The sequence below is a fragment of the Typopeltis vanoorti genome, chromosome 11 (genome assembly GCF_054136105.1).
Source record: "Typopeltis vanoorti isolate ZY-2024b chromosome 11, IOZ_Tvanoo_1.0, whole genome shotgun sequence".
In the NCBI taxonomy this organism is placed as follows: Eukaryota; Metazoa; Arthropoda; class Arachnida; order Uropygi; family Thelyphonidae; genus Typopeltis; species Typopeltis vanoorti.
Window position 1 is genome coordinate 115090565 of NC_143559.1, and position 144179 is coordinate 115234743.

General features: G+C 35.2%; 1 protein-coding gene and 1 non-coding gene across 2 annotated transcripts; both read left to right on the top strand.

Moving 5' to 3' along the window:
• Window positions 1-16072: 16072 nt before the first annotated feature.
• On the top strand, window positions 16073-98583 carry LOC150101966 (potassium channel subfamily K member 18-like). The gene is made up of 3 exons (XM_090400268.1): window positions 16073-16701; window positions 21832-21955; window positions 97124-98583. The coding sequence occupies exons 1-3, from the start codon at window positions 16423-16425 to the stop codon at window positions 98227-98229; spliced, it is 1509 nt and encodes a 502-aa protein (XP_090256394.1). The 5' UTR covers window positions 16073-16422; the 3' UTR covers window positions 98230-98583.
• TRNAA-UGC (transfer RNA alanine (anticodon UGC)) lies at window positions 59534-59605 on the top strand. The gene has a single exon. It is a non-coding gene; the product is annotated as a tRNA-Ala (tRNA).
• Window positions 98584-144179: the final 45596 nt, after the last annotated feature.

The following is a 144179-nucleotide window of genomic DNA, read 5'->3' on the forward strand; positions in this document are numbered from 1 at the left end:
TTTTGGATACTGCATGGACTTCGTTAAACGAACGTTTTGAACAACTATTCACGTTGATAATTTTAGTTTTTTGTATAGACTTTTCCAAATTAATAATGAAGAGTTAAGAAAAAAATTGCGACGACTTAGAAATTCTTTTGAAAGATGGTAACAATAAAGATATTAAATGCCATGGAACTCGAGATACAATCTTATACAGATATTTTTCGAAACGATATTCAAAAATTGAAAATCCCCCCGATATTCTTAAATATATTGTGTCGAATAATTTATATTTTCCGAATTTTGCAATTGTTTTAAGAATATTAACTATACTTGTTAGTATAGTAAGCGGTGAGCGTTCGTTTTCGAAACTTAAATTAATTGACTTATTTAAGAACAGATATGTTACAAACTAGGCTTGAAAGTCTAGTTTGTAACATATGCATAGCATTAATTGCTATTGAAAATGATATATGTGAAACTTAGACATTAAGAATATTATAGATAATTTTGTTAATATTAAAACTAGGAAATTTAAATTTTAATTATTAAAATGTTTTCAAGAAGAAATGCGTAATGCAATTTCTTTCTTGTAAATTCTTTCCACATGATTATGACAAAAATAAAAATAAATAAATAAATTGCCTATATTAGCTTTGCAGGCGGACGTCGTCCAGCCTTGCGCCGGTCTTGAATCCAGTCAGAGTTGAGACCTATGACTGCGATACTAGTAACAATTTTTCATGTGGCAGTGATTTTGAAGCTATCTAGTGTGAGGCGGAGTCTAACATGATTAAATACACAGTCGGATGGTTGCTACAGACCTAGTGGATCGGTTGCTAGTGGCAAAGAAATACATCACCAAATACTATAGGTTCGAATGGAGTTATCATAATGGGGGACTTTAATTATCCGAACATTGATTGGGTAGCTACGAAATCGCATGAGAAGAATGAAACTGAATTTATTGAGCTGTTGCGAGACAACATCCTCAATCAGCATGTGACAGAAGGAACTTCAGGTCAAAGTGTTAGATCTGATTAAGGTGTCAGAGAGAGTTTCAGTTAAAGATTTAACTATTCTGCCTCCTGTTGGTGCAATGATCATGTGGTACTCATTTGGGAAGTGGCTATGTTTATGAATGTCCAATTCAGAAAAGGTTACATGCTAAACTACAAATTATTATTATTATTATTATTATTATTATTATTATTATTATTATTATTATTATTATACGGGCACCTCCATGGAGTCTGAAAACTCATCAAGGGAGACACAATCTATCATACCTCTCTTTGAACCCATTAACAGAAAAAGCACACACAACTGACTCTAGCAACCCATTCCACTCATTCACCACTCTTCAAGCAAAAAATCTAGTCCTCACACCCCTACTGACCATCCCTTTATTCAACTTCCAGGGATGACCCCTTATTCTAGTCCCTCTAGCCAAGTGCTGAAACATTTCCTCTGCATCTATCCTATAAAATCCTTTAAGCAACTTAAATGTTTCTATCACGTCCTAGGAGGTCTTAAGGCATGGACACACTGGGCAGTTGCCCAGGGGCCCTGCTGCCATATTGTTCATGGAGACAGGAGAAAATAGGAGAAAGAGGGGTGATATGATGAGACTTACAAACTTCTGAAAGGGTTATACAAAATTTCAGTAGATGGAATTTTTCATTTTATGGAGGGTTGGGAAGGATGTGAGGGCATCCACGGAAGTTGAGAATTAATGCTGTGAAAAATGGAGTTAGATTTTTCTCTCACAGAATAGTGCGTGATTGGAATGAATTGCCGTTGGTTGTTGTGTGCGCAAGTAGCGTGAATGAATTCAAGAAGGGGTATGGCAGCTGGTGTGAATAGTATGGCCTCCCTCCATACTATTCACAGTATGGTTCCTGATGACCTGGCGGTCTCTCTTAATAATAATAATAATAAATATTTAAATAATTAGGTAAAGCCAACGGAATCATAGCAGCGATAGAGGCAGCAAATGAAGACATCAAAGTGAGGTAAGGAAATATTAAGCCAAAGCAGATCATACAAAGGAGATTCACATCCAATAACCTTTGCATGTAATATCAGACCTGACAAATGCGCAAGTTCTGCCTTTCATGCGAAGGGCACGACCGTACTTATGCACAGGCACACGAGACTCTAGCTGGGGACCCTGAATAAGGACCCAAATAATGAGGGACTCGGAGCACTCTAGCGCCTCGGTTCCCACAAACCTCGGGAAACGTGTAAGTACGTTCCTGGCGAAGGGCATCATGAAAGACATAATGAAGAAAATTAAGGTAGATATTATTGCACAGAATGTCGTTTGAAGGTCGGTGACGAATAACAGGTTTACAGGTCTGCGGATCGCAGTGTACATAACTGATATTAGGATTTAGATCTAGAGTGTTAGTGAAGTCAACTTATTTATTTATTATTTTTTTTATTGCGTGACATTCTGATTTTTTTGGGGGGGGGGATTTTGGGAGATTTTTTTTTTTCTATTTTTGGAGCGTTTTTTTGGATATTTTTATATATGTTTTTGTGGATTTTGTGAAGGATTTTTTTAAAAAATCCTTTACAAAATAGATTTCAGTGACACTGAAATCTATTATGCTATCTTTCATGGTTGCTAATAAAATAATGGGAAAATATACTGGCTCCATATCTAAATAAATACAGTGTGTAGAGCTTTAGCAGAGAAATCCTCACTCACACTGCATGGAGGAAAAAATAGGGAGTGGGGATAAAAACCATACTATAGACCAGGGGTTCCCAACCGTTTTGTTTCCTAGAGCATATTCTAAAATACTGCTAGGGCGACGGGCACCATCTATTTTTTCAAGCAAATTTTTTGAATTCTTTTGTCAAATGAATACATACAAAGTTTACATTATAATCAAATGTTTTATTACTTAAAAGTTTACATTACATAAAAATTTAAATATATATATGTAAGTTAGTGTGATCTTTAAAATGATTTTAATGATATAAAATGATTCACTCATTTTGAGATTAAAAATCAAAATATTTCAAAAATTTAAGTACAAGACACCGTTAAAATTATGCGCATATAACTAGCAACAGATAATGAACAACTTCGAATGCGCGTCTACTTTACATTGTATGCGTTTAATACTCGTCATGTGTCATTAATGCATGCGTCATATAGCATGCCATGAATTGTTTCGTGATGTGCACACAATTATTTCAAACTATACGGCACACGGTTGAACAGCGGCGGGCACACACAAATTGGTTGGCGGGCGCCATGGTGCCAGTGGGCATAGGGTTGGGAACGCCTGCTCTAGACGAAACATGGCAAAGGCTTCTTTGCTTCTAATAAGTAAAGCGGTGGTGTTTTATCGGGCAATGACGACATCGACCACCTAAAATACTGCTAAAATGACTCAGTTAAATTTATCGTCTGCCTACTATCAAATTCCCACAGATTGTCCTCAATCTTTCATTAGAACCAACATTCCATTCCCGAGAAATAATTTTTATTGCCCATTTTTGTATCTAATCTGAATTTCTTCATTCTACAAATCCTTAGAAACGATCTATCACAGCACAGCAGTGTAGATGTCTTCAGATCTGTTCGCCCGGATAAGTACTTATACAGTGGAAGAACACTACTGCCTTATGTCTGCTGGGCAATATCTTTCTTGGAATTACAGCAATCTTCTGGGCTATATTTATACAATATGCACTCTGCACTTCAAATTTCTATTTACTGTAACCCCATATCTCCCTGGGTTCGGTTCCCATGTATGACGTGAAGAACCTTTATCTGGTCTCTTTCGACTACAGAGGAAGAGGGTTTTTTCCCGGAAACTCCGGTTTTTTGTCCCTTAGAACAGGCAAACCGGTCTCGTGAACACACACGGATCTACAGTCAAAATACATATTAGAAGTCTCTTTTGGAGTGCACAACCTCAACGGGTCCTAAGGGGACGGATGGGGAAACATGGTGGAACCCCACACGACAAACAACAACAATCCATTTCCCACTACCTTCTCCACTTTCTCCAGTGTCATTGTGCCAATAGAGTACAACACCCTTCCATTTCATCACCATCATCATCATCATGCTTGTCAAGGATTTAGGCCTAGCATGGCCTGTTCCGGCCTTAGAAGTCATCGTTGAATCTTTTAAGAGGACGTCCTGGTTTTCTTTTTCCTAATGGCTTGTACTTTAAGGCTTGTTTTGGCAATCTTTCTGTTTTCATTCTTTGAACCCTTCCATTTCACCCATTTATTTTTCCTTTCCAGATTATTCAGATCTTCCTGAGAGTCAGCGTTATTGGCAGTAAAACTAACAGCTTTTCCTAGTTACACAACATCTGCAAACTCCGAATACCTTCTTGCGCTTCAATAACCATATTATTTCATTAAAATTGAACGATAATGATCCTACTATTAAGTTCTCTGGAACTCCACAAGCAACCCTTCTGCTTAAGCATTTTTAACCTATATATACAGATATCCATTAGACCAGTAGTCGGCAACCTTTTTAATATGAAGGGCGCAATACTGCTGCGCCATGAAGCTCGCGGGCGCTACGTTGCCGACTTCTCCTGATTTAAATAATTAAACTTAAAATTACAATTGGCATGAATGGTTTTGAAATGTCTTTCTGTATTACTTTTTTTTTTAGAAATAGCCACTTGCATAATAAACAAATACATTTGCCATTATGATTGATAAAGCAAGGCGCTTGCATCTGATCTGAGAGATACACGCTAATTGTTAACATGAATATTCTTTAACGGTTAAAGAATATTCCTGTTAACAATTAGCATGTATCTCTCAGATCAGATGCGAGCGTCTGAGTAAGTAGTTTGTATAAGTCATAAGTAGTTTGAGTTTGTTGACGTCATCTAGTTATCAATGCGGCCGCTCTCACTACCTACTATATTCGGCACGAAACTCTTGTAGCTTCTATATTCGGCTATGAAATAATGTTGGATTCAATATTCACTTAATTTGTGCCATCACGTATTATATTTGCAGTGTTTTTTATTTATGTTTTCTTGCATTCTAGCACATACTAGTAATGAATGTATCTCTCAGATATATTGCGATCTACGCTGCAAAATTACCGCGGCGAGCTCCAAAGCAGTTTATAATAATTTCTCTGAGGGCGCACTAAAAATTCCCTGCGGGCGCCATGGCGCCCGCGGGCACTGCTTTGCCGACCTCTGCGTTAGACAACCAGTCGAATCCACTGACTTGATATCTAAATCCATACATTGCAACCTAGCATCAATTTATGAAAAAATTAGCAAAATCTAGAATAATTTCAGGCAGTAGCGCACCCAGGATTTAATCTTGGAGGGGGTCAAACACTCAAGATTTAATATGGGGCGGGGGGCAAGTTGAGTAGCGATTTGAGAATGCACACTACATTGCATACGACCTAACTGAGCATTGCAGTGATTGCCAATACATGATACCAGTGATCTCCTCTGGCCCAGCTCGGGCAAACGAAGTAGCGCTCGGTCCGCAAGAGCACTACTTCGTTCGCCTTGCATTCACAGCGGCCGGGATTCCCGAGATCTATAGGGTATTCCCACCTTATGTGGACGCTAATTCATAAGTAGTATAGAAACAGAAGACACAACATAAATTTAAAAAAAAAATGAATTTTAATTAGGAAAAGATTTTTGGAATATTTTCTAGTGTTTTTTTTTCTTTTTCTTTTGGGGGGAGCCAGGGCCCCTTGGCCCCCTCCCTGGGTGCGCCACTGATTTCAGGATATTCATTTCCCTTATCAACAGCTATAATTACTTTAGTATACAATGTGAACCACATTACTGAAACATGAAACTCCCTTTATAATGGATTCCGACCATCATTTTCCTAAGTCTGAGCTTTTACGAATTTCTCCAATATCTTAATAATCACAAAAGAAATGCACATTGAAGAAGCGTTTTATATCCCATTTTACCGCCAGTCTTCCCAATGTCTCTATTTTACCATTCTTCCATTACTAAGGGACTCTTTCATTAAACAATCAGGTCAAAGGTAGTATTTCATTTCCATGTTCCTTAAAACATATTGTGAAATCTCATCTAATCTTACTGTCTTCCTGACATCCAAGAACACTTATTCTAAATACATCTACTTCATTTCTAATTTTCCAACCCTTCCACATTCCTCTAGAAATAAGCAGTGGAGGCTCGTGGCTTGAAATCATAGGAGTGCTGTAAGTTTCGAAATATCCATACACAGTGTAAGTACAGTGTATACGTGTTTGGATAAAACATCAAAATTATGGTAAAAATTTAAAAAAAAAAAAATTAAACATGAAACAATATTATTTATTATTGATAAATTTATACAATTTAGTATAATTCAAAATTACTTAAAAATAAAATATATTCTTGTTTCGTTTCATGAAAAAATATTGTTTATTATCGATAAAATTATACAGTTTAATATAATTCAAAATTACTTAAAAATAAAATCCATTATCATAACCCCAATGATGTTCTAAAATAAAAACTATAACAAATGCTATGTCTTTAATTGTAACGTTCTCCAAATATTTAAAGAGATGGAGTAAACACGATAAACGCTACGAACACTCTACTACTGGGGCAAACTACATATAAACAACAGTGGAACTGCCCGACGGACAGCGTCTCATTAATAGCTCGCATCTCACTATGACGTGCATATGCTTGCGCACGTAGCAATATGACACTGTGGTTAAACACAGTGCTACTAGCATCCTTCGTCCTCCTAAGTGCTACAAGATGAATTTTTATTATTTTTAATACAAAATAAGATAATTGTATAGGATTCTTGATGATAAAATTAAATATTACAAGCAAATATAAATAAATAAATAAATATATTTATATATCGAGGAAACTTGGGGATGCTGCAGTTCCGTAGTGCCTATGCACGAGCCGCCCCTATAAACCTACTTCACCATGATTCAATGAAGTTTTAGAATTAAACAGCTCTGTTGTCTGATCTTCAGTGGTCCCCAGCAGGTACAGTCTACCAAAGTCATCCATTCATAGTTCTCCAGGTATTGATGCTGTACTTGTCTCTTCTAATTATCAGGTACATTCGTTTTTCTGCAAAATTTAACAGTGCTTTAGCTTTTTTGGGGTTTAAGAAAATACCCGTACTTCTATTATTATTATTAGGCACCTCCTCATATTAAATTATTTGAATTTGTAAAAATTTTATCTCTAAATTTTCTCATGTTGCTGCTAACATTTTGATGGTTTCGTCTGCATAGAAGAGTGACACCTATCACAGATATAGAAAGCAACTGTTATGTGAAATTCCTGTCTGTTGGCGCTATTTTGCTAATTGCGGTACTTTTGACAAGCTGACGAACGCATCGGTGTCTGAAGTATAAATAGCTTTTGTAGTGCACGAAAGCAACACTCGTTTATCAGTTCTAGAAGGCCGCTAAAATTTTATTATTATTAATTTCGTTAAAAAAATAATCTGTGTTTACTTTAGGTAATAACACTATTTTAAAGATAAGGAACAAAATGATAAAAATCATTTTTAAGTGGTAGTAGATTTGTAATCATTTTGATAATAATAGCAAATAAAGTGATTAACAAGTATGCAAAATCAAGATTATTTTCAGTTTTAGTTTTTATTCGGTGCTCAAAATTGATTGTTATTAGATTGCATTTGAAGTCTTGTCCGCAGAGCGGAGCTGCTTACAATTCTAATTTCATTAATGGGAATAACATAACACAAAATTAGTTTTCATATTAAAGAAATTTATCGTTGGTATTATGAATTATTATGAATAACTAGGTTATAATTCAAGTAATAATATTCTGGATTTTTTTTGAAAGGCCATTATGTGTAAATGGCTTAAGTAATTTATTTGACTTATGTGAAGGGCTTATGTGTAAATACTGTACAGAGTCGTATTTACACATAAGCTGCTTGTTGCACCAGATTATGAAAAGTAGTACTAAATATTCGTTTCTTTGGAAATTATTATTATTATTATTATTATTATTATTATTATACATAATTTTAAACTTATAAATACATAATGAACTAAAATAAAAAATTCTAATTTTATACTGACTAAATAATATATATTATTATTATTATAAATGACAAAAACAGGTGCAGCAAAAAATAATAAAAATAAATAAATAATAATTCCTGTGTCAGAAACTAAAACCCGGTCCAAGTTTGTATTAAATCAGACTCCTGTAACCAGTAACATGCAAAGCTACCAAGAAATATGGCAAAAAGCCACAAGTTAGAGTTAAAGGTACTATAAATCTCATATGACCCGTCCTATACTTAATATAATACCTACAAAGGCATCATTAACTTCTTGGAAGAAGCCACTCACAGACTATGTAACATGCGTGCAATTCTGCATGTGTCTGCTTTCTAATAATTTCCTTTTGATAAATAGGCTTCTTCCTCCTGTAATTTCATCTGAAAACTGCTAACCAGTATGCGCAAAAAAAATAAATAAATAAAAATACCACCACCAGCTTATTTTAGAAGTTATAATGTTGGCAGGGATGGACGAAATGAAAAAAAAAAAAAAATCCCCTTCCTTGAAACTGGAAATATCTTGTTCGAGAACATAAAATATTTTATCTGTGACACTGACTTTAAATGCATTTAGATATTTACATTTTGAAATATAATCTTTAACACGAAACATTTTTATAAATTGAAAATCTGCTTCTAGTATCCAAGCATTACATGGATGGATCCAGATTGGAAGTGGTTTGGGATATATATATATATATATATATATATATATATACTATACTATATATATATATATATATATACTATACTATATATATATATATATACTATACTATATATATATATATATATATATACTATATATATATATAGTGACGTGAGGAACCTTTATCTGATCTCTTTCGACAAAGGTGAATTAGCAGGTCTCATACTGGGGTAGGTTTTTTTTTCAGGAAACTAGCGTTTTTTATCCCCCAGAACAGGCAAACCGGCACCGTGAACACATGGATTACAGTCATGAATACATTCCAGCAATATGCTGGTCTCGAGCCACGATAAAATTGAGGGGGGGTTGGAGAAAGCAATGGTGAACTACCTAGTAAAAATCTCACTAGGAATACTTTGTGGGCAATGCCTACAAAGTCACCTACGGTCGGAAACGACTGAAAGGGAAAATCAAAGCATCAGGCGAACCATAAAATCGGGTATGTCTACCTTTGGCTTTAATCACTTCCTGCACCCTTTCAGGGAGGCTTTCCACCAATGTGCGGCAGACATCAGGTGGAATTTGTCTCCAATCTTCCATCAAAGTAGCACTGAGTTCATCGACAGATTGAGGACGTGCTGTTCTGGACCTCAGTCGTCGCTCCAATTCGTCCCACAGTTTAGGACTCTGTGCAGGCCAGTGTAGTCGTATAACACCCATATCTTCATAACAACATTCCATAACAGCTGCATCTTTGTGGCATGGGGTTTTGTCGTCTTGACAGTAACACAAGCCCGTTCCATAAAACTCTACAGCGTAGGTAGTACCACCTGATTATCCAAAATATCAAGGTACTGAGCTGCCTTCATGGAACCACAAACAACGACCAGTGGTCTCACTCCAAACCAGCTGAATGCACCTCATACCATTACTCCTCCACTACCCAACTTTACTATGGTACAACACACTGTGGTAATCAGGCTGGAAGCAGGCGAACTTTGATTCATCGCTCCAGAATACCATTTTCCACTCGTCGTTGTCCAGTTCACACGTTCTTTGCACCAGGCCAGACGAGCCTCCTTGTTTTCATTGTTGTGATGTGTGGGTTTTGTGACACTGCTCTTCCGTGGAAACCAAGTAAATGGAATTCTTTTCGTACAGTATTAGTACTCACCATGGTGTTACTGGCGCTCTAGAACCCATCACGAATGGTCTGTGCCGATTGTAACTGGTTTTTCCATGCCATCGGTTTTCATTTGCGGGGAATGCTCTGGGTATTTTCCTGCACTAGTGATGCCAGAACGTCTCCATTTGTTGATCCAAAATGCTGGAGCATCCAAAATGAACGCCAACCATTCATTTTATATGCTCCAGTTGAGCGGCTATGGCGCGTATGGACATGTTGGCAACGTGACAGCTCACGATGACACCTCTCTCGAAGTCACTGAATTCACGTCGTGTTGCCATACCACCTGTATTCAACTGCTATGATGAAATACGGCTTCCTGCTATTTGTACACTGTTTTTTATGCTATTAACAAACCCAGAATGTTCCATAACTTCAAATAACAGGGGTGTCCAGACAATTATTGGTAGATAGTGTGTATATATCAGGGAAAAAAAATCAGCTAACGCCTTTTGTGTTTCTAGATAGGGAGTAGGTGATGTCGTTTTAGCCCTATTGTGCATAATCGAGAGAGAGAGAGAGAGAGAGAGAGAGAGAGAGAGAGAGAGAGAGAGAGAGAATTTTAAGGTCTATGTGGATTTGTGATAACTTCCATGACCATAATTCTGCAAAGGAAAGAACATTATATGTTTATTTCTCTTGAGAGTGTTGGTTCAGGTAATAGCATCAGAAGATTTATCTATAACTACAGTAACAACTCTATCGCTGATTGAGGAAAGTGACCAAGCATTCTTGTTCTGGGAGGTTGCTCAAAATGTGGCATTTTCAGTCAGGAAAGGATTTATGTGAAACTACAAAGTTGAAAATTATGACAAACTGAGTTGGTCAGTTGTGACCAACTCTGTCATAATTTTTGCAGTTTGTCAGAAATTATGATACAGCTTGGAGCAGTGCCATAGCTTAAGATTCTACAAGGAAAGAATGCCAATAGTGCATGAGAAGTGGTCAGGAATTGTTTTAGGAGGCCATATCAGAGACTGCATACACTGGGTCAGGAGGAAAAACCCAGTAGGGATTAAGTGGATGAGTAGCAGTATAAAGCAGGTGCTTTATATTGCTTTTATATTGCTTTATATCGATATAAATCAATAGAAATAGGAGATATCATAAATTAGTCCTTATTTCATAGTCAAACGTTTAGAAATAAAGGAAAAAGACCAGAAAGCGTATGCGAATACAATCCTCGGAAGTTGCCTTGGCTTCCACTACTCAAACTACACCAGCTCTGCCCAAGAGCTGTATATTTGTCTTTTATTAGTGCATCGATTAAGGTTCCACTAGCCTGACTTGGTCAGTGCGTAACTGATTTGAAGAAGAGCCTAAAAGGTTTTATATCCCGGGATCGGATTGTCGATGAATTAGAAACTGTAGCTTCCCTCCACCAACTGCTAACCGAAGTTCTTATAAACCGTTGTCACTGAAGGAACTATGAAAACCGAGTATGGCTGATATAAGGAAATCATGTAATTGGCAGAAATGATTATAACTGTACCACTAGAACTTTCTGCTGAGGGGTGATCAACTTCACAGGAATATGACTACGCTGATTAATCTGAATGAATTTGATTGACTTTGAGTTGGGATATGGATTAAATATTGCTGGGCTGACGGGCCTTTGTAAAAGTAAAAGAGAGCCACCGCTGGTATCTCTCTCTCTCTCTTTTCTCCTCATGGAGCTGCGCGACCCACCTGGACACTACTATTTCTGAAAGTATTGCCAAATTTTAATAGATGAGATTAATATAGGTAGCTTAAGCTGAAGCTTGGGTCCGTCCACAGATCTAACAAAACTTTTCTTTTCTTAGGAATCTGGAATCTAAGGACACTGAATTAATATTGTTTTACTTGATATCATCAACCAAGATTTTCAGAGGTTAATCAGAGATTCTTACTCTATATGACGTGAGATGGATAGAAAAAGGTGATATTCAAACTAGCACCGCAGCCATATAGACGTGAGGACGACACCCATCAGCAGGTAGACTTTGCTAGCAAGAGCTGGTCGCGCAGTATTAGAATATAATTGCATTAATATCTTAACTGCCGAATTGAATTTATGAGTGGGATTATATCTCTGAATGTAGTTAGCTGCTGTGTCAGTTTTCTACCGAGGTCTCAGCAAATGGAGAGAAGTAGTAGTATTATAACTAGCTAGAAGTTGTGCTTGGCAGTTTTAAGAAAGGAGTTATAAGTTATTTTGGGGACTTTTTATGCAAAAGTCAGTAGTAATTCTTATTAGCCAGGGAAAAGCAATTGTACGCTTTGGAGCTGATAAAAGCAGTGATAATGGCGAGGGTCGTCTAGTTATGTAAGCTAAATGGAATGAGAATAACCACATACCTATTTCAAGCATGAAAAACCTTGACAGGTACAAGGGTTCCACTTAATGTTGTCTTCAAAAGATATAGTTTATTTTGCTCTAATTAATAGTAGATGAGCAAGTAATGTGCGACGCACCAGGATGCACAGAGATGCATGTAATCCACTGTACATTCTCTGTACAAAGAGAGGATCTGATTACTAATTTGTTAGAAGCACATTGCAGCTGAAGCTTAGAATATCCCCTTCGAGTCTTACCGCAGTCACTGTTAAAGCTAAATGTAAGCAAACCTGATATTGCCAGAGTTTACTACAGTCAGTTGTTCAGATATTAAAGAACTAGTCCACAAGATAGTGATGTAGAGAGGATGCGGCAGTGTTTAATAGACTACATGAAACCAGTTCGATCTGTTTTAAGAGTTATGGAAAAAAAACAAACAAAAAATGTTTAAGCGATAGGTTAATGCAGAAATAAGAGAACGAAGGAAAGATTGCTACACTTAAATGAAGTGAATGAAAACGAAGGTATAGGAAATATAAAATAAAAAAATGAAAGATTACTATAAGAAGGTGTTAATAAATTTTGTAAGAACACACACACACACACACACACACACACACACACACACACACACACACACACACACACACACACACACACACACACACACACACACACACACACACACACACACACACACACAGAGAGAGAGAGAGAGAGAGAGAGAGAGAGAAAGAGAGAGAGAGAGAGAGAGAGAGAGAGAGAGATTATTAAATGATGATAAAAATAGATCGTGGTTTGCGTGGAGTGAAGTGCCCATTAAACATTTGACTCCTTAGAAGTGAGGGCAAACAACAAGAACAAGAATGGTGGACAGAACATTTTGTTAATTTTTAAAATTAAATAAATTAAAACTTCATAAACCACTAGAGGTCATATAATTACTGCCAAAGTGCTAAAAGAGGTGGAGAAATTATGGCGTTTTTGCTGACTGAGATATTGACCATTTTTCTACCAAAATGATCCCACAGGACTTTACCACCAGAAGTACAACAGTATTCATTTTTTTTAAAAAAAAGCCTACACACTGCGTAAGAATTAAAGAGGAATTGTTTATTCCTGGTAAGGTCCTTTGCATTCTTGTCATATTCAACAGGATTAAGGACACTTGGTTGATGGACAACTTAAAAATGATCAAGGTGGATTCAGAAGGAGTAGCCGCTGTATAGGCTAAATATTTTCATTGAAGCTGATTCTTGAAAATTATTGGAAGTTTAGAAATCTGAAAAGACTACTTCCGATTTGGCTGTAGACAAAATGAATGGATGATTGTTCAAGCTTACGGAATACCTGACAAACTCATTTGCGTTGAGACTTTTTTATATGGTAACAGTGGGGGTATGTGTTGAAGTGGATAAAGCATGTAATGAATTGTATGAAACAACAAACTGGAGTAAAAGAATGGTATCCTGTTACCTTTTCGACCTAGTCTTGTAATTTTGTGAGGAACAGATCTTTGCAAGGGAAGGACTGGGGAATGAAGGGATCTAAGAATCTCCGAGTGCGTATCTCATGATTTGTGTGGGATAAATAATGAAATGCTGGAAATAATATGGAGGCCTACGATGATATGTACTCTGGTCACTCTGTAACCAACGCTATGGAAGTTTGACAGATCAATCAGCCTCCTACCCCAAATGCATCTCTCCTCAATATCCGCTACTGCATTACTGCTGTTAGCCCGATTGTATTACAGTGCTGCTTGATAATGCCCGTCAATCGGAGGTGTATCCCTTTTCTCATAACACTTGACATGATCTTGTTCATCAAGCAAATGTCGTACATTCTGAGTGCAAAACTGAATCATCATAGTTTTTCCTTACGTAGGATAATGCTAAGTAGCTAACAGCTCAGAGCTCAAAAGGAATAATACAATGGCTGCTTGAGAAACCAGCATGTACGTATAAGTCTGATGATCAAATTGATATGGTAAGTTGGTAACGATGGAGCAAAATAAATAAATAAATAATGAATTACGTGTATACTCTGTCTTACTTCTGCTCAGCCTCATATCTCTTTCTTCCAGTACTTTCTTCCATCTTTTCAGTTTAACTGCCACTTCTCTTGATTCTGCACACAGCACGATGTCATCAGCTTACAACATTGTCCAATGCGCGTCTTCTCTCACCTCCTCCGTCAACACCTCCATCACGATATTAAACAGGAACAGACTTAATGCTGACCCTTGACTCTAGCTATGATCAAGTGATATTCCAACATGTTATTTTACAAAGTACTGCAAGTAAGTGCTGCAGATTAGGGTTGATTTTCACATTACATTTTTGTATAAAAAATCCAATAATTTTTATTATTAAACTTATGATTATATATTATGTGTTTACAAAACATATTGTTCTTTTTTTTTTTTTTTAACAAATTCATAAATTTTTCGGTTGAATAAGATTACATTTTTTCAGTATTTATAGGAATAAATTGTATATATATCTACAATTTTTGCTTTAATCTATTTAAACGCTGTAACCACACACTTAAATGTAATAAATGGATTTTTTTTTCTTTGTGGTGATCTCGGTTGAGATGGAATGTCTCAGATTGCATCCTCGAAGCTTTTTAGCAATCTTATCTTTAGATGATACCGGTTAGTTATGGTTTATTGGTTTGATTGCTGTGATGGATGTAGGCTGATGTTTGATAGGCCTGATATTCACTACTGTCGTAGGATAAGTTCACACACACACACACACACACACACACACACACACACACACACACACACACACACACACACACACACACACACACACACACACACACACACACACACACACACACACACACACACACACACACACACACACACACACACACACACACACACACACACACACACACACACACACACACACACACACACACACACACACACACACACACGATCATTTTGAATGTCACAACGCGTCGCTGAACTGGAAAGCCTGAACGAATATATTGTGTTTCACTAAGTTTGCAAGGTGTGATTATTATATTTATATGTGATATAATTAGCTGTTTCAGGTCTTGTTATACGGTATGTATTTCTGGCTATCCTGTAGTTGGCATCGAAATAATGTTTTAGCATAACTGTATAGTGACATATTTTTGCTATTAGTGTTTAGTGTTCTGGCATTGCAGTGTATATAAAGCCGGTATTGTCTGTTTTAGGTGTGCGGGAACTATGTCTTTTAACCTGTACAGTTTGTTTTGTAGATGGTTTATGTGGCTATTCCATCGAAATGAATTCCAAGGCTTCGTAATTACCAACTATCAATTCTGGTTGAATGGTGTTAAATACTCAGATAAGAAGATTGGTGTATTGCCTTGCGATGCGTTGAAGTCCTGCATCCTGTATATTAACATCAGAAGCATCCGAGAAAAAAGAGAGTAATATTTGATATTTTTTAAACATATCAATTTCTGTCTTTTTTTTTAGCGAAATATCCACACACCGTCAAGATTACATTTTGGCATATTACCATCCTCGCAGTCAAGTGGTTGTTTTAAATTTAGTTAATTTGAATAGTTGCCGCCTCTGTGAATACAGACATGTTTTATTTGGCATTCAATTAGAAAAATGCCAGAGAGTACACGCATTTTCTGATTTAGTGATGACTGATTAAGTGGTTGCTATGGAAACTCACGCGCGTCTCTCAGAATCAAGTGACAGCATAAGTTTCTTTAACGTCATCGGGCCGTCTCTTGCGAATGCAAAGTCATACACATGCGCAAAACACTTCCAGAATCTGTGCGAAGAGAATCAAGAGTTGGTTAAACATTTCTTAGAAACACGTGGCTACGATCACTCTGCGCTACCTTAACCCTTGATGTTTTTTCGATATTCGGGGTAGACGAAACTAAACCGAGATATGATTGGAGAATGGGATTCAATTCGCAGGTGATTTCTGAGTGTTCTAAGGAGGTGCGTGACTTCTTACAATGGGATATTATAAGAAGATTTGGTGACAGGAAGATTAGGGGAAGGGATGTGTCACGTGAGTAGGAGGTTCTTTGGCCAAAAGAAAGATCACGAAAATACATTCACTATGCGCAATTCTGATGAACAGTATTGCCATAGCAACATCAGTGTTCGGCGATGAATATAGATCAGTTTAATAGGGTTTCAAATAACCATTATTGAGGACGATTTTTGATCAGACTATGCGTGGACCAACTTCTCGTTGTTCCAAGTGTCGGCATTATTGTAGAACTGCTCTGACTTTTCTTTTCTCTCATGTGGGACTATGTGGTCTGGTCGTAGGATACGCTATCATCGGAGCGTTCACCTTCGAAGCTCTGGAAGCCAAAAACGAACGACAAAAGCGAGAGGTCATGACCCGTGAACGCCACCAAGTGGTGGAGGAACTGTGGAATCTTACAATGGAAGGCAAAGTTTTGATTGAAGCTAACTGGAGTACACTCGCCACTGTGGCTTTGCAGGTAAGAATTTTATTACTGCAACTACTGACGTACATAAGAAAATTCTGAAGTACACAATAATATAAGAAAAACTTTAGAATGAAGTTGATTTTATTTTATTATTTTTTTTCCCCTTTAGGCGAATATTCTGAAAACGTTAAAAAAATATGTGATCATCTAACAATATTTTCTGTTGTTATTACATCTTTCCATGTTAACTATGTTTTCACTTCGTAACGGAATGTTTCCATATAATGAAAAAAAAAATAGAAGGAAAGAAAGTATATGAAATGTTTTCCCAAATGTATTCACTTTTTAAGTGTTTCAAAGACTGCCGCGTGAAGTCCTGAAGATGATATTAGGGATAACGTATGTCACTATGCTCTTTTTTTTTTTCTTCTTTGCATTTCTCCATCTTCGTTTAATTTTAATTGGTGGCATAACTTGAATCTCAGCTCAGGAAAGATCTGAAAGGAATGGAAAGAATGTATGGTAGTTCCATTATATAAGAGTGGTGCAGAAACCGATGTGTCTAACTACTGACCCCTCAGTATCTTTGGGGTAGTGGTGAAGATTTTAGAGAAGTTGGTAAGAACTCGCATTGCTTAGTCCTTAGGCAATCTATTGAGCTTAACTTGCTAACAGAAGATGGAATAAAGAACTCTGACCAACACATAAAATAAAGACATCCGATAGAAGCTTAAAATGTTTGACTTAGAAAGGTTTTGCCATTATATTGACGAGATCACAGAGAAAGCCACTGGTGTCAAGGTAGTAATGCGAATGCTTTTTTTTTTTTTTCTATTCCACTGGTGCAAAAGGCATTCACAGGCAGTACAGCTTCGTGCATTGTCATGCCAATACGTGAAGCTGAAAAATATGTCAGTTTATGATGTGGTTCCAGTCGCAGATGGTGATGAAGAAATGAGTATTAGCATTCAGTTGACTGGCGTGTTCAAAAGAACATTCTCCAGTGAAAATTTAATTCTTGCTGGATTTTTTTTTTTTCTTTTTTGGTTTCAGATCCGTAATGACGTTCTTTATTTCAGATTAATAATATCTGGCATACATTGATTGATCAGTTTAATACAATTTAATAGATATATGATTGAGACTTACAAACTTCTGAAAGGGTCATACAAGATTTCAATTGATGGAATTTTTCAATTTATGGAGGGTGGGGAAAGGACGAGAGGGCATCCTTGGAAGCTGAGAGTGAAGGCCGCCAAGAAGGGTGTGAGGGCTAGATTTTTCTCTCAGAGGGTGGTGCGTAATTGGAATGGGTTGCTATTGGATGTTGTGTGTGCAAGCAGTGTTGATTGAATTCAAGGATAAGTATGAAGCTGGTGTGTGTAGCATCTGGCCTCTGTCGATGAGTCTCTGGCTCCCTGGAGGTCTATCTTAATAATAATAATAATAATAATAATAATAATAATAATAATAATAATACTCGCAAATACACTCTGTCATCCAGGAAGAATCATTACTTCATCAGAGACAATCACGCTTCAGTTGCAAGAGAAATTAAATAGTCTTACAACTCAACGTGCTAATGGACCAAAGTGAAAGAAGAGAAAAGTCAGAGCTGTTCTACAATATCGTAACGGAATATTGCTATATAATGAAAGGAAGAAAGTATATGAAATGGTTTTAAGTGGGGCCATACTTGCATCGATGAAATTGTGTTTCTGCTGTATTATCAGTTGATCACGTGTGTTCTGTTGGTTTGCCAGTTTTGCAACATGAAAAACCCTGCCATCTCCAGATATGATCAGCTAAATCACCTTACCACTTGATCAGCAATATTTTAATTTCGTAAACATCTGTACCACGGCCACTGTCATTAAATGACACGTATGCTCCGATTATAGCGCTGGTAGTTTTCAGTTGGGGCGGTCACTACTTTCTCCTCAATTCAAGTACAGCGATCTGATTGAGATACCACTAATGAACAGAATCATTTAAACACGTTATAATGAAGAAAGTAATTGTTCAAAATGAATGCCAGAATTACTTTTGTATGGTTAATTCCACCGTGGAGTTCGAAAATATAATTACGATATCATTAATGTGTAAGCAAAGAAACCTTGCTATTTCATCTACGAAACCTTCATATATAACCTATCATAAAAACGAATCTATGACACATGGCTGTCGTTGAAAGGAAGATGAACGTAAGAAAGATGAACATTCCAAAAGAAATATTCACATACATCTTTAAAAGTAGGCAGTGTTTCGGGGGGGGGGGGGAAGGAACATACAACACGTGCCGATAAAAGACACCTGAGCTACAAAATTAGAATACCCTAAATTTGGGATGTTGGCCAGGACTTCAAGGACACCTTTCTCTTTATGAAAAATAAACTTTATGTATCTTCAGGGAACTAAGAAAAGAAATGTTTTGTGTTAAACAAGACACGCCGCTGACAGAGCTTCAGAATTTTCAGAGCTTCCCCATTCGTTACATATCTATTTGTAACGAATTGACCACTGATGGTTTTGGTAAGCTATTACTGAACAGTCGATTTCTAACAAGACGAGATTACTTTTTCACAGTTACCAGGAAAAACAACGGCTATTTGTTTAAATACTCATATTTCTTCTAGAAAACTGTTTGTTTTCTAGAAGAAAACAAATATCACTGATTTTTGAGATATTTTATGGATAGCCATACTAACAAAGACGTCATGTGCCTGTTTCCTGAGTCACAAAGCATTTTTATATGACTACTTAGTGTTATTTAAGGAACATGCAACAAATAATGTTTCTAAATAACTGCGCTCTCTTAAGGATCTTAAATTTAGCGATGTGGCACTTTCTTTTTTTTAGACTTTTAAGTTTCTGAATTACAAAACGCTACATAGTTTTACCTCCATTCCTTACACAGTATGAGCATAGATGACGACATGATGCGAATTCATCATTAAGTTTTTTTTTTTTTTTTCCTAGATGGGTGACACAAGAATGCTTTTTATAATCCCCGTTATCTGTAGAAGAAAATGTGTGGATGAGGTGTTATTGAGCTATAAGCTCTGGTCATGGCGGGGTAGTGGCAATAGCCGAGCCTCAATTAAAACTTCATTAGCTACTGAATAAATAAAGCCATCTCTAAAATTAGGCGATTTTAAAACTAGTATTTAGGATGGCTTTTGTTGGCCTCTTGTATTTGAAGAGGTCAGTTTCGTCATAGTTTGCTGCCTGTTTAACTAGATCGTTGGGGTGTGTAGAGATCTTTGAGAAGAATTGTTCCGCTGTAGTTAGTAGGAAGGAGTAGATGTAAGGGATGTTTGTATCTCTATGCAGTTGGAGGTTCCTTACAAACGACGGTGCATCCAAGATCATGCGCAAACACTTATTTTGCACTCTCTGTAGCCTGAGGATGTTGGTGTTGGATGTGTAGCTCCAGGCTGGAGATGCATATGTCACTAAGGGGGGGATCGTCAGCAGGTGGCCTCATTAAATAAATTGTTGGTATTCACTTGAAGTTATGTTTCTTTATGATTTTAAGATATCGGTGTTAATTCGAACTTTAAAAATTTTAAGACCATAACAGGATTTTGCTTAAAAGTCTCAGATTTTTAAAATATTTTAAGACTTTTAAGATATTTTATAAATAATTTAAGATAAACTTTATTTTTAACCTCAATAATTAAAAAAAAAGCTGCAGGGAAAATTTTTTGGCACTGTGATGTGACGTCACTAAGGTAGACATTCCTTAATGTCTTCCATTTGTCCATTTCAAGGTCATTTTTTTTTTAATTTACTGAACTGCATATTTTAAATGTGTAAATGTTGATGTTGCAAACATAAAAATACATTTATTTGGAATTTTAAAATTGTATATTGAATTGGTCCCAGACCAGTTTATTAGAGATAACTATTAAAGTTTTCAAGCCATTGTAAGTCTTTAGGACAACTTCGATGCACTAGGACATCGACTCAACATGATTCTAGAAACACTTCACAGGTATTCTGTCCCACCATGCCCAAAAATGCTCAGTGGGGATTGAGATCTCGCAAACGAAACAAACAGTCCCTTATAGTAAAAGCCACTATCAAGTTCCTGTCAAAATTCTTGGCAAAACGAGCCCTGGGACATGAAGCATTTTCTTGTTGAAAGTTTCGATTGCACGCATAGTAAATGATCAAGTTAAAAGGCGTACTAGGTCAGCAACGACGTTCAGGTATGCGTTAATTGTGTTGGTATACTATACCCTACCACTGCTTATATCAAGAGGCACAAAGAATTCCAGGATGACAAGTCTCCGATTTTCACCATTCTATCCCACTGTTTTCTTGTAACTAAGCATGATGAGTCTATAGTTTCATATTGTTTCGTCCATGTCATTGTCCTTCTTTTCGTATGAAATCTTAGGAGCATCCATGCGACCGTTTCTTCTGATGTCCAAGGTAGGTTAATGTACCTACCTTAACGATCATCTACTGTTATACTTCATTCGGGACTGTGTCCGACACATGCTGCATTCAGATACACTCCCTCACAGTCTATAGTTGTACTGTGAAATCATGTGACCAATTGTGGGGTGTTTGTTGGACTGTATGAGCATTGCGATACTTTTTCTGCTTTTCATCAACACCAGTATTTCAACTACATGTCCAACATTGAGCTGTTGTTTTCTGTTTTTATCACTCGTTATAATTGCGAGCGACCATCTTAATAGGGTAGCAGTTTCTGGCTCGTCTGCCCACATCTTTGACCTTGTACTTTATCACACATATAAACGCAATCCAGTTTCCTGGAGGGGATCAATCGCCTGCATATAGCCGGTCTCAGCGCGTATCAGTCGTCGAGTGTTTCTGGGGGATTCACTCGAATATTTCTATTCGTTCTTCAAAAATCCTCACGTGGTATGAAAAGGAGCTGAAGCTCTTGTAATGACAAGATTCAAATGTCCGGGGAAAAATGTAACATAAATAACTACCACCATTACAAAAATAGAACCGTGTTATTTATTTAAAAAAAAAAGGGACAAATAGGGTTAAATATTATTGATTAACGTTCCTCTGAGATTGCATATTAATATTTCCAAGTAGAAATATCAAACATGGAAGCTATTAAAGCAAATAGGCATGTTTTCTAAGATTCGTTTGTTACATTTACGCTACAAATTGTGTTTCTTTTATTTGTAGAGTTTCGAGGTGACGTTGGTGAGAGCAGTGAGAAAAGAGGGATATGACGGGAAGGATGAGAGCCCTCTGCAGTGGTCCTTTTCTGGCGCTTTGTTGTATTCCATTATTGTAATCACCACGATAGGTAAGTACCGACCCATCAAATGAATATATGTTGTAACTATGGCAACCGATTATTTTTAGCCATTCTCAGGTAATTTTTCCTCGGATTTTTCTATTTTTATTATTTTTTTTTATTGTTAAATTGGTTTATATAATTTACAGAGGGAGGTTGGCTACTTGAATAGCAGTTTTTTTCTTTTTTTTCTTTTTTTCTTTTCTTTCTCTTCTTTTTTCTTTTTTTTAGGAGACTCATTTTTGTCGTATTTCGCCGTAGCTTTTATTTGAGGCGTCACTGATAATGAGTTAATGGTATTTCCCGGAAATACCTTGATCCGTTAATGGACTTGGCGGGAATTCATAAAAGCGAAATTTCCGCTTTTCTCTCCCAATTTCCTAGGATCACATTTGAAATCAGTCTGTAAAAGGTGACAAAAGATATTTCGATTCTGATGGTAGTTTTTGGATTGCTTGCGTTTCTTGTGTTACTTTTTTTTTTTTTTTGTTAATCTGGTGATAAGAAAACCGAAATAGTAATGAAGGATCAAGTGTGGAAATGTGAAAAAAAAAAAAAAAAAAAAACTCGGAAAATCTTTCCAGGAGTTATCCTTTCTCCCTATGTCTATTAAAAGATCTAGTGGATGGCTTGTTCGAGAATATTATTCATCACACTTTACACAATTTATTGATGGAATTTATATTATTTCTCCTAATTCTATTAAAATTTTCTATTAAAACATAAATTACAATAATGTAATTTATATTTTAATAGAAAATTTGATACGTGATCATAAATATTTTTAAAATGTTTTGAATATTATAACAATTTATTATATACCAATAATATTCCATATTACTTTACTTTAATATTCCATATTAAACTTATGAAAGACATGCTTTCTCTCAAGACAAAAAAAATCCTTAATAAACTAAATAGCTCAGTCAGAGATGCTCTCAAAAATCTCAGAAATCAACAATGGGAAACAAGTTATCATCTAATGCCCCCTGCAGATCATTCCATCTAGAAGCTCTTAAAAAATCTCAGAAACAAACGTAAATCTTTCTTCCCCCCCCCCTCTCCAATCAGATCAGGGTCTAGTGCACACTGATGCTGAGAAAGCAGAAACCATAGAAAGGAATTTGGTAAAGCAATGCAGTCCCGCATATAAAAAAACGTAAATATCAATCATATATATAAGATTCATCTCCAGGTTAGACGCAATAAAACAAATTGACAATAACTTTATCCCGATCACACCTACTTCAACAGCAGAAATTTTTTTTGCATCATCAAGCACCTCAAGAAAAAAAGCTCCAGGTCCTGATAGCATTACAAACAAAGTTATCAAACTATTACCCCGAAAGCTATTGTACATCTTACTAATATTATAAATTTAATCCTCAGAATGTAATATTTTCCTTCCTGTTGGAAAATTGTTGAAATTGTCCCAGTTTACAAGCCGGGCAAGGATCCACATCTAACTCAAAATTATCGCCGCATTAGCTTGCTATGAAATTTAGGAAAAATTGTTGAAAAAAATCATCCTCTCCACACTCCAAGATTCAGTTGACAATCTTAAAATCATTCGACAAGAACAATTTGGCTTCCGTCGAAATCATAGCACCATCCAACAAATTCATAGGATGATTGAACACATCACCACGGGATTCAATTGGAGACAATACACTGATGCTGTATTCTTTGACATCGCAAACGCTTTTGACAAAATTTGGCACTATGGACTGCTCTATAAACTTATCCTCTATAACATACCATTGAAGATGATACAATTAATCAATCATATCTCAGAAATAGAAAGATACAAGTCAAGTTGAATGACACAGTTTTAACCGAACGTCAAGTTTTGACTGGAGTTCCACAAGAATCCTTACTGACCTCGATTCTATTCTCTATCTATATGATAGATATCGTACATAACCCCATGTCGCCCGTTATGGCTATTTACTTATCCAGCATTTATCCATCAGTTTTAGCCAGATCACTTTATCCGCACCTTGTAACAAAAAAAGTAAAGATAGCATTTTAAAATTAGAAAATTGGTTTTCTGATTGGAGAATAAACCCTCAGAAAAACGTAGCCATACTCTTTACTAGAAGATTAGCATCTCCTAAAGGGGACATTATTCTATTTAGTACCAAACTTCCTCGGCAATCTGAAGTTAACTACCTCGGAATATTGCTAGTCAAAAGATTATGCTTCAACAGCCATATTAGGAACATACGTGGGTGGTCTGAAAAGTTCTCGGTATCGACCATAGATGGCAACGTTATCGACAAGATTTCTTTTTCTAAGTTGGTTCATCTGTCATAAGCATCCATGCGAAATTGCAAGTATTCTATTAAGTAGTTTTTTATACAGCTTTCGGAAGCCAAAGTGTTGTCTGTATCTCTTGAAATGAATAAAATTGAGTATCATTTATAAAATTCTTTGTAAAAGAAGGTTTAACGCCAAAAGAAATTCATTCGAAGTTCAAAAACGTTTATGGGCACTCTTCTGCTTCGTTTTTCAACAATTAAGAAATGGGCTACTGAATTTAAACGTGGTCTTAACCTTGAAGACGATCTACGTTAAGGATGTCCAAAAAAGTGTAACAACACCAGAAATCATTGATCAAGTGCACGATATGGTATTGCATGACTGGCGAGTCAAAGTGCGTAAAATTGCTGAGACTATACGCATTTCAAAAGACCGTGTAGGATATATTTTGCATGAAGAATTGCAAATGAAAACTCTTTGCGCAAGATGGGCACCGCGCTTGCTCACAGCAGATCAAAAACGCACTTGCATGAAAATCACTGAACAGTGCTTGGAGCGTTTTAACAACAATAAAACTGATTTTGTGCGTTGATTTATTACTATGGATGAGACTTGGATTCATCATTACACACCAGAATCCAAACAGCAGTCAAAACAATGAACAGAAACCGGTTGTTCATAGCCAAAGAAGACAAAGTCGGTTCATCAGCAGGAAAGTTCATGGCATCGGTGTTTTGGGATGCTAAAGGCATCTTTATTTTATTAATTATCTTGAAAAGGGTAAAACAGAACCGGGGAATATTATTCCGATCTTTTAACTAGACTAGACGAAAAAAGTCGTAAGAAAAGACCCGGTTTGCAGAAGAAAAAAATCATCTTTCATCAGGATAATGCACCTGCCCATAAAGGCGTTTTGGCAATGGGAAAATTATGGGATCTGCACTATGAATTGTTGAAACATCCGCCCCATTCCCCAGATTTGGATCCCGCTGACTTCAATCTCTTCCAAAAACTAAAACTCTTCCTCGCTAGTCAGCGTTTTCCTTCGAATCAAGAGGTGATTGCAGCTGTAGAGGGTATTTTGCAGATCTTACTGAGAACCACTATAGGGACGGGATAATGGCACTGGAGAATCGCTGGAATAAATGTCTTGAGGGAGATTATGTTGAAAAATAAAAATAATTTTTTCATTGTTAGGCCGAGAACTTTTCAGACCACCCTCGTATGTACAAAGGTATCTAAAGTTATCGTCCAACTCTATCCCTTGATTAACAGACACAGCGAGTTAAACACAAGAAACAAACTGCTACTCTACCAGATGGTGATTCGTCCTATAATTACATATGCCTCTCTAGCTTGGAGCCATAACTGTAATGCTAATATACTTAAATTACAACGAGTACAAAACAAATATTTACGAATGATACTGAATGTTTCGTAGTTCGTTAGAAATGTTCAGATTCACAGGGACACAAATATCCCTTATAACTCCTCATTCTTACGCTCTCCATCAGTAAAGTTCTTTTCAAAGACGACTACACATCTTAATCAATTGGTGCAACAAGCTGCAAACTACAATGAAAAAAAGATCTCTACAAACATAAAAGCCCTAATGCGATCTTAATATGAAGTGAAAATACGTAACCCGCATGCCCTCACAGGGCGAGCTAAAAGCTGAAACGTTTTTTTACCTTCGTTGTTTTCTAGATATCAGACAACGGGGAGTATAAAAACATCTTGCTTTATTCTTAGGGCAATTTATGTGTTAAGGAGTCGACATGTCTCGATGTGAACACTGTTGTATCACACATTGATACAATGTTGTTGGTCCACATTTGAGAAGTGGACTTCTGAAATAGATTTGTTAGCTACTTTTGTGCTCAATGCCTCATATAGTATATGGCATCTGTGTATATATTCGTAAGATGTTGCTTTCTAAACCGATATTATTTAAATATATTAAAGCTAAATAAATAAAAGTTAAATAAATATATACCTGACTTTATCAGGTACACCTAGTTTCTATAGCGAATGAAATCCATTTCATTCTGAAAAATAAATACAGCAGTACTGCCCTCAATAGCGTTTGTCGCTTTAGCCTAATTTCAGCCAACCTACCAGCTCCTAAAGTAACACTGAAAAGAACTTGGGGAGCTATCCAACACTACATTATGGTATTTCAAGGATGCTGGTATGTCACAAAGGGTTCGCATTCATATTAATAACATTAAGAAATAAAATAAACTCATTAATAATAGTAATAAGCTGTGCAGTGGCCAGATTCTGCCTGTCTCTCTTGAAGAACGTTGATTTATTGATCGTTTGATGAAGGTTGAAAGATGAAGATTAACTACACACCTGTCTTCAAACATTTAGCACTAAGCTCTTCCTGTAAATTTGAAGAATAAACACAGACGATTTTTTTAATGAGATTGTGACATCCGTTCTTAATCTACCCATATAAGAAACCATGGGTCAATTCTATAACAAAAAACATACGTCCAACGCCATTACGCTTTCACCATAGCGCATCACAAATATATTCTTGCTTTAATCTTTTACTTAGGCATGAGAAAAATAGTTTGTGCATGAAGTGTCATCACGACTGGACCACTTTATATGCAAGTGGATGTCTTCACAACAAATTGCCCTAGTATCCCACAATGCACAGCACACACACTTCCTTTCACACGTGTGTATTGCTGATGCATTATACGAAGAGTCACAGCCTAGTTTGAATTTATATTCTCATTTAAATCTTAAACTTCTCTATATTAGATCGGTTTTATGTGAAAGCATATGCTTTTAAGTTCATCTAGCTGAGTGGTGAAGTTACTTCACATGCAAATTTGTTTACTCTAGCTTGGGCAAACAGATCAAAATGAATACAATTTCGTTTTGATATATTTTTATTTTTAACAAACACCTTTCTCTACAACTCTATCATGATGATAAATCATTTATCTGATTTTTGCTGTGGATTGCAAATAATTTATAATTATATTTTTATTTTGGTAAATGAAGATCTACACGTAGCCGTCGATAGTGGTGTTAAGAGGATCTCTGTCCATCTTTTACCATAAATGAAGCCAGCTTTAAGTTCAAAAAATAAGCCTTTTTTTATTTAAAAAAAATCTTCATCCAAAAAATCAAGAACTTGTGTTTACATTGTGACCATTCCATAGATATATTTACATGGCTAACATGAGAGATGCGGTCTTGATTTAAGTATTATCGGAAGCGAACGTAACAGCGAAATTACGCGATATCTATACTTCAGAAAGCTTTCGCTAGAATCTGATAGCTCAGTTTTAGTGCTGTCCAGCCTTTAGAACTGCTTTATTACTTCAAATGCATGCGAAATTCGTTCCGATATCCAGTATTTACCCAAGATGGAATGAATACAATATCGGAGTGAATTTCACATGCACTTGAAGAGTATTGCTTATATACAGAGAGCGGCAAGTTTATTAGAGAAACTCAGAACTCCACAGGATGACGGGCTTCTACCGTCGGCAAATCTAATGGATTCTTAGATTTCCTAACATCCCCCATTTTAAGTCACTCAGTATTTTCATTCAAATATATATGTTAATGGACAAAAACGTGATCTTTCTCCATTATCACATTCACTTGAATGTAGAAGCTGTTTCCTGGAGGCAATCCATCATCACTAAGTATACATATAAGAAAAAAAGAGAGAAGAGGAGAATGAATGCCTATGCCATTGCTTTCAAGACCAAAACATAGTATCAGTCGCTTCAGGTCTCCATCAATCATCTCAGTGGTGTTTCAATACTTGCAATGAAAGTTCTATCGTGCAATGCTCATCAGGGACTCCAGAACCACAGCCGATGAAAGGAGAATACCGAGTACCGTGTCATAATTTTAATTTGGCCAACTATGCAGTTCTACAGTATAAGAATGCATAATTAGATATAAGTGTTATAATCAAGTGACATTAGCATGTAATGTTGATGTGATGTTCTAATAGCGTTTTGAGACATGCGATAAGATGGTCATCTTGATGAAAAAGTATGTGGGGCCACATAACTTTTTATGATGCCTTTGTATGAGCGCCACATACCCTCGACTCGAGGGTATGTGGCGCTCCAGGCATCATAAAAATCTTTCTTGTTAAAAGCAGTTTATATTTATTGCCAAAAAATGTGCGTATAGAGCATTTGGGGAAGGACACTGCTTGTATCACCAACGCTTTGACTATTACTATTACTTCGACTAATACTATTTTTTTTTACGATGTTGCCGCCTCAAAGCCATTGCATCCCTAGGCCGGTGCCTCTTTGCGCCTAAGCCTAGAGCCGGGCCTGGACATAAGATACTAACTGCGAGATGGACGAGATTAAGGCCTCACAATCTTATCTTTCTACTGCACATTATGGATCTTGGGTAGAAGTCCATAATAGTCAATCTCCTGGATGGATATGACACTGAAGATTACAGCAGGAATACCTGGGAAACTCTGATGCCGAAGATCGTATTCTCATACGATCTCTGATCAATTTTCGAAAATTTAAGTTTCCTATACGATCATTTGGCTATGAAATGAGGATGAATTTTAATGAACTTTATTTTAGTAACTTCCATTGTAGTATCCTATTCATGCTTGAACCACCCACTCATGTGTCATTTCCGGCAAATAAATCGACGCAGAAGAAACAGATGACGCCTTGTAAAATAAGCTGTTCCCATTAGTATCAGTTTTACGTTATCGATAAAGGAAATGGTGTGGGAGGGTTTTACAATCTCCAACCCCATTTTTCTTATTAATTAAGTAGATCTTCCACCCTATTTCGCTTAATAATTAGCTTAATTACTTTAGCTGAAGCAACTAATTACGAGGGTGATGTGTTATGTCTGTTAAGTGTTGGTCTATTAAATTCTTTCTGTCACGCTGTCCTCAGTGCACATATAAGAGGGATGGTAAACTCCTCCGCCTCTGTATGAGGCTGGTTAACTCACTTTCAACTGAAATTTTCTTATAAAGTTTACTCTCGTCCTAGACAGATTTCGAATTCAAGTGTACTCAATATTCTGGGAAATTGAGTTGTAAGTTTTTTAAATATTTCTCTGCATCGATTTATTTGCCCTTGTACGGACTAGAAATGTCGGTTGTAATTTGTATGACAGAGAGAAAGATAGGAGAAGAGAAACAGAAAGAGAGAGAGAGAGAGAGAGAGAGGAGATGAAAAAAAAAAGAATGAAAGAAAAGAGAACAAGAGATCGGTGTGTGTATTGCGTAAAGTTAAATCTCGTCCAAGCCAGCTTTTTCTTATTCCAGCTTCAAGTTCTTATTTAGTCGTTCCAGTATAAACTATACTGCAGAAGTAGTCTATTTTGGTCCCTTAATAGATTGCTTACTTCCCCCTTTATCTTCTACCACATGACAGATGGGTTGTTTTAAAAGTCAGACGTGCACGATGGGGAAGTAAAAACAAATGTTCCCAACGTTTGAAAGTTTATTTTTAACTCCAACTCCCACTCTGAACACGAGAAGAGACGAATTAATGAGGCTAAGTCAGCCGTTGCGCCACACAAGAGGCCGAAGAATAGTCTTTACGAGGTTAGAGCTTTCTCTGAAGTTCTTACCACCGTAAAAAGTGCGACCACAGTAGGAAAATAAACCGAACGTAGTGAAAGTCAGCCACCGTACCGTGGCTCAAAGCCAACAATAACACACAAAGACTGGTTTCGCAGTAGGTTTACAAATCGAGGTTTGTTCTCTTCTGTTCAGTTGGATCCAAGAACTGTTTTTGCAATGATTAAAGTGATGAGGTTGATATGTGGAGTCTTTTCAACTTTGTTTTAAATCGCTTAGTACTGAAAGTATTTACAAATGACAGAAAATTATATGTTACTGTATCGTATTCAAAATGGTGTCCTTATTGTTGCCTTATGTAAGGGGCAAGACAGAGATTTCAAAGCAGTTCGTCTGAAATAAATCCAGATCAAGTTTCTTCATCTTTTTCGACCTTTTATAAATTAAAATAACATTTTCACAAGACGGTACGACATCCAATATTATAGCACCCAATATATACTATAATATACAGTATCTGCGACCAAGGGCATCACTTACTCTTTGCATGGAAATAAAAATCGAAACAACAATATATTTCAGAGAAACCCCATTATTGCGTATGCCCCTCAATACTACGAGAGCATCGTTTTTCCATCTCACATCCCAATAGTATCTGCGGTATAGTACACTGTATTGTCACAAGGTAGTCAGTAATGCGTGATTTAGACGTGTTGCACAGCCATCCATTGCGCCCTTCGATTGGAATAGGCCTAAGTTCGATTCTCGTCGCGACGGGAAGAATCTTTATTTGGACGATTTCAATCGAAGGTGAGTTAGCCGATCTCATACGGAGGTAGCAGGATTTTTTCTCCCGGAAACTCGGGTTTTTCATCCCGCATACAGACAAATCGGCCCTTAAGAACACACGCAATTTACAGACAAAAAATTCTAGTTTTGGTAGTGGTGGAGGTGGGCGGTAGATGGCGTTGATGGAGATGATTCGTAGTAGAGGTTCGGTGTAGTGGTTGAGATTGTAGGTGTCCTCCCGCGATGAGTCTTCGGACTCCTTGGAGGTGTCACGAATAATAATAATAATAATAATAATAATAATAATAATAATAATAATAATCTTTGCACATCCACATAGCATGCATCCCATATGTTTACATTCTCCTATCTTATCAGAAAAACGCACGTAATGTGGTTCTCTCCATACCACGAACTTCCAAAGCTCTAAGGACCACTCATGGTATGCTTTATTCTGGAGTATTAAGCGCTGTTGATTGCTATGGGGGTGATGTTTCAGCTGCCCTTAGATACAAACCGACAATCGAAAATTCAACTATGAAATATATAGTATAGTATTGTATGATGCAAACATAAGTGCCTACTGAAAGGATGTGTGTTTAGGACATGTGCATATGGTACAGGGTATTAAATGTCAATGATCAATCAGTGCTAGTTTTAAAATTGGTTAATGAATAATTTATTAAAAAAAAAAAATACTTGACTCAGTACAGAAGAGAGCAATTAGGTTGATCAAGGACCCATCTTTCACCAATTTTCCCACCCACACACACTCACAGGGTTCAGTTTACTGCTGCTTGCCTTTTCTAATAATTCCATGGCTAATGTTCATTTCAATCGGAATCAATAATTCCTCACGATTCATCTCCAAACCGGCAGACCAAATCTCTCCTCATCTTCGTTCATCCTTTTCATTGTTGCCTGTCTGGAATAAATCTCTCATCTCATGTGTTTCCCAAGGAATATAACCCAAGCTCAGTGCCGTAACGAGAGCGTGGCGAAAGAGGCGCCCGCCACGGGCGCAACTAAGTTTGGGGGGAGGGGCGCAAAATGTAAGAAATGTAAAAAAATAAAAATAAATAAATAGATATAAAAGTCCTCTATTTTATATTGTATTTTTAAATTTCGGCTATACGCCGCTTTAGACACACAAATTCTACAACACACTGCAACTCATTTTGAAGGGGTTAATAGTAAGTATTTAGCATATTTCATTTAGTAAAATTTAACTTGTTATATTTAAATTTTTCTAAATTTTTGTCATTTTTGGGTTAGTGACACAAGTTAGACACTTGCCACAGGCGCTTCATACCCTTGTTACTGTACTGCCCAAGCTCTTCGAATTAAATGTGAACAAGTGCTTTTTGCATATCCACACTGACATACTAAGCCGAACGTTTGACTAAGTTAGACAAACGTTCGTGTACGGGTTATAATTAAAAAAAAAAAAAAACACCGTATGTCCCAAGCTAAACGACAGTTGAAGCAATAGTTCAACTGTTAGCATGATGAACTGGGGTCATTGTACACGAATATTATTGCAAAACTCACTATTTTATGAGTGCTTGTCATTTTTTACTTGATATGCTAGCAGGCATTCTATATTTATACCACAAGTCGCACAATAAACAAGCGAATAGCACATATTAAGTTGCCATCCAGCTTTGAAACTGTGCCAACGCACGCACGCACGCACGCACGCACGCACACACACACACACACACACACACACACACACACACACACACACACACACACACACACACACACACACACACACACACACACACACGTTAATGAATGCGAATTGTCTATTATTATTTATTTATTAAACAAATCAAATAAGCATTATACCCAAGACCAACCAATAAATAAAACCAGAATAGTCAAAGAATAATAGTCAAGGAATAAAACCGTCATAATATAACCAAGATTGATTGTTATACTCCAAATTCGTTGAAATTTAAATAATTAATTATTTCAAATGTTCAACCTTGAAACTATACATAGTAATACGTAGATGGAATGCTTTACCACCATCCATGTGCAAAATAATTCCGTGGAAAAATCTGCCTTTAGATTATGATCAGCAATCTCATATAGTCGTTTACATACAATGCAATTTGATATTGTTCATCATAGATTTGGAATTGTCTCTTCTGCCGTCGCTTTCTGGGCCACATAATGCCCATGAAAAATTTACACGTTACTTGCATTTTATCTTTCTTTTTTTTTTCTTTTCTTTTCTTTCTTTTTTTTTTTTTTTTTTTTTTTTCAAAAATCTGAGTCAGAAGCTATTGCACGATTTATGAAAGTTCGACCGACTGTGGTTGGATCATGTACTCTAGATATATAATATTGTATAATAAATTGTATAATTTTATATAATAAAATAAAATGAATAAATAGATGAATAAAAAATAAAATGAATAATAAAATAAAATAAAATAAAATAAAAATAATGAATGAAAAAAAATGAGACGGAAACCAAAACTAAACCACAGGGGGCACATATACACACATATACACTAAAGCCAATTTTATTAAATTCTATCCAGCAGGAGCGGAGTGAAATTATTACTATGTCAGAACGCCCCCCCCTCCCCTCGCTCTAAATGGTTCGCCTGAAACAAAAATCTAAATTGTTCAATACAAATTAAAATACATTTTAATTTAATAAAATCGTCCATACAGCGTTTAGTAAAATCTTGCATTGCGGAAGTTAACGAATATAAATCGTCCCAACCCATCTTGAGAACACCTAATGAATCTTTGGGATTTCCATCATTGACATCAAAGATAGCATACAACGTACTACAAAAGTGAACAAATAATATATATCGACCATAATGCCTTCAGAGTCTGTATAAGATTATACTAACACGATTATAGGCACTTCGCATCAAATTGTGTGGTGAATTAGGAGCAATAATTTAAAAATTGTTGGAAGAAGCGGGTATTAAAACAATAATTAAATTAGGGTATTAAATAAGAAGCGGGGTAAATTTGCTTTATCGTTGTCTTTTTAATTAAAAAAAGAGAAAAGATTTTATTTTGACAACTAATGACACAATAACAAAAGTAAGTCTAGTTATTTGTTTATTTTAAATACTTCCAAAAAATTAAACGCATTTGTTGTAATATTTTTAATTTAGATCGATCCGTGCATTTTATTATTTATTTCTAATGCCACAGAACGAGGAACTTACTGAAAGCAGAAAACTGGCATAAAATATTCAATTGAAAATAATTAATTAAACATATTTAAGTTTGACATGTGAGTAAATTTTTTTAATTTGTTTCTTATGTTTTTAACTTTCGTCTGCTATTTCACCTTTACAAATGAGCCTTTAATATAGTTATCTTTTTATAGATGGCGCCACCAATTCATTACTTTTTCTAACCTACTTCAATAATTGAAAGGCGAAAACAACAAAATAAATGAACTCTTGACACACAGCGCTACCTGGCACGAATCATTTTCAAGGATACAAGAATTGCAGGAAATAAAAACAAAATGCAGAAGCAATGAAACAGAAAAAATAAAATGAAAACCTATTAGAAGATTGACAGATAAAAAACAGTAACACATAAGCAATTCGATTGTAATCAGAATGTTTATCAGTTAGCATTATCATGTGAATATACAAATAAAAGAACTTCAGTTAAGGATTTTTTCTTTTTAAGCCTTCGAAGCCACACGTTTTTATAATGCTCTGGGTTTCTTCATCTGTCAAGGAAACGACAGCAGTCATTTAAATATCGTACGTGCGCTACATACTTTCCTCTCTTTCCGTGTAATCATATACAGGTGATCATAAATTATGTCCTTCACCAGGATACTCTCCCACGATGAAACATATTGCTTTACCGATGTCAAGGGAGTACTAATTCTAGCTGAATGAGCTAGAATGTATTACAGGCAGTTGTGCAATGACTAATGAATGAAAGATAAGTTAATCTGCTTGGGAAGAGGTTAAGTTAACCTGTCTGCAATCTGTCTGGGCTACTGTTCCCTTTTTTCCCCCTAGCTACAATTTTTTTCTTCTAGTGTACTGGTTCATAGAATTCACAGTATAAAAGTTGATTAAAAATACAACTGTGGAGTGAACGTGTTACCCCGAAAGAAGTAGGTGGCGGTTCCATTATGTTGATGGTAAGAAGGAAGGAGTTCTGCTTGAGTACTTGTCCTTCTGAAAAGAATACAGAGTGTTTTTCAGCTGATTCGTCCTTGCCATGCTCAAGGTTACACTGTTTGTGGTGAATTACGATACAACTTGAGAATTATAGTTTTCATTTAAACTCCGTTCCTCGTCCTGGTAGTTACATCAGCCGCGTGACCCAGTTACCCAATTCATTAGTTGTCCAACGTGATTTAAGCCTTTTTCTGTTAACCTACGAATTGTGGCTGAGATTAATATCACATCTGGTCATCAAACCATGATTATTTCCACCTGTTTGCGTGTGAAATAATGGCAGAGAAGAGATTCCTTCTTGGAAAATATTGCATCTAATGTAAAAATCATGTTAGGTGAACTCGAGTTACTTTTTAGTAAGGAGGGTTTTGTTCCACATTGATATATTAGCCAACTAACTGTGAAAACGGTTAATGAGTAGCAGCAGTTCAACTTTCTGTAACGACGTTCCCAACCTTAGGAACTTTTTTTTTGTTTATAAATATTTGAATGAATATTTTATTTATCCTAAACGTAATTTTATACGTAAAGAATGTTAATCCATAAAAATTAACACTTTTTTTTAGCAAAAAAAATCCCATATTGGGCCTTCTTAACTTGCAAATCAAAACACGCACTATTATAGTTAATAGCTAAAATAGAACTTGTAAAATTACGTTCAAAATAGCAAACATTCAGCGTTATTATTTAGTTAGTATCTAAAACTCTAAATATGACTAACCTGGAAATAAGAAAATTACTTTTAAACCATTTAGTTGTATTCCAGTAGTTCAATTTTATGTAACAACTCCCTCTATCTTTGGAATGATTTTTTGCATTTTGATTCTTTTCGTTTTTTATTTATTTATTTATATTTTTGCATTTATCTTAAATGTTACTTTTTCTAAACAAGATTTATGCTATCTTTATCGTAGTAATAATATATGGGTACACCGTTCTGGCAATTCGTATAGTAGGGGCATGTAAGTTCATTTCACTTAAACCTTGGTATTATCCAGGTCTATCTACTCACTGATGAGACCTCATAGGTCGAAACCGGTCTGGGTAGTGACCTTCTCATAATGTAAAACAGTAATACATCTCCTAGGAGCTGCGTTTTACATTATGAGAAAATATTAAGGATTGTTATTGAACTTGCTCCACCTTTGCTCCGACGTAAGTCAACATCTGAGTGTTGCACTACTCAGATGTTGACTTACGCTTGGACTCGCCGATAGTTCTTCGGCATGAAACTCTTAGATTTCGATCTCCGAGTTTCGTATCCGGCTTTACAATAATGAGGGATTTATTATCCCCTTAACTTAAGACTTATGCTAATTTTGTGGCGTAAAAGCTATGTTCGAAGTTAGATGTTTAACTTGTAATTTATGGCGATTATTGTATCTTTTTATACAAAAAAAAAAAAAAAAAAGGAAAGGATCTCGTAACTTGATAAGTAGCACATTGACTTCGAGATGGCGCTTCGTAGGATCGGTTGGCAAGCTCTTGGATAAGCAAATGTTGGACAAGTAAATGTTGGCAGTAGCAAGGAAGATTTCATGGGGTCCTCCATCACGTTCATCTTTAGAAGAATCTGTTAAAACAAAAACATCGAACTTGAACCAAGAACAAGAACCTTTACAAATATTATTTATTTATTTTTGTGAATTTCACTCATGAAAGGACTCATACCATAGCATATTACTATCGTGTTTTGATGACTGGTTCAGATAAGACGAAAATATTTTGCTCTAGAGACAAATATGGAACTGCCTTTCAATAGGTACGGTGGTAGGTAATCTCATCTTGTAACTAAAGTTCGTTTACTAGTTAAAGATATTCACAAACATCCATGCAAGCGTCAGATTGATTTGAATCTACAATCTTTAGATCAGAGAGAAGAGGAGAGACTCTATCCACTCAACTAACTTAGAACGGATTGAAACATTTCAAGTCACGTCAAGTCTACGTTAAGCAGGATTGATGGACTAAAATGTAATGTGATTACACATTAAGTAACTGAAGTTGTTACTGGATATCACTGCATTATTCCTGTTCCTATTATTATTACATACAGCCATGGAGTTCGTAGACACATCGTAGACTTCCATTTCAAAAACACTAGTCAACAATTATCAATATTGGTCATATTCCTCATGGCACGTATTCCCACTTCAATTTGGTGAACGCTTGTGTAGTGACGTTAATGATATGATAATATTGGGTAGTACTTAGAGGTCTTTAAGATCCATGATCAGCCAAGAATGGATGTCATGTCCATAAATTAGGAAAAGGTGGTTAGTCATGTGCGTAAATATATTTTTGTGCGTACATTGTGTGTGTTCTTCTGACTGGTTTGCCTGCTTGAGGGATGAAATGTATAGTGACATTAAAAGATGTATAATAGACCTAAAAATATGTAGCACATGACAGCTTATGAAAAAAGTTCGTATTTTTTTGTTTCTTTCCGAAAATGTAAGCTAATAATTCATTTTTTTAATGAGGAAAGAAGTATTTGGTCATTCAAATCACATGCTTCCTCTAAATTTTGTTCTTTTTTATACCTTTTTTCTATACTGTGTCGTCGCAATCGAACTTCAACTGTGTACAAATGCAGTTTCTCTATTGACTTGGGAAAATCACCAATAACATGTCATGAAATGATGAAAAACATGCGGAAATATATACCGTTCCTTGAATTGCGAGTACGATTTATTTAGTAGCAAAAATGAACGCTCTTAGGTCCTCTTGAGTAAAACTGTAATTGGCCACTTCGTGATTCGACCTTGAGTCCATTTGTTTTTTACTTACGAATGATTCCCAATTCCTCTGGAGTTCCAAAATCCATTAGTAACTCAGATTTTCAATATTGTATTAATCTTCTATTCATATTCGACATCAATGAATTCCAATTAATTTTATAGTCTCGTTTAAGAAGTATCTCAACGACATTACCGGAATCTATATTTGCACATCACGATGTACATGTCCTAATATGTTTCAAACAAAGTCTACACCTATGTGCAGGTCTGTGTGTACACATGCAGATTGCTACACCTGTGCATTTCAAAGAGCTTAAATCTTATTAAAGCTTTCTCTTGGTAGAATTTAAATTCGCGTGGACAAATATTACCTAAGCGTATCGGTATTTAATCGCTAGGCCTTTATACAGCAATCTTTTATCGCAACGTGTGTTACATATGAGTACCATCCAGGTGTACAGCATATTGCGTGTAGTTAATTACATATGTAACAGCAAGATAGGCGTGTAGACATTTTATGTGGAACGTTTTCAACCTTCTAATTATTTTGTTTAAGGTTTAGTATAATGTTCTTCTTGGTTTAAATGTGGTGTCTGTGACTGTTATTCACAGTTTCAGGCAATATTCTCCAGCTAATTTAAGTCGTAAAAAATCTTTGTGTGTGTGTGTGTGTGTGTGCGTGTTTTGCTTATTTTTGCAAATAATAAAGGTCTGAATATGACACCAAATTTGAAGTCACACGGCAGTTACGTTCTTATTCCGAAGATGACTTTTGAGCATTCAATGGAGATTTGATACATTTCTAGTGATATAATTTACAGCATTCTTATTAAAGACGGGGTCCAAATGAATTTTTTGGTTTGTAGGACGCTGTTTAAAAATCTCCTGCAAGAGTTTAGGTTCTTATCAAGTTGGGGTATGATGTGATGCAACAGCAGTGGAATCCATACTGTAGGTACAGCATCATCTTATGAAATTAATATAAAGCCGTTGGTTATAATATATTTATGTCTGAGAGTTGCTGTGTTCTCTTGGCCTATTTCCCTCTCTGCGGGACGAAACTCCTAAAATCTTGGTTCATCGATGGGATTGTCCATTTATGATGCAACACAATACTTTCTGGACTCCATGGTAAATTGCCAAATTACTCCTGATGTGTTCAAAGATTGATAACAGCTGTAAATGTCGTCAAGGAAAGAAACAAATTGAAAGTGTGGCAGATTAAAGGAAAGCAAAAACGAACGTTCAGTCTGAAGACAGATATGTTGGCGTATTAATAATAATAATAATAATAATAATAATAATAATAATAATAATAATAATAATAATAATAATAATATTCTCCACTCGAAAGTTAAACACCAAGAAGCAGTGCAATACCAAAAGAGAGAAATTGGGCCGCAGAACTTGAAAATTAATGACTATGCATCATGCATTACATCCACAAAGTGATAATGACCGGCTGTATTATCTACCAAGAAGAATAAGTGGACGGGTTCTGCTGTAAGCAAACTGTTGAAAAAGAAGAAATTAGTTTTAAAAATTACGTCGAAAATATAACAGTGAGCAAATATTTCAAACGATTTCGCAAAAAGGCCTTCTAAGATCCGATTACAAAAAAAACAAACAAACAATAAAAATTAAAAAATAAAAAGGAAACTAAATAACACCTATGTGTTCGCTGGGAAAATAAATATTTGCATGACCAATTTCTTCCAGATACTGAGGAAAAAATTGACATGACCAAGACGTGGCAATGGCTACAATATGGATATATTAAAAAAGAAACAGAAGGACTTATTCTAGCAGCTCAACAATTGGCATTACAAACTAATGCAATCAAAGCGAAAATTTTGAACGTCAGTAATAGCATCAAATGCAGATTATGCGATCAGAAAGATGAGACTGTAGAACATCTAATCAGTGCCTGCAGCAAGATAGCCCAAACTAATTATATATACCACCATGATCAAGTGGCCTAATTCAAAATAATTGGCATATATTAAAAAAATAACATCAGTGATAACCAGTGATAACATCAACAACATAGAAGTGGAAAAACTCACTAAATATGGAGATCTGACAATCGAAGTTGGCTGGCCGTGGCTTAACACACCAAAGTATCTCAATTGTTATCTGAGCGCGTCGTACAAACTCAAAGAAGCTATCCAACTATTTACAGCAATTAAACATTAACGAAGTGACCACATATGATCTACAAAAGTGGCACTACTGGGAAGAGTCCATATTTTACGACTCTACTTAATAGACTATTCTTAGATTCGTGGGTAGAATCTAAATTGCTCTGTCATCACCAGTCAAATTGTTGTTCGAATGATATCTTAAGAGTTTTGGCTGCATTTGAACGATGTGAATAAGGTCACAATAAAAAGCCTGTAACCCGTCCTCTTATTTCATCGGTTTTCATGACTGATGTTGATTTAGCATCGTTTCAATCTACATTGCAATTTCACCTATGATTTCTGTCGCAAATGCAGGGTTATAATTTATACAGCAGATGAAATTTCCACTCACCAATGATTTAGAGGTTGTCAGTCATATACACAAAGGACTTCTTGTGTTAATAAAGGTCATACTGTTCCGATACTTGTGGCGTGAAGTTGTATATAAAGGAAACCTTTCACGATAAAGCTATTCTTGTCTCTTAATTGATGAAAGAAAAGAACAACAAACCATTGCAGTCATTTTACTTTGAAGGTTTTCCATAGGAACCGTAAAATAGCTTTCTCTTTCTTATGGAGTCCTTGGCGGTGATGCGAACAAAACATGTTATGTAAATACGCCACACACACACACACGCACACACACACACACACACACACGCTCCCAAGAAAGATAACCTCTAATATTTTTCTTCTTTGTTTACCTCCCCCACACTACTAGCCTGAGGTAGAAGGAACACTATATCGCCACTTGCATGACTGCATGTTCTTTTAACATTTTTTTTTCTTTCATCCACGTTAATTATCTTACCACTGCTTCATCTAGAAGCGTAAGAATGTACTCAGTATTGTGTTAAGTTAACGCATGAAAAGGAGAAAAAAAAAACAAGCAAAAAAAACGAAAGTCAGTCGTACAAGGAAGCCTAATAAATTCTGAAATACGCACGTGTAAGCACTGACCACAGTGGGAGTAAGGAAAGACGTAAAGGAAGTTTAATTAACTAGACACGATACATTAAGCACGGTCTCATAATCCAATTTTAAACACCTGTTGGTATGATTTGTAGAAATATACGTGCCAACGCTATTAGCGCCACCTCTTGTTTGGATTGTGAAAACCTCACATAGCTATTTAAATTGTTGATGTCCTTTTAATACTTAAACAAATCATACTCTTGCATTACTTCCCTGAGGTGGAACATCTAAAGCTTAGGGAGGGGGGGTGCAGAAAAACGATTTTTTAAAAAAAGTACCAACCTTTTTTCATTTGGTACCATTTTTAAATTCGTTTAAGCAAACGAAAGAAGCGATTAGATTTCTTTTTTGTCTATTTTTATGCTTATGATCAGTTCGCTCTATGATGAGAGATTTCATTGAGATTCGATATTTAAAAACTTTATTATTTGAATATTCTTCATTTTAGTTTCAATCAGTGACGTCATCATTACCGTAGCGATTAAATGATTTTGCTGTTCAAGAATGCTAATACAGACCTTAGCTTTCTACGGTTGCCTTGGATCATCCATTTTGCTTCGAGACTAATCAGATGATTTTTAAAATAGGTAGCCGAAAATATAGCGTTTTTAATTAAAAAATGATTAGAAACCTTTATGCGCATATACGTACATTACTTACGCAGCGTATATGCAAAATACGTGGTCACGTGCGTCACTTCGTTTTCTAGGCAACTATTTAAGAATGCTGGTGTCAGGAAGCACCAATAGTGTTGATCACAATGGGAAAAACAAAAGGATCTTTAGGAGCTCGATAAAGGACTAATTGTGGGTGCCCGTCTGGCTAGACTTTGGAAACAGCAGAGATGACTGCTTTCTCAAATGGGTGAGATATTTCGGATGTTTAATCGGTGAAAAGCTGACCACATTGCTTGTCAGAAGCATAACTGTGGTCCTAAAACAGTCTATCATGAACGAGATCGTCGTCGTCTGACAAGGCTTGTACGGACAATGTGTGCTGCAATGACCGAAGAATTTAATGAATGCTGTTAGCAACCCATATTTCAACGAACTAGGAGCGGAGAATTGAAGAGGATCGGTATTGGCAGTCGCATGACTATACCAGAACCACTGATTTCTGCGAAGAACCGGAAAGATCGTCTACAGTGGTGTCAGGAACACCGTCATTGGACACTGGAAGATTCGAAAAAAGTCAAGTGGTTCAACGACGCAAGGAACACTTGATATTTTTGTAAGTCGAGAGTTTGACAGTAGCCCAATGAAGCAATGAACCCGACTTGCTTTTTAAACACAACTCAAGGTTCTGGAGGTAGTGTCATGGTGTGGGACATGTTCTGCTGGTAAGCAATGGGTCCTTGATATTTCTGGAAGATGGGGTGCCATCCAAGGAAAATATGAACATTGTTACCCATCAAGTGGTTTCATGGATGACATTGCAAAAGAATCGTTCAGCAATTGCTCAGCGAGAATGACAGCGACTTCCACCATCTTCCTTGACCACTACGAAGCCCAGATCTGAACCCTATTGAGCATGTGTAGGACATGTTAGAAAAATCAGATTCGGAAGCAAAGTCCACTTCCGTCAAATATGAGGCGATTAAAGGACTGTTTGGTGAAAGCCTAGCATGTAGTAGACGTAGATACAATCCAATACCTCGTGGAATCTATGCCAGTCGTATATGCTCTGTAATTCGGGCTAAAGGAGGTCCAACACGGTATTAAATAAGTGTATAATATAGTGCTCGGTATGTGTATAAGATCTCCTATGTTTTTTCATTGTTCTTCCAAGTTCGGTCCAGTTTAACTAAATCGAGATTTTCATAACATATTAAAATCTAAAAAATATCATAACATAATATGTATTGTAATATAAATCTTAAGCATCAATATAATAATACTATAGTGTAATATATAATATTTATAATATAAAATATGATTATTATTATTAATAATCAATCACAGATAACAGGCAAAGGCTATCAATGATTTTAATTGGAGTCCAGGGAAGAGAGTATGGAAGAGAATTGCCGCTATCTCTTGGCCTAATCCTAACATTATATTTTTGTCTGAAATAATGTGTGTTACAGTCAACTGTCTGGAGTGGAGAGATTAAAACACTTGGATTTTTAATCCCTAACTGGAGAAGAAACCCTTCTTGTCCTTCCCAGAGATCGGCTACTCCGAAGAAAAAAAAAAAAGGCTTAAAAAGAGATTCTCAAGTTCGACTGGAATCAATCTTATAAGAACCTTCCTTCGGACGGCCGAGAGTTATGGAGCAATTAATAATAATAATAATAATAATAATAATAATAATAATAATAATAATAATAATAATAATAATAATAATAATAATAATAATAATAATAATAATAATAATAAATCTCAAGCCAACATCATTAGCGTTCATGATTGGCACTATCAATAAGAAGCGGCAACCGAAAAGAAATGGAGTAGAGGAAGAATTGGAGAAGTATCAGATCGACATCATAGGTGTGTTACGAAAACAAAGAAGACAAAAAAAAAAGGTGAGATTTTTCTAAGAAACTAATACAGGATGTTATACTTCAGGCAATAACGATCTGCGAAAACGAATAGCTATGGTATTCAACATGGCAGCCATTGAATGGCAGGCAATATCAAGTAAAGTGATGTTGGGAAATATCAAAATTTTGGAACTGAACAATGAGACTTATTTATGCCTACGGCCTACAGAAGGTTCCACTAAGAAAGAAATGGAGGTCGAGGCGTTAGAGAAGGCAGCTGACAAAAAGCAAAATGAAAAGTTTTTCCTTGTTGGAGATATGAAGATCAGAGTGGGAAATTATTATCAGATATATAGAAATATTTTGGGAAAATTTAGAGAAAAGAGCCAAGCTAAAAACAATTGTAAGTTCCTCATAAATTTCTATTTCTTACTAATACCAACATAAACACTACTTGGAAAGAAATCAACGAGCACCATAGTGAGGAACAAACAGCCATGGCAACGACATTAATACGATGTAGGACATCCTTTCTATCCTTTCTCTGCGATGACTGCAGCAATCCTGCGTGGCATTCTTTCCACCAATGCACGATAGCGATCAAATACTTTTCAGAGTTCAATGTTCCAGTTACCACAAACAGAGGTAAGTACCCGAGGCCAAACCAAGAAAAAACACGACCATACCATCACACCGCCATCTCCGAATTTCATAGTTGGGGTTACGCACTTTAGTAAGAGACGTTCACCAGGCATCCGCCACACCCATACCCGTCCATTTGCTCGGCAGATGGTGTGGCGCGAAAAGTGGCTCCAGAATACAGCTTTCAAAATTTCTATGTTCCGCTGTACACGCTCTTTGCACCATTGAAGAGAAATTCGTGTTGTAAACTCGGTTCTGAGATTAGGTTTCGTGCATATTCGTGTTTCAGTCGATACTCGGAACTCCGCATTGAACGTGTTGACCGAATGGCGGGTTTTACATATTATCCTTCGTAGCACCCTACGGTAACTTTCGGTGGGTGTGGTCGGTCGTCTACTGCAGGTAGCACTTGCAGTTGACTCCCTGTGGTTCTCTCTCTTAGTATGAGATCATTGATTGTTGACCTGGGATGGTGCAGTTTGTCAACAATTTGTCAAATAGATAGGCCTGCAACATGGCATTCTATCCCAATGCCTCTTTCAAACTCCGTCAGTTCCCTTCTTGCAGCAATTTCACCCAGACACAGTTGCACTGACTTGGGAGCATTATATTCCTCTTATTTATACATACCAGCTACAAACAATTGACTCGTTACATGGCACGATGCACCTTGCCCATGGAGGTATTCGTTGACTTCTTTCCAAGCAGTATAGATGCGCACAAATTCATAGGAAGAGAAGACGTAAGAAATAAGACTAGTCTGACTGACACTGTGTTGTTGTTAATAGCGAACCTTCAACTAGTTCAAGACGTAAGAGTATACATTGGATTTGAAACAACAAGTATTGCCCTTCATTTTTGATCAGGATAAAACTGAATATCATATTGAAATGAAAAGTGTGTAAGAAGTTTTTAAAGGAGTCAAAGTCAAGCAGCTTTCAGAGGTGAACGGTGGATTCAAATATACAAATATTGTTGAAGAAAATGAAAGTGTTTGAAAACAAGAACAAACCTTTGGCTATTCAGTAGCAGATCCCGAAGAAATAGCATTTTTTGACTTACTAAGCAAGACAAGCATGTGGTCAGTTGTTTGCAAGGAGAGAAAATTCAACACTCCACGGTGCACTCGGAAATTTTAAGAAGCAGTCATGGAAAAATGAAAGCGTATCGAACGTTGTTGGCATGCAAGTCATCTTATGCTTGGAAAGAATCCGGAGAAAAATGTAAGTGAAACACTTTCTGAAACCACCTAAACAAAAGTCGTCTAAAGAGACTTTGTAAAGAACATAGAAAAATAAATATCATGAAGGAGGGAAAATATTCTGGGGACTTTTGAAAAAGCTTAGAAATGGAGAAAATAGTGGAATCACACGATAAAGGTGACATAAAAACCTCAAGATAAACAAGTTCTAGACGTGTGTGTGTCATAATTACTTTGAAAGATTGTTAAATAGAACAAGCAGTGGTTAGAGTGGTAGAAGACATCCAAGAAGAAGAAGAAGAAGAATGGAATAATTATATATTTAGGCAGCTGGAATAGATGATATTCCGTCAGAAATGTTAGAATATAGTATTATCACTGCTTTACAGTGGCTACTCTGTACAGTTCAGAAGGCCTGGTGAGAGATTCGAATTCCAGATGACTGGAGCAGAGCTCTCATAATATTTAACTATAAAAAGGGGAATAAAACTGAAGGTGAGAATTACAGAGGAATTTTCCAATGATTGTTCCTAGTAAGATTTATCCAAATATACTTGAGAAAGGCTAAGAAAAATTGTGGAAAGGAAGCTTGGTGAAGAACAAGCTGGATTCAGGCCAAATAGAGGTTGTCAGGATAAGGTTTTTTTTTTTTTTTTTTTTAACAATGCTAACATCTCATGGGAATTTTACAAGGATCTATATTAAACTTTTGTGTAAATATGGAAGACCTATGACAAAAATTCCAATAGCGAAGAGCTATTCTTACTGTTATGTAGTGTACATGGCACGTTATATCAATCAAAACATAATCTATATTCGAGTTGAAGTCAGTTAGAATTGAAGAAAATATAGGAAGATGGTTTGATGTAAAATCAGCTTTAGGAGAAGGATGCACATTATCTCTAATCTTATTCGTCATTTATTTGGATCATATCATGAAAGAAAGTGGCTTTGAAACCGATACCAAAATTGGGGATATAAATCTCAGATCTTTATTTTATGCAGATGATGTTATACCACTAAATAAATCCAGTACAAGTCTTCAGGATTTCCTGCTAAACTGAGTAGCTGCTGTAATAAATTTCGTATGAAATTGAACAATAAAAAGAAAAAGACAGTGAAAATAGGCAGAAACATCAAATGCATCCAGAATGAAGAACTTGCAGAACAAGTAAAACATTTCATCTATTTAGGCATAGTTTATAGCGAAGATGGCAAATTAATGATAGAAATAGACAACAGAATCAACAACGTCGGTATGGTAGGAAGTCGACTGAATAAATTTATATGGAATGAGAGAGAAGTTAGTCAAAATACTAAATTAGCTGTATACAAGACAGTGTTCAAACCAATTTTAACTTATCGATCTGAGAGCTAAGTTAGAAATAGATCACTTAATCAAAGACTGGAGACCTTTGATATGACAGTTCTGAGAAAGATTAGTGGCGTGAATAGGTGGCATCAATAACGGTATCGTATTAAAAATGAGGATATTAGGAAAGAACTTGACATTGTTAACATTCAAGAATGTGTTAGCAGAGATAACAGGTGTATGGTGACTTAAACACACACAGAGAGAGAGAGAGAGAGAGAGAGAGAGAGAGAGAGAGAGAGGAAAAGTCAGCAATACAAATATTATTTGCCAGAATGGTAGGAAGAAGACCAAGAAAAAGACTAAGATCTAAGTGGATTGATAAAGTAAATACCTTATTTGACCGAAATAGCATATATAAGATCTGATAAGATTAGAGTTTTGACGGATACAGAATTTGGAGGAAAATTGTCGCTAATTAGGTAATTAGTAATAATATGATACATTATTATCAATAAAGATACATATCAGAAATTTAATTATGATCATTATGTAATTATGATAATTATTATATTTTATGATTTCCTTATTCAAATAATATCGACTTTGAAGATATTCTGAACTTATTCTGAATAAATCTAAACATAAAAATTAAAAATAATTAAAAGATAAATAAATAACGATATCAGAATAAAAAATATTTAAATTAAAAAATTAAAAAAAATAAAAACTACAGTGGTTCATAACAACAACAACAACAACAATAATAATAATAATTATTATTTTATAATTTTCTTTCAAAACAGTATTCACTTTTGAAATATCCTAAACTTGTTCTAGCTAAATTTAAAAATAAGGATCATAAATTTCTCACAGCTTAACAATATAATTCTTACATCTCAAGTTCTCTTTCTAAAAGAATATGTCTTTTAGAAAGAGAACTTGAAGAAAGCGAATCTAGTTCACTCACCCTCCAAAACAGCCTTAGGTCTAGTAAACGGAAGTACTCTCTCACGGTCCATTTCAGAGGAATTTGACGGAACTCTTCATAGTCATGCTCGTGATAATTTGCTGTTTTCTGGACGTCGGTTTTTGTTTCTGATGGCTCCCGCATACAAATGGCAAATGACATTCGTTCACATAGCATTAAGCTTCCCCCCCAAAAATCAGAAAGTGCATTTCATGTACTATTTTTTATGTGAACTAAGTATAGTGAACAATAAACTACTTCCTAGTATGGAACTATTTCATTTTGTTTACGTTAATCCGAAAGAAAATATCAAAACAATAAAATAATTATGACTTCATGAGAAAATGTGACATTTCAGGTTGTATTATTCGTCAGTTAGAATAAGTTTTTGCATTTCACGCAAGTGATACATTTTTAGGTCGAATTCCACAAAATATTGATTGTTAATTTTTGCCGCATCTCATGCGGCGCTGTATGTCATAAATCTCGTACTAAAGTCTTGTAAGATACGAAATTAAATACAGATTAAAAACAAACAAAAACTTCCGCGTGTTAGAACGAGAAACAGTGAATTTTAATTAAAGAATAATAGCTATAAACTGGGTCAGAGCTCGAAAGAATGTGAATTATTTTATGCAACATAGCAGTGGGTGGTTATGGCAACTTAAATGCGTACGTATACATACATCCAAAAAAAAAAAAAAAAAAGTATGCCTCATACTGCGTCATTGAAACATATTTTGTTTACCGGTAGGTGCAACATTGGCCAACTGCCTTCATTCTGGTCATTATTTTTAAATAAAGGACGGTTTAACTCGAAATTCGTTTTTTATTTTTTAAATTAAAAGAAAACCAATATTTTAATTAATATTCAATAATTAATCATATAAATATGATTTCATAATTTCACTTTACATTGTAGCGTTTAAATTATATATTACTTACTAAATTTTTTAAAGTTATTTTGCTTCTAACATATCCTATGATTACCTGCAAACATTATCGTATTTATTCTCCTATTCCGCAAAATTTTTATGATTGACCCGGGGATAAGCGATATTGACTTTAGACGTTAATTGCGCATTATTAGTTCAGTTATTGACTGAGTATAAGTAAGTGCGTTACATTAAGATAGGTACTTAACAAAAGTGTCAGTATTTAAAAACAGCTATTTTAAAAACAATTGGTACAATTTATAGAAATGGGTTTAAAAGGGATACACAAGTGGAAAAAGTTGGGAACCACTGGCATACAGTGAAGAAGACTGCCCCTAATATTCTAGAAAGTTAATTATGGCTAAAGAGCTACTCCTGCTACTTTGGGAAGATAAACCATTAGATAACTTATTCATTTTTATTTATTTTCTTATTTAATATTCTCATATAATCCGTAATCATTAATTGGCTTTCTTCTTCTCATAATGAATTTTAAGCCAAGTTGTGCTGGTCTAATGCCATCGCTTTCTTTGTCTTCCAATTCTTATTTTTCCGTTCATTTAATTATAATTATAATTATATTTGTACGGATATAAAACTTTTGGGTGTATATATATATTGTTCATTCGATTTACATGTTCTACCCATTTTTGTTTATATTTACTTATACAGTAGTTAATTGCCTTCATATTTAGGAATTGTAAAATTCTTGATTTGTTTTATGGTTCAACATTTTTTTTCTGAGAAATTGCATTTCTGCTCTTCGAATTCGTTTTTCGTCTTTCTTTTTCATCGCCCATGTTTCACTTCCAAATAATAAAGTTGGTTTAGAAAGGACATTGTTATTATTATTATATGACACCTCCATGAAGTCCAAAGACTCATCGAGGGAGGGCATCTACTCCACAATTCTCCATCTCTATCACTCAATCCACCATCTACAACGAACTGCAACTACTTTCATCATCTACACCAACGCCATCTAACGCCGACCATCACCACTAATATATTTTTAAGACAATCACAATCATCCATGCCCACAGCAGGATTCGAACTCGCAGGCTGGAGAGCGAATACGCTAACCACTCAGCTAACTCAGGCATTATATAGCCTAATTCTTGTGCGTTTTTATACCAAGAAAGGTTTAAATATATTATTTATTATGTCATTCACTTTAACAAAATTTGATATTTAATATCTATGCCTTTTTCACCTCGTATGATGTTTTCTAATAAATTATATATAAAAAGATAGGCATATTATATCTATCTTTTTTATATATTTTATTAGAAAACTTAATAATCTCAAGTAAAACATTTTCATCAAATTTATCCACTTCGCACATATCATCTGGAGATTTTCATTTTTTTTAAAATTTAATTATTTTTAGATCTTTTATTGTTAATATATTTTCTATATCATTTTATGTGTTTTTATTGTCTGTGCAATATCTATATCTATGCAATAATCTAGAAATTATTAGAAAATTAATTTGCGACTTGTATTTACGTTTTCTTTTTTTTCCACAATTTTTTTTTTCGGCCAAGAGCCATTGGTTTGAGGCTAAGAATTTAAATGAGCTTTTTTATTTTATCAGCTTACTCAAATTCCCATTCTCATTCCTTAATTCATCTGGAAGTATTTAGAGCTGCGAATCAAAGCCACATCGAGATTATAATATTCTGTAAATCAACTAGCTACTGCTTTTAAATAGGAGTGGCTTAATATTTGTCTGTAGGGGAAAAAAAAAGGATCTTTGTCAGTATGTTTAAATGGTAGATGATTTGACTTGTATTACGCGGTGAAAAACTACAACTACTCTGATTACTGAAGGTTAGAAGTGGCTTGAAAAGTACCATATGATATCTAGAAATATTTCCCGATTATCTAAAACCTTAATCTCACGCTCACAGTGATTACATTTTTATAAGCTTTCGGGGGATGGAGTTTGCATAAAAAATAAATTAAAAAAAACATCGGTAGCGACCTTGCCGATCACTTATTTACATTTACGTATAGAATCAATCTGCTCAAGTCAGTATGCAAAGATTTCGTATCAGATACGTTACTTATCACCTGCCCTCCACTGGTGTTATTCACATTCAAGAGAATGTGTTCCTCCAGATCATCCCCACTTTCATTAATATGCAAGATAAACAGATTGGTCAAAGGATAGCATTCTCATTCAGCTCCGCCATACATAATTGTTTGTTACCTCTCAGATAGTCATTATCCAATCCATGTCACAAGCCTATTCGACACACTCATCCCTTTTAGCTTATATAAAAACATCTTGTGCAGGATTCTGTCAAATGCCTTAGAAAAATTTAGAATCATGACATATTCATTCCTCTTTTCCAAATTTGCTGTCATTCTATTGTAAAACTGGAGTAGATTTTAAAACAAGACCTACCTTTAGATCATCTACCCAACCGGCCACACGGATAAATTATATAAAAAATATAAGCTTCATATCTATGTTCTTTCAATAATATCCAAATGTTATATTTACATCAATGGCCACTTCGCATCAGTTTTTGACGTGTATACACCTTCAGGCCTGTAGGGTGGTCAACAAAGTCATGCGGTCCTCTATATATAACCAAGGCGTGATGTACCGATCCTTGGATGAGATTTCTCACCAGAGATAGAGATTAATCTATATTTGGTTCCATCAGGTCTACTTTAACCCTTGTATAATGTAATAATCTTGTCCTTCTTCCACTCATTAAGAACTATGTTCGTGTTGAGACCTAAGTTAAATGACTAGATTAAGGCTAATTTCATAGCAAATTCCTTTATCACGTGTGCTGATATCTTATTCAAACCCACTGAAGAGTTAACATCAAGCTTCTGCAATATTTGTTAATACCTCTGTCTTTTCATCTAGATCCATCTTGACTCCTAAAGAACTAATTGTTTTATCAAGAATGTATATATTATCACAGAAATGATTACTTAATAACTGAGTTATTTCAAGCGTATTGGACACTTTCCTAATATCTGATTTTACTGAGGTTATCCGACCATGATTATCTTTCCTTTTACTTGCCACATAGCGAAAGAATTCTCCCAGATTTCTTTTTATCCTATCAATTACGAGTAACATTATTTCATAGTCTGATTTCACCTTCGTCACCATGGTTGTCAGTCGTCTGGCCTGCTTTTTTTGCAGCTTTCATATGAATGTTCACAACTTCACACAATATAGGTTCAATAACATTTTCCTTTTATGAAGTTCATGCTTTAAATTTTTATTCATACATTTCACACTCCTGTAGTTAATTATCTTGACTCTGAAGATGCAGTCAATTGTAGTTTCCTTCAAACATTTCTTGGCCACTTTCCATCTACTGTACTATTAATCCCTCTATGATGTAGGTTCTCACACTATGGCACAGCTGCTTGCGCAGTTTAAAATAATCACCTGCCTTATACTGTACTTCCGCATATATCCCTTATATGTTCCACATATATACAAGGACAGTGCCCTTCGTTCTCTTTCAGATCAGCCATCAAGATGGTTTAAAAGACATTTACCAGCACTTATAAGTGCTGGTAAATTTACAAAGCGCTAATAAACACCACTAATGCGTATAGTCCGATGTAAGGAATAAAAAAGGTAAAAAAATAAAAAATAAAAAAAACGATATGCTGCTATCCCTTGTAAATTTGAAAGCTGCGATGCTTGAAAAATATACGTAGGGTGGGGGATGGAATTATTGTTTGCACAATAACCAGATACCACTGAAAGGTACTGGGAATTTTTATTAATAAACGCTGACAGAAGTATCGAAAACTGTGTCACACGATTGCCGTCGTAATTTTTATTACCGTTCAGTGCTCTTGGAAACACAATTCTTAACTTCATAAGTATACTTGTATGTGCTGTGATTTGTTCCTGAATTCACAATGCAAATAGCCCAAATCTGTAATGGCGCTGTCACGATTTGCTGGAGATAAAACATACATGTGCTAGTTATCAGAAAGCAAGTCAATAAACGCCGGATTGGATGTTGACAACGGTGTCACTATCGCAATTATTAAGGGCTACGTAGTTATGCTAGTTCAGTAATTTTCTGTAGGTATTATGTACTAAATTGAATTTAATTCCTCGAAAACGACGAGAAGAGGAAGATTAACAGATATTTTATTTATTTATTTATGCAGCAGATATTAATTTTTTATTTTTATTTATTTTTTTTTATATACCGGATGCAAACAACAGAAGTTTGAGATGGCGCTGTCTTGATATGACTCGAGATAAGTACGCATGAGCAAGCCATCAAACAGACGTCACTGGGAAGAATGTTAGAGCCTTTCGCTATCGCAATTTACCAAATGCTATCTAGTTACGGATTTCTGAAATTTCCTAACTTTTTCTAAGTATAAATTATACTTTATATTTAGAAAACCGCGAATGATAAGTACATAATTTACCTACGATATGCTGCTATCTCTTACAAATCGCAAAATTACAGAATATTTCATCTGAAGTGAACCATTACTTCCTCCCATCTTCTCAAAAATTAGTCTAGATTTCGGGGATTCCAGATTTTTGAAATTTAAAAAAAAAAATGAAAGTTCATTTTTTAGCTAACAAAATAGGGAGTGCTCAGACAGAAAAATTATACTTTTTTTTAAAAAAATTTAATTTAATTTTTATTTTTGATAAATATATATTTTTTTTAAATAGCTGTCCTCAGTCTTTTGCTTCAAATTTTTAGACTTCACGCCGCAAAATTGAAGCGAGCAGACCTATTCAGCGCTTAGCTCTCGACTCCAATCAACCATTTTCTCCATCATTTGTTGTCGGCGATATTTTGAATGTGCCATTGGTCCTTCAATAGTAAATATTTTGAACTACAAATAGTAAATCAATCCCAAACAAGTCTATGAATCTTTGATATCTTTCAATGCCCTATTTCAATGCCCTACCTTTCAGTGTTAATATCATAGATATTTCATTTATCGCTTTATTTTTCTATACCCCCCCCTCCCCAGCACTTATAAACAGTTGCGCAATGAGATCATCTAATTGTTTTCGGCAGACATGCAACCAGGACACCTTGATGGCTATTTGAATGATTCAAGAAATTGACTGCAAACAGCAAGTCAGGCATAGGCCATCCAAAAGCGGGATTTTCGGGGAGTCCGGAAATGAGAGTCCCAAAGTTGATGTTTACTGAGATTCTACATTTATTTATTTGAAGTCATTCTCAGTCTCTGTTTCGATGGACACTAAGCGTCACTTCCTTTTATTCTGACTGTTTATTATATAAAAATAAATGAAAAATGGTATACTACTAATAAAAAAAACAACTCAAACCACAGTATGCAGTACAAACCGTAGTACATCGTAAGGTGGAAAACTCATTCCCATCCCGTCTTCCCTTTCGTGTTTGGCTCAGTGGCTTGTCACAGCCGAGTAACCTAGCTTCTTAGAAACCTAGTACTAGCTGAGACAGAACGATTAATCTACATGAAGTGTTTGCTATGGCATTAGGCCATTTAAAGACAACATCCATTATGTGTGTTCTTCTGTCTGGTTTGAGGGATGAAACATCCCAGTTTCCAAGAGGAAAACTCCTTCACCTTCGCATGAGACTGGGCAACTCACCTTAAGTTGAAAAGCTCTGATAAAGGTTCTTTGCGTCCTAGACGGGACGGGATTCGAACCCAGGTCTTTCGAACTGAAAGGGGTTTCGTCCATACCGACTAAGCTACAGAGACTGAAAAAGGTCATTTGATGGTACAAATAACTTCATACTAATTTCTTGTAATTTACCAATTTTTGAGCACTTTCGAATTAAGCATTTTGTACGCCATTATTATGATGAATTAATGCGATTAAAAAGCGTGGACCTCATATTCTTCCAGAGACAACTCTGAGTTTTCCCACCTGCCATGAGCTGCAAAATTTTCCCGTATCCTTACGTTTATGGTTGTTTCGTATTGTCGCTTATCTTCTCCTTCTATTTCTGAAATTTAAAGACATCATCCCCCAAATCTCTCTCTCTCTCTCTTTATATGGAACGTTTCACAAACCAGATATGATTTTGAGTTGGTGATGGACCTTTTCGATTGTTGTTTCATCTCTAAGAAACGCTGGCGACCGCATGGGAGCACAACGGTCAAGGGGTGGACTTATCAGGGTCAAGGCCTTGTGAAGTGGAAAAATAATTTCCTTATTTCTGCAAGTTAGTGTTCTTTTTAACGTTCATGGTATCTGATATCTCTCTTAACAACCTTAGCAATGTGACATCTAAACTTTAACCCTTCGTCAACGATTCCACCTTCCGTCTCTTGCAATGCCTTCTGCCATAAACGCATCGCTTTTCATTTAGCTACATTAAACCGACACGCACTAATAAACTTTTTATTATCCATATGTAATTGAATGTCTCTCTTCAAACCATCCCCAATGCCATTAACATACAAGTCAAACAGGAGTAGTCCGAGGAGAACTCGGTGGGATTCCACTGATCATCCTCATTCTCTTAAATTCAGCTCTTTTGATATCTGTCAGATAGCCATTCTCTAATCTACACAACAAGTCTATTTTGCATACCTCCCTCTGAGTTTGTATAATAATTTTCTGTGTGCAATTCTGTCAAATATTTCTACTAGGCTTCAATTTTATTCTGTTGTGTCTTATATCTAATGTTTTTGAATGGATGAAGAACATTTGTTCAAACTTTGAACAATATCAACAGAAATTACTAGCCTGGAACATCAACTGTAAAATGCGCTCACGGCTACATAAAAATAAATAGTAACTGTGATTGAAAAACAGTCGTGCGAATATCAATTAGAGGAAAGCAAGTGGAGACCTGTTGACTATCATATTTCAGAAGTTATCTCTAACTTCTGGAATATGATAGTTTTCTATAACTTCTAGAGATAAGTTAGAGATAAGGTGTTCGAGGATTTATTTTTGTTGTGATACGTTTGCCATATTCGCCAACACCTGTTTCTGTCTGTCATTCCTTTAATTTCCTTCCCCCCCCCCACACACAACAAAGAAACGGCCTACTGCTCATAAAGAAGACTTTTTGTTAATATTCAGAACAATACAGATAATCTGATGCTGTTTTGAAACACAAAAAAGCGCTAAACGAGTAACACAGTTAACTTATAAAATATATAATTTTTGATAATATATTATTATTATTATTATTATTATTATTATTATTATTATTATTATTATTATTATTATTATTATTATTATCCAGGCAAAATGAAAATAAATTAATTTAAAAAATGAAAGTTAAAGTTAATCCCAAGCTCATCTCTTGTTTAGAGATTTAAATCTCGCAAAAAAAGTCCTTCCCCACTACACGTACTTTCTCCCAGCACACTTTGCTGAATATTGTCAGCAAGATTATTCGCTAGCTAACTTTCAACCTCTTAAAGGCTTAACATTAGGTTCGGTTCAATGCACTATCCAGCTGCAGAAGAATTGTTACAAAGTTGTTCCCGTGGAAAGAAGAAACCCCATAATAGATTAAAACATAGCTCATATTTCATGCTAAGAGAAATGAAGGAAAAGTAAACTGATTCTTGGATCTAGAGTCTAAACATGGTTTTTGGCCAATCACTTTCTCTGTGGTTCTAGGCAGCACAGAGAGACTAATCTCTGTGGAGTTAAGTGTTCCCTCTTAGAATTGATTGCTGCAGAGGCTTTGGTTTACCAAACTTTCACCAAACTTTGGCTAAGTCTGTAAATATTCCGCATGGTCTGTACATAAAAAAATAAATGTATTTGACTTCTCGGGTCGGTTCTAGACACTACAATTATGCATTCTGTCTTTGCTATCTCAATAAGAATGTCCATAATATTCTCTTCGGTCCATAAATATAGTTATAAGAGTTATAATTTTTGACATTAAATGGAAAACTAGTTATGAATATAATGTAGCCATTATGATTGCATTAGATTACAGTGAAAAATTCAGTTTCGGTTTCTTACATTTCAGGACTCCTCCCAATTTCGAAAACTTTTTTGTGAGTCTGTGCTAAGGTTCTTTATTAGTTAAAATCTACGCCTCAACTCCTTGAATGATTCAAACAGCCCATGCAAATGGTTGGGAGCATGGTTGCCCCGAACTACTAAAAGATCTGATTGTGCAACTGTTGCACCGCTATTGTGTAAGTCCGAGATGTTGGGTACCATCTGTAAAGCAGTCAAAGTTTAATTGTAAGACTGATACTGCTTTAAAGCGAAACGAAAACGACTTCACTTTGAAAAATAAATATTTGATTAGGAGAATGGAATGCCTGTTAAAGATGTTATTAAACTACAAAAGTGCTACATCAATTGACTACGATGATACTATGTATTCTGCTTTTACAAATGTACAAAACAAAGAAATAGCATTATACCGAAATCCCCTCTTTAGCTGGTGGTATGAGCAACGATCAAATTTTGGAACACAACGAACGTCTCACAGCGAATTATATTCTTCAACTATGGATGATGTGGCACGCAGAGATCTTCAGATTTTCCAAAACGAAACTTATGGTACTGAAGTTGTAAAAGGGAGATCATTGGACAAACTGTAAATGAAAACGTATCCGAAATTTCGCAGCCTTACATAATATGATGAAGTGATTGAAAACCAATCTTGGTCACAAAATATATATAAATTTAGCGAACATTTTGTGAACCAGAAATCTGAAAAATTGAAGCAAAAGATGACCCATATCTATTTTAAAAGATTGAATGTTTTGTGGTCTTATTAAACTCTCTGTGATCGTCTGGAAAAATAAACTTACATGAAATTTATGTTTGCGTTTATGATGTCTAAACTTGGTAATTCGGAATGATTTACATTTTATATGGATTGCTAAAAGGAGGAATCTCATCTCCATTGCTGCTCAGTGTGGTGATGAATAATGTCCTAGATATGGTTAATGACCAGAAAGAAGAAACCGTTGTGTTTGCAGCCGTCATGATTTGCATACACTCGGAAGAAGAACTGTATAAGAGTTTAGATAAATGCAACGTGTGATACAGAAATATATGCTGTATATTAATATCAGGAAGAGCGAGTGAGTGCATGGTTTTAAATCTTTGGGAAAATGTACATGTTAATGGTGTTAGACTCAATAGGCAAGTTTTGAAGAGTAGTGAAAAATTCGAATATCTAGGATATATTTTCGAGTGATAAAAGTTTAGATCAGGAGGTAATAAGGATGATTTCAATGGGGCCAAATCTTTTATAATAGTCTAAGTGCTTTACTTTGGAAAAGTGAAGTTCCACTGAAGTGCAAGCTATGATTAAAAGAAGTTACATTTTTGTCCATTCTGTCGTATGCAGCAAAGAAAGTGTTGAAAAAATGCTTGTGAACTCTCTCTCTCGCTTAACGTGGTTAGAATATATAATGAGAATGAATTTAGAACGAATAAAAAGAATGTATGACATGAAATGAAAATGTATGACATGAGGAGAAGTGACCAATAGGAAGACCACATAAAATGCTGTGAGAATTTTGGAAGATAGAAAGAAATGAAGAGATCCACCTTTGATCGGATTTCTTCATTTTGGACATTTCAGATCAAGTGGATCAAAGGATATGCCTACCCTGACAGTTTCTGTTGGGAAAATTACTGCTTAAAAATGATAATAATAATAAGCAGATGACTTCATTTATTTTGGACATATGACAAGAATATGTTACAAATACGCAAAGATATGTTTATTTGCTTGTTTTCCTTTCTTTCTCTGGTTATCGGTTATTTTCCAGTTCATAAAGGATAGCAAGATGGAGAAAAACCATCGTTTAGTATACGGCTATATAGGCATACAGGAAAATCGGCAAGGAGAACTCACGCAATTCAAGGACAAAATATTATTGTTGGTGAGAAGTAGATGACGTTGTGTGTAGTTAGTGAGAGTGATGTGTTCGCTCTTGATGACACTCTTTGAGTCCTTGGACTCCTTGGAGGTGTTAAGTAATAATAATAACTCGGCATTTTTGGAATGTTATTTTGAAAAAGCCTTTCAAGGTTTTTTTTTTTTTTTTTTTTCGTCACGATTGAAAATCATTTCCAAAATTAGATTGAAATTAGCTGCGATAGATGGTTTACTTTAAGCGCTTTGCTCGGATTTTAGAAAAGTGAAAAACGTATTAATTCGGCGCTATCTAAAAATAATTACAGTGACACCTCGGCTAAAGAGTGACCCTGCTAACGAATATTTCGGCTAACGAAGATTTATTTCGCTGTTTTTCGGACTCGGCTAACGAATATGGATTCGGCTAATGAATATTTTAGTGGATGCGCACGCTAACATAAAGCAGCAAACATGAAGACATTGTAGATAAGATAGTCTCCTTGGGCAAAGCATTACATTGGAGGTAAATGAAGAAGATGTAGAAGAATTAGTTGAAGAACACTCAAAAGATCTGACAACTGAAGATCTTGAAAAGTTGAAAAAGCAACTGAATCAGGAAAGAGACGAGGAAGATAAAGAGTGCTCATCAGAGAAGGAGGAGGAGGACTAATAAAAAGGGAAAAATGCCAACAGGTGACATTAAAAAAATGCTACACTACTGGGAAGAGTTTCAGTCTTTGGCTACAAAGTGGCATCCCAACAAATGAACAGACTTCGTGCCTTGGTTGAAGACAAGTGTCTGAATCACTTTAAAAACATTCTGAAGAAAAGAGAAGTTCAATCAACTTTGGACAGATTTTTGACTTCTCCTTTAGCAAAGAGACAGAGGCCAGCTACTGAAGGAGAGGAGACTTACCTTGAATAAACTTTGAAAATTTGGAAGAAGAATAGTAAAAACGTTGTGTACATATTTTCAGTTTAATAAAGTGTATATAATACTGTAAAGATTGTCAGTTTTTAATTCTACATTCTATTCCCCTTCGTCTAATTGGGTAGCTATTCATCTCAGCCTTTGGTGAGTTTTTGCCCTTTTATAGTGTGCTTTTTACTATTTTATAAAACTTATCTTTAAATAGTAGGCAGCATCCAGTACGAATTAAACGATTTTCTATAGAAACCTACGGGAAATCACATGCGTTTCGGCTAACGCATGATTCCGGAACGAATTATCTTCATTAGCCGAGGTATCACTGTATTTGATATTTTCTATATATTAAGGAAGTGATATTTTTTGCGATCTTAATTTTGAACTAGTCTCTATCTAAAAAAAAATTAATGTTGTGGAGTTGAAAAAAGCGGATTAATAATCCTGGTATCAACTAAACCCCAAACTTTTCAAATTAAAAAAGAATATTAACATACAAAACAAAATTAATATAATAATGAAACTTATTTTTAAAGGATTAATATATATAGAGTAACCATATACGTTTGCGTATTGGGGGTGTAGCTCAGTGGTAGAGCGTTCGCTTTGCATGTGAAAGGCCCCGGGTTCGATCCCCGGCACCTCCAGTTTTTTTTTCTTCATTTTTAAAAACATTACAATTACGCAGGTGTCGTTTTTTTATTTCAATGTGTAAAACAACATTAAGCATCTTACCAACCTAATATTTTTATTTCAAATAAACAACATAAAATTAATGCCTTGCGCTGAAACGGACCTTCCGAGTATAACTTTCGGGTGTAAGAGAGAACATCCATGTAGAATTCCCAGGGCCTTGTATATTTTGAGTTTTGTGTAGGTAGAACTCAAAATATACTGATGTCAGTTGTTCTAATTATAGGCAGTTACTTTTGAAGAAACGCTAATAAATGATCCGAGAAATATCAAGTTTGTTACTAAATGCTGCATCAAATAAATACTATTTTAACCAAAATATTAACACTATGAATCATTTGAGTGGCAAAACTCGTTTAATAAGTAAGGTAGCATTACACAGCAAGACACATGAACCTAGTTTAGTTAGTACTGTTAACACGGTTAATTATTCAAATCTAGATACAGGTCAATCGATTTTTCAGCCGCTGGTTAGTACGATTTTCTTAGTCCTATTTGGACTGGCAAGTGAAACGCAGAATCTAACTTATTTTGCTGTTTCTTAATTCATTCAAGACGTGATCATAAATAAAATTTATAACCAAAAAAGAGCTAAATTTATAACGTTTGGATAAATGAGTAGTTCAGTATAGTTCCGGACATATTGTTCCAGACAACATATCTAAACCATTCCCCCCACCTCCCCTATTAAAATCCATCTATTGCGACTTATTAAAAAAAAAAAAAAAAAAAAAAAAAATCAACAGGTACTATTTCAGAAATTGTCGTATTTGTTCCTAAAATATGTCCAAATTTATTTATGTTATATACAGTAATTATGTATTTTTTTAAGAAAAAATCTGCTATCTAGCATATAATTATAAAATAATTTTAATAATGTTTGCATATGCTGCCATCTCATGACAAAAAATTAACGTTCTCGTAATTAATGCTTACGTCATGTTACTATGGCGACAGGAGAGTTAAAGAGATCAAAGTTTGAATACGGAGATATAATTTGCATAAAGACAAACATACAAGTATTGATTCCTATTCTGGGCATTAAGATTTAGACATATCGCAAATCTTATGTCAAATTAACAAATAAAAAAAAAAAAAAAAAAAAACACCATGAGTTCGAAACAAAAACCAGTCTTCAGACTGAAATACTAGCGATGTTTTCACTCCTTCTAGACTCAGGAGACTAAAAAAAAAAAAAATGTAATAATTTCATTCGAATATATAAAACAGTCTACGATATTGTGCAAAGCATTTGTACTTAGAAAAATGCCATTTTTTTAAAAAAAATAATCATCCTACTCGAATTATCAATGAGAGCTAAATCTTTTAAAACTCCCATTAATTAGTCGATCAAGTGGACAAAATTTTTAGATAATCGTTTGAAATATAAATAAAACAATACTTGTAAAAAAAAAAAAAGCAATTTAATGAATTGTTATAACTTAAATAGTAGACTTGACACGTCAGAGACAGAGAACGCATTTAATATACAAACAAATAAGCAAATTAAATAAAAAGTGAAGAATGTCAGTGTATAAAAATTAATAAATCAATTCTGTAATGTGTTTCATCTTCCCCTACACAAAACAGAGTTGCCGGCACACTGTTTTAGTACATTTTTTTCCCTTTCGAAACAGACAGGAAATAGAACTCCGCCTTTCATCATTACCACAGTTGAGTACATTTCACCGGAAGTTGGAAATTCAGACGAAAGCCGATGTTTCTAATTCTAAATAGCATTTATTGGTATGTAACTGTATGTTTTACCATAGATTTTTTTTTTTTTTTTTTTAGGTGAGAGATTAAAATCTTCAGGTTATATATATATATATATATATATATATATATATATATTTTTTTTTTTTTTTTCCCCTTCCCTATACGATAACGCAGTCTACAACTATTATTTACGCAGTCCAACACTGCTCTTTAGTTACCACATATTATTTACGTATTTTCTTTGTATTTTTTTTTTCTGGCAATGGTATCGCTTGAGCGGCTGGAAGTTTACCCTAATTTCCTGCTCCATACATGTGTAAATAATATGTTATTTCTCAATAATTAAATAGATTCTCAAGGCTCGAACTTAGTTGTATTTTCGTCTCATTATTATGATGAAATATTTGGTTGCAAGATTTTTTGACTTCCGGTTGAAGGACAAATTAGAATGACAAACGTCTTCTTGCACTTGGAGAAGAAGTTCAGATTTCGAAAGGAATGTTTCTACGATTAGTGGCTGTTTCCTGAACCAACGGTTGGGGGAGGTAGCAATTACTAAGGAATTATTATAGAGCAAAATGGTTTCCTCTTGTCTTATTTGCCTAATCGTATTCTATGTTTGTAGATATGTGTGTTTACAGGATTTGAGGGAGAAAAAGCCCGAGTTTCTGGGAGCAAAAACCCTTCACCTCTGTAAGAGGCCGGCTAACTCACCTTTAGTCGAAAGAGACCAGTTAAAGATTCACGTCACTGACGAGAATCGAACCCAGGCCATTCCGACCAAAGGAGTCATCGAAACGAATTGATCTACAGAGGTTCAGCACTATAGGTGCTAAATAAAGGGCTAGTAGCTATTATGAGTCTTTATTTACCTTCAAGTCTTGCTAATCCCGCTTTCTACTCTTTTTGGCCAATAACTTTATGAGTAATTTGATAGCATAATAACATATAATAATGTTATATAATATTTTCGAAATATTAAGATTTTGTAATTTACCTATTATTGCTTTTAATTTACCTATTACTGCCGCATATGATTCCCTATCAATGACTTATTAGTTAGTATAGTCCGACCACATAAGTGGGAGCTCTCGTTGGCAGACTGCCAAGAAGAGTCAATTCATGTTGAAGGGGAGGAAGAAATAAGGCGATGAACGCATTGGTCACCAACAGGCGAAATCACATGCTTTATAGATAAAATTTTCCAACTGTTATACAAGTAAAATAGTTAACACTTTAAAAACTGCAATGATCATAAAAGAGAAGTTAATTTTCCGACGTGTAATAATAAACAACTCATCCCACAATACGGATTGATTACGCTATTATCGGAATGGATTCTCCTTCTGTTGACATGCGCAGAAGTGTCGAAGGGTATCTGTGGGCGTACTATAACTTTGATAAAAGACTACATCACCGAAAATAAACGACATGTAAAATTATCGTCTGATGGATGCACGTCAATCAGAAAATTATGCGAAATCTCGTCACTTCGCGTTGATAATAACCAACCAGGAATTCAAGGAGTCAGAAGGATCTGTATTAAGATATTGCTGACTTTAAACTCTTGGTTAGTTTCGCTTTTCGATTATTTATTTATTATTTAAAAAAATCTATATAGCACTGTTGATAAAGCAATTAAGGCTATAAGGGTAGTGCATTATACTGTTAATTGTGTGGGCCTTATGGATGGTTTTCATGTGTTGCAAAATGAAAAACCCAAGCTTTCAAAGTTAAAATATCGTGGCATGTCTATAAGAGACCGGATTTTTATCAGATGAAAATCCCTTATAAAGGTTATTTGCATCCTGGATGGGATTCAAATCAAGGTCTTTCGGGCCAAAGGGCATTGTCGTTACCGACTGAGCTATTTAGGTTTCTAGGAGATGCACAGTCTGGGTATCTATCGAAGGGTAGCTCCATTAAAGCCAATAATCAATTATGGCAAAGAAGAAATGTGACTACTGAGTACAACTTTGGATATCCGTGAGGTGGAGTGATGAATCGCGATATATCATATTTCTGATTGTATAGTATAGTGTACTGAAGCAGAGAAGAATATTTCAAGAGTTTGTAAGAAGAAGAAGTCTAAATGGCTGTCAGAAGATGCCACAAAACTGCTCAGGAAAGGAGGAAAATGAAGGCCGCAGGAAATTTGCAGAAAGTACGGCATTTGAATGCAGAGTTTCAACGACAAGCCAGAAGAGACAAGGAAAAATACTTTAACCAGGAATGCCAACAAATAGAAGACCATAATTAGAAAGAAAAAACAAGAGATCTTTTCAAAAACATCAGAGAACTAACAGGGAAGTTTAGTGCCAAGGTGACAATATTGAAAAGTAAACACAAAAGATATCTTACAGAAGCTGCAGACATCAAAGAAAGATGGAAAGAGTATACAGAAGCCCTTTACAGAAAGGACTCCCAAATTACTGAGAAATTTGAAGAGCAGGATTATACACAGGAACCAGTACCAGTGGAGAGTGAAGTGAGGTGGGCACTGCAACAGATATCCAGTAAGAAAGCAGAAGGAGGAGATGGAATACCCATTGAGCTGCTCAAAGTCCTGGTAGAAGAGGCAGTTAAAATTTTAACAGCTCTATGTCAGCAAATTTGGATCATGGCCTAGGGAATGGAAACTACATGGCCTAGGGAATGGAAAAAAACAGTTTATATACCTTTATTGAAGAAAGGCGATGCAAGAGAGTGCGAAAATTACAGAACTATGGCATTGATTTCCCATGCAAGTAAAGTCTTACTTAAGATCATTCAGAAAAGACTGGAAGCATTCATGAAGAGAGAAATTCCAGATGAACAGGCAGGAATTCGAAAAGGCAGAAGAACAAGATGTGAGATGGATAATATAAAGAGCACAGGAACATCGCAAGAATGTATACTTGTTTCCTTGACTATAGCAAGACTTTTGATTGTGTAGATCATGTGAAACTGTGGAATGTGTTAAGAACAATGGGAGTCCCAGAGTATTTCATTATCCTTCTAAGGAATCTTTATTATGAACAAGACGCTACTGTCCGAACCAGATCTTCGAGAAACTGAGTATTTCAGAATAGGTAAAGAGGTGCGACAAGGATGTATTTTATCTCCATACCTGTTTAACTTGTACAACCAATACATTTTAAGAATGGCAGAGCTGGAGGAGTCTTCAGTTGGAATTAAAATTGGTGGAAAAAATATTAATAATTTGAGGTATGCAGATGATACCGCTCTGTTAGCAGAATGTAAAGAAGATTTGAAGGAACTTATGAAAGTTAAAGAAGAAAGTGCTAAATATGGTCTTAAACTTAACATCAAAAAGATAAAAGTTATGGCAACATGTGAACTTAATGATTTTGAAGTAGATGGGGAGAAAATGGAAGTAGATAACAGTTTTGTGTTCCTAGGATGCCGAATTGATAAATATGGTTATTGTACCGAAGAAGTTAAAAGATTATTACTCGAAAAAAAGCAATGACAAATTTAAACAAGATCTTTATCTTTAAAGATATTAGCCTCACAACAAAAATCAGAATAATGAAAGCAATGGTATCTCCTTTTGTGCTGTATGGATGTGAAAGTTGAACCCTGAGAAAGAGTGAAAGAAGGAAGATAGATGCATTTGAATTATGGGTTTGGAGACGCTTACTAAGAATACCATGGATTGCAAAGCAAACCAATAAATCAGTGATAGACAGAATAAAGCCAGATTGCTCCCTTGAAGCTATGATCATCAAGCAAAAATGGTCATACTTCGGACATATTATGCGAGAAAATGACAGTCTGGAGAAGATGATGATGCGTTCTAAAGTTGATGGAAGCAGGAGAAGAGGAAGACCAATAATTAGATGGTGGATGGAGTTAAAGAAGCAACTGGAGTGTTGTTTCATAACACTCCAGTTGTTGTTTCAGAACCTCCAAGTTCTTTCAGAACTTGGAGGTTCTGAAAGACATGGTCAGGGACAGATCGGAATGGAGAGTGTATGTTCGTGGAGTCGCCAGGAGTCGGAAACGACTCAATGGATCATAACACACAGTCTAGGGTATGCATCCTTCCAATAGTTTCATATTAATCGTAAATTTTGGTAGCGGAGATGTAATGGCCTTTGACTGTTTCTTCTAGTATGGCCACACAGGTTTCGTGTAGTGCCCTGAAAGGACGAACTTCAACAGATATGTAACACCTCTAGATAATGATTCTATGTTGTGACAGTGCGAGACAGAGCCATGGCTCTGTCTTGCACTTTTTTAGGCTTAACTGCCTATCACGGCTTGGTAACTCGACTTTATTGGAAACCTGAGGCTCTAATTAATCCTATTTTCGTTGTCTTCTATCGGTCAACTGTATCTATTCTCAAGAGTCGGTATGTCAGTCAGTCTTGTGTAGTGAAAATTTTAAGTTTTCCGGTAGGGGAAACCCCATTCCGTATAACATTGGCTAACTGATTCTCAGTTGAAAAATTCCATATAAACAGCTTCTATATATATATATTGATCTTCATTCTCACTACTCATGTCGTGTTTTGATACGTTTATTTCCATTCAGAAGACTACGCATAATCACATCCATCCATTATAATAAAAATAACAAACGTAATAAAGAGTAATTTCAACAATAACACGATAACACATGTGTACTTGTTAAAAGTAATAACGTAGATGGTGGCATCTGAACTTTAAGCACAACGACTTAATAAATATGTAATCATTATAATTATATAATGGGAATATTTTGGTTTTGTCTTAATCGATTTTGTTTGCTGGATTATGAGGAAAATCATGGTTTCAACTTTCACCAATACTCTTGAGTTGAAAGTTTGGTTGAATCTTCGGTTGGAAAGATCTGGATTCGAATTCCGTCTAGGACATTTTATTATTTATTTATTTCGTATGGTGAATCAACGGCCGTGAGCCCCTTTTACGGGGAGGTACGGCATCACCTCAATTTCCCCCTATTTTTATCCGGGCTCGGGACCGGTGTAGCTGACAATTGAGACCTATGGCTGGAGGGATCGTCTTAGGTATTCCTGGCTGTATTCCGTGTGTGTTCACGGGGCCGGTTTGCCTGATTGCCGTATGAAAAACCCCAGATAAACTGGGGGGAGGGAACCCTGCTGTCCACGCTCGGCTAACTTGGCTATGGCTGAGGAAGGTCCTCACGTTTCCTACGTTAATCGAACCTAGGACACTCCTTCTCCAGGCATATGGTTGCGAAGCGCAAAGCCACCAGGCTAACCACGCAGACGTCTAAGACATGAAAAACTAGCATGAGAGCTTTTCGAAGACGACCAAGCCCTTAAGTACCATGATCTGGATAAAAAAAAAAAAAATAGCTACATGGGAACCCTAAGTTTATTTTTTAAAACGAGGAATTGATTGGTAACTATCATACAGATGATGATTTAGTGGATTTTTGAGTTATCTGTAATTGCTAGGTCCTTGCACAGAATTATAATCACACTTCTGCGTAGTGGTTAAGCAGAAATGGGTGTATGAAGATCTGAAGTTAACTTCTGGTTATTAATATAATTTTACACTTGATAAAGAAGTGCCGTGTTTTGCTGCAATCAGATTCACCGGATTCGTCTGTGCTTAGTATTAAAACACTTTTCGAAATAATATTTTGTATTACTTTAAATGATAGCATTCCCCTCTTATAAGTGACATGCTGCATCTCACTATATTTATTTCAAGTCATCAGGCGACTAAGATTTCTTCTTGTCGCTGTGCCAACAAAGTGCTATTCTCAGGCTTCCCTTCAAAATGGGAAGTGATGAGGATGCATCACTCATCCTTCTTATTATTCACTTGAGCCGATGCTGTGAGCGGACTCACTTCCCGTGTAAAGGTTTTCATTCTATGTCCAATTAGGAAATATAATAACGCTTATAAAATATTACCAAACTGGTGCTCTTTCCACAGAATGTATTGACCTTCAATTCTGAGCTCAAACGCTAATAATTGCAACTTACAGTTATGATTGATGCTCACCTAAATACATTTAAGAAAAATCAATCCATTTTGATCTGTATTATTATTTAGCTTTCACGCTTGAATCCTATTGACGTGTATTTGTAACACGAATATTGGATAAATATTATTTATGCAATTGATGAAAGAAATACAAATGAACTGGAATACTCAATGACCTGCTTAGTCAAGTGAATAATTGCTATGAACTTATCCATAGGCTGTGGGTTTCGATTATTTAGGCATGGATGTTTGTGAATGTCTTTGAATGGGAGATGGCTTAAAAAAAAAAAAAAATTCGTGTTTGATTTCTTCAGGAGAGTTTCGTATTACGCAAAATTCTTAGTTTGCACGTGGTACTAAATGTATACAACAAGTTTACGAACTTTCGTAGGTCGGTTTTTATCTAAAAATGTTAAAAGCAGAATTGTTAAAATAAAAACACACCCGTTTTTATTTCTTCTTCTTTTTCCTATATTTCTATAGGTCGCAAAAGTTCAACATCAATGAATTTAACTACGCCCTCTAAAGAAATTCAATCGAGTTTAAAAAATTCAGTTTCAGCAGGTGTTTTGCATATACGCTTCTAACCATAGCAACAACAACAACAACAAATAGTTTAGTTAATCGTTAATCTTGCTGGCTTCAGAAAAGCTAATGCTAGCTTCGAAGTCAGTGGATTATTCCGCCTCATCATCTTTTTACTGAGAATATTAGCATCTTACTCATTTTCATAAATATATAATTTCCGTTGCTTAGATCACATTACCCTATTATACATGTAATCTATATCCATATGTGTACTTGTATACAATGTGCACATGTATACATTGTAAATAGTATGTATAGAAATAAAGAATGAACTCTGAAAGAATAATAACCGCTAGACTTAAATTAAATAACAAATTTATTAACATCATAGGTATATGTACCCGATGAAGGGAAAAAAAATCTGAAACAGAATTCTATAAAATCTTCAAAATGTAATTCAGAACACAAATAAACAAGATTACTTAATCATTGCAGCCAATTTCAATGCTAGAATTGGATCAAATGCATTAAAAGATTTAATAGGTAATCAAGGAGAAAACACCATAAATAATAATGGAAGAGAACTCCGGGAATTTGTTTGTGGCCTATAAGTGTTTGCAAATCACTAACAGCTTCTTTAAACATTAATATATACATGGGAAGCCAGAAGATATAAAAGCGTCATTGACTATATAACTGTGGGTAAAAAACTAAAGAAGATGGTAAGAAATTGCAGAGTATACAGAGGAAGAAATATTGAATCAGACCATTAATTATTAATCAGTACTACTAAGATCCCTAACCAGAGAAATAGAAATAATAAAAGAACACAAAAAAACCAAAAAGCAGGAGCAATTCAAGATAGAACTGTTACAGCAAGATAGTATCAGAGAACTGCATCAAAGAAGACTTACAAATCATACAAAGAAAATAAATGAAGATGCACATATAAAAATGAATGGCAAAACATTAAACAAATGGTAAAACAAAAACTGAGATTCAAAACCTGGAACCCAGAAATAGAATCGTTAATAAGAAAGAAAAAATAAATGTACCTTAAATGATTAAACGATAGAACCATTGGAAATGGAATATAAAAGAATCAGAGCAATAATAAGAAGAGAAACCAAGCAAATCAGAAGACAAGACTGGGAAAAATTTGTATCAAGATTAGAGCATGACACAAATGGACTTCAACTAAAGGGCTATAAAATAATTTTAAAAAATGAATCAAGAAACAAAAGATAATCTATAATTAGAAGACCCCTCCCCAAAAGAATGGACCAATCACTACACCCAGCTTCTAAACAATAATAATCAAATTGAAATAAAGCAGGTAATAAGTTAGGAAACAAATGAAGAACCAATACAGTTAAATGATCTAAAGAAAATATTGTAAAACCTAAAAAATAGAAAAACTATGAGAGAAGATGGAATAAATTCAGAACTATACAAATACGGCTCTAAATCATTTCAGTTACGATTAATGAAATTCCTAAACAGAATGTGGGAAGACGGAAACATCCCACAAGAATGGAAGACACCAATAGTTATGAACATAATCAAAAAAGAAACGAAAGGATGGCGGAAAATACAGAGGAATATCTTTATTAAATACGTGCTATAAAATACATCTAGATATAATTAAAAGTAAATTAACACCATGGGCCGAGGAAGTTATTGGAGCAGAACAATGCGGCTTTAGGAAAGAAAGATCCTGCACAGATCCTGCATTTACACTCAAACAAATTATAGAAAAAGGAATAGAATTTAACCTGCCAACATACATGTCCTTCCTGGATTATGAGAAAGATTACGATCAAATTAACAGAAACGAATTAATTAATATACTGAGTGAATTGAAAGCTCCACTTCAAACCACCAAAGCAATAACAAATATAATGAAAGAAAGCTATATAAAAATTAAAATTAAGTATGAAACAACCGATAAAATTAAAACCAATAGAGGTTTCATTCAACGAAGTGGATTATCACCAATATGGAAAAAAATTCAAGAGAGTGGAGGAAAAACAAAATCATAGGAATTAAAATAGGAAATAAAATATTAACCAGCCTTTTGTATGCTGACGATCAAGTTATTTTTGCTGAAAATGAAGACCGATTACAGAAAAATCTAATACGTATTGAACAAAATAATAGAACAGCATAACAAAAAATCTCAATAAATAAAACGAAATCAATAGCATTTCAAGATAAAGAAATTAAAAGATGCAAACTACTCATCCACAACAAAGTAATAGAACAAGTGAACAAATTTAAATATTTGGGAAATTACATAAGCCCCAATGGAGAAATTGATATTGCATATAAAAAGCAAAAATTCCTAACAGTTATTGGAACTTTGAACAGAGACTTCAATAAACAGATGTCTAGAACAATCCAAATTAAACTCTGTAAAATAATAGCCAAACCAATTCTGAAATATGGCAGTGAAACATGGACTTCGGAAGAACGAGATATGGAAGCTGCAGAAATGAAGTTCCTAAGACCGCTCGCAGGCTATAAAAGAATAGACAAGATAAGAAATGAAGAAATAAGAAAACAATTATCCATTATTAACATAACAGAATTGCCTGGAAATATAAACCAAAGGAACACCGATCAAGAGGAAGACCCAAGAGGAGATGGGCAGAAGACTTTTTAAACCCTTGAAAACATTACAGGCAAACAATAAATTAATACAGGAAGCTAAGAAGGAGAAGATGTATGCAACAACATTAACATTTTTTGATTGGTAAAAAAATATTATTATTATCAAACCTTCATGGGGTCAAAAGGCTAATCATATTATTTATCAAAAATGAATGTACTCGGTAATTTGTATACTGAGTTTTTGTAGTAATAAAAATGAAATAATAATGCCCTTATTTGTATATATGTAAATGCGGTGTATAATAATAAATTATGATATCGACATGGAAAAAATTATGTATATTTAGATTAAAAATAAATAAATTAATGTACTCCACATTGACTCACAACCACCTCTGTCAACCCTTTCTACCTATTCATTACCCTTCAAGTAAAAAAATTAGTCTTAACGCCCTTGCTAATCACACTCTACACAATTTCCGCTGATGACCCCTTGTTCTCTCCCTTCTTGCCACGTATTGAAAAAAAAAAAAAAGTCGTAAGTGTCAATCCTATGAAATTTTGAATGCAAATGCAGCCTATAATCTTCACATAACCCAAATAGAAAACCATGAAAAACTCCATTGTAATAAATTCAATGGATTTTTTTCCCCCTCCAGACTAGGATGGAAGTGATATCGCTGTTTATTATTTCGATCAGCTATCAGTGTGTGACTTTGAAGATTTATTCGTGTCATGCGACGGAATATTCTGTATTTTCTCTTATTCATATCTTTTAAGTTTTTCAACAGTGTAATGATATGTTATTTCCTATGCCTTTGTCGGCTAGTTTTAGGTCGATGTGGTTCTTGATCTAGTTATATTATAGATTCTGTCAGTCTTCACGACTGACACTGATGCTTATAATGTGCATAAATCTAAACTAAATGCGTGTAGAGAATTGTATATACATATAACAATTTTTTTTCGAAATCCACTCTAGAACACAGGCAACCACAGTATTTTCCATTTGCCCCTCAGCCAGGAGAGCGAAATACTTGAGCTAAATTGAAATAAATGGAAGCACTGCAAGATTCTTCAATCTGTTTCGAAATCGAATGGCGAAATTATATTTATCCTTCGTACTTGGTTTTTAAATATGGTAATTTTCTGTGAATATCGCGTTGCCTTGAACCGTTTAATCCACAGAAGAACATATAAGATCGGCCAAGAGTACACAATCATCAGACTTCTTTCCTTAAACAGTAGTGACCTTTGTACATCTATTTCTTTTATATGAAGAAAGAGATTTTTAACTAAAGAAATGACCCGAACTGCCTTTTTTATTTATTTTTAATGAACAAAAAAGCAATACGATCAATAATTAAAGTGATTTGTGACCATTTTCCTAAATTCAGGAAATTTATTTTTATACAAACCAAGGAAATATTTATGCTTTAAATTAAAATAAGGTATACTAGAAATATAAATAAAATATATGTTTACCTCTATAAGAATTTTCGTGAAGTCGGCAAATTAAAATCAATAATAGTAATAATAACATTCAACTTGTAAAGTACTATTTACACGCCTCACAGCGACCTCTCTTAACAGTTTTGAGAAACGGCAAATAGCAGACGACAGTCGCCCTGCCTGCTGTTTGCAAACCTTTCCGAGGGTTAAGCGAGGACAGATAGCGACGATATTTCTAAGCTCTCTAGTAAAGAGTGTTTTGGGTCAGTGACGTTGAGTTACTTCACGTGCACGCCGTAGACGTACAACAGATGGCGGCTTGTCGGAAACTTAATGCTTACCTGTGATAAAGGAAGGACGTTCTGAAAATGTTTGCATGTACGCGATAGGAATAATGCTGCTTCTGGTAAGTTTAAGGCTTATGTTGTACTGTTTGTAACAGGAAATAAAATATGACTTATCAATTCTTTATGGAACAGGAATTTATCCAAGTTTTCTACTCTCAAAATTTGATGCTTTTTAAGAGTTTTGTATTTACACGCTTGTCTTACAGGAGTGTATGCATGCACTTCTCTTATCAAACCAGTATTTATTATGTGTTTATGATTTGATGAATTAAAACATTTAATTAATAGATTTGAAGGTTCTACTAGATAAGCTTTTTTTACACCAGTATTTAAAACATATTTGAATTTAACTCAATAAGCATTGCTGTAGCTTACTGTGAATTTTGTGTTTATAACACTTGGATTTTATTTACCATATAATTCAAATTTTCATTGTCACATATACAAAGATTTTCTGTGATATCTACTTCCTGTTATCCATGGAAAAGTTTGTTTTCCTCTATAACCCATTAAAGAATAGCTTAGTCTCCGAGTTTATGCATGCAAATGTCCTATTTATTTCTGCATACAAAATAATACCGGGAAGCGGAAGTATTTATCGTAAGTGTTTTGCAACTAATTTACGGTTACTTAGGCATAAATTATTTTTGTTATTGTAGTCTAAATTTAATAATGTTTTTCATTGGCTTAATCGTGGTATGGAAATTCACAGTACGAAGTGTAACTTGTTATTTAGATATCTTTTTCGATGTAATAATACCTGACAGATATCTAAATGTCAGTTTATTATTATTTTAAAGGTTCACCATGAATAATTGTAAAACCATATCACATTATTATCGCAGGTAGACTCAGGATTAGAGTTAAATAATCAGGAAACACTGCTTAAAAACCAAACATGATTTGATTTCATTTGATTAATAATATATATATACAGGGTGTTCGGGATAAATTTGACAGTTTCGTAAGGAAAAAGAAAATCTTCTTTGTATCTATTAAATTTAATGAATTGACAAAAAAACATTACAGGCAGAGTTAATTATAATACTATCAACAAGATTTACTCAAAATAACCACCATTAGCATCGATCACAGCTTCAATTCTGCTTCGGAACCTCGAACAAGCTGATGCTACAGTCTCCCTGGGAAGGGCCGCAAAAACTGTTTTAATTTTATCCATTAACTGGGCTTTTGTATTACTGGAAGTGCGATTGGTGTCTTTTTCAACTGCGCCCCATACAAAAGAATCCATGGGGTTAAGGTCTGGGGAGTTTGGAGGCCAAACATTTGGACTGGTGAAGTCGTAGAAATTTTCAGACAACCATTTTTGACTTTTCCCAGAGGTGTGGCAAGGGGCCGAATCCTGCTGCCATACATACGGCCTACCATTGCGTACCCTTGTTATCCAGGGCTTGACTACAGTTAGCAACTCCACGAACAAAGCCCGAATTCCAATGCCAGGGTTCTTCAACACCTGTTCCTGCAGATTTGCGAGGAATTCTGCTGTACGAACGCAATCAGATCGTCTGCTAGGGATCTTTCTTCTTGCTACATCCTCGTAGTCACCATTGCAAGTCTCTAGTTCATGCCTGATTGTTTTTACTGTATTCAGGGAGCATTGGGCAGCAGTCGTAATATCCTTATTTTGATGGCGGGCACAAATCATCATGATACAAGTTATTCTCTTCCATGATTCAGGTGGGTTCCAGCTATCCATCCTTTCTGACATCTTGTATATGAATGAAGAAGGGTCCAAACTTTTAAATGAAGAGAAGTGTGTGTTAATACATGTAACTTACGGAAAAATATAATTAATTATAAATATGTCAAATTTATCCCGAACACCCTGTATATATATATATATATATATATATATATATATATATATATATATATATATATATATATATATATATATATATATATAAAATATACATCATACACATACACACACACATAGAAAAATATTAAGCATTACAATTCTTCTTAATTTAACCAATAATATTTATTATTAATATATTATTAGTATATAAATAATGTTAGTATATTAATGTGCATTTGGTGATTCGGAGCTAATGTAATAGGCTGTGTTTCTTAGATTGTTTTAAAAGTATTCATTTTGAATATGAAAATAGTGAGAATATAATGAGATTCGATACTATCCGTAATTGAAACTAGAATGACATTTTGATCCATTTCATAATATCACAAAGCAAAAGTGAATTTAAATTTTAGTTATAGTAAATCATCATTTTCATATAAACGAAGGACAGTAGCAAATATTTCTTTTTTTCTTTTTTTTTCCTTTTTTTAATCTCGTTGGCGTTTGTAAATGAAAATACAGTAAAACCCCGAAGTTACGCGGTAGGTGGGTGGGACCAACAAAAAGCGCGTAAGCCGAATTCGCGTAACTCGGGGTATAATTTTGCATGGAATTTATATATACAAACATACAAAATATTAGTTAATCGGGACCAAAGGTTTACAAAAAACACCTATATTTTTTAAGAAATATAATCATTATTGTAGTTTTTCGTACATAAAAAAAAAAGAAAGTTATTTCGATGTCGATGGTTTCATAAAATCTAATAGATTCGTCTGACAGCATAATGTCTTTTTCTTGTCACGCAAAATTTCTTCATAGCAAGCTAATGATTTTTTATTCCTTGCCTTGTGTCTGCAATTCGTTCCTCGTTAGAATCTATGTCCTCCAAAATCTGTAAACCTTTCTTAATTAAGCTGAGACCTGTTAATTTTGCAATTGTCGTGTTCTTTTCTGGTAGAACTGGATTTGAGGTTTCGGTCTCTTCAGTAGCGCTTTGCTCACTTATCTTTATGAGCTCGTCGATTGTAAGCTCCTTGTTATGAGTCTAACAGCTCGCTGACATCTTCACTGTCGACTTCTAAATCTAATTGCCTGGCAAGGTTGATAACGTCTTCTATTGCCTCAGCAACTTGATCAGTTTCTGGCAACATTTCTGTTTCGCATTTAAAAAAGGATGGACAAAGTTTTTTCCAGACACCATTCAAGGTTTTTTGGGAAATTTCACCCCAAGAATCTCCGATAATTTACAGCATCTAAAACATTAAACTGTTTCCAAAACCCTTTAATAGACACTTGCTCATTTTGCCTCATAGCTTCATTCAGACTTGCTTCTTTTGGACGACATTATTATTTTTAAGAAATCGCGTAACTCTGGATTCACGTAAGTCGGGGTATTACTGTATTCACTTTTTTTTTTTTAAATTTATATCTCCATTTTTTTGAGTATGTACTTGGCCTGAAAGATTAGTTAAAAGAAGCCAAATAAGACTTTCCAAAACCTGCACTTTTTTTTTTTTTTTCCTGAGAGGAAGAAAGGGAAAGTTTAAATTTCTGAGATGGTGATGTTTTTTCTATTCATGCGGCTAAAATAATTTAATATATAGAGCCCTTTCTTCTCAGTAAACTTTCATAGGACTCATTAATTAAGACAGATGAAAATTCATAATTTTGACAGTGTTCTGAGACAGAATTTCTGGTTTTGAAACCGGATCCTAGTCAGATCTAACTCGCGAAAGCTAGCTGCTCGATTGCATTTTGCAAGAGCTTTTTCGTTTGTATCATGTTATAAAAAATCACGTTCAGATTGTCTGTTGTAGATCGCAGAGGTTTATTTTCATTGTGAATGTTTTGGAAATGTTAGATTGTCACATACATTTTCGTTATGTGAAAAACGACAAAGTTGATGTCAATACAACACTTTCATATCAAAGGCTACTTGCTATGTGAATATATTTTAATTACTCTATATCCAGGCACATGAATGTTTGCAATTATGTTAGTCAAAGCTAGTAAAAATTACCGTGACAAGATACCCATATACACGCAAAGTGTGATTCCTTTATATTGTTCATTCTAGTTATTTTTTTGGGTCGTTACACCGCAAAATTGCTTCCATGTAAACATTTTTAATTATATTTAATTTCTCTGACTGTTTAAATTAGCAATAATTTTAAAGCAGTTGTTTTCAAATCGCATTCTACTAAGCCTTTGGTATCCGTTAAGAGCTAACAATTTGTTTTAAAGAAGTCACGTAGTATCGGCTGATCTATATGCTTAGTATCTTCTAAAATGAACACATTTCGACAATATATTCATTCCTAGGCAATGTGAATACTTCACCTCATCTTCCCCTTAACGTGCTGGACTCAGCTAAGTAACTTACATTCATAGAAACCTGATCAATGCCATGATAGGACGATTAATCCTATCTACATTATCAATGGTGTAATTCTCTGGACAGTTTGTATTAAACCTTATAAATCCTATTTTATTATAAAGATTCTTCGTGTTGTGGATAGGATTCTTACTTTTTTCTAACCAGGGGGACATCGTTGTTACCGACTGAGCTAAGGAGGAACAGCGAGCACTTTACTATATTGAATATGAATTTTATAGTACGGATTCAGTAAATATCTATTTTGAGAATCTGAATATTGATTGGTAACGCCTCATCTCTGTCTCGTTGATCCTCTTTGTTGAAATGCCATGTATTTTATTTGCATTTTTGAACCACATGTAAACAAAAGAATGCTTTAACTGAGAAGCTGTATAGAGTAGTTTGAACTGTTTTGCACAATCATTTCATCAAGTAACTTATCAGCCAAAGAAAAGCTGTTTCCTTGGGTTGAGGTTGGAAACCGAAGAAAAGATTTGCTCGTGTAGGATTTTGTTGATTTGCGGAGTGTAATTTTCAGGAAATACACATGAAAGATTTTTTTTTTTTTTTGCAAAGAACGGACGTGGAAAGGGATAAATAAAAATTATAGTTCGGTGAGCTTGGGGTTGGACCGTGAATGAATGGTTAAACAAGATTAGAAGAAAGTTGCGGAACTACAAACGCCAGTTCAAATGAACAATTCCCATGGGAATACTATAGAAAAGGCGTACAAGAGAAAGTATTTATATGTGAAAAGAGCCGGAGAAAGTATTTATATGTGAAAAGAGCCGGAGAAAGTCTGTTAGAGTGGAGTCATTCTTTACCTGAATATGCACTTCTAAACAGAGTAACGCGTTTGAAGTTTCACTAGTGTAGAAATCTAACCGCACTCCATGGCTGTGCATATTTACTGTACGAAGTAAACAATTCAGTAAATAATACAAAGGGTGACTTAGCTCTGTTTATATAGAAGAAACTATTGTGATAGGTTATGCCAAGCAAGAGCGAAGGTTAACTCTATTTTACGATGTCACATTTGTTGTCATTCTGGAAATCAGAGTACTGTACTACCGAAGGCATCCGATTTGCCTGTTTTTCCTTATGGGCTGTGGGGATAAGCACTACATTGAAAGCTGCATCACCAATTAACTAGGGGTTTGCGCCATGAACGAAATTTTTACTTGGACTGGTAATAGAAGAGCACCATGGATATTTTAAACATTTTCCATTGCTGAATTGAAGCCCTAATCTTTCATATTTTCAAGCATTCGCGATGATCATTTCAAAAATATTTTCGTGCGATGTTCTGCGAGAATTTTGTAGCATAAAAATAATAAAATAAATATGGAAGATCCAGTTAATTACCTAAGCCCCATAATATTTCATAAATGCTATTACAGGGTCGCATAGTAGGATACGTGGTTTCTGTATAATCTTGAAACATTCAAAAAGAAAACAGGGAGTGAAATTACCCCCCCCCCCCCAACCATTCCAACTGTGAAGGAAATAACACCTTTAAATCGATTTTTTTCTTAAATATTTAAGAAAATATTCTGAAAATTTCCACTGCTTCTTTCAGAGATGATTATTTGCGCTGAAAGGTATCTGATCATATCGTAGTGTTAATGATGTTTACTACTAGCAAAGCAAAATACACGAGTATTGGCAAGTCATTCATTTTCAAAAAAAAAAGAGATTAATCATAATTTGCTGCGCCCGGAAGCATAAGCATGAAAAGAAACCTTGGGACTTGTGATGAAGCAGAAAAACACCACCTCTAAACTGCTGCCAGTAACGACGCTCTGAAACAAATAATTTCTTAGTAGTGACGGCTCCTCATGTTCTGTAGGGTATCCCCCCCCCCCTCCTTATTATGTTGCTGTGCTGTCACTCAGATAACCTTCAATAGAAGCCCGATGTTGTTATGATGTATTGGATAGGTACCAGTCTCCTATTGTGATTTTTGTTGTAGTTTAGCGATAACGATTCTTTTAACTGTGTTATCACAAGTTTCTGTATTAGCTATGCCTGTATTTTAGACTTGTTTATTTAATATTTCTGGTCATTATCACCTTTTTATCCTTCCTTTCAAGGGTTTCGACCTTGGAATATCCTGTTCCGCTTTTCATTCTAAATTCTGAACGACCTCTCTCTCTCTCTCTCTCTCTCTCTCTCTCTCAGAACAAGTATATTTATGCCTATTTTTTTCTTACTTGGTTCGATGTCTGCACTTCAGTTTTCAACGGATTTTTAATATGAATTATTATTTTTATTAGGAGCACGCACGAACGTATTTAGAGGTGGTGCATAAGGTCTTACATTGTCCCTAAAATTCTAAACTAACCCCAAAATATAAAGTTGTTATTACCTTAGAACACTCCACTGCTGGAAGTATTTACGAAAAATAAGTGTGCAGTTGTTTCCGGGAATCGCGCGCACACACGCACACTTTTTTATAATATTCAGGCATTTTCTATTTATGGACAATGGATACGTTTATGTATCCATTGTGCTGTGAATTAGTTAATTAACAATGGAGTCTCTTTACGAAAGAATCATATATACATTTCACTAATTAATCATGGGGTTTGCGCCAATCCGACTGAATGCAGAAGATGTCCGCCTTTTAATTCCCAAGTGGGAGTAATATATATATATATATATAATTTTTCTCGGTTTCTATATATATATATATATAGAAACCGAGAAAAAAGTGAAAACAAAGTTTATTACCTTGAAGAAGGCTGATACAAGCTGAAACTAGTTGTGCTAATAATAGCATTCTAGTCATTCAATTCAATTATATCAACCGAGTAAATCAATCTTCCTATATATTTATATAATATTACACACCAAACTTCATCGTTTTCTGGAATTCAAAATTCCGATACAAATCATAAATTTTAGTGAAAAGTAATCTGGACAAAGGTTATTTAAAAATAAAAACAGGCCAAGCAATATAAAAACCACTAAAACTGATGTACGGTAAGTACAGGATAGTGGTCTTCTCCTGTTGTACAAGTATGGAAAGCGAAAAGGTTCAATAGATTCTGACCTGGAAAAAATGATCTCACAAACAGATTGTATGTAGATGATCAAATCACATTTGCTAAATCAGAATACGATTCCCAAAGAAATATTTGAGCAAATGAGAGCAATTTGATATGATACTTTTAGAGAAAATAAAAAGATGTACGGTAATTCAGAGTAAAGGATTTAAATGCATTCAGTCCAGATAATGTAAGAAATTTGGAAAATAAAACAGCGGGCATTTCTAAGATTAATCACAATCGTCTGTCACCATTTTGGTAGTGATTATCTCAAAATGTATTTTTAAATTTGGCAGAAACGGGATATACAAGGTTTGATTTAAAAACAAAAAAATAGATATTAGACATGAATTGCAAATACATACAGAAGAATTTGCCAACTACAAGCGGGAAGAGCATACAGAGGAAAGACCTGGATTCGAATTCTCTTACCACGCGAAGAGTCTTTAATATCCTTCTTCCTCGGGATAATAAACTGTTTTAGGACAATAATGCTGCAGTTCATAGGGTCCACAGCACTAGCCTTCAAAGACATTCAGTGAATTTTTCATAGCTCATATGGATGATCTGACACTACCTTGGTATCTTCCAGAGCTAAACACAAGTGACTGCAGAAATTATGACCACAAATCATTACTGATATCTGCGCTCACTTTGTGGGGATTCAAAGAACCTTTATAAGGACTTTTCAATTAAAAAACGAGTTAGCCGGATTCTTTCGAATGCAGTAGGGTTTTACTTTCCGGAAACTTGGATTTTTCATCCAGCAAAGCAAATCTGCGGAAAACATTGGATTAAAAGACATAAGACCTGTTGTTGCTTCTGTCAGAATCCAAAAAAACCAATCTAGAAAACCCACATTGAGCTGAGCACTCAATTGAGTCTATAATTTCATTGTTAATTTTTCTTTTTTTTTTTTTAAGTTCGTTTCGCAACAGTTTAAAAACACTTATTCGATTCATTTTGTTCGTCCATTTGTGCACGTATAAGGACTCCGTCCTGGGATGGATTTAATGAAATTCGCGATTCCGAATCTTAACTGAAATATGAGGTTGTTTTAATTTTGATTTAAAATTTCACAAAGGATTCAAAATGATTCAAAAGTATATATGCTTCAAAGGATAGTAAATAAAGTGTCTTTATACTATATATCACGAACACTGTTCTATGTTTAACTATTAAAAAAAAAAATTTTTCAGTAAATTCTGCAACATTTATTGATTTGAACAAATGACCGAAATGATAGGCTTAATTGACAACTACGCAGCAGTATTTCATTAATTCTTATATATACTGTATATATATAAGAATACATCTTATGTTAATGACATAAACAATGTCATTAATGATAAACAATGATATACTTCGTACGTTGGACAGCGTATCATCACATCGGCATATTTAAGATTTCATAACCGTATGAGAGAATGGAAAAATCTCCCATTTCCGCTACTTATATTCCACAAAAAAAAAGAAAGAAAAAAGACGATGATAACACCGACATCAAAATGATGGAACTCACGTCACTTTATTAAGCCACATTCTCCGGATTTTATATGCCGATGTAATCAACATGTCCGAAACTTAAATAAATTATCATGTTTATCCATCTCTGAAACTGATGGTACATGCTCAATGTTCATCACGCCTTCAATTTTCATCTGTGGGTATTGCTACAAATATAGTTTTACCGCTATTGGCAATTACAAACTAGCTCCCTCTATGCAAAACCCAAATTCTCCCAGTCACAGATTATTGCTCCCATGTTTAGAATGGGAGCCTGTGTAGCTCAGTGGATGTGGCGTTTGCATACCACGGCGCTTGGCCGCACGAAGGAAGACTTGGTTTCGAGTCTAGTCGGCGACTAGAGGAAATTTTTCTAAGCCTTTTTTCGACCGGTTCCCGAGTTAGTCGATCTCTGGCACGGGAAAGCGGGTTTTTCCTCCCGGAAACTCGGGTTTTTCGTCCCGTAAACTCAAGAAAATCGACCGTAGAACCCACATTATTTCAGACATTAAATATATTGTGTTAGGGTTGGGACCACGAGATGGCGGCACATTTGAGCCGTCTCTCTTCACTGCGTACCGCTTAATTAGTGATAGCCTTGGGCCATCTATCTCCGATTGGTACCAGTGGAGAGTGAACTGCCCACTCAGTCTCCAAAAGTTAGATAGGGCTAAATGGCCTCGCCTACTCCCGTATACGGGAATAAAAAAAAAAAAAAAGGCGTTAGCTGATTTTTTTTTTCTTCTGATTTTGTTTAGAATGGAACACCAAAATCCTCTCTAAGATTGCTCGATTCTATCCAGAAGAGTCTGTCCGGCTAATTAATGATCTCTCTCTCTCTCTGTTATGCACCTCAATAATTCCTCTCACAGACTTTCAGTTTCTGTCTTGTGCCTCTTCTACAGATACGTTCATGGACAGTGCTTTGCTGAATTGACCACTATTATTCCTCCACTCTTCTCCGAAACCATTAAAACAAGAGCCATTGCTAACTAACACCCTTTTACAGTGCACCTTAAAACTCGCCGAACCAATTCCATTGCCTCGTCGTTTTTTATATATCTACTTCTGTCCTTTGAAACAGTCTCCCCCACTCTGCCTTCCCCAAAGATCGCAACCCTTCAGCTGTTCAAACAAAATGTGAAAAATTCTTCCTTTCTTCTATTCCAGTTGCCAACACACTGCACTAATGTGCTATAGGTCTTGTGGCCTTTCGCCTGTGAATCAGATATAAAAAAATTACGTAATATGCAATACGTCATAATTCCTTCTTTTAGCTCATTGTTTTGTGATGGCTTAGCAGAAAAAAAAACTCCTAGTAAAGTAACCACAAAACTACATTTATTATCTATTCTCCTTATTTTTTTCTATACACACTTGATTGGTTTATGTTTTATAGCTGTGTTCCGAAATTTTAAAACCGACTTGATTTCTTTTTCAAAGACTTATTTTCTTCATTTGTGATATTTTCTTTGACAAATATGCAAGGATCGGAGATAAGAGATAGTCACATCATTATGTAGCTAAATTATTACCATAGCAATGGAACAAAGTTGTTTTGGTTCATGTACTGCTCGTATAGCTTATTGTTATTTTTACTGATAAGTAATCTAGAATTTTGTGTTTCGAATGTTCAAACTTAAACCCAAAAGTGAGTTCTCGACGAACTTCCACAAAGATCTCAACCTGTGTTTTCTTGAGGCAGCTTTCAAAACTCTAGATCAGTTGGAAAAAAAGACCTTGTTGAATTTTAGTCACTGGCTAAAGGAAACTCTGACTTTTTTTTTTTTTCTTAGTCTGTTCATGATAAAATATCGTCCATTGGCGCAGGCAAGTAGGGTTTTATTTTCTCTCGGAAATTCGAGTTTTTAATATAATACTAATTTAAGGCTACGAACACAAGATGACGGCAGTTGAGCTGAGTTAAAAATTCACCTGTCGGTGACGATTTCTAAATATTAAGGCTTAAAAGTTCGTTTTCTCCCTTTATTGGACAGAAAAAAAACTGCATTGCAGGGTTTATTATTTTCTTTAACATTAAGTTTCATTACATTCCAACCTGAACAAGGGTTATCACTTTTGATCATTGCGAAAGGTCCCCCCCTCTTAAAATGGCTTGATATAATTCAAAATGGAAATACCGTGAAATATTTTATTTCAGAAGCCATTTCAAATGCCATAGACATTTAACTCCTTCTGGCCTGAACGCAGTTTATATACATTCAGATGGATAAAAACGAATCTAATAGATGGCTACGCATTTTGTGAAATGCGTCCAAAAAAGATAAAATATGATTTATTTTTATTTTTATAATGTATTTTTAATAACTTGTTACATTCACATCATCAACAATCATTTCAAATTATTTCTATATAAAGAAATTGTCTTGTAGCTTTGGTAAGTTTTTCAGTATTTTTTTATTTATGTATTGCTGAAAGGAAACTAAAAAAAAAAAGCCTTAAATAAATAAAAAAGGGGTTGCTTTTTGGGTATTGCATATTTCGCAACTCATATTTTCAAGAACCAAAGGTCCCAAATGAGTATTTTATTTATTTTTATAATTATTTAGAATAATTTTAAGGTTTACTTAGTTTCATTGGATAATGTTTATATCATCAATCGTGTTGTTTTCTCCCAGAAAAATAATTACTTTTTCCCTAGCGTTGTTCAACTTCAAATATTATAATTTGCATATTTTTGTTTGCACACTTTCTTTCCCCTCCACTTTTTAAACATTTGTTGCTCAGTACCATTCGCCTATTTGTTGTCGTTATATTGTGGGCTAAAGCGTGTCCCTCATTTCTAATTAAAACCGATAGGGAACCTGTAATTTGGCACCCTGTTGCTAACAACCACAGAGTAAAAGGAAAATTGTAATATAAACACAGCTTGTCTGTTTTTCCATATTGTTATACTTCCTGGTGTCTTTGTAATCATAAAGAGTTTTTTCCCAAATCACGAACTGTCGTATTTATTATAGTGAAATCACACACCCATACATGGTGAGAGAGATATTTAAATGATTAATGCATTTACACCTCACAACAGCGCACTTTTCTCCCACCTCCTGTGGCGCGAGGCCAAATAACAAAATCTATTTGTTGGAAGATGCATTCATATTCTAGTCAAAAATTACAATAGAGAGTTAATGAGTTAAAATCACTTATGGTATAGTTGTGGCTGTCTGTTATTTTCTTTATTTTTCTTGTTTAGCTAACTTATTTCCTGACAATCCAGTATTTAACGACATCTATCTTTTACTGGCAAGGTCAACAGTGGGCAGGTGATGTGTGTGTGTGATGATATCAAGGTCACGTAGTCCGTAACAATCTCTAATTTTTCTTTAACCGTTGCTTACCTAAAGGTGTTGTAAGGCATTCGGTGGAAACACCTGCTACTGTTCCACACACATCTTAGAGCTGGAAGCCAGCTGCTTTGTTTGGGACAAAGCGAGCTACGAGCAGTGAAAGCTGGACAAGTTCACTACTACTATCTTGAGTTAATTTCAGATTACTCCGTTGAGCTTTTGTGAAGAGATTACTGGTAAGAATTTAATTACTTTTTTATTTGCGTGTATTATACATGCGTGATGTTTTAGTAAATTAATCATATGGATTTGCTGCTTTAACTTCGTCGTATTTTAAGGGCTGCTTTAGTTGGGGATAGATGATGAAAGCGATGCTTCCAAACCGTATCCTCAATAGCAACTTCAAAAATTCTCAAAATAATTCTAAAATTTGTGTACTTATTTATCGGAATATGCTTGGTGTTCATTATACAATACCCCAGGGATCTGAAACTCGACAGCTTGTATCAAATTTGACAACAGTTTTGTGTAGCCACTGTCATTTCATTTTTTTCACTGTTAAATGATAAACTAGTTTGCCAGCGAACGAATGGACAGAATGCTCGTGGCTGACTGCATAAAATACCTTCGCTACCATTTTAATTATGGAAATATTAATGAATTTATTAACAGGCTAACATAGGCGATAATTTAATATCAACTTCTCTTTTATTTCGTCCGTAGTGATATGGTGCTAAAGAGACGTTAAGCAGCTGTTCTTATTTGATGTGTTAACCACAAGTAGAGTTACAGACATAAATAGTGCGAGTAAAGCCCGGAGATTTATTAAAAAATTAGACAAACCTTGACGTATTTAGCTGTCAATTAGCTAACAGCATCGTCACAAAAAAAAAAGCAGTAAAAACAAACAAACATTTAAAATGTTCGGATTTCGTATGTTCTCTATTGCTTCTATTTATTTCAGATGTTAGTATTATTGATAGATACTAAAAGTTACGTAATAATGAGAGTGTAAGGCTGTTTTTATATATTTTTGGGGTGGGGAAGGGTTATGTTATCCATCAATGAAATTATAGTGAAAATACTGAAACGAAATAGCCGCAGTTGTGGTTTTATTTCGTGCTAGATTAAACGTATGCGTTATTTTGTATCATCGTACTGATTTTAAAAAACTTTATTTGATGCTATAAATAATCAAACATATTTACAAAACAAATGAGTTTTGGGTTTCTCCAAATTCATTTTCAGTTTTCTTTCATTTACAACATGTCTTTTTCATCATTTTCTGATGGGCTATTTAATTCGCAAAGAAAAACTTAAGTGATACTCAGTTGGATGAAAGAAATTTTATCTATAAAACCGCGTTCTGATTGATAATGAGTGATCTTCAAAAATTTTTTTTTAAAAATTACTTCATTTTTAAATAAAGAAATACATTTTCTTTTTAATTTTCAAGTCCGATTTTAAAGTCTTTTTAAATTAAAAATCATTTTTTAAAACAATTAAAATTTAAATTAGTATACAGACCGAGAAACTTTTTTCCTTTCATTCCAATTTCATTTTATTTTTCAGCGTTAAATCATAAAAATTATAATTATTAACGTGCCTTTTATCATTCACGATAATTTATAAATTATCATTTATAGTTAGAATGTAATAACTGCGTGTGAAATCCAAAGAAATATACATAGAGAGAGAGACTGTATAATATGTCTTGCTGTACAAGTGGAATATTTTAACTTATAAGTACATAATTCTTAATTTATCTTAAGACACTTTGTAGAGACTGTTCACAAAAGTAGTCCTTTGGCAGTTGCTGATGTTACTTGCAAATGCTTAATATATATTTAATAAAAGTTAAATGTAAAAACTTTTCTGACGTCCTTGAAGAGAACAGGATGTTATTTAGTTACAGTTTACGCTTCTGAAGGGATGTATCGGTCTGGTTCGCGTCTTTTAACTTATCTCAAAGTACGGTACCGATGTTAAAAATAACAATCGAAGATAAATATAAAAACCGAAGGTTGATTTTTCAGATTAAATTTCGAAGTAACTCGTGAGATATTTTTGCATGGTATTCTACCTGGCCGGGTATGCTTACTACATTAAAAAAAAAATGCATGCTTGAATTTCTCTCTCAGAGCTTTATAAAATTGTTCTCAGGAAGTCACAGAGGTGTATTAATACGTTTTGTATTTAAACACAATACAGTTTAGACATTAATGTTATAGCATTGGGCTGTCAAATATAATAAAATGTATAAGCTGAAATGGCGGTCAGTGAGTTTTCAGGGAAGTCATAGAACCATAACTATAACGTAGCTCTTCTCATAATTCGAGGTCAGTTTCCCCCTGCGTGACTGTTGCGATTTTCAGAAGGGGAATGATGTGTGTATGTGAAAGAGCGAGAGCATCCAGGTAGTTATTCATCAGTCGTATAAAATGTTCTTCATCCTTGGTTGGATCTAAACAGGATGTGTGCACTACATCATCATCAAGGTCTTCGCTTTCTGCAAATGCTACACAATGAAGCAGTCATAATCGGACTGCTTGTGCTGAAACATACTTTGAAGAGACTTCGACTCAGCATTTACGTATTTATTTGACGTACGTATTGTCTTATGGTTGTAATTGGTAAAACTGAACTAATTATGATTTTAGTTTGATTTGTTGTCAAAAATCGTATTGTACGCGAGGAACAGTTTTAACTGTAGCATGTTACTTTACATTACTATCTAAACTTTAAATGCCCATTTCTGAGGTTAATTTTCAACAGGTTAATAATATTTCATATAAAATATTTGCCAAAATATGCATTTAAATGTGTTTCGAACTTAAGCATCAGGTTTTCCATTGTTCATTTTTTGAGAAAATTAGAAATTTCATCCGCGCACATTCTTTTAATACTTGCCCTTTTAGTTGGTACATCTGACTATAAAACTCTGACCTATATAATGTACAAACAGCTATCAGTCGGGGATGAATAAGCGTGACACATGCGGAAATATGTGCTGGCCAGTTATTAGCCCATATCCCTTGTGTATGTAGGCTTGTTCACGCAAAGTTCACTTGGTGCAAAAGGGAAAGTTTTTTTAGCTCAACGTATACACTGATGGCGCGCACACACATTCATAATGAAGCTATCAAAGAATTGCGATAGTAATTGCTTAACTTGACAATTAATTATATTTCGATTATTGCAGATTTGTGTTTACTGTTGAACTGTTAGCGTATAGACTAGCGCCCTCTCTCTATTTTATCTCATATTTGATTGAGTAGGTAATTTAATTAGTAAAAACCTATTTTATAAAACGCACAGAAAAATGCATTTTTAATCAAAAATAGTACACTTACAAAACGTATATATATATATACTGTATATATATATATATACTTTTTTTTAAAGAAAATATTATTTACAAAACTGAATAGTTTTTTCCTGATCCGGTGTAAGAATTTATATTTATTAAACGATGTGGCATCTATATGGAGATACACAATAAGTCTTGCTTTAATCTGAAATTCTTTACTCTATAATTCAGTCACTCCATATATAGCGATCTGTGTCGGTTTATTTGTTACTATGGTTGTGACAGTCTGATTTTTTGCTACACATGTTGATCTAGGTAGCATTGTGAGTACTGTCATTTGTTTTACTATAGGGTCCGTGTTTATCTGTAACCAGTTATAATCTTCTCGCTGATTTCTATTTGAGAAGTGTGCTCCAGATTATTTTGCACTCCAGGAAGAGATAAATGGTGTTATCTCTCAGCCGCAGCTGTAAACACTGCTAATATGTTATAAGACTAGTTTTTGTAAACCACCAATGTCGATTGTCTGTATCCTGTAGTGTATTTTTAGTATTTCTCTCATAATGTTGGATTATCTTTGTTGTTTTCTGCACGCTTTTATTCTCAGATCGTAGCTGTGAGGAGTTCTGTGGAACAGGATCATTGGCCTTGTGAAAAATATTTAGTTTTTAGGTTTAGCTTCCCTCACATACACATTTCTACTATACTCTTTTTAAAATTGAAACATGGTCTTAAAATTAGTAATAAATTATTTATTTACGCTAATATTTCGTTAGCCGTAACGGTTAGCATCATCAGACCACTATTATAAAGATAAGTGTAACAGAAACAATTAAAATAGCATGCCGCATGCAACATGATGGACATAACTGGAATAGATGGCGTTACATAACTTGAATCGCATTGCATATCAGGTACTTTTTTAATTGTTTCTAATGGTTCCAATTGTCTTTCTATCAGTGCCTGATCATGTTAGCCATTATGGCTAACTATTGGCGTAAATAAATAATTTATTACTAATATTACAGTATGGGACTCGATTTTGTTTTAGTAATTATGATTACTAAATTGTTACTTGTCTAATTGTGTTCATGCTGAAAAGTAATGCCTTCAATTTCTTTCTTTTTCGATAATGAGAGTGATATTTCCTTGCAGTTTCTTCAACATAGCTCTGTAGCTCGCATGATTCCGTCAACGCCCGGGTTCGTGCGTAGGTCACGATAGAACTCAGACTTCTTGTTAATGCATCCACATCTCTCTGGACTTCCTAATCTGATACGAAGTAGCAATGTCACTTCGGATGTTCCATCAGTTTTGGGAATAAGTAGAGGTTACACGAAGCTTATTATGGGTTCTATGGTGGGTGGCGCAAGTCAGTAGTTATTCATCTTATGTAAAAGCTGTGTATTGTTGAAGAAAAAGCTGTTGCACGTCAAGGACGAACTTTTCGAATCTGGCCCTGCATTTATTGAAGTTCTAACGTAGTTCACAGTGATGCCAGCAGGCATGAATTCTGAATGTACAAGGTCATCATTCACTTCTCAGAAAGCAGTGTTGAAGTGCTGATTACATAATCCTTACAAGCAACCTTCATTCACCGATGAATGTTAATTGGTGGAAGTCAGTCACTGAATGCTGTTTCGTCCTCGCTGACAATGTCGCCTCCCCAGAGCAGCCATGATTTGGATTAGTTTGATTATAAGAGTATCACGTGTAGTCTGCAGAGCAGGGGAGCTAAATTTTTTTAACCTTTAGCCCACCCACGAGAGGTACTTTCGTGGGTGTGATCCACATAAATCATGACAGAAGCAAATAAGGCAACTAGTAGAGTATAATTATGTCTATTAATTGTGTGTGTGTGTGTGTGTGTGTGTGTGTGTGTGTGTGTGTGTGTGTGTGTGTGTGTGTGTGTGTTCTCTGATCAGTTTGACTGTTTTGCGGGATGCGAACCCTAATCCATGATGCGTGAGAACGTCCAACTCAACTTCCGTTAAAAAGTCCTTCTAAAGGGTTGCTCGTATCCTTCACAGAATTCGAACCCAGTACGTTTGTGAGGACAAACAACTCGACAGTTGTCCATCCTAAACGGGGGGGGGGTCGAATCTTGTCTAGAAAACAAGTAACTTTTACATGCCCTTTTCATTTGCAGATGAATTAGTCAATCTTACAAAGAAGGGACGGATTTTTCTCGTGTACAGACTGACGACTACAGCACACAAGACATTAACGGGCATAGTATACTAACTTCGGAACTTTGGTTACATTTGACCGTAATTTCAATCAATACCAAGCTCGCTTAGCTATATAGCTTAGCATAATGTTCATTATTGTCCTATAAGCGATGTAAGCCCTCTGGTGGAATATGAAACTTCCGATCAAAATGCGAGGTGGTCTGAATGAATGTAGTTTATTCAGACGTCCGCTGTATTATTTATTTATTCTAAATGCTTTACTTTTCAGGAACGCCCTCGTATTTCTGTTTTGGATACCTCATAGCGCATTTCATTTGAAGAAAAATGTGTTTTGCATGAATGAGGGTTCCGAATGGCATGCTTGAAAGGTTGAATAGACTAAAGGAGAATTCCGTGCTATGCTGCTTGGAATTAAAGCCAAAACAAATAAGGTACAAGGCCAGTGTATTATGTCTGTTAAATGCTTTTGTTTTTGTTGCCGGTTTGTCTGTATTGCGGGGAAAAATAAAAGAGTTTCCGTCAGTAAAAAACCGCGTTGTCTTAATATGATCTGTGTTAAGCACGTTAATAATAATATTGCTTGTAGCTCCATAATGGTTGTAAATTACAACCATTACGTACTACAACCATTAATAGCATAATGGTTGTAGTACCTTAGGTGGTTTTTAGGTTTGTGTTTTCCATAAATATGCAAATAACATAGATTAACGAATGTTTTTATTGAAGTTACTGAGTCGTAGCTCAGTCTGTATCACCAATGGCTTTTTATCGGAAAGACCACTATTCTAATCCTAAGACAGGAAGAATAGTTATAAGAGCTTTCAATTGAAGATGAATTATCCGCTCTCGTAAGAAGATGAAAAAGTTTCAGGAGAAACTCCTTCCACCTCCTTTGCAGGAATAACAAACAACATTCGAAGATCAGTAAAAAGCTGCCCATAAATGTTTTTTTTTCTTCTTTCTTTAATGACATGCATAGTTTGAAAATGAATAAAAATGATTACTTTTCCTTTCTTGACAATGACTTACGCTTGTTCTGTTTTTCCGGAATCTAAAAGCTTGTACTAAGCAAGAGACCTCAATGATAAACAACTTAAGCAAATGATGTATGCATATTAAAAAAAAAAAATCAAATCAAAATAAAATCGAATTCCCCCTAAATTTGTCATCGCTCTGATTTTTTAAATTTTTGTTTATTTGTTATTCATTCATTCATTTTGAAATTCAAATGAAATTGTTAAAGGGAGATTGAGATTTTTCATAAAGGTGGTGCATGCATTTAAAAAGGTTGAGAAGTGCTCTTTTAACGGATGTTGTACCTTCTGTTTTTCACAGCATATCGTTACTGAAAATTTAATTTTTCGTTCTATTCTGTATCATTTTTCTCTATGGTCTTAGAAGTTTTAAAATTGTATCTCAGCACTGTGATAGGCTTATATATAGATCAGATTTTCTGGTTGCTTAAATTATTTAGGAATTAATGTTGAGCTGTTTACAGTTTTGCTCTGTAGATTTCTTGTTAATTCATTTGTCGTTTGGTATACAACGATGCAACATGTTTACGACAATTGTGCATTATTTTGTCTGTTTCTGTGGGTTTTTCCTTTGAACAGCTGATTGTTTTTTGTTGCGATTGTTTTTTGCCTCTTGTATACGCGAAAGGTATTATTATAGAACAAATTAAGTATTATTATTTTTTTGTTTTTGTTTTGAATCAACACTTAGTTTTTCAAAACAAGTTTACCTGTAGATGCGACCTGTTTATAAAATTTGTACATCCTTCTCCTTTTAATTTGGGGTTTTCCATTGGATAGATGTTAGATTGTTGCCTCCCCCCCCCCGCCCCTGCACGGTACAAGCGAATATAGAGAAGCATCCTTACAAAATTATTATCTTTATTATGGTCTTCACAATTAATTCGAGAAAAAAAATGATGTCGACTCTAGTTTTTCTGAGAATATCAATCACTTTGGTACTGAGAATATCAATTAATTCACACAAATATAATGTTTCGTGTTTTTTTACAAGTAATCTGCCGTGTAGAATTTGTTCAGTTATTTCCATGTTTTTTTTTCCCTTTTCATCTGTCTGTTCGACTCACTCTTATGTTGTCCGATTTGGTTGTTCATCCAATTCAGCCAGCATTCTTTTGATACTCATTCTGTCTCTTTCAGTTTTGTCGTCGAAATAATTCTTTTACTTTTTTGTTTGTTTGATTTCTGACCAGTTTGTTTACCACATTTAGTCTTTGTACAGAATTCTGAAGATGTGCTACAATTTCCTCCTGTTTTCTTTTCTATTTCTCTTTTCTGTCTTCGTTTGATATTCTTTTTACAAATCGCTTAAACAGACCACTATCTAATGAGATTTCCTTCTTTTAGTGGACTGGAAAAGAGGCTAAAGACCTTAAAGCGTTTCCCTTGTTTTTAAGTACATGTGTTCATTACATATTAAGGTTGTGTTTGGAAATCGTATAATTTTTTTATATATAGAAAACTTTAGCATAGGCTTAATAATATTAAGGAAATATTTGATTTATTTTAAATAAAATAAATCCGGTCCTAATTTTCTTTGGTTCTAATGCAAAGATCTGTCAATAAATACTCTTTTTTTTTTTTTTTTTTTCACTTTCGGATATTTATATCTAAAGATGCCGAGGGAACCTCGATAGCGCAATTGTAACAGAAGAGCTCTTTGTTTGGAAAGACCTGGGTTAGAATCCCGTTAATGACGCGAGGCATTTTTCAGGTGTTTTCAAACAATGGTGAGTTAGCCAGTCTCATACCCGGCGGAAAGTTTTTTCTCCCGGAAAATTGCATTTTTCATCCCGTAAAAAACAGGTAAACCCGTCCCATGATCACACAGATCTACACAAACAAATGTTTGATCTTATGGGTTGCAGCAGAGGAATGGCAAGTCAGCTGCAATAATCTCCTTAAATCCCCTCATTAGGGGTTTCAACCTATCTTGGACGGACGAGAATTGGATGGAAAGAGGCCGAGATGTCAATTCTTTATTTCTTTCCAAAGGACTTAACATTTCATTGCATATTTTTAGAAGTTTGTGATTGTATATAGAATGGATGAGACTTTGTTCGAATCTTATTTGATTTGGATTGTTCAACGTATGAAAATCTGAATTTTTTTTAATTACGTTTTTCATTAATTTTGGTCAGTGCTATTATTAGACTAACCATGCAGCAAAATTCGCCCATAGTTAGGCTAAACACTTTGTGGGAGAACATAGCTTCTCGCAGAAAGTTCAGCATGAAGATGGAGAATTATTCCGATAGCTCTAGAACGGTGATGGCCAACCTATTGCGTATGTGATAAGTCAGATAACGTTTGTTATTACTGTAATGTGCAAAGAACTAATATTCTGTCTCTAGAATAAATATCGGAGTGGTTTGCTGTTTGTGAACAAAGCGCTTAATACAGTATAATCAAATCCTGATTTAACTTGTGAACCAGAATTTAAATAGCAGGAAACTATTGGAGTGGAGTTATTTATTTCATATGGTGGAGAAAATTTAGGAAAGGAAGATCCAGGACGCCCAATCAGGGACAGACGCTAGAATTAAGCAGAGAAAATCTCACTTAATATAATAATATAAATACAATTCCTGTCACATCGCAAAAAAGAAAAAAAAAAAGACTTTCGAAGCACCCCCCCCCCTGCATCTTCGATTCTCGCCATCTACATAAATAGCAGAGATTAACGTTGCTAATGTTTTTAGGTTTAATGCTGCTTTCCTTCATCATATGACCATATAGAGGTTAAATAATAATGGAGATAATGGGCATCTTTATCTTACGCCTGCTGACTTAGATTTCACATTTTTTATATTTAAGCTATGTATGTATTTTTAAGTAGCCTCCGTAAGTCAGTCGGTATAGACGAAGCCATTTGTTCGGAAAAACTTGGGTTCGATTCTCGTCAGTGACGTGAGGAACCTTTATCTGGTCGCTTTCGACGAAAGGTGAGTTATCCGGAGGTACGGGGGGGGGGTTTCATCTGGAAACTTTAGTTTTTCGTCCCTCAGAACAGCCAAACCGTCCCCGTGAACACACGCATCTACAGACACAGCACACCACGGGAGGCATAGGGCTTATCCTCGGGACGAGTACGTTTGGAAGGCTAAGGACAGCTCGGTAACAGGCCTAATACGTAAGAAGAAGAATGTATTTTAATGTACTTGGTACCTTGTCATACTGATTTTCCAGATCTTAAATACAATCCCCATTATATTTCCATGCTTTCTTGACTCTTAAAGCGAAAATCTGATCTTGACATCCCTATTTAATCTCCTCAACCTAGCTTGTTATTCTCCAAGTTTCTCTTCCAGAATTTTTCTTACCCTCTTTTCAAGTATGCTTGCGTAAATCTTAGCTGGAATACTCAACAGAAAAAATTTCGCTGCAAATCTCAGATTCAGTCTTTTATAGATGATACTATGATAGCCTTGCCCCATTCCTCTCGAGTTCAGCCTTCTGAATGATGCTGTGTAGCCATTATAAAACTTGTGTATCTCAATATTGGAGCATTTCAGGTTTTCGATGATTTTTTCTACCCTCAAGTACTGACATGTACTCCTGACTGTACCCTTCCAGAGTATTTACTGCCACCGCCCCTTCTTATTTCATTTAACAACCTTTCGAAGTAATTACTCTTAGACAAGTGGAACATTTTCAGTTTTTATGTCATCATAATCATCCTTGATTCTTTTTACAGTGTTCTTTCCTCCATTTCCAAGCCTTTTCAGATCATTTTGCAGTATTCCTGGTATGATGTTTTTTTAATCTTTTTTACATACACAAAGATGATCTAGATTTTGTACGTATATAAAGATAATATTTTACTGTTTATTCTTATAACTAAAACATACACGATAACAAGTGTAATGACATAATTTGAAATGAGTACACGAAAAACAAAATAAATGGGATACATTACTGCTGGAAAGGAATCTCATATTAGTGTATGTACAGAGTCTGCCCAGGAGTTTGTATATTCCTTTCACTTTTTATTAGTACTTTTGATTAAAGATTTCTTTGGCGTGGCAGCTATTTCGAACCGTTGATTCTCACCTATACAGGTTGTTGGCGGAGTCATTGTTATTTAAGTAGTGCAGTACTAAGGCAACATGCCGAATATTGTTTGGCATGTTGCCTTATTACTTGACTATAAAATAACGATGGAGTTCTGAATCAGAACCATAACGAAAGGAGTTTAAAATGGAGTTCTTAATCATTTTTCACAACTTGGAGTCTTTTGGAGTCTTTTGTTGCAATGTTGATGAATAAATAAATGTTTTAATTACTGAAAAAGAGAGCCAAAAGGCTTTACTTCGCGATGCAAAATTATTCAAATTAAGTGGATATTAAATCCAACATTATTTCAAAGCCGAATAGAGAAACTACAATAGTTTCTGAATATAGATAGAAACTACATAAAAGTTTCGGTGAATCCAAGCGTAAGCAAACCTTTCATGACGGGGCAACTCGTAGTAAAGGTGGAGTAAGCTCCGATCGCTATCCTCATTATTTCCGATAATGTAAAACACATCTCCTAGCGGACATGCATGATGTTATACATTATGGGGGTGATGTGACACCTTTTTTTAGCAACACGTATGGTAAAGTATAAGTTCTGCATCACTTCAACCTGGGTATTTACATTTACTTCTATCTGGGTCTGGCTCCCACTGATGAGACCTCAAAAAAAGGTCGAAACCGGTCTGGGTAGTAACTAATGTATAACATCATGCATGTCCTCTAGGAGATGTGTTTTATATTATGGGAAATACTAAGGATAGTGATCGGATCTTACTCCACCTTTACTACGAGTTGCCCCTGTCATGAAAGGTTTACTTACGCTTGGATCCGCCGAAACTTTTATAGTTTCTATATTTCTCATGAAACTCCTGTAGTTTCTATATTCGGCTTTGAAATAATGTTGGATTCAATATCCACTTAACTTGAATAAATGTTTTAATATTTATTTCATTGAATATATTCAATCTCTCAGACCCTGAACATATATTTATGTAGTACTATTATCACCGATTTTGTTATTATTGCGCTGAGTTATCATTTTAATTCATCTCATTTGACTTAATTCTTCCCCTCCCATCACAAACACACTTCACGTGCTGCGACAGTTTGTGCGTCCTTGGCGAGAATGCTTCAATGTCCTTCAGTTATCGAGACCATCACCTCCCTTATCGGGCCATGTAGGTGTCCTGTATTCCTGTATAAATTCTATAATAAATAACGAATGAATGGAATATCCAGCAACTCATACCCCACTTTGAACCTTCCTGACTTAGATGAGGTGTTTCAAATAACATAAATACGTGTATCAGTCCAAGATGACATTCATAACTATTTCATGTTATGCTGTTTTGTTGAATTGATGTTTCACATACATTACACCATTCAAGATGTTTATTTGATATATACTAAATTTCTCAATGGTCATAAGTTTGCGCTATGACATGATTTTTTTGTTTAAATATAATCGCTCATATTGTCAACAAACGTAATTATATTTATCTAGTTTTTTTCCTTGTTTTTAATATGAGCAGAATTCGTTTCCCTTACATATTTTGTTCTGAATAGCCAACAGGAAACACCTGCATATATACATAAAAATGACAAAATACTGTAAATAAAAGATAAAATTACGAAATACGATAATAATGGAATGAAACGAATAAATACTTTGAATCAGAACCACAGCGAAAGGAGTATAAAGCTGCAGTGAAACAGAACCTGTTTCTAGGTGCCCTGGATATGACACAGATATTTCAACTTTATTTAGAAATCACACAAAAGTTTTCTTATCATTGCCTGTAACAGATGATAAGCATTATTTTTGTACTCTTGAAAAGGTAATCAAACAAATGAGTTGATAACAAATCTAGGTGGTTTTTTTCATTTGAAAGCAAAGGTAAACTTTGATAAACCATCACACATGGCACTGATATACTGTAGGTCTCGCAACCTTTCGTTGCGAATTATATACATATAAATCTTTCGAAAAAAAAAACAATACTTTCGCGAGTTTGACCTAATCTTGCTAATACTCAGAAGGTTATACCAAATTGTACTGTATTAGGTGGTGTGAAATCATCCGATATAACTCATCGGATAATGTCACTCCATATTTACCAATGCCAGTATTTTAGATACGTGCATGTGTATCATACGTATATCAAGATTAGTATAAATTCTATATTAAGATTATTAAGATTAGTATAAATTCGTATCTTCACAGGTTACGGAAATATCGCCCCCAAGACTCCCTGGGGCAAGGTAGTGACGATCCTATATGCCATCATCGGGATTCCTTTGTTGCTTCTTTGCCTATCCAACATCGGGGACGCCATGGCCCATTCGTTCAAGTTCTTGTATTGGAAAGTCTGCTGTTATTTATGTGTCAAACCAAAGACACGACGGAAAGAACGAGTCCGCTACAGTCATCATCGCTATCCTACCAACATCCCACCCTCCAGCATACCTGATTACGGAGCTGTGATTCAACAGGAATCCCCTCCTGCAGATAGCACGAGTCGAAGCAGCTACTACACAGCTCCAGTATCTGCAGAAGATTTCAGTTCTGGAGAGCTCACTCCTCCACCTCCACTCCCTCGTCCACTGGTTTCCCGATCTCCGACATCGCCAAGGTCCATTCGCTTGAGTCCAAGTCGTCTTGCTCCCGTCCACTCTCCGCGGAGATCGATGAAGTGCCACGATCATGTCGACATAACCCTCGTGCCTATCATTTCAAACAAGTACGTTTTGCAGAATGCCGAAGATCTTCCCATAGACTTACCTCCGCCCACTGTCGGTCGAGCGGAACCCGGACATGTGTACAGTATTTCAGCGAAAGATGTTCACTGTTCTCGGATACCACCACCTCCTCCACCGCCGCCCCTCCATACAAGAAAACCCAGGGAGAGAGATCCCTGGAATTTTCGCTTAGAAGAAACAGACATCACCCTTGCAGATGAAGATTCGGGATCGCAGAGCACAGACACAGAAGAAGAGGTGAGCGTACCCATGTGGTTATGTTTGATGCTTGTGGTTAGCTACATCTGCGGAGGAGCCGTGCTTTTCACATTCTGGGAAGAATGGAATTTTCTGGACAGCTCCTACTTTTGCTTTGTCACTCTTACAACCATAGGTTTTGGAGATCTCGTTCCTGGAACAGCCGTCCTTTCTGACGACGCCCAGTTGACCCTGGGACTATGTTCTCTCTATCTTTTGTTTGGCATGGCTCTCCTGGCCATGTCCTTCAACTTAGTTCAAGAGGAAGTGACCAAATCAGTGAAATGTGTTGGGAGAAGGATTGGGATTATTTCAGATGATGACGATAATTAGCCCTCACTACCTGGAACCTTTTCATCTGCACAATTTAGGAAAATCACACGTGCTGTTTATGTTGCTTTGTAAATAGACTCATCTGTGCTTTCATTAGTAAAACGAAATGACACAATCACGAAGGAAAGACGACCAGTTCCCGACTGAATTATTTTTTGATTCCTGTTTTATTGCAATGTATTTTTGGACTTGTAACTAACATCGTTATCGCATTAGCATCGTAGTGCCACATTACTGGATAGTCACAAGGCTAAAATTTGATTTCCAGCCAATTGGGCCTTGTCATTTAAAGCCAAGTAAAATTTTATTGTTTAAATAAAAATAAATAAAGTTTCTTAGACAAATTGCGATTAATTTAAGGTAACTTTGTTATACCAGAGAAATTACAGCACCATGTTTTTAAGAAGTAAAACTTAATGTAGTGAATCCGAAAAGTTAAAAACACAAAGCATTCTCAACAAATTTAGAACCGTTTTAAGGTAATTGTTTCTAGCAGTGTAATCTAGATCGCTAATTGATCAGATGCTGCCGAATGTTGATGATAGCCATCTTCGTCTAATTACGTAAACTTATAACAAGATTGCAATGATCTTTACCGCTCCTAGGCTACTTCATCAAGGAGATAATCATACTAGAGACATAGCAATTTGTATAAATAAGAATTGCAAGGAAATTAGCAATAGAAATTGATACGAATGCAGTTGTGTTTGATCGGTCTCATAAGGAGGTAGCAGGCTCAGGTGCCGGAAACTCGGGATTTTCATCTTGGCAAATAAGCTAACCTCAAAGTCCTAGAGGAGTCTACCAAATACTGTTTTAATGAATAATATTTACTACTTGCATTCCTATTTGGCCTTCATAGAGACGAATGATTAGCTGGTAGGCTAAAAAAAGGAGGGAAATGAAATATAGGGAAACAGATACATTTATTATAAGTGATAATACTACTAATAATGAATTGCTATTATGTATTATTTACTTTCTGATTTACAATGTACGCTATCGAAACCAGATGCGACTGAATAGGGTGGTCAATCCTTATTCTACTATGTCTGCGTATTGCGAGATTAAAAACTAGGACTTTCCAGAGGGGGAAAAAACCACGTATCCTCCTTATAAGACCAGCTAACTCACCTTCAGGTGAAAAGCCCTGATAAATTCTTTGCATTCTAGACTGTATTCTGGTCTTTCAAGCCAAAGGACATCGTCGAAACAGACTGAATTAAGAAGGTCTATAAGTATTATTTAAGTTTCTTAAATAATATTAAAATAATAAATAGCCAGTGAAAAATCTAACAATTTTGTGAAAAAAAAGCATTAAATATATTGAAAATGAAAACGTCTGTCAAATATTTTGGCAGATTTGCTTATTTATCAAAAGTTGTCATACGGGCTTCTCTTGGGTGAGTGAAGAAATAATCTGTCCCACCACAGATGCGAGACCCCTCAGCACTTCTGCGCATGGCAGAAGAAGGCGATTCAATTCCGATAATAGGGTAATCAATGTGTTTCATGAGATGAGTGTTTATCGTTATACGTCGGAAAATCAGCTTTTCTTTTAAGAAAATTCTAGTTTTTAAAGTGGTAACTATTTTGCTTCCACAACAGTTGGAAACTTTTACATATAAAATACGTGGTTTCGCGTTTTGGTAACGAATTCGTACATCGCCTTATTCCTTTCTCCCCTTCAACATGAATTGACTCTTCTTGGCACTGTGCCAGTCAGGGTTCTCGCATCTGTGATCGGACAGTATGCATTTGTGTTCTAGAAGGAAGTATTTGATTTTTAGACAATTGAAACTTACATTTTTTATGGTAATCTTATCCTAAGGGTTGGGAACGTTACCATGTAAGATTAGTTAAACTGATTCCTATCTAAGAAGAAATATGAAAGGCCATTTGAATCGTACTTGAAGCCACAATCTAATAGCAATCAGTATTTTTTTTTTTTTTTTATTTATGCAGAAAGAAAATTTCTTTGATAGTCATTTGTGGTTTCAGTTGTATAAACAAAATGTAGCGCTAATAAAATCAAATGAAATAATACAGGATTTTCACAGAAGAATGCTTATATTTTAAAAGAAATTATTAATACCGTGGTATTTTTATGAGACTCCCAAACGCGCGGTGGTGTCACACCGGGCGACGAAATTCATCTCACACCTCAAGACAATCACAAGCATCCATACCCAGAGTGGGATTCGTATTGGCTGCCTGTTGGAGAGCGGATATGCTATAACACTCGCGTCGTTCCTATTCTAATCTGTAAGTGTCAAAATGGCAACAGAAAAAGAAAAAAAAATTACTTTTTTATGGTACCAAAATTCCAATTTCAGTAATTCGTGTATGATGAGAATTTAGGACCAATTAATAAAAGGACCAATTTTCTGTTTATCTTGTAGTCTCTACCCGTAGATTTTTTTCTTTATGGGGTTAAGCAAAGGATAAAGTGTACAATTAAAAAAAAAGATTTCACTAAAGGAATAAAAGACAAAATGAGTGAAACAGGAGCTGCCTTTACTTCGACACATTGGAGTGGACACGGGAAGGGAAGTTTTAAGTGAATTTTTCCATCCTAAGTGAAAATACGCTCCTCATTGTCATTCACAGTATTTGTTATTGCTATATCGTAATTTCCCCATAATCATTTTTAAATATTTGTTGTATTTTTTGAATATTTATTTAATTCTTATTTTTCACTATTTATTTAACATTTGAACACCCTTCCTCTTTTGCTATTTTTCAAGATTTATTCAACACCCGACAAAAGATGTAATTCAAAATTTTCGATATTCTTTTGTGCGAATCTTGTTTCATGTATTCATTTGATGATGCCATGACATTTTTATTGATTTTTCATGAGATAAAGACATTGCCATTGTGAATGAGTTGATTACTTTACCAAAATGCAGAAATATCCGTTGTCATAAGTATTTTATTAATACTAGAACTGAAAGTACAGTAATTAATCATTTAATTTCTTCTTTTTTCTATAATGTATTCTGTAAATTATACTTTCGGATATATTGGAACATATTCTCTGATACACATTACATTGACAAAAGTAATGGATATTGTATTTTCCGTGAATGTTCATGTGAATCCTACCTATGAAAGGTTGTAAATCTATCATCTATCGTAAAATAGTTTACCGTGAGTAGACTAAGGGCTAAATACTCCAGGAGTCTTGCTCTATAAAATATGGAACATTTACGAGCCATTAGGCCCAATACACTCACACCACACACACAGACACAAACTTATGACGTTGTGAGGGCCAAAATATGATTCGCTGAACGAAGGTGCCAATTTTAATCAAATGAATAAGAAATAAAATTTACTTGACAATTTCTTTGTCAAAGTTTTCTTTGTCAAAGCGCCTCCGTAGCGCAATTGGAAGAACGACGGTACATTGCGCCCTTCGATTGGAATAGGCCTAAGTTCGATTCTCGTCGCGACGGGAGGAATCTTTATCTGGTCGATTTCAATCGATGGTGAGTTAGCCGATCTCATACGGAGGTAGCAGGGTTTTTTCTCCCGGAAACTCGGGTTTTTCATCCCGCATACATACAAATCGGCCCTTCAGAACACACGCAATTTACAGACAAAAATTACTAGTTGTGGTAGTGTTGGAGGTGGGCGGTAGATGGCGTTGATTCGTAGTAGAGGTAAGATGTAGAGACAGTTGAAGATGTCCTCCCGCGATGAGTCTTCGGACTCCTTGGAGGTATCAGGAATAATAATAATAATAATAATAATAATAAAGTTTAAAATATTAAATTTCGCCAAAATCGCAATTTTTTTTTTAATTTTATATCAGAACGATGTAACACGCATCCAAGTATTATAATTAAAATGTAATTCCGATTTATGATCGAAAATAATTACAGAATATATTATTAAATGACTTATCTTGCTTCGATTAGCATTCATAACTGACACGCAGGTTTTCTTCAAACGAAAACAATATTTGACACAGCTACATCCATTCTGAAAAAATGTAGGTGGCGTTAATGTAGGACGTAAACATAAAAGGCATTAACGAATTACCCAACTAAATTTAGAGGTCGCTATATTTTTAATATGAAAATCCTACCTAGTCTCCTACTTGTAGTTTATCAATTCTAAGTGCTGCCACCTGACGGAAAATAATTTAATAGAATCCTTTAAATGCAAAGAAAACGACACACTTTGCTGTATTGAAATTTTTCAAGATATATCTTGAAACTGTACGTAATAATTTTCAAAACAGTATACCATACACCCACGTTTTGATTATTTATTTAATTCTTGACCCTCTCTTTCCCCACGATTAAAACCAGTTTTATCGCTCTGTCTTGCAGGAGCAATTTTGCCTTGCAGTGTATGAGGTGGAGTGGGAGGGGAAGTGATTAGGAACCAATTTCTCCAAGAAAAAAAAAAAGGAATATTTTTTACGTTGAAAGAACATTCACAAAATCTTAGTGTATCTCAATTCTCTGGTGGCTAGAAATGAATACAATAGTCTATTTTGCAAGAATATTTTGATCGATAAGGAAATTCCTTATTACGTTTATTATTAGAAAGTTTTAGGAAATTTTCCTTTGAAAATTGTCCCTAGTAAATTTACTAAATAGGAAAAAAAAGCTTCCTAGTGTACAGAGTTAAAAAACTACTCAAAGATACTTTATGAAACTACCAATTATCATTGCTAATCCTGGTATTGGCTAACCCAAAACGACTGTACGCATCAGTAGAGTTTATGTATAAAACTATACATACTAAAGCTCTGTTTATGTTCATATTTATATTCACCATTCGTGCCAAGGTAATGCACACCTGGTATTTTTTCACACGGGAACACAATTTACATCCCCACACAGATTCTTTAGGTCAGCTAGGTAAGTAATTAACTTTTCCAACTTCATGACAAAAGGCTCATCTTTTATCGAATATTTCTTTTCCTTGTCACGTTCTGCATGCGTCACCTATTCGACGCCAAGCTAAACACACGTTACAATCCCAAGACTATAATACAACAATTTAAATTTTCATCTTCTGAGTTTTTTTTTTTTTTTTTTTTGTTGGTCTAAATATCTGTACATTTTAATAGACCCTTTAGTCACTCGAGAACATTAGAGTGTGGATGTACTTATATTGTTTCAGTTGAATTATTTTCTTTTGAAGTATGTTTGATTCACTTCTTATGCAAGAGTTCAGAGTTTATTATTCGCGGAGTTATTATTAATACGGATCGCTGGAAGCTACTGAAGCAGTATCTTATCAGGTCGTCTTCTGTTATGCCCAAATGAAGACCCAAGCAAGGATGATCATTTTTAACTGAAATATATGACCTGTACTCTATAGACAACTGACATGCATTGATAAAGAATTGTAAATTGTAATAGCAATAGGTGTTTGGGTAAGAATTTGTTGTTTCGGCTATTTTTAGTTTCTTCATTAATAAATAAAGAAATACTGAAAAAAAAATGGAGACAAAAGAGTAAGATGTTTAGGTTCTGCAGTACCCCTCACAGAATCTAAAAAAAGCCCGAATCAAACAAACAGAAACAACAAAACAATCAAATCAAAACTGGAAAAAAAAAAAAAAAAAAAAACGAATCAAATTCTTTTTTTTTTTTTTTTTTGTGACCAAGCTTAGACGAAGTCGGAAATATCACCTTTTCAGTATAATAACCATACTATGCATAATGATTATTATAAATTCTAAACGCACACAATTTGAATTATAATTGGCGAGAATTATAGAAAACCAGTTTTGTTTATTGTTTTCTAGGTATAAGATTAGCAGTTAAGGTTTGAACTATTTTTATGTCAATTCGGAAAGCCAAATGACAAGCATATAAACTTATTATGGGATTTAGTTTTACTCTGTTTGTTACAAGAAATTCAATTTGAGATTAGCATGCAGAATATTTCTGATTTAAATGCGCAGTATTTTTTTATTTTTGTAAAGAATGCCAATTTCTCTTGCTATTAGATTAGCGATATTCATAATACGAATGCAAAATAATGTCAATTATTTGGCTTAAAAAAATCCCAGCTAATATTACTGAAGCGAAACCTGAAGAACATTGCATTTTTAAAGTCATTGCACACGAATAATTTTAACGTATTCAAGCGTTTCTGAAAATTAATGATCACACACAAAAAATCTTCTGCTTGAATATTTGTTGTAATACTGCACTGATAATAGAAAACAGGAACTTGTGAATTATGAAAGACGAAATTAAAAAAAAAAAAAATGACGCTTAGGTTCAGTAATCAGACGAACAATGCTAAAATTTCTAATTGTGTTGTCTTTTTTTTTTTTTTTTTTAATTCCCTTTAGTGTGAGATGTTTTTTTTTTTTTTTATATGAATAACTACAAGGTTAACAAAAACGGGCAAGTGCATTTCCTACTACGTATTCCGGTCAATGCTCAAATTTCTGTATAACATTTGCCGCCCTTGTTAACTTAACAAGGGTGGAGAATACTTACCGAAATAGCTTTTCACGAAAACACCCACACGACAATGTATTCATTTAATGGATGGAGTAATAATAATAATAATAATAATAATAATAATAATAATAATAATAAACATATACCTACTGTAATTAACATTGTATGTATATTTTATGCGAGTTCATTGTCTTTATTCATCAACATCGTCAACATTTTTCGACTGTGTAACTCTCAAGGGATATATCAGATATTAGGATTCCAACACAATTAAGATATTTCATGACCAATTTCCATAATTGGATTATTGTTTATCAGGTATGTAATTAAATCAGTGACCTGACAACCTGTTCAGATCATTGACCTGATCAAATTAGTGACCTTGTATGGCTAATTATTGCTCTCCTATTGTGTTTCTTCATCATTAAAATATTAGAAAATACTAATTATACAGTACTTAACTATTATTACAAAGTATCATTAATTAAATATTATTGTTTTTAACTATTATTGATTGATAAATAAAATATATTTATATTTATATTGTTAAAGAAGCAATTACTTCCCTTTTTTTCCCTGGCTTAAAGGGGCGAGGCAAGAATGCGTTTCATCTTCCCCGTTATCTGTAGAGGACAGTGTAGGGATAAGGACGATCCCTAGGCCACTCAATCGTGGGCGAAAGACCGTCCATCTCAGCGTTGGCTCCACTCAGTGATGGCCTTCCCCCCCCCCCACACCACCACCGAGCAGAACCACTCATATTCCGAAGAAAAGCATTCACCGACAAAGCCCCTCAGCGGGCCGTGCCGGAGAACACTCTCCCCGGAGACTCAAATTGCTCCCTTAAGGCAAAAACCCTAAGAGAGCGTACTCATAACTCTCGAATCTCAGCGCCTCAGGGGGTAACAGCAACAGCCGAACCTCAGTTAAACTTCATTGGTACAGCATTGCCATCCATTACCCTTTTGCGTAGGTGAAGCAGGCTCTAAAAATAAGACGATCCCGAAAGATCGCCCAACTCTGCGTTATTCTACTCAATGACAGGCTCACCCCGTCACCGAGAAGAACTTCTCAGCATTGGCTCTATTCAGTGGCAGGCTCACCCCTACCACCAAGCAGAGCCATAATCTCAACAGTGGCCCCACTCAGAGACAGGCAAAAACCTATCCCCAAGCAGAGCCTCTCGAACCCCCCCCCCACCGGTTTCAGCCTTTATTTAGGCCTCATCAGTGAGTAGGTAGACCTGGAAGATAGAATGGGAGTGCATATCTTTCATCATTGGCCTCTTTAGAGTCAAAAAAGGTTGTGCTGAGAGTCAGCCGATAGTGAGAGAGGAGGAGGAGAAAAGATAGAGTGGATTGTAATAGGTATTTAAAGAGACCTCAGTCGATCTGCTTGGCCACACTAAAAAGTCGTCGCCAAGCAGATCTCCGATATTATCTCCCTCCATCCGTTTTTTCAGCCTTCGACGGTCCGTCACCTCTTCAGATGTCCGCCAGACGAAAGGAGCGAAAAACAAATGAAAGAAGACACACACAAAACAAGAACTGGGAAATAACACAAGAAGTTACATACAACAATTAAAAAAAAAACCCAAGAGAACACAAACTAGGTGAATTACCAAATTTAGACTTGAACGACCAATTTAGTATTGAGAAGAGCGGGGGAAGAGCCTGGCCTGGGTGATGCAGCCCACCAGGAGCTGCACCGCCTCGCTATAAGCCTTCGCCGCCCAGGTTCTCAGGATACCCCCTCCTGTGTGGACATAGACCTGTTGACAGCGAAAAGTCTAATTTGAAATGGGAAAAAAAAAACCTTTTTTTCCCCCCGAGACTGGCAGATCTATACGAGGAATCAACTGACTTGTCAGCATATTAGGCGAGTTTTAATTCTTCCTGCTTTCTATTGGTGTGGATTTTCAGGATTTGATCGGCTATCTTAGCTCCTCGGGAGTAGTGTAGCATGTAAAGGCCTCTGAACAATGCTAGTCCCACCTCGTCCTCTGTGTCCAGAACTCCTTGTACCTATTCAGGAGTGATTTCAGTCTGATTTATCAGATTGTTTTTCGCGATTGTCTGTTTCCTCTATAGGTCTTGGATTATCTCCTTGTTCCTTTTCTTCAGTTTCCACTTGGGTGTCTGTTTTAGTTTCGTTTTCTTCCTCCTCCTCCTCAGAACTTGACGTTTCTGCTGTGCTTTCGTTGTTTGGCTTGGTTCGTTTAGTTTCTTCTTCATCTGGTGTGATAGGTCGTTTAGTGGTGTTCGTGCTAATTTCCGTTTTTCCATTTTATCTTCGGTGGGTTTGTTGTTGTTCTGTTCAGTTTCGATGTTTTTCCTAGCGTTACCCTTTTTCTTTTTCCTTGTTTTCTCTTCCTCATTGTTGCCAGGCGGTGGTTGATTTCTGTTAATTGTTGTCACTATAACTGGGGTTTGAAGTGCTGGAAAAACGGCTGGATCTATAGCGTTAGTCTCTGTCTTATCTGCAGTCAGGGAGTCTTGCTTTCTAGGTCCTGGACTATTTGTTGGAATAGTTGCTGTGATTGGCGATATGGCGCCTCCTGTTCTCTCTGCATGTGTCCTGCTGGACAAGTGCAGAGTACCTGGAAGATACCCTCCAAGGGTATTATTAATAATATTAATCACCGCATCTCACGGTCGCTTTTTTTTTTGTCCTTATCCTTATAAGGACTGGCTTAAAGGGGCGAAGCAAGAATGCTTTTCATATTCCCCGTTATCTGTAGAGGACAGTGTAGGGTTACGATGATATTGAACTATTAAATTAAAGCTCTGATCATGGCAGGAGGGTAACAGCAATAGCCGAGTCTCAGTTAGAACTTCATTGGCTATAGCATTGCCATTCATTACCCTCCAAGGGGTATTGGATTGAATGAATCAATCACGGAGTTCTTTCATCCATACCGCTTTTTTTTTCTGTTCCAAGATATAGAATAGTAATATTATTATATAGAATAGTAAAAGGTGTGTTTGATAATTTTAGAATTTTAGATAATAATCTTAGGAATTTTTAAAATAATTAAAATAAGTTTAATAAAATATAAGTTACATTATTATTTATAAGAAAATAAAGAAAATAAATGATTTTATTTGATTAATAGCACAAAACTAAAGGGTTGAAATCCATTTTAAAATATAAAAGGTGTTTTTTTTAATAGATATACGATCTTAATGCTGGTTATCTATAAAATAAAAACCAAAGACGAAAAACATAGTTTTTGTCTTTTTTTTTACATTTTTTTTTCAAGAGTTTTTTTTTTATTGCCTAATTTTGAACCACAGAAAAACCAAAGATGAAATACTGTAGTATACTTATGACAGCGCCAAAATTGCACTTCCGATCACTTATCGTACCTTAAAAATTAGTTCGTCAAGGTGATAGCACTTTCTAATTCATCACATGTAATGCCAACTTTGGCCACCAGATGTGCTTAATGTCATGTCAGTACGATGCCTACTCATCAGCAAAAAAGCGATTTGTGTTTTGTAGTTTCATGAGTCCCAAATCTTGACTGTTGATCAGAGATATTATTACTATTTAATTTAATAGTTTTGTGGAGAAAAAAAACCTAATTAGCTCAAAAATAAGCGCACAATAAAAAAGAATGTGAACCATCAAGACATGCAATAACACAGGATATGTGGGCAATTTCACTTTGATCAGACCTTTCAGATCATTCATCCAATACAGCAACCAAATCTATCTATCTATCTATCTATATATATATATATATATATATATATATATATATATATATATATATATATATATATATATATATATATATATATATATATCTTGGTATCTTTAACACTGTATATATATATATATATATATATATATATATATACAATGGAGTAAAACCAGGTCTAAAATAGCTTGGTATCTTTAACATTTATTATACCCAAGGTGAAATGCTTTTTACATTTTCATCTCCTCCTAAGATTTTTATTTAATAAGGTTAAAACACCTTATGGTTACTTGTTCTAGTAAAATACTTATAAGCTCTGTATTACTAAATTCTTGGTATTTTTCTAGCCTGGCTCCCACTGATGGGGGAAGGCTTGAGATACCCTTGGAGGGTAATGGATGGCAATGCTGTACCAATGAAGTTTAACAGAGGTTCGGCTGTTGCTGTTACCCCCTTGGGCGATGAGATTCGAGAGTTTCTGAGTTCGCTTTCTTAAGGTTTTTGCCTTAAGGGAGCAATTTGAGTTTCCGGGGTTAGTGTTCTCCGGCACGGCCCGCTGAGGGGTTCTTGTCGGTGAATTATTTTCTTCGGAATGAGTGGTGGTCGAGTTTCACTGAGTGGAACCAACGCGGAGATTTAGACGGTTTTTCGCCCACGAATGAGTGGCCTAGAGATCGTCTGATATTTTGAGATTTTACCCCTTTACTTAAACAGAGGGTTGCCTGTCTCTGAGTAGGACCACCGCTGAGATTATGGCTCTGGCTGGTGGTGGGGTGAGCCTGCCACTGGGTAGAGCCAACGTTGAGAATGAGAATTTCTTCTCGGTGACGAGTTAGCCTGTCACTGAGTGGAACAACGCTGAGTTGGACGGTCTTTCGGCCACTGTGGAGAGGTCTAGGGATCGTCCTAATTTTTAGAGAGTTATTTACTTAAATACACCTCAATAAAGGTCGAAACCGGTCTGGGTAGTGGCCCCCTTGCCTTTAATACAAAGCATCATACGTCTCCTCCAGGAGATGTGCTTTGCATTAAGGTAAATATTAAGATTAGTGATCAGAGCTTATTCTACTTTTACCATGAGTTTCTTTGGTCTTGCACTACGTGTAGGATCAGCTAGACTTGCAACACTTCCAGGCGCAAACTTGACTTGTGTGTCTGTTTGCTTACTTGGGAAATGGAGTAAAACCAGGTTTAAAATAGCTTGGTATCTTTAACACACACGCACACATAATATATATATATATATATATATATATATATATATATATATATATATATATATATCAGTAGACCTAAAATGAAACATCCTCCTACTCAGTATCCAGGAGTCTACAAGATTCTGTGTGATTGTGGCAGACCATACTATGGCCAGACAGCTAAATCCATCCTTTTACGCATGGAAGAACACAAAAGAGACATTTCCTACAACAGAACCAGAACCAGCACTCTCTCTAGCCACGTTCTCTTCTCTATCAACTCGGATGAGAGCCGCCAACACCTCGTAGACTGGCCACTAACTTCTAATATCCATGTGTGCTATGATGAACTTGAAAGAAAAGCAATTGAATCTAGAAAAATATCGCTTGATTCATCTCATATTAATAACTGCCTTAGCTACAATATCTCTGACGCACACGTTGCCACTATCCAATACTGGCGCACTCACGCCAGCTCTCGCACGTAGTCAACTTCAGTTGAAACTGAAGTACGCATTCCTCTCTTTTAAATGTAAATGTACTTGTGTTTTATACTAGATCTGTTAATGTATTTTATCATGTCTCTGTTATATTTTATTTAATTCTTTGCCTGTGATACCTGAAGAAGTTGATATATTCAACGAAATTAGTTGTATCTTAACTATAAACTTGTCATTGTCGGTATAGAGTCATTTAATTTCCTTTTTTATATATACAGTTCTCCCGAGTAAATAATGAACACACACACACACACACACACACACACACACACACACACACACACACACACACACACACACACACACACACACACACACACACACACACACACACACACACACACACACACACACACACACACACACACACACACACACACACACACACACACACACACACACACACACACACACACACACACATATATATATATATATATAACCAGTGTCATCCTCAGATAAGCTAATTACAAAGCTTCGAGGATGCAGGTGAGACATAAATAATGTTAGCATTTATCTAACATTATTGACTTAACATCCTGTAATGAATACTTGTAGTAAACAGAAAATGTGATAGTAATACTTCAGTTATATATTTAAGTTTAAAATTATATATTTAATTTACAATTTAAATTTAAAAAAAAATTATTATTATGTAAACTGCAACATAAGTAATATTGTTTAACTGTGAGTCATTAATAATAAACACGATTACTATTATTATTATTAATGGTAATAATACACACTTTTTACTCTTGTGTCAATGAGAAATTCTGCAAATGATAATGATATTACGAGTAATTATAATTTTTACTGAACCATTTGCAAGAAAAAGATGCATTGTTGCCTAAATTTTAGTATATTCATGTAATTATTTGAGAGATAATAAACTATTATTATTAAATAAATTAATTTAATATTATTTAAAATTTTATTTTTACTTTTAAAATATAAAATATTTATTTTCTATTTTTAATATTATTTAATATTGTAAGATAATTTAACATTATTAATGCTATATGTCATATTTATATTATTAATATATTATATTATGTATTATTCATTTATATATTATATCAATGGATCTATTTTGTTAATTCAACCTCCCCCCCCCCTCTCCACACACACACACACACAACTGCACTTCATATGGGTAATATGAAGGGGGAAGTAATGAAGAGACTGTCTGTGGTTTTGTGCAGGTACTTGAGTCATTTTCCTTTAATTTTTGCATCCTTATATCTTCATGGTGCCATTTTCAGCTCTTTATAGACCCAAGGTTTATCTTATCAAACTGGAAGTTTGTTGATCATGTTGAGTTTATGTAAAAGCTCCGGTTAGCTTTTTAGTCAACATTCTTATATTTATGTCAGATAATTTGTTGATTGTAGCCTTGTTAGCTGACATGTTGGTCTATCTATTCTGCAATTAGGACTGAAGTAGTGTTTAAAAATGACTTTGTAGTGGTATAAGTGTTTAGTCAACCGAGAATCAAAGAAAAACCAGCACCAGTCATCTCACATTTAAGTAGCAACATTCTAAGAGATCGTAGTCTCAGCATGCAAGAAATTTAAGCTGACAACGGCAATGCATAACTTACAACCTCCTCCCCTCCTCTCCAAGCCAGGAAGTCAAGGGGGAAAAAAAACTCACAAATTCCTGCGTAAAAAAGACTCTGATATGTGAAAAAAGTAGATCAGAGTCGAGGATATGTATTTTCATTCGCTTTTGATTGGACTAGTTGACCTCTCGGTAATTCTTTCTCACCACTCACCCATTACAAACTATCTTCATCCAACTTAATTCTCGGATTATTATTAAATTTAAGTTGATTACTAAGACAAGATATTTCTTACATTTCAATTTATTTTTACGTACTTTTTTTTTTTTTAATTAACGATATCGTTCGTGCATGTAACACACACTGGAGTTACATTTCTTACTCTGGAAATATCGTTTGTGAGTTTTCAGTTTCAAAGATTCCTTGAGTGCTTCCCACGCTATTTGCTTCTTTTTCTTGCAGTACTTCCTGCTATAAGATTGCTTCAAACTTCCATCAAAGAGTAATATATTTTTCTACTCTGGATTTCCAAATGTATCCTTTTCTAAGGGACACCCTTCCGCCTCCCACATTCACTACTGCATGATCGATCTGGTGTTAGGATACGCACCTCAGAAACTCCACGAAGATAATTATCCCTCAGAAACTCCATAAATTCTATTTCTTCCAGTCCACGTGCAGGTACTTCCTTCTAGTTTTTATCCTCGTTCGTGGAGTATTTCAGGATTTGATTGGTGTCGAGTGAGTTTATTTGCCAATACATTTTGCATTCAGCTTCTAATTTCCTCCATATTCATAACAATTTAAAATGTATTTTGTCCAGTTAGCCTCTGTCTCAAAACACTATTTTTTTCTCCTTAAATATATAGTTTTTACTGGACTTAATTCTTCTGCAATCATCAATGACACTTTTTTTCCCTTTTTCTGTCATCTTCTGCATTGATTAATGGCAGAGTGTACTTTTAGCAGCTAACAAACACAAGGCTCATCTCCCTCATTCGAAATTTCAATATAACCTCCATTCTCTTCTTTGCTCTTGCAATAATTGTCATTGTTGATAAAAAAAAAACACTACCTTATTGGACAATTGCTTTTTTCACACAATCACTCTTTACTATTACTCTTACATTCACTCACTATTTATGCATATCAATCCTCTCCAACGTCCACCATAACAACCCTCGTTTCTCTGACTCTTCACATCTATACTTTCGCCAATCAATAGCTTGGGAATTGTTAATTAACAGTCCTAATTTTTTCATCGACTTTGTCGCCGATTAGTTTGTGTTGCATGTACAACCTATTCCTAAGAATGGTAAGAAATATTTACTTTCCAACTACGTCCAATTTATTTCACCTCAGTTTGTGCAACAGCTCTAATACCTCGTCTTCATACATCTGAGTTTCTTCATTCAAAATTATTTGAATTCCGGTCCTAGATGGAATTTTGAAATTCCATCTAGGACTGGAAGAACTTTTATAAGGGTTTTTAAACGAGACTGATTAACTAACCTTCATTTAGAAACCTTTATAAAAGTTCTTCCGGTCCTAGATGGAATTCGAACTCAGGTCTTTTCAAGGGTAAAGATCTGTTACCATCTGCGGCATGAAGTCTTAATGACTTGGCTGAAGTGTAATAAGATTGTTAATCATTTTTAGTAGAGTTTTTTTTTAACAAAATTCTTTCATCGGAAGGATGGTTGACAACCTTCCTTCCCTTTAAAATCCACTATGAATATATGTGTGTGTGTGTGTGTGTGTGTGTGTCACTTGTTTCAGATTACAGATAACTCAGTAGCCACAAGAATGTGTTATCTAACTTCCGGTTCGAAAAAAAAAAAAAAAAAAACACCGTCGATAATCAACTCTGGTCTTTGAAATTTTCTTTTACCTTCCTGCCCAATATTTTCTGTTGCTGAAGTGTAGCGAGAAGAATTCGTCGTGCAGAAACGAACTGCTGTGCATCAACGAACATCCAAGAAATGAAAATTGTGATTATTATCTTCGTTAAAAAAAAAAAAAAAACCTTTCGATACTTATTCGATAAAGAGAATCAGAAGCGCACAAGAGTTTCCGAGGCGTTGTATCATTTAAAGATTTTGCACAAAAAAATTCAATAATATAAAAGAAATCTTTTGGTTTTAAATGAATGGTCTACTGCGCATGCGTCTCACGTAAACTACGCAGTACAATTAATTTGAAGTACAACAGTTCAATGGAACGATCAGTCAGGCATTCACAAGCAGAGCGGCTAGTGGCTTGAAATCGTGGGGGTGCTGCAACTTTCGAAATATACAGTGTATACGTGTTTGGATAAACTATTAAAATTATGGTAAAAATTTAAAAAAAAATTAAACATAAAAAAATATTGTTTATTATCGATAAAATTATACAGTTTGGTATAATTCAAAATTACTTAAAAATAAAATACAGGTAATCCTCGTATAACGCGGTTTTATACAACGCGGTCTAAAATTGTAATAACCCTTGTTGAACGCGTACTTATACAAACGGTTCTGATAAAAACACGGTCTACAAATTATTAGTAACCCTTTATCTTTTCATATGTTTTTCACCGCGCGACTTAAAATTCAAATTTTATCTTCGTTAAATTTGTGTCTGCCCGTATAAGTAGCGAATTTATATTAGGGGAAATACCCTTTAGCACGCATGTGCCTCAATTGTTTACCGTGTAAAACGTTTATTGTTGAAAATTGAAAATTTCTGCTAAGAAAGCGCATTAAAAATCATAAGTGTGTTCATCTCAAGCTGAGCACTTTATTTTCTGGTGAGTTACATACAATATGTAATGCTTGCTTTTTTGTGTAAAAAATTATTTTTATAGTAATGGCCACAAACTGCAACGAAAGAGAAAAACCAACATTGAAAACAAAATTAATTTCTCTCGAAGAAAAATATTCAACATCTTGGATCGGTTGAAAAATGGAGAAAAACCAGGAATTTTTGCACGGACTTTGAAATTAAGTGAATCAACAATTCGAACAATCAAACGAAATGAACATAAAATCCGAGAAAGTGTTTATTGCTGGGTCAACGATAAGTGCAAAGCGCGTTGCTCGTGTACGCGATATTTTAATGGAAAAATAGAGAAATCTTTAATGATTTCGATAGAAGATTGCACCTCAAAAGAAAATTCCTATGGATGGAGATCTTATTAAACAAAAAACTCTCAAAGTTTATAAACATTTATGATGCAGACCAGGTGTTCGACGCGGATGAATCCGGGTTATATTGGAAAAAAAGTGCAAAAGCACACCTATATTTCGAAAAATGAAAAATCAGCTCCTGGATTCAAAGTTTCCAAAGATAGAATTACTCTACTGTTTTGTAGTAATGCATAGGGTGATCACATGACAAAACCAGTGTTCATTAACTAATCCTCAAATCCTCGTGCTATGAAAGATTAAAATATGCACTCTTTTATTTTGCCTAAAACATTTCTGCATTATGTGCGATGAAGTTTAAGTACAATTTGTAATTTTTATACTTTTATGCTACGTATTTGTTTCATAGTTTATGTTTTCTTAACTTGCATGAATTACCTGAATTAAATAAAAATACATGTTTTGTTGGGCAAGTCATTGTTGTTTATATAATTTAAAAAAAAAACGATTTCGGAACATAACCCTACTTTTTCTAGGTGATCTGAGACTCGCATAACGCGATTTATATAACGCGGCATTTCTGCGGAACCTAACGTCCGCGTTATACGAGGGTTACCTTATATACAGGGTGTTCGGGATAAATTTGACAGTTTCGTAAGGAAAAAGAAAATCTTCTTTGTATCTATTAAATTTAATGAATTGACAAAAAAACATTACAGGCAGAGTTAATTACAATACTATCAACAAGATTTACTCAAAATAACCACCATTAGCATCGATCACAGCTTCAATTCTGCTTCGGAACCTCGAACAAGCTGATGCTACAGTCTCCCTGGGAAGAGCCGCAAAAACTGTTTTAATTTTATCCATTAACTGGGCTTTTGTATTACTGGAAGTGCGATTGGTGTCTTTTTCAACTGCGCCCCATACAAAATAATCCATGGGGTTAAGGTCTGGGGAGTTTGGAGGCCAAACATTTGGACTGGTGAAGTCGTAGAAATTTTCAGACAACCATTTTTGACTTTTCCCAGAGGTGTGGCAAGGGGACGAATCCTGCTGCCATACATACGGCCTACCATTGGCTACCCTTGTTATCCAGGGCTTGACTACAGTTAGCAACTCCACGAACAAAGCCCGAATTCCAATGCCAGGGTTCTTCAACACCTGTTCATGCAGATTTGCGAGGAATTCTGCTGTACGAACGCAATCAGATCGTCTGCTAGGGATCTTTCTTCTTGCTACATCCTCGTAGTCACCATTGCAAGTCTCTAGTTCATGCCTGATTGTTTTTACTGTATTCAGGGAGCATTGGGCAGCAGTCGTAATATCCTTATTTTGATGGCGGGCACGAATCATCATGATATAAGTTATTCTCTTCCATGATTCAGGTGGGTTCCAGCTATCCATCCTTTCTGACATCTTGTATATGAATGAAGAAGGGTCCAAACTTTTAAATGAAGAGAAGTGTGTGTTAATACATGTAACTTACGGAAAAATATAATTAATTATAAATATGTCAAATTTATCCCGAACACCCTGTATATATAAACTCCAGCATATTTGCTGGAGTTTATAACATACTATGTTCTATGTTATAAACATAGTATGTTATAGTAGGTTATGTTAACATACTATCCAAATATGCTGGAGTTTATAACATACCCTGCTCGTGCGGCTTGAATTACATCGGCCAAACTTCAAGGGGCCTTGAAATTAGGCAAAAAGAACACAAAGGTGACGTCAATAATAACAGAGAAGAAAAATCGGGGTTAGCTTTTCATTTCTCAAGAACGAACCATACCATAGAGTGGGAAAGAAGCACAATTCCTTACATGGAGGAGGACTTTCGCTCCCGAATTTTTATGGAGGCCACAACAGTTGCCCGCTGTATACAAAACCTTAACAGGAACCAAGGACTAATCTTACCCGTGATCTGGAAGACCCTTATTAGATCTCTCAACTCGCCAGAACTGAATATAGTGTCAACCATAGAACGTTCCTAAACAACAACAAGTGAGATCATGCACACTCTATGCATGTATTGTATGCGCTCTGTTCTTTGTTTAATATAATTGGAATCGGTTGATTATAGTTTGTCACAGTTTTTACTTTTTAGTGCCTCACATCAGTTATGTACCCTGAAGATGCCAACAGCCTTAGTTGGTGAAACTAGTTGGTATAACTTAGTTGTTTATTATATGCACTTGATCAATATAATCCCATTAAAAGTCATTCCAGCGTAATTTTCATTTCATTAAATCTAATTTTAATTATATTTTAATTTTATTAAATGTAATTTTAATTAAATTACAAAATTCATTCCTTCGTAATTACTTCCTCTTTTTTAATCGAATTCAGTCCGAAGTTCTTTGCTTGTTTTTCTGAAGGAATGTTCATTTTTATATCGAATGTTTCGGCAGCTTAATTTTTCCTGAATTATAATGCTTTGTGTGTGTGTGTGTGTGTGTGTGTGCGTGCGTGTTGTAAATCAGTAGCAAACTCTGCGCTTTCGTGGATTTTAATTGTAAAAATTATATTTTTATTGATGAATAATGTTGAAATTATTAATGCTTTGAAACTATATAAATTAAAATTAAAATATGAGAGACATATGTTGCAAACGGAAATTCCAGAAGGCATTGAAGTTATATTAATTTCGACAGGCGGATCTAACGTCTGCTAAGTTTCTCAACTTAACCTATTTGTGTAAATACGAGTTATTGATCAATGCAAATAATTATGCTATGAAAACCAGCGGAATTACAAAAAGAAATATAAAATTTAGAAGTACCTAGTGTATATATATATATATATTAGGGTTACCAAGTAATTTTATAAGCTTGGTTATTTTTACTCCTAATCCCAAGTAAGCAAACAATTAAGTTTGCGCCTGAAACAAAGTTCAAGTCTAAGGATGGTACAACACCAAGGCAACTCCTTGTAAAGGTGGGTAAAGCTCTGATCTCTATTCTTAGTATTTTCCCATAATGTAAAGCACATCTCACTAGAAGATGTATACTGCAATACATTATGGGTGGGGTCACTACCCAGACTGGTTTCAACCTTTTTTGGATGTAAAAGTGAAGCGGGCTCTAAAAATAAGACGATCCCGAAAGATCGTCCAACTCTGCGTTATTCTACTCAATGACAGGCTCACCCCGTCACCGAGAAGAACTTCTCAACATTGGCTCTACCCAGTGGCAGGCTCACCCCACCACCAAGCAGAGCCATAATCTCAATCTCAAGGGTGGCTCCACTCAGAGACAGGCAAAAACCAATTTCCAAGTGGAGCCGCTTAAAGCCAGATCCGCCCCGCACCGGTTTCCACCCTCATTGGGGGTCTCATCTGTGAGTAGCTAGACCCTAAATACCAAAGTTTTAGTAATACAGAGCTTTATCAACTTTACCTATAGAAGTTGCTGCAAGGTGTTTTTATTTTTAATTAGAATCTCTGGGGGAGATATAGTAGATGTAATTAAGATATGTAATAATGTAATGTAATAGACTTGAACTGTTTCAGGCGCAAACTTAATTGTTTGCATACTTTGGATTAGGAGTTAAATAACCAAGCTTATAAAATTACTTGGTAACCCTAATATACAGTATCACCAAGTTAATAATTAATTATTTATATATATATATATATATATATACATATATAAGTAGTGCAAGTCAAGGAATCTTGGTATTTCTAGCCTGGCTCCCACTGGTGAGACCTCAATAAAGGTCGAAACCGGTCTGGGTAGTGGCCCCTTACCTTTAATACAAAGCATCATACGTCTCCTCCAGGAGATGTGTTTTGCATTAAGGGTAAATATTAAGATTAGTGATCAGAGCTTATTCTATTTTTTACTATGAGTTGCCTTGACTTGCACTACTTTGAGAGTCAGCTAGACTTCCAATACGTGCAAGCGCAAACTTGACTTTTTTGTCTGTTTGCTTACTTGGGAAATGGAGTAAAACCAGGTTTAAGATAGCTTGGTATGTTTAACATATATATATATATATATATATATGTAGAAAGTTTTTTAACTTGGGTATATTATGTATTCAAGATACCAAGTAATTAAGATAAGATTAAGTTAAGATAAGATACCAATAAAGGTCGAAACCGGTATGGGTAGTGACCATTGCCTTTAATGTTCAGCATCATACATCTCCGCAAGGGGATGGGCTTTACATAAAAAGGAAAATACTAAGAAAAGTGATCAGCGCTTTATCCACCTTTACCACGAGTTGCCTAAGACTTGCACTACATGCAGGCGCAAACTTGACTTTCTTATCTGTTTGCTTACTTGGGAAATAGGATTAAAAACCGAGTTTATATAAAATTACTTGATATTTTTAATGCATATTGCTCTATATAACTGACTGATTTCTACACATCCTATAATGGTCTGATTGAGATAGGAATTGAGATAACTCGACATATATTTTCGTAAAGATTTCAAATGCAAATGTCAATAAATTTCTTCTGGCCAAGGGTTCCAAGAATACTTGTCCTATGAAGAGGACAAAAAGCATATATATATAATGTAGAAAATAGAAGCATTTTAAAATAACACATTCTCGAGTGAAATATGAAGGAAATAAATACTGTACTGTTGGAAATGCTAACGAACGCCATCTAGCGAGAAGGAAACTAAATATCTTTAAACAAATCTCAAATTAACTGATACTGTATATCCTGCACTTGGTTTTTATTTTGCGTGTTGAATAATTATAATTATAATTATTATTATTTGACACCTCCAGGGAGTCCAAAGACTCATCGAGGGAGAGTGTGCCAACAGCATCGAACGATTGTAAAATAAAATGAAGTGAACGTGTGCGCGTGCGTGTAGAAAGAGAGAGAGAGAGAGAGAGAGAGAGAGAGAAGGATTTCAAAGACTTACAGTTAGTATTTATTTCCTGATTAAAAGCCCTCTTTTCAGAATACGGAACCATATACATCCCTAAGTTACTCTTTCTATAAGTCGACATACACACACACACTCACACTTTTCTGTTTTTGTGCATATATCAACTTTCCTTTTCGCGACAACATATTCTATTTTGCAAAAATTTAATTTTTTATATTTATTATAATTTATTTACTTTGTGTACTTATATTTTATTTTATATTATATTATAATAATTATTTACATGTCTATTTCTATTTAAATTGATAATTTTCTTTTTATTATCAAATTATTATCCTATATCATCATCATCATCATCAGCCATTATCGATCCACTGGCGGATGAAGGCCTTTCCAAGATTACTCCAACACACTCTGTCCATGGCTCTCCTTTTCCACGTTTCTCCTGCAAATCTGATGATATCATCAATCCACCGTGATTTAGGTCGGCGTCGTGGTCGTTCTTCCTCTCGTGGAATCCAATCCAGTACTTTTTTTGTCCATTGCTGATCTTGTCTTCGAGCAATATGCCCAGCTCATTGCCACTTCAAAAGTTTCACTCTTCCTATGATGTCAGAGACTTTGGTTTGATTTCTTATCCACGTATTCCTTTTGTGATCCAATCTTGTGATACCAAGCATACTTCTTTCCATACTAAATTGTGTTGTTCTTAATTTTTGAATTCCCTTTGCATTCAGCGTCCATGTTTCACAGCCATATGGGTGTCCTAAGTATATGTAATAATCTCCTTATTTAATTTCCTCATTATTGATTTTTATTATTTATGGTTGGACATAGCTTTGAACATAACTTGAGTCTTCTTTAGGTTTATCTTTAGGCCTGCTGTTCTGCTAGAACTTGGAGCTCATGGATAGTCTGTAATTCATGTGCAGTTGAAGTAAAGATAACTATGTATGTGTGTGCAAAGCGTAAATGGCTTAAATATCTTCCATTTATCTTCAGACCTTTCCCTTCCCAATCAAGAAGTTTGAATATTTCCTCTAGGCACGCTGTGCATAATTTTGGAGACATTGTGTCACCCTGTCTTATACCTCTCTGTATTCCCACAGTAGAGATGTTTCCATTGAAAAGAATTGCTGCTGTGGCATTGGTGTATGCTGATTTCATGGTTCTGATGTAGGGCTCCTCCACTTGTTTGTGTTTCGTAATGCTTTAAGTATTGCACAAGTTTTAAGTGAATCAAAGGCTTTCTCATAGTCAATAAAACCAAGACATTATGGTAATTGATATTCATCATACCGTTCAGTAATCTGCTGTACAACTTGAATATGGTCCATTGTACTAAAGTCCCTTCGAAAGCCTGCCTGTTCTTTTGGTTGTGCTAGGTCCAGAGTCGCACAAAGCCTATGAGAACTATAGACTGATAGGTCGGTAGTTCATCAACTCTTCTATCTCACCTTTTTTATGTATCAGAATTAGGGTAGCCTTCTTCCATGTTGTTCGTACATCGTTTTTCTTCAGGCATAAAGTAAATAGTTTTACTAAGAGTCGTAGATTATTTCTCCACCTCTTTTAAGACGTTCGGCTATAAATCCATGCTCAGCTGCAATTTTTCCATTTTGGAAGCTTTGGATGATCTGCATAACTTCTTCTGGTAGAATTTGTGGTACTTCAACCGTGTCGTAGTTGTCTTCTTCGTTTAATTCATCATCCTGATATAATATTGAGTATAATTCTTCCATTCTTTTTGCTATAGCATATCTATCTCTGGTGATGGTCCCGTCTTGTAGTTTGACTGCAACCATCTGTTTGCTGTTTGACTTTTTTGAGACTACGGTTGTACTCAATTGTTTGTTGTATGAATTTACAATTGAATTTTCTTATTTCTTCTGTGATACGTTTTCTGATTGTTTTGTACATTCCGCGTATTCAATTTTATTCTGTATGTTAATTGATTGTTTCATTTCTCTTTGTTTCTTCATAAGTTGTTTTGTTTCTTCAGAGATTTTGTATTGTTTCTCTTCTGTGGTACCAGCTATTTCAAGTGAGCGTTGTAAAAGGTTTTGGGAAATGATGTTATTACCTTCTTATAGATATTATTACCTTCATCTATGTTTGCTCTGATCTCAGAAACGTTTTTCTTCTTTCTTTTTGGCAGTTTATTTGGATTTTACTGCGTACCATACGATGGTCACCTCCAACGTTGAAGGTGTTTATAACAGATCAGTCTTGAAAGATGTTTTTCTTATTGCTGAGGATAAAGTCAATTTCACTAGTTTTTCCATTTGGACTTTTCCATGTCCACTTTCTATGTGTTTTTTTCTTTTAAAAGGAATTCATATACAGGTTTTCTTTTTCTGCAAATTCCATTAACCTTGCTCCTCTCTCGTCTCTCATGTCATATCCAAAATTTCCCATTGAGCTTTCATCTGAATGTTGAATACCAATTGTAGAATTAAAGTCTCAAATTACAATTCTGAGATGATGTTTTCCTTTATTGTAGAGTTGGGATACATCATGATAGAAGGCTTCAATTTCTTCGTCAGTATGACAGAACAACAATAGTTGCTATTCGTTCGGATACGCTGTCAAATTCTATTATGTTGTTCTTCAGTTTTTTGTTGATCAAGAATCCAACTCCATTGATTTTTTCTTTATCTTGGCCTCTATAATACAATATGTCTCCATTTTTTAATCGAAGAATTTCTTCACCATTACGTCTGACTTCGCACAGTCCAAGAATGTCCCATTTTAGTCGCTTTAGCTCTTCAGTTAGATCAGTTAGCCATGCTTCACTGCTCAGAGTCCTACAGTTTAATGTTCCAAGCTCTAGTTTTCAATGGCAGCATGATCTGATTACCCGGGGATTTTTAGCTCCTTCTGCCTTCATGTTTAACTGCCTACTGCCATAGGTAGTAACAATCCGGCCTCCGAGGAATGAGGGCCATTTTATTTCTGTCGGATTCATCTTGGAAGGGTAGGCCATAAATTCACCAAGCTGTGCAGGTTTGTGAATGGCAATATTTTCACATGGGATCGCCAGTCCCAAAACCTGGTCCACTTTATTCAATATATTTAGAGCTGCCCGGATATCCAACGGATTATCCTATATATATGGCTTAAATCTTTATCCAAGTGTACGCAAACAAAGTTTGCGCCTGAAATCTTCAGGACTGAGGTAAGGTGGTACAACCATAGGCAACTCGCAGCAAAGGTTGACTAAGCTCTCATCACTCCTTGTCTCAGTATCTCCCATAATGCAAAGCACATCTCCTTGCGGACATGTATAGTGTTATGCATTACGGTAGGGGCCACTACCCAGACGGTTTCGACCAGGTCGGCAACTCGTATAGGTAGATATGACCTCTCCTATTGCTTCTTCCTTAGTATCACCACTTCTGGGTCTGCCTCCCACTGACGAATAAGAACACACACACACACACACCAGAAGGCGATTTCTGTATTTTGAGAACTTTTTTGAACTCATGAACTCATGACGATTTTTGTCTACTGCATATTAAGAAACCGTCGTTTATCTTTCTCAACATCGTACAGCTGAAAGTAGCATTTGCGGATTCGACAAATCCCAAGTAATGAAAGTCATCATAAGCACGGGGAAAAAAACGAAATCCCGTTATCGACTATCAGTTTAGCTCCATTCACCATTCTCATGAAAGAGGCTAACCGAAGCTTTTTTTTTTGACAAATCGAACTCCATTTCCAGGTTATTTTCCAATGTTATCAACACTCGTCGATAGACACCAGTTCATAGCAAGGAATGTTTTGAACATAGGAATTCACTGTAAGGACTGTTTCAATACAGGACGGTATCGGAGGCACTTCGCTTCTCTCAATTGTATGATTTCTGTAAAACAAAATAGGTGTTTGACATTCTTCCAGTAATAAAACAACATTCACCTCTCTGTGACCTAAAATAAAATAATCTATAGAGTTAACCATTGCAATGACTTCAGTTGTGCTACGAAATCATATCTCTGTTTAGATTTGTGGTAGCAATGTTGCTGTAAGAACAAATTAGTTGGTCCATTTGTCTCTTCATTATCTCCGCATAATTGGCATTGAATTCCGTTAAGAATCTTTTCAATTTTTACTGTGAATTTTTGTATTTACAAATGTGTTGGACGAAAACTGACATACGTTTCTTATTACGATTATGAATTAAATTTTATTTACAGCGAAGTATAGTGCTATTTTTTAATATGACCAAGATTCTAATACTTTTAAATATTTTTACGTTTTTCTTATTTCTGTTTAAGTTATTGGTAACTTCTCATTTTTAAAATCGTTTGTATCTTCGAGAGTTTAGATATCTCAGATATTTTGGATATGTCTAATGTATAAACTGTTATAATTTAAATCATTTAAATATTAGTTATATAAAATCTAGTTTCCAGTTAAATACGACGCATCGTTACAAAAGAACATTGAATTATTATTTCGCTATATATTAATCAAACATCTCGTGTCGCTATCGCGTTTGCAATGGCGTTTCATATTATTTCCCACGGAACCCAGTCCTTTAAACCTCCTTTCAGAGGTTTAAACATCCTTCCACAGACGACCCGATTTATCCAACGAAATATCAAAATTTCGCCTGCTTCCATCCTCCTGAGCCAACAGCGATGCTTTTGTCCCAAAGAGTGAGCATGCCACAAACATCTTCGTGTTTTGCTTGCAACGTACTCCATGTTGTGTCGACAACTGTACAAGCTTCACGCCACGCCATAGACGCCATAAGTACCCACAATATATCAACTTTTTCGCCTGCTTCTTACCTCTTGGGCCAATAGTAATTCTTTGATCTCAGAGAGGGAGCATGTCAGACATATCATCGCGTAATAAACTCCATGTTCTGTCGATAATTTCAAGCACTTCAAGACGCGCTGCTTGCCTTAAATATATCAACTATTTCGCCTGCTTCTAACTTCTTCAGCCAATAACGATTGGTCTCAAGTGAGCATGCCAGTCATATCATCGTGTAATCAACTCCACGTACTGTCGATGATAATTCCACAGGCTTCAGGATGCGCCGTAGACGCGCTGATTGCCCATGCATCATGAACCTTTTCGCCTTCTACCATCCTCATGAGCCAACAGCTGATGCTTCTGTCCCAGTGAGTGAGCTGGCCCTTCCCATTTCATCGTATTTATTTCCACTCCATTTCTAAGATTTTTCGTCAGTCTTCAGTGGTCCGTTCTGGTTCCTCCACCCTTGCCTAGATTAGCATGACACTAACTAGAACTTTTTCCCAGAAGAGTTTCAATGTCATTATTGACTTCAAACCAATAATCGTACTGAATCGCCGGTTAACCCTTCACAGTACAGATGGGAACAAACTGAAATATTATTTTATTTTAGTTTGCTCCCCTGAATTGCTTGGATAAATCCCCCACAATACAGATGATCATTTCCTCTTCTTCCAAATCACATCCTGAAGATCGCGTTTATATATACAGAATTTCTGGTTATTACATTATTACGTCATAAATAGGAGAGCGTGCTAAATGCATTTCTTGAAAAGTAAATAAGCATATTAGTAACAAAGCGGAAGCACTTTTTTTTTTTACAAAAAACATTGTTTGAAAACCTAACAATAGAACAGATAGAAATCATGAGATGAGTTCATTTTGAAATTTGGCTTCATGCCTGGCAGATCAACAACAGATGCTATCTTTGGGTTACGACAGATGATGGAAAAATATCGAGAGAAACAAAGGGAGCTACATCTGGTATTTATTGATCTGGAGAAAGCATACGATAGAGTGCCAAGGCAAGAAGTCTGGAGATGTCTGAGGGAGAAGAAGGTGCCGGAGAAATATGTCAGGTTGGTGCAGGAAATGTACAGAAATGTGAAGACAAGTGTTCGGACCTGTTTGGGACAGACAGAAAGTTTTCAAGTAACAGTTGGCTTGCATCAAGGGTCAGCATTAAGTCCGTTGCTGTTTAATATTGTGATGCAGGTGGTGACAGAGGAGGTGAGAGAAGATGCACCTTGGACAATGTTGTATGCAGATGACATCTTGCTGTGTGTAGATTCAAGAGAAGAAGCGGAAACTAAACTGGAAAGATGGAGAAAAGTACTGGAAGAGAGAGGTATGAGACTGAGCAGAAGTAAGACAGAGTATATGTGTTGCGCAGTGGGCGGTGGCAGCCAGGAGACAGATCTGGAGCTGGAAGGAAATGTCATCAGGAAGGTGAGAGACTTTAGATACTTAGGTTCGACAGTGGAAGAAGATGGAGGAGGTGAGAAGGAAGTGGGATGCAGGATACAAGCAGGTTGGAGGAACTGGAGGGAGATGGCTGGAGTGTTATGTGATAAGAGGGTGCCGATCAATCTGAAAGGCAAAATTTATAGGACAGTAGTGAGGCCAGCTATGACATATGCTATAGAAACTGTGGCCCTGAGGAAAAATAACATTAGCAGGATGGAAGTAGCAGAGATGAGAATGCTTAGGTGGATGTGCGGTGTGACCAGAAAGGATCATCTGAGAAATGACTATGTCAGGGGAACAGTGAAAGTTACGAACTTAGGAGCGAAAATACAGGAGGCAAGGTTGAGATGGTTTGGTCATGTGATGAGGAGGGAGGACGAATATGTGGGAAGAAGGGTCATGCAGATGGATGTGCAAGGAAGGCGGAAGCGTGGGCGGCCAAAGAAGAGATGGAGGGAGCTGGTAGAAGAGGACTTGAAGATGAAGAACTTGGATGTGGTGACAGCCCAAGACAGGAAGGTGTGGAGGAGACTCATAATAAACAGTGACCCCACTTAAGTGGGAGAAGCTGCAGAAGAAGAAGAAGAAGAAGAAGAAGTTCATTTTGAAATGTTTAGTATTAGCGTTGATTGTAAACAAAGAGAGCTTACAGTAATCGAGAAGGTTTAATGATTCTTACTGAAAACGACCATTGTTTTCACCATGGAGATGTTCGGGTATTACTTTACTAGTGTGTGTGTGTGTGTGTGTGTGTGTGTGTGTGTGTGTGTGTGTGTGTGTGTGTGTGTGTGTGTGTGTGTGTGTGTGTGTGTGTGTGTGTGTGCGTGCGCGTATTACTTTGTTTGCTGAATGGTTTCAGAGGCTCAAAGCTTAGATAACGATTTATCTAAGCTTTAGCTAACCTGTAATACTAAAACTTTTCTCAGGTTTAGAACTTTCAAGGGATTTAAGGAAAAAAGACTAAGGTTGTAACCTATTCAACAAGAGAACTCCCGATCGCATTGATTTTAACTTCATTACTGGTATGTAAATAAAAAATACCTTTTTCAAAATTAAAGTATGGAATGGTTAAAAGATTAGATAGAATGCTAATGCAGCCAATACTAAAAGTCTTTTAAATGATTTTGTGATATTGTCTTTTCGTTCCTTCATGGAACAAATTTTAAAATAGATATTTTTAAGAAGCTTCATTGAAATTCACTCTTAAGGAGGTTGTTGACGAAACGATCAGGAATCATCCTAAAAATCGTACGAGAAAAAAAAAAAAATCGATTCCCTTGAAACCTAAATGGAAGGAATTATTTTAATTTTATTATTTATTTATTATTATTTTAATTTTCATTTTTTTTTTCTTTGAGCTAGCCTACACTGTTGCCTATTGGAAATATTACTGTAAGCGTCAGAATCGAATTTCAATTGTTTTCAAATTTGAAAAAATTTAAAATTGTTTTCAAAATTTTTCAAATTTTCAACTTTCTCGTAGGATGCTAATTGTATTTTCTCTATATCAACCATAAAAAAGTTCTTTATTGTTCATTGAATTCTGATGATAAAATGCATTCTTTGGACACTTTTTCCAAGATTCTCAGGCATTTCTGATATCTTTCCCACACAGTGCCTGATACTATAGTATCGAAGAAAAAAATGAATTTGTTTCTTCCATACTATAGTATCAGGCACTGTTTACAGATACTATAGTATCAGGCACTTCGATACTATAGTATCGATACTATAGTATTCTGAAATTATGTCCAAGTTAGGAGAATACTATCGAAGATAGTATTCTCCTAAATTCGATAGTAATCTGCCATAATGATCATTCATTTTGTACTCATCAGAGTAAGTAGAAAATGCTTTTCGTAGTCACTGCGATTGAACCACCTTAAACTGTAAAGACCAACATTACTCAAATGTGATAATTAGAAAAGAAAAAAACAAGTCCAAGTTCATCAATAATTTCTCATTGAAATTATTCAATAAAATAATTATACCTGTGTATAATTATTTTATACACCGGTATAATTATGTGTATGTGATCCTTTGTGGGATTTTCCTTACCCGAGATTATTAAATCAGCTTTAAATTTTATTAGATCTGTTCAGTCTATTAGAGCAGCTTAAAGCTGATTTAATAATCTCGGGTAAGGAAAATCCCACAAAGGATCACATCGCGTGAACTTTCATAGACGTGCGGTAGCACAAACTGTGCCCGGGAATACACAGAGCAATAGCAGTTTGGGTTCATACTACAAATATAAACACTATTGTGAACTATTAGATTAATAATAGTTTCGAACATATTCCAGAAATTTCAATTTTGAGTTAAAGTGAGCATTTTGGCAACATTAGTAATCAAATTTATTCGGTATGTTACGAATTTATGCTACACTATTAACTGAATGGTCTTGTTAGCAGTGCTACAGAAACGCCATCTGAAAAGATAATCTGAGATTATTTTTATACCCATCAGTTTTTTCGACAAAAATGTTTTACATTAATTTAGAGCATTCATATTCTATCGGCTTATTTCTCATCAGTTCATTATTATTTAGGAAAACAAAGTAAACATTGAAATTCTGATTGAAAAATATTTCGTCACCTGAGATGCTAGCTGGAGCGTCTTTTGTTACAGAAATAGTTATTTTCTCTTATCCCAGTACAATACCTTGTTTTGGACTGTCGAGTACGTAATTGTCTTTGTAATACTTTTCTTATTCAATACGTAATGACGTCTCGCGTCACTGTTAAAACTCGAATAATAATCTGTTAATGTTCTGTAGTTAATTGTTCACACAGCTTTTCGAATCTTTTAAAAACTATCAGTTGGAGAGAGGGAGACAGGAAATTAATAAACAAATACGGAATAATATGTAATGTATTTGGCAATAAGCATTTCTTCATTTTATTAATTAAAATATTCTTCATTTGAAGAGAGCTATTGCATTCCATGGAGTAAGTACAGGGTGGCCATAAATTAACTGTCCCTCTTTGGAGGCATCTGTAGCTAAAACCAATAAACTGAATGAGACTAAATTTTATATTGAGACTTTTTGAAGGCATGGGGAGATGATTTCCGCGAAAAAAAAGATTTAGTACTAAAAGTCGCCGATAGGGGAAATTTTGGCACTGGAAGAGCCGAAATCAAGCGGATAATTACATTAAAGGCAGATAAAATGGAATAATAACATTTAAACGGTGTAAGCGACAGCCGCCTCACTCATTCCAGCTGGATATGTGGCGCGTTACAATGCTAATAATAATAATAATAATTAAACTAAAATAACAACTTGAGAGAGACACAGAAATTAATGTAGTGATTGAACTCACAGGAAATAATGTTTTCCTGTGAGGTTAGGGATCTTGGAGTGTTAATAGATAGGAAGTTGAAGTTCATGGTCCATGTGGCAAAGATTACAAATACAACTCAAAAGATAATTGCAATGCTGAAACGAACGTTCAAATGTAAAGATAGTGATGTTACTTTGCCTCTTTACAAGGTCTTGATAAGACCACACTTGGACTATTGTGCGCGGGTCTGGTCTCTTGGTTTCCGTTGTGATTCTGATATATATTGCAGAGAGTACAAAGGGCGAGTGTTAAAAATGATATCAGGATTGTGGAATATTTATTACAAAGACAGACTGAGAAGTCATTACGAATCAAATAAGAAAAGTATGCGAGTTGCCTATGGGTGTAATTTGTTTCAAATTTAATTAAATTTGAAACAAAATTAAAAATCAAATTTAAAAACTTAAATTATTATCATTTCAGAGAAACACGAACTTTTTTTAAATTGATTTTAAAGGGAAAGGATTTAAATTTGGATTAGAAATGATTAAAATTAAAGAATATCGCCTCTTCAGTTGTTTTTCGAAATATGCGTGCGTATATGATAGCATATTTCAGGTTGATAAGCTGTGCCTAAAGATGAACAAATCAAAAATTTATCTTTGTTATTTTGGCGAAATCCCAGATTGCATTGAAGTTATATTAATGATTAATAATAACAACTAAACTGGATTTCTAATTCGGAATAAAATGGAATAAATGTGTATAATAATAATATTTAATATAAGAATGCAGTAAGGTAGTGCATAAGGCGAACCTATCGGCTAATTTTTAATTTGTAGAGCTTCGCAAGTAATCAGAGTATTTGCATTTAAACATCTGAAACAAAACAGATTTTTGCATTTGAAACGTGTTTCTCGTGCTAGAACAGATACTACAATGCAACTTACTGGGAGTTAATTTTATTTTCTAGAACAGATACTACATTTCAGCTAATATTCTAGTTCTCCTGTTAGAGGGCGGTAACATCGTCATAAGAATTTAAAGTTTATTTTAAGTACGAGTGATGTCATATTAAATTATATTGAGTATTATATTTTTATTATAAGAGGAATTATTATAGGAATTTAAAGTTTATTTTAAAAGAATAAAATAAATCTCTACCAAAAAGAGTCTACGAAATCTAGGTGTTGCTTTACCTTTCAAAAAATCAAACACTTTTTAAATACACAAAAATGTTAAAATTTATGTAGAATTCATTAACACACCTTTTATTTTTTAATATAAATTTTATTGTGAGATTGTTGGAGAATAAGTTCTTGGCCTTCCATAAGATGTTGGGTAAAAAGGAAAATTTTCTCATTTTTCTTATCTCATACACGGTAATAATATATAAAAATATATCTCACATAATAATTAAATACTAACATATAATATATAATATATTATTATATATATTATATATAATAAACTATCTCTTTAAAAATTATATAATAATATTCAATATAATTTAATCTGATATCATTCATATCTAATTCGTAAATCTACGAGCATTTATTAGCTTTTGGAAATTTCCTCGTAAGCCAGCCTGACTAGAAACGGAAGGATTTTGAATTGAAATTCATCTCAGATTACTTCAAACACGTAACAATTACACGATAAAGACGTGGCGCCATCTATTAGCCAAATGGCAAGCAAAGCAATTCTACGAAATTACTTCAGAGATCAGTAGTTTTAAAAAGTAATTTTGATAACTTGGCTTTATGTCCAGTGGCAGCTCGTGGGGGGGGGGGGGGGGAGTGCTGCAACTTTCGAATATACATACATACTGTAAGTACAGTGTATGCGTGTTTGGATAAAACATCAAAATTATGGTAAAAATATTAAAAAAAAAATTAAACATGAAACAATGTTGTTTATTATCGATAAAATTATACAGTTTGATATCATTCAAAATTACTTAAAAATAAAATCCATTATCATAACCCCAATAATGTTCTAAAATAAAAACTATAACAAATGTTATGTCTTTAATTGTAATTTCCAAATATTTAAAGAGACGTAGTAAACACGATAAGCACTACGAACATTACGAACATTACTACTGGCGCAAACTGCACATGAACAACAGTGGAACTGCGCGACGGACAGTGCCGCATTACGCTAATAGCTCGCATCTCACTATGACGTGCATATGCTTGCGCGCGTAGCAATATGACACTGGTAAACGCAATGCTGCTAGCGTCCTTCGCCCTCCTAAGTGCTACAAGATGGATTTTTAGTATTTTTTATACAAAATGTCGAGGCTATAAATCTAAGTATTTTCTTAGATTTAATTGTGTATTTTTAGTATATTATTGTAATACTATAACATTTTATAATATAATTGCAGTAATAGAAGAAATATATAAATATTGCCGACCTGGCCTGGTTGCCCGAGTGATTAGCAGATCCGCTCTCCACCCAAAAGGCTGCGGGATTGAATCCCACCGTGGGAATGGATGTTGGTGATTGTGTGTGGAAATGCTAGTGGTGGTGGTGGGCGGTAGATGGCATTGGTGTAATTGCAGTTAGTTGTAGTTGGTGGAATGAAAGGTGGAGACAGGGTTGTAGAGTAAGTGCCCTCCCTCGATGAGTCTTTGGACTCCCTGGAGGTGTCAAGTAATAATAATAATAATTAGTTTTTACTACTCTTAAAAACGGCGCCGAAAACTCGTCGTAACAAGGCAGTGTCTAAAGCTAAAGTTGTTACTAATCTATCAGGGAATAAATTTTCTAATAATTTATTCCCTGATTTTATTTAACTAAACTTAGGATAAGAAAAAGGATCAAAACAAGAACAGGAAGGAAAATACTGAACTTGGTAGTCCAAATATTAATAACAACAAAGTAAGTCAGTTAATATCTAAGAAAAAAAGAGGTCATATGGTATGGTAACTCAATTTTAAAATTTGCGCTTGCCGAGGGAGTCACCACTTTTAGTTTTCTGGGAACGAAAATTAAAAATATGACAAACTTAACTGAAACCAAAAAATAAATGTAAAAGAAATGATAGTGCTGGTAGGTATTAATAGTTTAAGTGGTGACAAACATAGTATGAGAGAAGATATGAAAGGTCTGTTGGAAGAAGCGAGAAAGAAATGTGAAAGGGTAAAAATTGTAGGATTACTACCTACATATGATAGTACTGAGTTAAGAAGGAGAGCGATCATAGCAAATGATTTCACGCACAGGCTATGTAGAAGATATGGATGTGAGTTTTTAGACGTATGGGGCGTGTTTGATGGTTGAAAAGATTTGTATAATGATGGCCTGCACTTGAATTCATTTGTCATCAGAAACCTGGAGAAATTACTTCTTCGTATGAGACTTAATGCAGAGATTCAGGGAAACTAGATCACCAAGAGAGGAATGGGAAAATGTGTGTGAAAGTTCAGCTATGGCATACGAACGTGATAAAGATGTGAATGCCTTTGAACATGGTTATGTATGTGGAAAAATATGCTTCAGGTTCGGACATTTTAAGTATGTATGGGGAGGGAAAAGAGAAAATTCTAAAACAAGACCAAATAGATTGCAATATCTAATTATAAGAATAGGCTAGGTCGTAATTTATTATGTCTATACACAAATGCCAGGAGCATTAGAAACAAAGGGGTTAAGTTTGTTGCTTTATTGAATACGATGTGGCTTAAGATTGTTGGCATTAGTGAAACCTGGCTATCAGAATCAAATATGGTAAGTGGGATCGAGCGTAACGGACTAACTATTTTTAGGAATGACAGAAGAGAGAGGAGAGGAGGAGTGCTACTAATAATATCAGATGATTTAAGTCAGGTTAGGGTAGAAACACAAGAAAATAATGATGATAAGAATGTCACATGTAGTGATGAGTTTGAATCTATCTAGTGTGAAGTGGAGGTTAGCAGAATGAAATATATGGTGGGGTGTTGCTACAGACCTGGCGGTTCAGTTGCAGGAGAAGAAGAAATTCATCGCCATTTTAGCCTTATGAGAACCAAACGAATGATCATTATGGGTGACTTTCATTTTCCAAACATTGATTGGATAGAAGAGAAATCTTATGATAAGAAAGAAGAAGGACTTATTGACTTGTTGCGAGACAACTTTCTCAACCAAAAGAGAGGTCAAAGAGTGTTGGATTTGCTCATAGCATCAGAAGGGATCCCTGTCAAGAATATCACAGTTCAGTCCTTGGGCAATTATTGTTCAATCTATACATTAATTATATGAAACAGGGTCTATCATCAGATTTGCAGTGGTGTGCTGATAATGTGAAGATAGGCAGAGCAATCAGGGATGCTACTGATATTCAGAAATTACAAAATGATTTAAATAGACTGGAAATGTGGGCAAGCGAAAATGGTTATCAGTTTAATGTTAGTAAGTGTAAAGTTATGCTCTTTGGCATGATTAGAGTTCCAGCAGCATATTATATTATGCGGGGTTATGCTACAAGAAACTGAAGAGGCAAGGGATCTTGGCGTATTGGTGGTTAGGAATTTAAAGTTCAAAGGTCACACAGCAAAAGTTGCAAATGCAACTCAGAGGATAATTGCGATGTTAAAACGACCTTGACATGTTATTTTGCCTCTTTATAAGGCTTTGATAAGACCCCATCTGGATTAATGCGCGCAGATTTGGTCTCCCCGGTTCCAAGGGGATAAAGAAGCTGTGGAAAGGGTGCAAAGAAGAAGAGTAACAAAGATTATATCCGGATTATGGGATTTAAATTATGAGGACAGATTGCGAGTATGTGGATTACAGACTCTGGTTAACAGGAGAAAGAGGTGAAATATGATAGAGTCTATAAACTTTTGAGTGGGTGTTACAGGATATCAACTGATGATTTTTTCGTTATATGGAAGGTAGGGAGAGACCATGGGGAATCCATAGTGAAGTTTGTTTACAGTTAAGAAAGGGATAAGAGCTAGGTTTTTCTCCCAGAGAGCAGTGAGTGACTAAGCTACTAATCGTGACAATATTTACAAATAATTATCAATAATATTTGTTAGGTCGTTGGCTAATAAATGGAAGTGGATCTTATTATATAATAATATATTTTTTCAATCAATATCAAAGTTTATTATTCATCAGGGTGTTAAAATGTTAAAACGAAACTTGCCATGTGAGGATAAGGAAGTCATTTTGCCTCTTTATAAGGCTTTGATAAGACTCCACCTGGATTAATGTGTGCAGATTTGGTCTCCGGGGTTCCAAGGGGGAGACCAGAATTTACAAACAATTAAACATATTCATTTTTTTTATCGGTCCAAAAATTCATTGTAAGTGCATTTTATTTATTTTTTTCTATGGTAAGTGTGTAGAAGTGAGTATACTTACCCACGAGCAACCGATGAATATGGGCGCTTTAACCTTTTTTTAAAGAAGTGTGTGTGTGTGTGTGGGTGGGTGGGTGGGTGAGCCTCCGTAGCTTAGTCGGTATAAACTTTGGTCGGAAAGACCTGGGTTCGATTCCCGTCTATGACGTGAGCAACCTCTCTTTTGATTAAAGTTGAGTTAGCCAGTGTCATATGGAGATAGAAGGTTTTTTCACCTGGAAACTCGGGTTTATCGCCCCTCAGAACAGGCCAACCGGCCACGTGAACACACACGGAATACAGTCATGAATACTTACGACAATATGTGGAAGAGATAGGGTCCTCACCACATGTCGTTACGCTCCCAGTTAACCATGAGTCGTCACATCATGGTAGTCAACCTCGAACTTCGTTCTATATATGGCAGTTTGTTGATCTTGTCAGGTATTGCAGAAGGTTCGGGTGGCTTGTTCGTAGTGGTTATTATACTTATAAGTCATGTAGTTTGTTGACTGTTATCTGATATGTTGTTCTGGTTATTCTGTTGTTTGGATTGAAGTAGTGTTTTATCATGGCAGTGTAGTGGCATCAGTGTTTTACTTGGAATATTTTTTGTTCTCATTGAGTCCTAGGAGTGGGGGATTTTCTTTGTTCTCAGAATATTAGTTTTATCATTTTATTTTGCAACCATTGTAACCTGTTAAGTTTGTAGATTGCGCAGAATGTGTATGATGTAATTGCATACCTTAAAATATTTTCGCATGATGCTTTATAGTTTAGTATTTTTGTGTGCAATGACCTTTGATAGATATAGTTTGCTTGTTATTATCCTGAGTTTGTGTGTAGGTAGTTTATATAATTATTCCAACTTTGATCAGCATTGAAGTGAAGTCCGAGGTAGCGTGTTGGTTTCAGCTGTGAAATGGTGGTTTTAGGATCAGAGTATTATGTGTAGGAGGGTGGGAGGGAGGGTGAGATAGTAACATATTTAGTTTCTATGGATAGGATCTGGGGATTTTTGAATATTATTAGCTTTTTTTTTTCAGATTTAATATATATGTGACGTTTTCAGTTAGCCAGTTAGTGATCAGATTGATGCCAAGCTGCATATTTGTGCAAGCGATATTTGCTTTGCTGTGACACTATGGCCGTATCATCTGCGTATTGGAAGATATTACTTTTACATACGAATGGGGCCAGGTAGACTTCCTCGCCTGGTATTTAAGGGCACTAAAGAAGTACGGTACAAGACACAGGGGAAGACCCAATTTAACATAGCATAACACTCTTAGAAGTGCGTAGGACTATCAAAGCTCTTGGCATAGGAAAGAGCTTCCTTTTGAAGGGTGGAATAAAGATAATGTTGTCATCCACATGAGACTCAACCCGTCTTGAAAAACGGAAGAGAGGAAAAGTTGAAGAGTTGGACTCAATTTAATAATTAAAGCACCAATAATGGTGTAGTTATAAAAATATTCTGTATAACGGAAATTACCAACAGATTGCAATTTTTTAATCTATGCAAGGATATATATATATATATATATATATATATATATATATATATATATATATATAAATTAAAAATTAAAAAATTATTAAAAATGATTTACATAATTTTTTTAATAATAAGGGTTACGTGTAGATGAGTGATCCAGGTTAACCCTACCTACTTCGAAGCTTGGGCTAGCTTTTATGAAGAGAGTGGGGGATTTATCCTTCAGTATTTATGTTATTTTTACTGTTTATGTATGGGATGTAGGCATTGGATGCTGGTGATTTGTAATGTGTATATTAGTGTTAATGGTATATTTTCTAGAGTTAGTGTTTTAATGTTCTGTAGTTATCTATGTGTTTTAAATTTCTTGGAAGTTGTTGAGTAGCGTGGGTATCTGATGTGATCTCACAAAATAACTGTATGAGTTGTTGAAGGGTGTAGGGATGTAGAGAGTTGTTGTGGGTCGTGTTATACGATATGTGTCGCTGTTGTTTCGATAGGTGATGTTGAAATAATTCCTTATTAATGTCATGTAGTGTTTCAGGTTTTTAATGCTCAGGATTCTGTGTGTCACCACGTGCTGGTCGGATATTGGTTGTTGCGTGTAAGGGTGTCCAAATTGACACACTTTTTCTGTGTAATGTTTCTATTTTTGTTAGGTGGCTGTTTGATGTGTTTGCATAGACTGTTATTCCGTATCTGAGTAGGGATTCGCAGATACCGTTATATAGGAGTTTTTTATGTTGGGTGGAATAATGTCTTTTACTTGGAAGAGTTTTGCTGCGATGATTTAATATCTACTCAATTAGATAATTTGGCATATTACTTCTAACACCCCTATAGCAGTTGGAAGTACTGCTGTACTTTCGTTCGAAAGTCGTTGAGTTTCAATCTCCAGATCCTGTATAGATGGCCAGTTTTTCATGCCCAATTCCTTTTACTTTATTGTCACCTGGTACTGCTATGTCAATTGACTATTCATGTTGTTCGACTACCCAGGTTTGCCATATTATATTCCAGATGTCTATCTGTCTGAATGGAATCGCCCATAATATCTTACGTTGTAGGTTAATCCATCTTTAACGAGCACAAGTAGGATTTTTAATCTCGAAATCAAAAAAATTACACAGAACTCCAACCATAACAGACAATAATACGAGTTTAATAATACTATTAAAATAGTTGATGCTCCCGTTAAAAAAAATGAAGGAAATCGATTGAAATATTATTAAAATAAAGCAAAGGTTATTTTTTATTTGACTTTATTAATTAAATTTATTAACTTATTTAAATTATTAATAATTTTTAAAAAATTATCAAAATATTTTTAATTTTATAGATCGCAACAGACTTCTTGTGTCATTTTTATCGGGGTGAGAATATTTCATTTTTTTTTCATGGCTCGTCACAAATTTCGATTAAGATGGATAGTCCATTAACCCTGTCAATTGGAGCTCATTACGTAAGAATTTCAAAAACTGTTAAATGAAAAGATTTTTAATAATAAAATGGGGTTTCTGTCTCAAAAGCATAATTTCGGAATATTTGCTGTTTTAAGGATACTTCTGACATAAGACTGAATGATAAATGCACGTAAACACAAGAAAGATATTTAATTAACCAAATATTTCGGTCTGGAAATAGCAGACCATCTTCAGTGGTATTACAAGAACAGTTTTAAAAAATACAAGCTAGAATACTAACAATAGATCGTTAAAAATAGAACATGCCGCGTGATGTTATATCACTAAGTATGAAACGGAATATTCTGAAGTAGAGACATGATTGGAAAAAAAAAACTAATGAGTAATCTTGATTAGACTTTCCCAGATTTTTGATATAGATATATACAGTAATTACGATTCAGGTTGGGACGATGGAGTAAGCTCTCTGCGCTTTCCTTGAACAAACGTTCGAACCTATAACGGGATCGATGTAAGAGGCGAGTCTTGGACCAAGAGATGTTGCGGTCAGTTTCAATCCCGCGTTGAGTTAATGCGGACTTTTCAGGTTTGTTGTGAAGAATGGAGGATTGATGTTCTTGGATTCGTTTTTCAAGAGAACGTCCAGTCTGTCCAAAATAGGAGAGATCACAGTTGCACGGAATTTGATAAACTCCAGGAAGAGATAAAGTTGAGCGTTTGTCTTTAGGAGAAGGAAAATGAGAAGATAATTTGTTAATAGGTGAATACGTAGTTGTTAAATCATATTTCTTTAAAATTCTTGCGATAAGTTCTGAAATACCGGAGATATAAGGAATAGGCACTCGACGTATTGAAACTTTTTGTGGAGGATTATAAAAATTGAGAAGACGTTGAGTACTCTTTTTAGAAAAGCCATTGAGTTTCATGTGTTGTTGGATAGTAGAAAGTTCTTTCTGTAGATAATCAAAAGTAGAACAATTAGTTTTGGCTCTTCTGATGAGGCATTTTATAATTTCTGTTTTTTGTCATGGATGATGGGTTTATTTGATGGATGATGATGGAAATATTTGGTTAATTAAATATCTTTCTTGTGTTTATGTGCATTTATCATTATTTCTGAATACTGTCGTCCTTCATAAGAAAATATGATTAGTGTTATGGGTGGTTACGACAGGATCAGGAAAGGGTAACTGTCCGAACCGTTTTCCTTCACTTGCTTTCAATGGAAAGCTCAATTTGTTTCTACGAGACTATTTTAAGTCATTCGATGATGAGGTTGAAAAAAATAATGGGAAAACATTCCATATAATTACATGATTTTATTCCTCTGCTTCCTGTTGTATACTGCCCATAGATGCACAAGTTTGACGGTGAAACGACAGCCAATGGAATAGGGTGACTAATTCATATTTCCTTGGTCTCTCTGTGTTCCACTCTTCCTGGCACGAGAGAAAAGCAGAGCTTTTCAGGCCAAATGAGATCGGTGAACTCAGCTTTGCATGGAATTCCTGTGAGTTCTTCGCGTATTAGACGGGATTCGAACCCCTTGCTTTCCAGCCAAAGTGCATCACTGAAAGCTGTCTACTGACACCCTGTTGCATTACATTGTCGTGACGTGTTCTCTTGACGTTCGAATCCGCCATCTTGCTAAAAGTCACTTTCATAAAATAAAGGAAAACTAATTGCAAATTAATCACTGATCTAAGGGTAGAGAAATTTCTATTATACTGCGCCACTCTATCCTTAGATAAGTCTATATGAATTAGTAAGATTAATTCAAAATTAGTTAGCAGTCTTTTCACTCATTCAGGCCGATGGTATTTATTTTCTTTCCTTCTGGGATTCCCGCTAGATCCGAATTTTTGTGAACGGTGCAGTAAAAAGAAATTCAGGCAAACACAATATTTAAATTAACAAACAAAATATTTAATATATGATTATTTGACAAATACATAAATTCCACTTCTAAATATGACAAACCAGTCAAGTTAGCACATCAAGTCAAGTCATTCATATTAATCCAATCTTTCAAACTTTCTCAAACAAATTCACAGTTTCAGAATCACAAAGTTTCTTTACTCAAATTATTACAATAGAATTTCTTATTTATTCAGTTTCCATGCATCTCTCAGCTACACTCTACGATTAACTCATAACAGGCACTAACCACGGTAGATATCACTTCAATGTCTATATTTTCAACTCTCAGCCTCGATGGTAAGCTACAGTTAATGTTAGAAACAACGGAACTAATACTTAAATCTGCATACACTGAAATAAACTAATATGACTGTCCTTACCAGAAATAATCTTCAGTACTTCCAATATTTTGTGAGCACACTTTCAAATTGTATTTATCACACTTGCAAAACACTAAATAACTAAAACATTACTAATCGCGCTTCAAAAATCCAGATAACAACTATAAGGTACATTAATTATTCTTATTTATCATTCATCAACTAGTTTAACTCCGTACAATTCCCTTTCATGGTAGTACAGAAATAAGTCGTAATTGTAGACTGACTGGATTTATTCAGTATTCTTCTTTGAATGTCCAGTTCTCTAATTATCCGATTACGGCAATAATTTCTTTTTCTTACTAGGGCTGGTTTTGCTTTCAGCCAACTATAAGATTCACTTATATAAAAAAATATCTACTCAACTCCTATCCTTAGGAATCTTTTAATTACTTTTACTTCTTTAGTTTACTTCCTTGCTACCTTATAGTTCCAAAGTTCCGTTCCGACTCCCCACTTACTACTACGTATCTATTTTCTCTTCTCCTCTACAAACGCTCCCTTCACACGCGCTCGTTTATTTCCACGCGTCTCTATGACAACCGATAGACGTAAACATTCTCGCGAATGTTACATTAGGTTATATAACTACATTCAGTTATTACATAACGTTAACTTTCATGAAAAGAATAAATAGAATATTTGCATTCCAATAAATGCGTAGTTAAATTACAAATATAAGTTCTTACAATATTGACAAAATAATAAATAAAACAGCTTAATAATATTTAATACAGAATCTATTTACCATTAAAACATTTCTTTGATTAACCAATTAAATATTTGACATAATTAAGGTAGTTATATGATATCAATTACAATTTATGTTATTTACATCAAATAATATTTACAAATATAGTTCTTGTGACGGAAAGTCATGTTGGATTCTGAATCAAACAACATTTATTCTATTTTCTACATAATTAGAATTCAACAACATCTCGATAGAAATAATTTCTAATGAATGGCCCATAGTCGGAATGCATGCGAGTGTTTTAGGCGGATTGCACTGCCAACCATCTCTGCCCCTCCATCAGTGTCTCCCCCACTCCACGCCTACTTCAGACACAGTGTTATCCCGAGTTAAATCTGTTTCGAGAGGTTCATTTTATTTCGTACTGATGCCCCCTCTCTACACATCACCAAAGACGTGTGGACCCACACCAAACTGCTAATGACCTCCACTGAAAGTGGACGAAGAACATCTCTCGTCACTTCACACCTTTCTTAAGGCGAAGTAACGAGCGATGTCCTTCACATCCTGTGGACTACCCCTTCACATATGGGATTCATTTGAGAAAAATGTGAATCGGTTATCAGTAGTTTGATGTATACATTGTCCCCTAGCGTTAATTCTCAAGCCCGAGCCTCAACGACACCCAAGCCATACATTCCGACACCCAATGTTTGAACCGAAATGCAGAAGCCACCTTTCATTTCGTGTTTGACGAAGGGACAAACCCTCTTTACAGCTTTCATTTTGTGCTATGAAATTAAGATGAAAGTGTGTCTTCAATCGTTCCCCGGTCCAAACATTATCCACGCAGTACGCCGTAAACGTCCCAACCCACTTGAATTGCAGGAAAAGCAGAACTCAACTTATCCATCAACTGAAGCCATTTAAAAGCTATCTGAAAGATAATATATATGGAAATGTATTCACCACAACAGACGACTTGTTTTCGTAGATGTATGAAGCTGGTCTTCCTATCACGAATCATGCATGCCCATGCGTTACACATATTTTGCTTGGCATGCCCCTCTTCTGTAGGTCTCATTACATCCTTTTATCTATGGATTCAAAAAACCTTCCGGGGTGAATATTCATTCGGATCTTGTTACTTTTTTTCTAATATGATTTTCGATTCCTATAGTGCGCTTACTGTTTGTAGGTCCCTGCTTCGCGTCTTTCCAAGAATAGTTGATTCATGCTGAAGGGGAAAAAGAAATGAAGGACGTCCAAATTGGTCGCCAACACGCGAAATCACGTGCTTTATAGGTAAAATTTTCCGACTGTTATACAAGCAACAAAGTTAACTACATTAATCATAAAACAGAAGTTAATTTTCCGACCGGTAATAACTGCAGCATGTAACTATTACATCCATTAACTGTGTGCAGGACATACAGGATTTGTATAACAGGAAGGAGTGTTTCATTCACCTTACTGAATCAAGTCAATCTCCGTTACCGGAGATTGACTTGATTCAGTAAGTCAATATCGTACCGGAGAATAGCAATTGAGCAAGACAGTGCTTCGACTTGCGGAAGTTGTTCCCACATAATCTCACAAATTTTCGATGAGATTCAAATCAGGAGTGGTACGCTGCCAGAGAAGCAGAGAGAATGTTTGGATGATGCTCTTCGAATAATTCTGGCAGAATGCGAGACTCTTGTGACATGGGAGCTTGTCGTGATAGAAGAGTCCAGTCTATTCTGTTGGTAAGAGTCAGAATTCAATGTGCGTTCTTTTGCACTCCAATGTGAAGTAAATTGCCATTGAAAAGGAATCTTGCAAACTTCAGTACTCAAAAGGGAGCCAATTAATGAGGGAAATACGCAGTTTACACACCCTGAAGACCTAACGCAAAACAGTATACAAAATAACACTGTCAGTTTTACATGAATTACTAGGAATAATCTGTGCATTTTTTCTCTGCTCGTCCTAGAGAGAGAGAGAGAGAGAGAGAGAGAGAGAGAGAGAGAGAGAGAGAGAGAGAGAGAGAGAGAGAGAGAGAGAGAGAGAGAGAGAGAAGGCTGCTACTAATGAGATCACTCTTTGATATCAACAAGTAGGGCAGTGTTACCCACTGAGGTCCATTCAACCTAACTTCAACCAACACCTGAAATTATTTTGCAGAATCTGATAATACATTGGATAATGAACCGAGTGTGGTTCCACTAAGAGAAGAAAGTAATTTGCAGTACCCCTATGCTCAGTGATCTCGAACACAAAAATAAAAAAACAAAGAAAATTCAATTTTATTGATAAATTTCTATCTGAACCGGATTTTCTCTCTAAATGTCTTTAACCTTCTGTCGGTGTGATGAATTTCGATGCGGAACACTTCCTAACTAATGTTCGTCCTCCGAAAGAGTTACTTCACTCGCTGTCACAAGCCTTCCCTCGTAATTTATTCAAATTATTCCGGTGCATATTCCGATTATGATATACTATTTGAACGAAGGAAGAAGTGAATTCAGAACTAAAGTTTCAGATCATTCTGCTCAATGGCGATATTGATTAACTGATGATTATGATGTGAATTACAGTATTTTCCTGAGTATAAGACGCACGTTATTTCTTTGAAAATAGGTCTGAAAAACAGGGTGCGTCTTATACGACAATACTCAGTTATTTATTACTTTCATTCCTGGAAATATTCTCTGTTCCGAGTTACGCGATTTCTTTCTTGCTTCCTTGTGGTGTGTGAGAGCATTCCAGTTACATTAGTTATGTGTTCCAGTTATGAATACATTCTATCATTCCAGTTATGGATAGATAAAATTTGGTGTAGGCGCTCTGGCGGATTGTTGAAGAAGCTTGCCCTGCTAGTATGGGAATCAGCCTCGTTCTCACAGATGTTAAAAATAAACTCCAGGAATTGAAAACTCAGTTAGCTGTAATTCCAGGAAGTCTAAGTAGTCAGCTTCGACCTTCAGATGTTTGTATTAGTAAACTATTTAAGGGGTTTATGAAGGAGAAGCGGAACAGTTGGATGCAGTCTTCAGATTTTGATTATACCATCAGGAAGAGGCGTAGCATTTCGCAAGTTTATGAGTGGGACAAAGCTTCATGGGGATGCTGTGAAAACTGAGACAGTGGTTAAATTATTTAAGAAGTGTGGCATTCGTAATGCACTGGATGGTACAGAGGACAATTTGTTGTATGAGGACTCAGATTCTGCTTCAGAAGACGTTTCAAGTGTCACTTATTTATCTCTGGAGTAGAATTTCTGGGTTTTGACGAAGATTAAAAGGTGAGTAATATTTCCTAGTTAGAATAGGTATTTGTTGAAAGCAGACCTACTTATTATTTTATATTTGAAATACTGCAAATTCATTATAATAATCAGTGATAATTTTATTTTCCTAAAAAATTTGTAAAAAAAATTGGGTGCGTCTTATACGCCGGCAAATACGGTAGATCTCTCTTATTTACGAGTAATGTAGATAAACAAAATGTTTTGACAAATGTAGCATTTTGCTGGTCTTTAGACGTTAATGTTACTTATGCAAATGACTGAATTGAAGTGATATTTTCTTTCTGTTTCTTTTGGTGATCTTTTTTCATTTACAACAAACCATTCTAATCGTATTATGACAAGATCAATGCGTAAAAATTCTGTATTTCAAAATCAGTGTATGTGATCACTAATGAAACTTGAATAAAGGTCGAAACCAGTCTGGGAAGAATCCATTCCTATTATGCATAGCAGTTTTACACGTGTGAAAGGGAGTGTGTTTCG

Bases quoted from the DNA above. Each gene is read 5' to 3' on its own strand.
- LOC150101966 (XM_090400268.1), top strand. From the start codon at position 16,423: ATGCGTGGACCAACTTCTCGTTGTTCCAAGTGTCGGCATTATTGTAGA. The intron at 16,702-21,831 runs GTAAGAATTTTA...TTTTATTTGTAG, and splicing joins TCGCCACTGTGGCTTTGCAG to AGTTTCGAGGTGACGTTGGT. The intron at 21,956-97,123 runs GTAAGTACCGAC...GTATCTTCACAG, and splicing joins TATTGTAATCACCACGATAG to GTTACGGAAATATCGCCCCC.